The 139,798-nt window shown below is 50.1% G+C and overlaps 6 protein-coding genes across 18 annotated transcripts; 3 read left to right on the forward strand and 3 right to left on the reverse strand.

Annotated features, from left to right (window-relative positions):
• Window positions 1–12,744: 12,744 nt before the first annotated feature.
• CDC42EP4 (CDC42 effector protein 4) lies at window positions 12,745–33,972 on the forward strand. The gene is made up of 2 exons (XM_060135231.1): window positions 12,745–13,201; window positions 31,187–33,972. Exon 2 carries the CDS (start codon window positions 31,299–31,301, stop codon window positions 32,352–32,354), a length of 1,056 nt encoding a protein of 351 aa, XP_059991214.1. The 5' UTR covers window positions 12,745–13,201; window positions 31,187–31,298; the 3' UTR covers window positions 32,355–33,972.
• A 12,095-nt stretch (window positions 33,973–46,067) lies between these two features.
• CPSF4L (cleavage and polyadenylation specific factor 4 like) lies at window positions 46,068–56,637 on the forward strand. Its single transcript, XM_060135277.1, has 7 exons — window positions 46,068–46,298; window positions 46,849–46,899; window positions 49,287–49,439; window positions 54,291–54,386; window positions 55,231–55,324; window positions 55,750–55,789; window positions 56,613–56,637. The coding sequence occupies exons 1-7, from the start codon at window positions 46,196–46,198 to the stop codon at window positions 56,616–56,618; spliced, it is 543 nt and encodes a 180-aa protein (XP_059991260.1). The 5' UTR covers window positions 46,068–46,195; the 3' UTR covers window positions 56,619–56,637.
• Window positions 56,638–59,325: 2,688 nt separating this feature from the next.
• Window positions 59,326–79,643, reverse strand: C20H17orf80 (chromosome 20 C17orf80 homolog). Of its 7 annotated transcripts, none has more exons than XM_060135177.1 (6): window positions 79,502–79,643; window positions 79,316–79,411; window positions 76,042–77,522; window positions 70,537–70,644; window positions 69,865–69,972; window positions 59,326–59,571 (listed from the first exon to the last, which is right to left on the reverse strand). In XM_060135177.1, the coding sequence occupies exons 3-6, from the start codon at window positions 77,495–77,497 to the stop codon at window positions 59,393–59,395; spliced, it is 1,851 nt and encodes a 616-aa protein (XP_059991160.1). In that variant the 5' UTR covers window positions 77,498–77,522; window positions 79,316–79,411; window positions 79,502–79,643; the 3' UTR covers window positions 59,326–59,392. The 7 variants fall into 7 exon arrangements, with proteins under 7 accessions (XP_059991160.1, XP_059991167.1, XP_059991161.1 ...); XM_060135179.1 differs by lacking the exon at window positions 59,326–59,571 and adding an exon at window positions 66,127–66,828; XM_060135184.1 differs by lacking the exon at window positions 70,537–70,644 and having other exon boundaries at window positions 76,219–77,522.
• A 636-nt stretch (window positions 79,644–80,279) lies between these two features.
• Window positions 80,280–96,841, forward strand: VCF1 (VCP nuclear cofactor family member 1). Of its 2 annotated transcripts, XM_060135260.1 has the most exons (4): window positions 80,280–80,547; window positions 84,793–84,892; window positions 87,862–87,951; window positions 94,428–96,841. In XM_060135260.1, the coding sequence occupies exons 1-4, from the start codon at window positions 80,327–80,329 to the stop codon at window positions 94,662–94,664; spliced, it is 648 nt and encodes a 215-aa protein (XP_059991243.1). In that variant the 5' UTR covers window positions 80,280–80,326; the 3' UTR covers window positions 94,665–96,841. The 2 variants fall into 2 exon arrangements, with proteins under 2 accessions (XP_059991243.1, XP_059991244.1); XM_060135261.1 differs by lacking the exon at window positions 87,862–87,951 and having other exon boundaries at window positions 80,284–80,547.
• Window positions 95,681–108,908, reverse strand: COG1 (component of oligomeric golgi complex 1). Of its 6 annotated transcripts, none has more exons than XM_060135153.1 (15): window positions 108,564–108,908; window positions 105,598–105,842; window positions 105,281–105,462; window positions 104,965–105,135; window positions 102,554–102,710; window positions 101,692–101,902; window positions 100,525–101,316; window positions 99,843–99,989; window positions 99,212–99,373; window positions 98,245–98,372; window positions 97,665–97,773; window positions 97,109–97,218; window positions 96,950–97,028; window positions 96,448–96,482; window positions 95,681–95,877 (listed from the first exon to the last, which is right to left on the reverse strand). In XM_060135153.1, exons 1-14 carry the CDS (start codon window positions 108,876–108,878, stop codon window positions 96,468–96,470), a joined length of 2,823 nt encoding a protein of 940 aa, XP_059991136.1. In that variant the 5' UTR covers window positions 108,879–108,908; the 3' UTR covers window positions 95,681–95,877; window positions 96,448–96,467. The 6 variants fall into 6 exon arrangements, 5 of the variants coding, with proteins under 5 accessions (XP_059991136.1, XP_059991137.1, XP_059991134.1 ...); XM_060135154.1 differs by having other exon boundaries at window positions 96,448–96,485; XR_009537695.1 differs by having other exon boundaries at window positions 96,448–97,028.
• A 22,237-nt stretch (window positions 108,909–131,145) lies between these two features.
• On the reverse strand, window positions 131,146–132,292 carry SSTR2 (somatostatin receptor 2). Its single transcript, XM_060135228.1, has one exon. It carries the CDS (start codon window positions 132,290–132,292, stop codon window positions 131,183–131,185), a length of 1,110 nt encoding a protein of 369 aa, XP_059991211.1. The 3' UTR covers window positions 131,146–131,182.
• Window positions 132,293–139,798: the final 7,506 nt, after the last annotated feature.

Raw genomic sequence — 139,798 nt, forward strand, 5'->3', positions numbered from 1 at the left:
GACCATCTCCTGGACACAAATATGATCTGAGTGGGACGGAGGGGCCAGCACGTCGGGTTTCGTCCAGCGCTGGATCTTCCGCTCAGTTCGGCCTCAGCCAGGAGGGGATGCTGTGACCCCAGGTTCAGAGGGAATCTCATCCCCCTTATAGCTTTCTCAGATGCTTTGTCCTGCCACTTGAGGGTCTGTGCTGTCCCCAGGCCAGTGTTCCCTACCGAGGGCTCCAGGACACAGGCACGAATGTCTGGGGACACAGCCTTGCCCAGACTTTTCTGATGGAGGGGGTCTTGTTCATAGACTTGCCTAAGAGAACAAGAGATAGATCCTCCTTCTATAGGATCTCCCCGCCCCCATCTCCACACCCACTCCCCGAGACTGACCAATTGTTGGTGACATCTGGTAGAAATCCGGGGGAAATCCACGCGGATGCCAGGCCATCTTCAGGAATCTTATTGGTCAGTATAATTGATATGGCAGAAAACACGGGCCTTGGACATACCAAACCTGGGATCAACTTAGGGTTGACGGATAAAAAACAAACCAAGTTTTGCATGGGACATATTTATCCTAAAACGTTATGTGTCGTTATCTGACGTTCATACCTAACCGGGCATCCTCTATTTTTTATTTGTTAAATCAGCCACCTGGCACAGATCCTCACTATATACCAAACGTGGGCATTCCTCCTCCAGAAAAGGGGGATGCTGAAAACTGCGCTGTATCCCTCACCAAAAGCGTGCGGGTGTTAGCAGGGAGATTACCCGTGAGCACAATCTGTAAGCCATACAACACGCTACACATGTAAGGGATCATTGCTGTCGTTCGTGGATAAAATGACATTTATGTGGATCATCGAAGAGCTCGTGGCTTCAAGCACAATTCTGATTCCGTCAGTCCCGACTTCCACGCCTTTACCATCTTCTACCCAGCCTCAGGACGCTTCCCAGCTGGAAATGTCAGTAGGAAACTTCTGCATCTCAGAAAGGGGGATTTTGCAGGGGAGAGTTAAACTGGCTTTCTAGAGCCATGTATCAGACATGCTGGAAGGCAACAGAGCCGTCAGATTCGGATCGTTAGAGGAGAGTTTCATAAAAAGACCACTCACCAGGTCGTGATAAGGTTTGGGGGAGCTAGAAGGGGCACTGCTGGACCCAGGGTTAGGGACAGCTGGGTACCACTACCACCCTAAGCCTGCCGTGGCAGACAGTGAAGGAAGTTTCTAGAACCTGCAGACAGAGAAGGCGGGATGGAGACAGATATCGCACAGGGGCAGCTCGGGGGCTGGAGAACCACCCTCTCCCCACTGGCTCTCCTTCTGTCCTCCCCCCTCCTGCTGGTGTTCCTTGTGGTACAAACTCAGCGGGTAATCGGGGGCACTGGGATACCATCCATCCAGGCCAGGCTCCCCTGGGGGCCAGCACAAGGTGGGCCCACAGCACCTGTGCCTTCTGATGGTGACAACCCCTTGGGAAGTCCCACTCTGACACTCAAGCAGAGCAGAGAGGCTCGCCTTCCTTTTCTCAGTGTTGATCAGGAGTGAAATTAGACCCAGGAGGCTTTCAGGAAGTTTTCACCAGGGTAGGTGGGATTTTCTGGTGGGTTAGAGAATGTAAAAAGGTCTTGGCCATTTATGGCCTGTAACCTCCTGAGCCGGCCGGAGCCGCACGACAAAATGACACCAGCTGATCTTTGTTGACTAGAGCCCCGCCCACCACTGTGCTGAAGGCGTTTTCTGCAGCCTTGCCTCGGTCACAGCAGGCTTACCAGGAATGCAGGAATTTCACCACTTCCCCGTGTAGCAGATCAGGACACCTAGACAGTGGAGAGGCGAGGGACCTGCCTGCTGCGTGAGTGCCAGAGCCTGGATCCCACCCCAGGCCCACCTGGCTCCACTGTGCCCCCTCTTTAACCACCAAGCAGCCTCACCCCTGGTTCAGACGCTGCTGGGTCTGGAGGAGGAGACCTGGGCCCTTGGAGAAGCCTCCATCCTCCCAGTGGCCACAGACCAGGCAGGAAACATTGTTTCAGGATAACGGATAACAATGTCCGCAGGGCTGGGCAGAGGTTTTTCCATACAGGGCCAGATAGTAAATGTTTCAGGCTTTCTCGGGCCATGAGGCCTCCCTCCCAGCGAGGCAACAGCCAAAGGCAGTACCTAAATGAAGGTGCCTGGCTGTGTTCCAATCAAGATTTATTTACGAACAGTGAAGATAGAATTTTCTATCATTTTCACACACAATGAACTATCATTCTGGTTTTTATTTTTGCTGAATCATTAAAAAATGTGAAAATTCTTCTTAGTTTCCTGGGCCACACAAAAACAATCCGAGGTGCTGATTCCTGATCTAGTCCAGACTTTCTGGAAATTTACAGGGTTGTGGTGTGACCCCAGATGAGGTAGTCGAGGGTGCTGTAGTGGGTTGCATAGCGTCCCCTCCAAAATTCACGTCCACCTGGAATTGCAGACTATGACCTCATTTGGAAGTAAGGTCTCTGCAGGTGTAATTAGTTAAGTTGAGAGGCGGTCATACCAGATTAGAGTGGGCTGTGAATCCAATGATTGGTGTCTTTATAAGGAGAGGAAAGGACCCAGGAGACACACAGAAGGGCACGTGAAGAAGGAGGCAGAGATGGCAGGGATGCAGCCACAAGCCCAGGATGCCAAGTATTGTCAGAGTCGCCAGAAGCTGGAAGAGGCAAGGAAGGATTCTTTCCTAGAGCCTTTCAGAGGGAGCGTGGCCTTGCTGACACCTGGATTTTGGACTTCTAGCCTCCAGGACTATTAGAGAATTCAACCACCCAATTTACCGTCAGTTGTTACGGCAGCCCTAGGGAACCGATGTGCAACATTTATCTCTGGGAGTTTCGGTTCAGTGGGCTCGCAGAGGCTGGCAGGGGCCCAGGGCCAGGCACCTCCCAGACCTCGGGCCTCGTTCCCACTCCTCCCCCAGCAGTTTTAGATTTCTGTAGAAAAGCGCCAGCCAGCCCTGAATTACATTGGCAATTATGGGAAGCTTGTTTTCCTGTTTCTCCCCAACCTCCTCCCCTTCTCAAATTGTTTCCACCTCTAAGTCAAACAACAGTCGTTCCCTGAGGTCAGGAGAACCCTCACCGGCCACCAACCTGCAAAATATTAATCACAGATGCTGGTGACCGGAACTCTGGGGGCCTCTCTCCCTTCTGTGGCTGTCACTGGGTAAGCACAGGGGGTTGGGAGAGCGGCGGGGTGGGGGGCAGGGGGCTCGTACGTGTGGGGGGGCAGGACCCACCTGTCTTCTCGACCTGACATGGTGTCTGGTCGGTGGAGAGACTGGGTAGGCTTCTATCCTGGTACCTGGGACCACACACCCTCTCAAGGCAAAGATCCACATTCCCCAACTTCTACTAGGACCTGACCACAGAGCCACCCTGGAGGACCCCCAAATGCCATCAAGGACACACGTAAATAAGAATAAGAGCTCGCACTTAGCCAGACACTTTCCCAACTGTTCTGCATCGATGAGCTCATTCAGTCTTACCGAGGCAGGCACGGAAACACAGAGAGGCCCAAGTAACCTGCCCCAGGTGACAGGGCCAGTGTCTTCAGTGACATCCCCAACGCCCGGGGACTGTCCGAGCTCAAACGCTGTGTGTCCCAGCTTGAAGGGAGCTCAGCGCTCCTCAGGGTAAAGGGGCCCTACCCACAGCCTGTGGGAGACCCCAGCTGGAGCCCTGTCCCTGACTCCCGGTCCTGGCCTGCTTCTGTTCCACTGTCTCTTCTGGAGAGAAAGTCATTGCTCAAGTTCAAGGCTCTTGGGATGACATTGAAATATGAGCGGCAACCTTGGCTTCGTTTACTTTAGTGGCATGTGTTGTAAAGGGACTTGGCCAATAGCAAGGAAGATCCAGGAAGGCTCTAGAAGATGTGGATGGCTGGGCATGGCAGGAAGGCAGGGAGACCTCCTCAGAAGGAGCCCCCATGTCATTTCTTGGAAGGAGACCCATGCGGCGGGGGGCAGGCGGAGGCGGTGGGCTGCTGGGGCCCCGCGAGGGTGGCTGTGACCACGTTTGTTCGCATCACCCTGCCCTCTGTAATCAGCCAGCTGCCTGTGCTTGTCTGGCCTCGTCCTCCTGCCTGGACCAGTCCTGCAGACACGGGGGCCGTGAATCAGAGGCCGGCTCCTTTCTGTTGTCCTTGGGATGGGGGTGGAGTTGCTCCAGTCACGACACCAGGATTTCACCCCAGGGGGAGTTCTGCCCTCAGGAAGGTGCCTCTGCCTGGCCTGGACCTGGGGGCACACACAGACCACCCCCCCCTGGGGAGTGGGCAGCAAGGACATACAGGAGAGCGGCAGGCGGAGTGGGAGGGAAATAACAGCCACGCACAGTGATTAGATGTCAACTGACACTGGGCCTCGGAAGAGGGAGGCTCAGGAAGTGGGTCAGCTACGGAACCCGACAGCCTCCTACAAGGGGCAGCTCTCACTGCTGCCGGGGGGAATGAGAGCCCCGTGTTGTCAGGTTCTTCTTATTCTTCACGCACCAGAAATCCACATTTGGGGACTTCCCTGGCGGTCCAGTGGTTAAAGACTCCGCACTTCCACTGCATAGGGTGCGGGTTCGATCCCTGGTCAGGGAACTGAGATCCCGCAAGCCATGTGGCACGGTACCCCCCCCCAAAAAATCCACATTTTATGTGACTCCCCCTTATTCTTAGATATTAGCAACTAAAAATATATATATACATTTTTTTCTTTAAACATTGTCGTGGCCGACTGTATCTTCCAAAAATGATTATAACAGTATCTCCCATCTCATGTGCTCTTCTTATCGTGTATCTTGGACACTCCTCCATGGAAAGGTAGAGTCAATGTTCCCTCCCTTGCATCTGGTGGGAGGGGCTTGTGACTACAGCAGAAGCGATGCTATGTGACTTTCAAGGCTAGATCACATTACAGGTTGAATCATTCCTCCCCCCACCCTCCCCCCACCCACCTGCAAAAGAAGTCGAAGTCCTAACTCTCAACACCTGTGAACGTGACCTTATTTGAAAATGGGGTCTTTACAGATAATCGAGTTAAGGTGAGGTCATTAGGGTGGGCTGTAATCAAATGTGATTGGTGTCCTTATAAGAGGGGGGAATTTGGACACAGAGACAAACACGCACAGAGGGAAGAAAATGTGAAGACACAAGTAGAACGCCACGTGAAGGTGAGTTTAGAGAGATGTGGCTACAATCCAAGGACTGCCTGAGGCTACCAGAAGCTAAGAGAGAGCATGGAAACTATTCTCCCTAGAAACCTCAGAAGGAGCCAACCCTGCTGACACTTTGATTTGGGGTTCTGGCCTCCAGAACTGGGGGGGCAGTAAATTCCTGTTGTTTCAGCCTCCCCAGTTTGTGGTACTTTGTTACGGCAGCCCTAGGAAACTAATATAGTCATAAATGGTCATATAGAGTTTTCACCTGGTTCTCTTAAGATGCTTGCGCTTGGTACTCAGCTGCCATCTTGTGAGGAAGCCTAAGCCATCCCGTGTGCAGAGGGTACACTTAGGTGTCCCAACTGACAGCCCAGCTGGGATCCCAGATGACAGCCGGCATTGACCACCAGACATGCGAGTGAAGATGATCCAGATGATTGCAGCCCCCAGCCCCTGAGTCACCACCAGTCTTCACGTCTTCCCAGCTGAAACCCCTTATTTCATGGAGCAAAAACCAGCCATTCTTTCTGTGCTCTCTCCAAATTCCTGAGACCCGTGGAATCCGGAAGCATAGTACAATGGTTGTGTGGGGAGGAGTTTTGCGGTAAAAGTGACCGGAATGATTGCGTGTGCCGAAGAGAATGTACCCTCAGGCTGCGTGCCACCCACAAGCCAGCAGTTTGCCTTCGGATAAGACCAGCAAGACTGCCTGTGGACTCTGCAAGTCTAAAAAGGTGCCCCCCCTGGAGCCATGCTTTTTCCACCCCTCTGGTGAAGGGGGAGACAATGGTGAAATGAAAAGAGGGGAAAGAGGGAAGAGGAGATGAGATAGGGTGCTAGGACTGGATCATCCAGGTGGGGATGGTGTGTGGACTCATGAGGTCATCCTCAACTAGCAAAGATCCCATTTTAAGAGCCCGAGTGCCAAGAGACGCTCTTTGCCAGGGAACGTAGATAAGGGAGCTCTGTAAAGAACCTGTACCCCACTGGTGTAGGATCTCCTGGGGGCTTTTTTGGAGAGCAAATGAGCTAATACATGCAAAACTCTTAAAAGAGTGCCTGGTGTCTTACGGAAACTATGTACTTAGGGCTTACTATTGCTAGGATTAGTGTTGGGGTTTTCAGACAGTGCCGTGAAGCCTCAGGGTCTCCCAGAAATGCCCCAAGAACTGCATTAAAAGGTAAAGCAGGTGGGGTTCTGGGACCCTTGCTCCACTTCAAACACAACAGAACCACCTGATCTGTTTTATATAATATCGTGTACAGTTTCCTTTAGAGGGTGGAGGGAAGGTCTCCTCTGCTTACAAAAATAAAATGCTTGAAAAACCAGCCACTTAGTAGAACAAGAACAGCCCTGGGCTTAGAAGAGCTCACGTCTTGTCCCAGGTTCTGCTAGTAGCTGGCTGTGTGACCTTGGACAAGTCACTTCACCTCTCTGGATTTTATATTCTGTTATATAAAGTGAGTGGCCTAGGTGATTGGTAGCATTAGCCCAAATATCTGCTCAAAAAAAAGGGAAAAACATTCTCTTCTGCAAATTTCCATGTAATTAATTTCTTATAGATTCCATTTCAAGACCTATAAGCCTTCTCACCCCAGGTCGCTCTCCCAGTAAACTTCAGGTGGCCTTTTTTTTTTTAAATATATATATATATTTATTTGGCCTCTCACTGTTGTGGCCTCTCCCGTTGCAGAGCACAGGCTCCGGACGAACAGGCTCAGTGGCCATGGCTCACGGGCCCAGCCGCTCCGCGGCATGTGGGATCTTCCCAGACTGGGGCACGAACCCGCGTCCCCCGCATCGGCAGGGGACTCTCAACCACTGTGCCACCAGGGAAGGCCTTATTATTTGTTTTTCATTTTTGGCTGCGTTGGGTCTTTGTTACTGTGCACGGGCTTTCTCTGGTTATGGCGAGCAGGGGCTACTCTTCGTTGCGATGTGTGGGCTTCTCATTGAGGTGGCTTCTCTTGTTGGGGCTCTAGGCGTGCGGGCTTCAGTAGTTGTGGCATGCGGGCTCAGTAGTTGTGGCTCACGGGCTCTAGAGCGCAGGCTCAGTAGTTGTGGCACGTGGGCTTAGTTACACCACGGCATGTGGGATCTTCCCGGGCCAGGGCTCGAACCCGTGTCCCTTGCATTGGGAGGCGGATTCTTAACCACTGCGCCACCAGGGAAACCCCCAGATGGACTTGAACAAGAAAGTTTTTCTTTGCTGGAGTACTCCCTAGACGCCACTCAGCTGGGATTTTGCTTGCTACTCAGAAATCTGCTGCACTGGGCCTGGGGCAGTCTGCTGCCTGAAACTCACTCCTCGTTGCCCACTCACCTAACACATCTTTCGCCTTCAGCTGCGGCTGCTTTCTGGGGAGCAACTGGCTTGTGGCAGGGACAGAGGGCTTGGAGAGGGGACACAGCTAGCGTCCTGCAGCATCAGGCCATCAAGCTGGGAAGTGTAAATTAGCCTTGCCATCTGGCTGGGAGGCGTTATTGTTATGACTCAACGGCGTCACAGGAGCAGAGGAAGGACAGACACACGCACGCACACACACACGCGTGCCAAGACCACACTTAGGAAACTGAAAACTCTGGAGAAGAGAAAACAAACTCTGTGGCCACCATGATGAGCTTTGACAATCATACCCAGCCCACAGACCTGTTTCTCTGCCCCTCTTATTCTCCCCACAATGAGAAGAGATACAGAGATGTCAGACCCTTCTCCACTCTCACCTCTTCTTTGCAGCCGTTGGCTCAAGACATAATGCCTTCGCCTTGAACGTGGGCAGCAGACTCAGGAGGGTAAGACAGATGTCCCTTAAAGCTCCTTGCTTGCAGAAGAGCCTCCCTTTGTGTGCCCAGGGGGCTAGGGAAGTGTAGCGAGACGCCAGACAGAAGTGCATAAGCAACAGATGTTCCGCCCAAAGGTCTAGGATTTGGGGGGCTCAGTGCAAAGGAAGGGAAGGAGGTGAGAGCACCCCAACGAAATACACACAGACACCAGAAGCTGCGGATTTGAGAAGGCTGTTCCTTTAAGCGCTTGGAACATCTGGGCAGATGTGTCAAATCACACTGGGACAGAGAGGAGGCTGAGTGATGCCTTCGGTTCCTCTCCTCTCCAAGCCTGGGCTGTGCACTGGGCCCCAGGAACAGATTGAATTGAGGCCTTTGGCGTGAATGTGGGCTGGGGAAGTGTGGTGACAGGGCAGAAGGTGTTGATACTATCGTAACTGCCTTGAAGCAGAGTGTGTCAGTTCTCCTTGAAACAATGTGGAACCTTCTCGGGCAGATGGGAGTCGGCTTGGTGAGATGGTGCCCAGTCTCCTCTAGCGATTGTCCCTTGCCCGCCGTGGCTCTATGGTAACAGGATCGTTCATGCTTCAGCCAGAATCTGTTTCCTTTCCTGCTGTCTCGTGGTTTTGTGGCTGGAGCTCCAGGCTCCAGAGCCCCACTGCTTAGGCTTTCCCATGTCTTAGCTGTGAAATCTTGGGCGAGTTGTTTAGCCTTTCCTGTTTTTAATCTGAATAATGGAACTCATGCATGATAGCAACGAGGATCGCGATGCAGAATTCCTAACCTCCAGTAAAGTCTCAACACATGGCAGCAACCCTTGCCTTTTCTAAGTGCTTTCGATTTAGGCTGCATGTGCCTCCGAGCCGGTCTCTTGGGGAGAAGGCAAGCCTTTTCTGGGCACAAACAGATGCTCTTTCCTTCCTCCAGTCCCTTTTCTGTCCATCTCTCCGGAGGCCCAGGAGGGCATCTGGTTGTCAGGGGCTGCCCTGCAGCAGAGCTGGGGCTCTGCCCACCTCTCCCCAGAGACAAGAACAGAAAGTGCGGCCATCTGCGGGAGCCCTCTCCTCCTCAGCCCCAGAGCCCGACAGACACCTTTATCAGAAGCCCAGGACGGCCTCTTGCAGATAATGTGGTTCATCTTTCTGTTAGCTCAATTCTGGGAAACACAAGCGGGGATGGGCCCACTCTGTGCCCAAGGACGGACGCTCAGCAATAAATTTGTTCTAGAAAGTCTAACTTGGCCCTTAATTTTGAGACTGGGCAGTGTCCACCTGGGGGGCCCTCGGTGTGCTCTGGGCTGTACGCCGACCTTTGACCTGAGTTATCCACCAACCTCACACCATGTGGTCCCCATTTACAGATGAGAAAACTGAGCCCCGGGAGCTCAAGTGACTTTTCTCAGGTCAGAGAGTGACAGTGGGATTGTCACACCCAGGGCCTGTGGTCCTGATCCAGAGGCAAGGGGAGGCCTCGGGGTGGGGGGGGGCATGGGGGTGGCTGGCGGGGGACAAGGCTAGGCTCTCTTGCTTGTCCCAGGGGTCACTGGTGGGTGAAGCTCTGGGCCTCAGGACTCTGGGGACCACATGGAACATTCCTTCCAGGGTCCCTGTTTCCCAGACTCTTTAGCTGATGTCTATGCTAAGGCTCTGTGGAGCCCAGGGCTCTGGCTGTATCTTTCTTGTGCATTCTTTTCTCCCTCCTGGATAAACAAGACATTTAGTGTCACCACCCACCTTTCTGGAAATGTCCCAACTCCCAGTGGTCAGGGCAGCGTGCTGATAACATGATGATGAACAGTGACAGACAGGCCTCCTAAGTGGGGCATGGGGCGGGGAGGGGGCTATGTCATCTGTTCTTTCCCTGGCAGGCGGATGGAGGGGCCACAGTCCCCAGAAACCTGAAGTTTGACTCAGCAATGATAATATTAACTGTGGTTCCCTTCCCTCGGACTAGACAGTTCACAGAGCAAGGCCACATGCTTGTCTCCTTCCACGCTCCTGATCACCTCCTGTCTGGATTGTTACCGCCTTACAGATGTGACTCAGACCAAGGTCACACAATCCAGAGGTTCTGACTCCACATCTGGACATCTGGACTCATTTCAGCAAACTCCATGGCCTCTGTGCTCTGCCACCACCCCTTGACCCACACCCCCGTCACCTTGTCCCGGCTCAGCTCAACCCTCCTGCCACCTCCTGTCCCCAGAGAGTCCCCAGCCTAGTGAACAGTGTCTCTCCCTCTAGGCCAGGGGTCTTCTGAAACCCAGTGTCTCCCTCACCCTCTGAGTCCTTGGGGGCTGCCATCTCAGGAGGGTAAACGAGACCCAGCGAGCTCATTGGGGGGTTACTAAACACGGCTCAGTTCCAACCCGCACCGGGGATTCAGACACCAATCAGACACCATCCTGTCCCCAAGGATCCCATGGGGACAACCTGTTGTTTTATTCTCTAGGTGCACTGGCTGCCCCAGAGCCCTGATGTGTTACTCTCAGGGTGGGTGAGGGGGTGGGTTCACGTGCCTGGAGCCTGGGGCAACAGAGCCCCCAGAGGTGGCCTTTGCAGCACATAGTGGAGGGCCTCGCCCTGAGCCCCAGGCCCTCTGCCAGTGGCCTGGTATCCTGGGGATTTTCCCAGGTTGCACTGCAGAAGTTGCCCAGGCCCCCGAGAAAGGGCCCCAGGTGATTCCCAAGAACAGGGAACCAAGGAATGAAAGAGCCTCTGCCCAGAACAGTGGGAGTGAAGGGCCCAGGGAGGGGGCAGGGCCTCAGGTCACCGAGGCTCCACCCCAAACTGTGCTGACGTCAGGCCCTGGTGACACCCTGAGGTGTCCATCCAAGACCTTCTCATCTAACCTTGGGAGAAGGAAATTCAGGGGGTGGGGGACTCAGAATAGATATGGGCAGTCATAGAGCATTTGTGTGGGAAGGAACCTTCCAGAAAGTGACAGGATCTGCCCAGCGTCATGCTTTATGGCAAACACCAGACCAGAGTGAGTGAGGTCTTCCAATTCCTCTATAAGGGAACAGGATTAACCAACATAACTGACCCTGCTAGGGTTGGGGCCAAATTATGCGAACCAAAATGCTCAGAACCCAGTGTTCACAAACGCTGGGATGTGTGTGTTTGGGGTGGGTGGACAGGTGTGGGAAGACAGGCCCGTGCAGCTGTGAGAATCACACACGCCCAAGTCCCATGGGCAGGTCCCAGCAGCTAGAACAGGCAGAGACACACGTCCCGGCCTAAAGGCTTATAGGTCAAGTTACACCAAAGGTGCAGTTAAGACCTCAAATCCTTCTCCAAAGTCAGGGGCTTGGAACTTGCCAGAAATTTCAAGGTAGGTATTCAAGCTTCAAGTTTTCCATTTTGTTAGTTTCCTCTGATTATCTGTAGGCAGCTCTAGTCTGATAGCTCGAAGCAGAACTTAGCCTCAGCAAAGGCCACTCGAATTTCACAGATCTGGGATTCCAACCATCAGAGAAAATTAGCACTTTGTTTTTATTTCATTTTTTTAATTGAAGTATAGTTGATTTACAATGTTGTATTAGTTTCAGGTGTATAGCAAAGTGATTCAGATATATATATATATTTTTCAGATTCTTTTCCCATATAGGTTATTACAAATATTGAGTAGAGTTCCCTGTGCTCTACAGTAGGTCCTTGTTATCTATTTTATATACAGTGTGTGTATATGTTACTCCCAAATTCCTAATTTATCCTTCCCAGCACTTTCTTTCAATCAAGACTCCCTGCCAGTGTGCTAGCAATGCAGGGGTGACCAGTCTCTAGAAGCATCTACTGAGCTCCTTCCCAGAGCAGCCTGTAACCACTGAGGGCATACTGAGGGCAGGGATTGGACCACTGAGGGCCTACTGAGGGCAGGGATTGGACCACTGAGGGCCTACTGAGGGCAGGGATTGGACCACTGAGGGCATACTGAGGGCAGGGATTGGACTTAATTCACCTTTATCCCCATAGGCAAACTTCAATGAACGTTCAATGTTTGTGGAAGGACAGACACCTGTTAAAGGAGAACCAATTACTAACAGCTAGACCTAAAGACAAAATAATTGGTTAACAATGGAGGGAAAGAGAAGTGGTGGGGGGAGGTGCCTCAGAGAATCAGGAAAGTTTTAGGGCACAGATAAGACTTCAGCTTTGATTTTAGGTGGAAGGGACCTCAGATACCAGCACTGGGGGAGGGTTTACTGGGAGTCCTGTCCGGGAAGGTACCAGCCCAAAGGGACCCACTGAGAGGTCCCATTGAAGGTCAGTGGGAGGGAGTCTGGTGGCCTCTGCCACCCGGATCCCCTTCTCTTAAAACAAAAACCCAGGCGAGGGAGCTGCTAACAGCTAGGGAGCTTTCACTTTGTGCTGTGTACTCTCCTGGGCCACTTTATTAGTAACGATCATTTACCAATGGAAGTTATTCCTCTAAAAAGATTCTCATAGGATTCAGGCCGCGGGTCTCAGGAGTGCATCGCCCCTGAGGCTCACTTGGAATAGAACTCCGTTTGGGAGGCTACTCAGGAGGCAAGGGACACAGGGGAAAGCAGGAGGATCAAAGGCAGGTCACCAGGCCCAAACCCTTCTTACACCCGCTCCGGGCCTGGCCTCGGGGCCCGGCTCCTCCCCCATCTCGTTTCCCGTAAGAGGCTGGGATGGAATCCACACCCAGGCGGCGCCGACCCTGGGGGCTTCCATCTCCCTCGTCCTGGGTCGGGGAGGGAGGGAGCAGAAACGCCCCGGGGCGGGGGCTATTGTTGTCTGGTCACTGCTCGGAAGGGAGAAGAGCTTCAGGAGGGTCTCGTGCTAGGCCCCCGGGGGGAGTCGCGCCCCTGACCCCGTGGCCCCAGGTTGGGGGGGGGTCAGGGCCGGAGCGCAGCCAGGCGGGGGCGCCCCGGGGCCCCACCGGCCCGGGTCCAGGATGGCCTCCCGGCCGAACCGCCCCCCGACGAAGCTCCCGGGGTCTCGGGCTTTCTGATTTGAACCGCGGAGGCCGAGCGGCCCGGCTGAGGTTCCCAACCGCCATTGGCTGCGGCGACGCGGTGACATCAGCGCGGAGGGGCGCGGGAGGAGCCTGGAAGGGGAGTGTCCGAGAGGCTCCCAGCCCCGAAAGCCCGAGAGCCAGAGAGAAACCGACGCCGCGCGGACATGGGTCGTCAGCCCCGGCGCCTCGCGGAGCCCACGGAGGGGAGAGCGCAGCCGCGCCGGCCCGGCGCTCACGTCTCTGCGGACCCAGGTAGGCGACGGGCACCCGCTTCTGGCCGTGACAGCCACCTGCGCTCTGCGGGGCCTGGGTGGGCTCGGTTGGGGGACCTCGAGCCGCCCTAGGGAGCAGAGGGGATTGAAAAAACCGCGATAGGGACGGTGGAGAGGGGAGCGGGGCAGAGCTCCCCACTTCTGCGCCCGCCCCGTGTGGCAGGGCTGGGGCCCGGGCGCGTGCGGGGCGGCCCGGGCGTCTGGGACCGGGGCCACGCACCCTGTGTCCGTGCAGAGCGGCTGGGGAGGACGGGGTGGCAGAGAGTCCGGCGAAATCCCGCTCCCAATCGACTTCCTCTCCCCAGACTGGGATTCGCCGGTGCCGCCTCGGGCGCTGCTGGGGGTGGGGATGAGGGTGCGGTGGGACGGGGGACCCGGCTTTTAACGTACCACCCCTTTGCCCGGGTGTGTGTCCCTGGAGGCAGGAGCACAGCCCTCGGCGGCGCGTGGCCCGCGGTCTCCCCGAGGGGGGCGTGAGTGCACAGAGTACTCCATGAATAATAACCGGATTATTCGCCCGTAGTGGCGGAGGCGTGTACACTATCTCTCGTACGCGCGCTGCAGCACACGCCGCCCAATGTCACCGGGCCGGGGAGAAGAGGGGCGAAGAGCTGCCTGGAAGGGGAACGGCCGAAGGAACAAATGCTCTCTCCCCACCCCTCCCTCCCCGCCCGGCCCCCGCCCCGCGCGCCCGCCTCCTCGGGAGACCTGGAGGCCGAGGCGGGGGTAGGCCGAGGCGCCGACCGGCGGGGTGGGGCCGCTTCCGAGCCCGGGAAGGGGCTACGCGCGGGACCCGGCGGAGCGCTCCCGGCCTGGCCACGAGCCGGGAGCGGTCGGTTAATGATTTAATCGCCCGCTTGGGGCGGTGGAACTGGGATCGGCCGTCTTTAGCTCCGCCCCCTCCCTGGAGCGCCCCCCGTCGGGGGCACAAAACTGCCCCCCTGCCCGGGCTGCGGCCCGTTGAGCCACTCTGCGGGCCGGGCCGCCTCCGGTGAGTGCTGAGCGGGAATCCGGAGCGAGAGCTGGAGGGCCGAGGCTAGGCGGGCTTCCTGGGGGAGGCCGGAGCCCGAGCCGGGGCGTGTGAGCGTGCGTGCGTGCGCGTGTGTGTGCGCGCGTGTGTGTGTGTGTGTATGTGTATGTGTATGTGTATGTGTATGAGAGAGAGACTGGGGGAGGGGTGCTCTCTGCTAACTCAAACCAGATTCCTTGTTTCCCGATGAGACGCCGCAGCCTGCGCTTTGGAAGTTTTCTTTTCTTCCCCGGGAGAATGGAGGGGAAATACAATGCTTTTTCTTTTCTTCTTGCAGCCCCTTGCAATCTGACAGGCTCCCACGTCCCTGGGCTGCGTCCACAGTGCCTATTCTTTGCTCTCTATCTGAGCAGTTGAACGGGGCAAGGGTCCCTGAGCTGTGTGAAGCCCCCAGCTCCTCTTTAGGGTGTTTGGGTGCTGGGGGGGGAGGAGACTCCCTCATCCTTACCCTCAGAGGCCATCTGGACCAGAGCAAGCTCTCCCCATCCAGCCCGCGTAAACAATGAGAGGCCCGGTTACAGGAGGGCTTCCAGCAACGCAACTTCTTTGCACAGTCTGGGTTTCTAATAACTCCCCACCCCCTCGGCCCCCTTTCTGAGGCTGGGGTGGAGGAGGGGACCACCGGCAGGATGGACTGAATTTTAAGAGAACAAAGAACAAGGCACAAAGGAAGGGGAAAGCCGAGCTGTGGATTTCCCCCCAGGAACGGGGAGTTTGCTGGACCGGGGCTGGACCCAGCCAAGCCTGTAGGTGCCCCAGGGCTCCCGAAGCAGTAACGGGGCACCCACTCGTGACTTGGGAGGCTCCGTCCCTGGGGGGAAGCTAGGACCCTGTGTGAGTCTGGGGGTGCCTGTGGGTTCCAGCTTACATCAGCTGCCCTGTGTGAGCTGCCATGTGACGGACCGATTAGTGTGGTTTATCTCCTCCGAACTTGGACTCTGCCCCTCCAGTCCTTGGGGACAGCTGCTCCTTCCTACAAACGGGGGGTTCAGTGAGCCTTGGGAGATACCCAAGTGGGTTCTCCTGGTCTTCCCAAGGATCCCGGTGACCCTTGCAGGGACTGAAAATAATACAGTGGTTTGGGGTCTCAACCCCTCTGCCATCTCCCTGAGTTCCTGGAGTCCCTGCTCACTGATGACCATAGCTCACGTGACACTCCATAGCTCAGGCCTGGACCTTGAGCATTCCTTCCATTTTTCTGGGATTCCCACCTTTCTCTTTCTTGACCCCGCTCTTCCATTTCCCTCTCATTTCTCTCACCCCCGCCCACTCACCGATTCTCCTTCCAGTCCGATGTACGGACACACCCAGCCTGCTGCTGTCCTGCTGCCCTCACAGGACTGGAGCCCCCAGCACGTGAGAGTCTGGTCTACAAAGTGGGGAGGTGGGGATGGGCAGATGTTGACCTGGGAGAGGGCTCGGAGCCCCTTCTTTGCATGTCAGGAACTTTCCCAGCAGGGCCTCAGGTTGGCTCTGGTTCAGGGATCCTAACCGCCTCCACCTTTGGAGTGGTTGATCGATTTCTGCGGCCAGGACAGGCTGTGCCCAGGTGTGGCAGACAAGGTGTTTGCAGCTGGCCACCCCTCTGTCGCCCTCTTCCCTGCCCCCTCTCCTCTGAGTTGGAAGCGGGGAATGGACACGGCTCAGAGGCCGGAACCGCCTCCTGTGGCTGGAGCTTCCACAGGCTCCGAGGATCTTGTCCCTGTAGGAGGAGGGAGGAGTCTGTCCCTTGGAGGAACAGGACCTGGGTTGATGCCAGAGATAAGGCTTGGGGGCGGAGGGAGAGGGGTTGAGCAATCTGGCCCTGGAAGCTGAGAGAGCCGCTGTCTTCTGACCTATGTACTGGAGGCTTTTCCTCAACCTTGGGAAAAGGAACCGAGCCCTGGACCCTTCTGGCAGAGTGTCCTGAGGGCCAGCACCTCGGGGGTGCTCCGGAAGGCTGGGCCCCTGCCAGCGTGCTCTGGACAGGGAGCTGGGGTGCAGGACTGTGCTGGGAGGGGCTCATGTGCACGGCTGGACCTGGCTTTTTCTTGGCTTGCAGGGTGTTGGGAAGGAAGTTGAGCCGTGAGCATCCCGCATTCCCACTCACTGTGTCCCTGAAGCTCTAGCTTAAAATACAAGGAGGCTTGGGCTTCCTTCCAGTAATGTACATCAGAGTCTCCCCCAGGCACTGCCAGCTAGCAGCTCAGGACTCCCGGCCAGGGTGGCAGCACCGACATCCAGAGCCCTCCTTTGCCAGCAGGTGGGGCACTGGTGGTCTCCACTCAGCCTCCCAAACTGCAGAAGGGTCTCCCTTTTGGGTCAGGTGAGCACAGTTTGGGGTTACCCAGACTGTAAGAAACTGCTGGCATTTCCCCCCCATTCCTTCATCCCAGGGGCTGAGGGCATCTGAAAAGCCACAGTGCCAGGGCAAGAAAGATCCCTGGGGCTGTATTCAGGGACAGCATCTCTTGCTCAGCCAGGGCTGCTCAGACCACCGTCTTCTGCCCTGGCCATCAGGGGTGACAGATGGTGTCAGCCAGGGCAGCCTCTAGCCTCCCTGGGAGAGTCTCTGGGTTCTTATACCTGCATCCAGGCAGTTCTTGGGGTAACTGAACTTGGTCTGCAGACCCCAGCTTCGGATCTCCCCAATGTGGTGACAGTGAAGCCAGGCTCTGTGTTCCGGCGTCTGTTCCCTGACCTTCCTTCCCCTCCACACTCAGGTTTCCACTCCCTGCAGCCCTTCTCTGTTCCTCAGAATGTTGCCCTTGGTCCTGAGGGTTTAAGGCTCAATCAGATGGTGGGAGTAGAGAGCCAGAGGGAGCACAGAAGAAACTTAGGGCTGGCAGTACCATTTGTGGACACCTGTAATGAGAATCAGGTTAGGTCCAAAGGACCAGGCTATATTTTATTGGGGGCTGACCGTGCTGAGATTTTGTGCATTATTTGTTGCTGGTAGCTGGTCCCCCAAATTCCTACGTTTGCTAACCCACATCCTAGGGAGGAATTGGAGGGCTTTCTCTTTTCCCACCTCCGCCTCATCCACCGTGTTGAACTGAGATCGGAAGGAGCTGAAGTCCTGTCTAAGAAAAGCCGGGCTCCTCCCGCATCTTGAAAAGGTTAAAGGAGAAGGGAAGGCAGATAGGGAAAGAGACCAAGTCTCGGGGCTGCTCGATCCCACTGCTGGTCTGGACGACAATCTATAGCTGGGCTTCGGACGCCCAGAGGACACCCACCGCCCCGCCCCACAACAGTTCATCTTGGGGCCCCCAGGGACTTTGAAAGGGGTCATCCTGGGAGCCTTTTGGATTAGGTGTCCTCAGGTGACACTGAAGGTATGTGTCCTCTTTGAACTAGGGGAGTGACCGTGGCCAGAGCGTCACTGGGGATGCTGGAATTCTCCTACCTTTCAGGGTATAGACATGAGGCACCTGCTGAGAAGGAACACGTTATAGCATCATTGTCGCAGCAAACACGTTACGAGTGCTCATCCCTTATTCATCCTCGTGTAAGGGCTTTACCTGTGTTAGCTTATTTAATCCTCACAGTAGTTCTAGGAAGTACACGGTATTATCAGTGGCTTTGAAAACTAATGAGGAAACCGAGGCACAGGTAACTTGCCCGGTGTGGCCCAGCCCGCTCGTGATCAGGGTGTCTGGCTCCGGGGTCCCCCAGGCTTGCACGTTCCATCTTGCAGGGTCAAGGTGGAAATTCACCAGCCTGCCCCAGAGCAGTACCAGATGCACCAGGCTCCCTCTGGCGACCCACTCCTCAGCTGAGCGCTGTGCTCTCGGTAGAAGCGAAGTGAAACCAAGCAAGGTCGGGCTGATCTGATTTCAAGCCCTGCCTTCTGAGGCCCCAGGCAGGAGGGAGGAGCAGTGAGGCTCCCACCAGGCACCCCTTCCCTGGTTTCTGGCCACACACACACACACACACACCCCTCCCTCCCTCCGTCCCTCCAGGAAGAGCCTGTAAACAAGGAAAGTTGCTGAATGCCCTTGAGCTCTGGAGTCTTGGCTCCAGAGCTGTTACTTCCTGTAACTCCCAGGTCACGGCTCACTCCTGTCCCTCTGGAGCTGTTGTAATGGGGGGTTGGGGTGGGCGTGGTCCATATTTCCCAGCATTTATCTGTACTTTCCCTGGAGTGTGGGAGAGCCCAGACTCAGGATATTTTAAGCCAAACGCTATGCAAAAGTGTTTGCCCCGTGGATGTTCACGCGTCCATAACTTTCATCAGATCTTAGAGTCCAGCACCCCAGTGATGCTTATGACACGCCCCTGATACACCTTTCGGTAAAGTGGGAAAAGCCCAGGGTTCAGAATCAGGCAGACTTCAACAGCTCTGTCCTTAGCAGCTGTGTGACTCGGGTGAAGCATTTAACTCTAAGCCTTAGTTTTCTTGTCTGCAAGATGGGGATGATGATGATAACTCCAGGGGATCGCTGGGAAGAGTACATGTGATAAAGTCTTTCAGATGCCTAGGACAGAGTGATTACTTGGCCCCCAAAAGGCAGTTTAATCAAAATGAAGCAGCTAGCTTGGTACAGAGTAAAGGCTCAGTGAGGTTCATTCCCTTTCTCATACTTCCTCTGTGACCCATGGTCCAGGGAGGGCATATCCACCTGAGCTTCATGGGTAGGATCTAAGATATCATTTCCCACTCTTTAAACTAGACTGGACATTACATTTTCCAGCAATCAAAGGGTAAATTAATTATCCAAGCTACAGTGTGTTTTCCCACAACTCAGCCTGTCTAAGTGACTGGTATCATTTTCCTAAAACTGTAAGAACGGTAACTTCTCTGAGATGGTTGAGAATACCTGCATGAAACCAGTGGTGAGTATCATGATGAACAGAAGTACCCCTAGAACAGCACCACTGTCAGTAGGAATATAAAGCCAGGCACATAAAGAACTTTTCAGTTTTCGAGTAACCACATTTTTAAAAACTACAGACAGGTGAAATCAATTTTAATATGCTTTACTTAAGCCAGTGTGTCAAAAATACTGTCCTTTCACCATGTAATCATAAAAAAATTAATGAGATATTTTACATTATTTTTTCATACAAGGCCTTCAAAAAGCCAGTGTATATTTTACAACTATAGCACATCTCAATTTGGAACCTACATTTTATAAATAACCAGAATTTGGATTTCCTAAAATGCGCAGCTAAAAGGGCAGATTCACACACTCAAGGTGTTTTAAACGTACTTCAGTTTTCCAATAACTGAACCAAGCATTAAATTTTCATTTAAAATAATTAAAATGAAAGAAAAATTAAAAATTCAGTTCCTTGGTGGCACCAGAAATATTCCAGGCATTCAACAGCCTGATGTGATTAGTGACTACTGTGTTGGATGACTTAGGTTTTGAACAGCACTGTAAACGCCAGGAACAGAGATCTTCATTGTCAGTAGTAGTATGCAACATTATGTTGGCAAGTGTAGCAAATTTAACGAGATAAGAATGAGGAATGGGGGAGGCAGAATTATTATTAGTTGCAGATGATGGGCTGGTCTACTTGCAAAGCCCGAAAAATTTAATTATACAGTTGATTAGGGTGTGTAAGATAGTACAAGCTTAGTAGGGTGGCCATTAAAGAGAGATAAATTTTATTTATTATTTTTTCCTTATACATTTATTTATTTATGGCTGCATTGGGTCTTCATTGCTGCACGCAGGCTTTTCTCTAGTTGCGGCGAGCAGGGGCTACACTTTCTAGCGGTGCGCGGCCTTCTCACTGCAGTGGCTTCTCTTGTTGCGGAGCACGGGCTCTAGGCACGTGGGCTTCAGTAGTTGTGGCTCACAGGCTCTAGAGCGCAGGCTTAGTAGTTGTGGCACCCAGGCTTAGTAGCTCTGCGGCATGTGGGATCTTCCCAGACCAGGGCTCGAACCCGTGTCCTCTGCATTGGCAGACGGATTCTTAACCACTGAGCCACCAGGGAAGCCCAAGATACAAATTTTAAAATTGTAGCTTTCCCACATACCAGCTACAACCAGTCAGAAGCTATAGCTACATAAAATGGGCAGGGTACAAACCGCTTTCACAACGAGAGGCCATAACATAACTCAGGATAAACTTGCAAGACGTGTGTAAGGCTTGTAGGAAGAAAACCCACAAAATTTAATGGAGAATGTCTAAGAGACTTGAATAAATGGATATGAAGGCGTGATGCTGTGATACAGTTACTTCTTCCCAAATTAATTTATTGTTTGCTTTCAATGCCAATGTAATTCCGTCAGGATTTCTTTTGGAACTGAATAAAATGTTTCTAAAGTCCAACTGGAAGACTAACTGCATTAGAAAAGACAAGACATTTTCAGAGAAAAGTTAGTGTAGGGATATTATTCTACTAGATACTCAAAACATATTTTACAGAGTTGACAGTATAGACCTGGTTTAGGAATGAACAGAGATCAATAAGCAGAAGAGGAAGTTTGGAGAAACCGCAGGGAGTATCTGTATATATCTGACGAAGGTAGCATTTGACTCCTCACTCATATTTTATAGCAGTTTTATACAGAACCAGTAACGAACTTTACTGTTATATTTTTAATTTCTTATAAAATTGTGGGTCATTTAAAATAAATAAGCCACAGACATCTTTGTATTTCCTTTGAGTATTTTTTCTCCATGAGTAGTTTTTCATTATTACCTTACCTAGTCGTTTTAGAAGGAGTGAATATTTTCATAAAACTTGGGAGTGGGGGAGGTCTTTGCTTCATAGTACTAAAGCCAGACATTGTACAACAGATTTGACCGTGTAAAAATTAATAAGCACTCTATGGAAAAGAAAACAACAAAATCACCACATGGAAAATGGGCCTATGATACATTTGCAGGAATATTTGCAAAATATAGTCAACATTTTTAAGAGCCTTCATATTTTAAGTCATGCAAACCCATTGGAAAAGGTGAAGCCGCCTTGCCCCCGCACAGAAAACGTGCAGAAGCCTTCAACAAGCAGTTCACAGGGGAGATGATATTCTTTTTAAATGCTCACCCTCTTAGTAATAGAAGGAATGAAAATTATAAGTTTGAACATGGTGCTGATTGTGGTTTTGTTGTTTCCAATTCAGCTGAGGACACAGTAACACCTGTTGTTGGACACCATCGTCCTGTGTTGGTGAGACTGCAACTTTGTAAAACCTTCTGGAGAACAAGTTAGGAAGAAGAAACAAAAGTAATTTTACTCACTTATAAATAGGTATCCTCCAGAAATAAGGACTTGGACAGACTTAGCCAGAAGGCTGTTTGTTACAGCGTTTGAACAAAACTGAAACAACCTAGCATTCAGCAGTGGTCTGCTGGATGTAAAACTGAGGCTCTTAGGACTTAACCTAAAATAGAGTAGCATTAGTTATGAACATGGAACTGTTTTCACTCAAACATAAACAATGGCTGGCTTTATTCATCCCTCTACAATGGAAAGTGCTGCTTGTATTAAAAAAGAGGGAACATGTCTAAATCAGCACAATCCCAGAGAAGCAGCACACCAAGTCCCTTACAGAATGTACAGTTTGAGTAGATACACTTTAGAAAGTAACAAGAGATAGGTGAAACGAACACTTTCTTTAACCCAGTATATTCCAATTTTTTTTTTTTTTTTTTTTTTTTTTTTTTGCTGTATGCGGGCCTCTCACTGCTGTGGCCTCTCCCGCTGCGGAGCACAGGCTCCGGACGCGCAGGCCCAGCGGCCATGGCTCACGGGCCCAGCCGCTCCGCGGCACGTGGGATCCTCCCAGACCGGGGCACGAACCCGCGTCCCCTGCATCGGCAGGCGGACTCTCAACCACTGCGCCACCAGGGAAGCCCGGGCCCACTCTTTTAACTTTGCTGGGCGAGCCCTGGCTTCTGCTTCAGGGTGGTCCTCCCCCCCTCTCACCTCCCGGGGGGTCAGAACATTGGGAGGGTCCTCAGAGCAGGAAGCTGGGATGAGATCTTGTGTAAGGAGGAGCCCATCCGAACCGTCCCTGGGAGCAGGTCTCTGATGGGGGAGTCAGTCAAGTGAGTCTTGGTCCCAAGGTCTTACCTTAGATGACCAGCCTCCCTAATCCCACCCTACCCCCATCCCTCCGTCCATGTGCCGTGTTCTCAGCTGCGGACATCTGAATAAGCCACAGAGCATCACCTCATACAGAAAAGCTTGTGCTCCAAGGTCTGCCAGAAACGGGCTCACACCACCATTTAGTAGCTGGGAGAGTGAGCGAGGGCATTCGTTCCACGTGAGCCTCAGTTTCTCTTTACGATGGAGGCAATCGTGACACCCTCCTTGCAGGGCCCGAGGCGCAAACTTAACGAAGTCCGCACAATGCCTGGCGTGCAGCAGGCTCCCAATCAGTGAGAACTGCTGACAGCACTGCTAGTTCTGCCTTACTGGTGGTCATGGGCAGCCAGTGGCTGGAGCGCGGGGCTGTCCTTGTGTGACCCCGCCCCTTCTCGTTTCCTCTGCTCCTTCGTAGCCATCAGGAGAGCTGAGCTGGGGCGGTGCAAGCAGCAGAGACCGAACCTTCACCTGCCCAGGGTTCCACTGGGGGATGGCCGTGTGGGAGGGAGGCTGGCCCCCAGCTTAGGGCCTCAGTGTCGCTGGAAATTGGCCATTCTCCGGGGGCGGGGTGTGGGGATCGTTATTTTTCACCTGCTCGGTTGCGGAGGCCCAAGCAGCTGTTGGGAAGCTGGTTCTTTTGGGGGGTCCTAAGCTCCCTATTTCCCCTGCCACCAGGTTTTATAATAGATTGCCTACTTTCTCCTCCCAAACAACTTAAAAATAAAACGAGGATGTGATAAACTTGTCCATCTGGGGTAGATGCAGATTTAGGGGGACGGGAGAGAAAGAGAACGGACCTCGACGGGAGATTTTTCGATATGAGAGTGTGTGGTCTGAGCCCCGCGCTCCCCCGCCCGGCCCCCACCTGGCGCCTTGTATGGGCTGCAGCTGCTGGACCCTGAGAACTTGAGAGTTTAAAGCTGGTTTGGAAATTAAGTTTTTTTTCCTTAAGCCTTTGATGCTTCGGGATTTTTACTATTATTATTATCCAAACAGCACTACCACATTAAAGGAAACTTAGAAAGAAAAGAGCCCGTTTTCCTCTCAAGCCTGACATCACTCCTGAATCTCTCTGCCTGCCCTTTTGCCTTTATTCGTGAACGTGTATGTGTGTGTAGTGTGTGATCACTGTGTAAGCAAGCCTGAATTCTGCCTTTTTTCCTTACACTCGATGCCGTCTGGTAAACAGTTTTCCACGTCCTGCGTGGTCTTCGCTGACCCTGCATTTCACGCCTGCAGGACAATCTGTTGAGTTAATGGCTCCTAGTCTTCTCAACCATTTTCTTCTTGTTGGGTGTTAGGTTGTTTCCAGTCTCTTGCTGTTATGAATAAGACTTCAGTGACTGTCTGTGTCAGGGACTTTTTTCTGCTTTGAAATAGTTCCATAGGGTAGGTTTCCCACCACGGGCGCTCCTGAATCATTCTTGACTGAAAGTCTCTTCAAAGAACCTGCCGTAATTGCCGATGCCCCAAGACCACCCTGTCCTGGGACCACTGTCTCTGAGCAGCATTTGATCCCTGTTTTTTCTTTTCTTTTAAAATTAATTTATTATTTATTTATTTATTTTTGGCTGCGTTGGGTCTTTGTTGCTGCGCGCGGGCTTTCTCTAGTTGCGGCGAGCGGGGGCTACTCTTCGTTGCGGTGCGCGGGCTTCTCATTGCGGTGGCTTCTCTGATGCGGAGCACGGGCTCTAGGCGTGCGGGCTCTAGAGCGCAGGCTCAGTAGTTGTGGTGCACGGGCTTAGTTGCTCCGCGGCATGTGGGATCTTCCCAGACCAGGGATCGAACCCGTGTCCCCTGCATTGGCAGGCGGATTCTTAACCACTGCGCCACCAGGGAAGCCCTGGTCCCTGGCTTTGTACCACTCTCCCTGCCTGGTGGCACCTAGTACCTGCTGTTGGGTGGGAGGGAAGTCCTTCCCCTCCCCTTTCCAAGCTCAGTGCCGCCAAGATGGTAACAGACACAAGAAGGTCTTGTGTCTGGTGCCTGGCAGTGAGTCAACCCCCGTGGTATCTGCAAAGGACCTTTAGCGATTGGGAGACAGGGCACCTGGCGCCAGTGCCATCTGGGCCCCTCACCAGCTCCTTGGCCTTGGGCAAGTACTGTTCTCCACCCCAGTCGCCCGCCACCGGGCTGGATAATCTCTGGGTGTCCTCCGTCTCAGTCTTAGAAACTGCTGAAGTTGAAGGCATCGTGGATGCCTCCGTGGCAGTCACGTGACATCATGGGTACCGTATTGTGGCACCCGCAGGGGTGTGCAAAAAAATCCACTGAGATGTGATAAGAAAACACCAGAACTTCTGTGTCACGTATTGACTTTCTTTAAAAGAAGGAAAACTGAAACATATTCGTTGCTGCATGGATTGACAATGGCCACATATATAAGCTATAAAAGATACACGTGTGTGTGTGTGCGTAAATTACACGCTTCCTGTTTTGATGTGTGGAGGCCCCTGCACTTTGGGTCCTGCGGGGCTGTTTTAGTGGCTGGAGCCCGGGTGTGGGAATAAAGGCTTCCGTCCATGACCCAGGGCAGATCTCTGAATTGATCCTCTCTGTCTGAGTGGGGTTGCTCCACGCCCAGGCATTTTAAGGCGATATTTGACACAGATACACAAGTAGTACAGGAGTTATAATAGTGATATTTCACGTTTCTATCCTGGGCTTTTTTTTTTTTTTTTAATTTACATGTGGATATTCAGGCTCAGTTTATTTTAAGACGGTGCTTCCTACCACCCTGGTGCAAACGGCGCACTTTCAGATATGAGAGGGCTTGCGGCAGTGTTAGTGAAGGAACTAAAAGCTTCTAAATATACTGAAGTCAGCTAAAAATAACCACACGGCCCCCACTGAAGTTCCTCCTGTTGTGTGTAGCAGTGTGCATCAAAGCACCCACAGTTCTCATCCTTTCCCTGTGCTGCCCATCAGCTGTTGGAATGAAACAGTCTTCCCCTTTCTCTGGGATTCCTTATCTTCACAGGATAGGGCTGGGGAGCATTCCAGAAAGCGCTGGAGCTTTCTCTGGCGACAGAAGCCAGAGCCCCTAACCTCTTACAGGGCATCGTGGCCCGCGTCGCGCTGCGTTTCTTGCACAATGCCCTGCAGCCTGTTGTTCCAGCTGACAGATGTTGTGTAGCAGAATGCTTCCCCCGTTTTGGCAAAGTCAAGTTCTTCCTGGCGGCAGAAAGTTGGTTGCACCCCGAGGGAAAGGTCCCTGGCCTGCCGGCTGAGACGCACCCCTGGCAGAGGACTCCTGGGCTCGAGCTCCCCTTTGAGCCCGCCCTCCCTCTCCCCCCCTCTCCGGGCCCTCAGCTCCTGGTGTCTCCAGCTCCAAAACCTGCCCTGGATGTGCCCCACTCTGTCCATCTCCTTAACCACACCCTCGTCCTGGCCCCCATCCTTTGCCTGAATTCCTGCTTCCCCTCCTCCGTGCCTCCAATCCAGCCACCGCCATGGGAACCTCCAAACACACAGATGGAATGGCTTCCTGCTTAGGGAGGTTTCCTTTGGTACCTAGAACGCCATCCAAACTCCGGCCTGGGCTTCCTGTGAGGGCCCCGTGTGACCTGGCCCCTGGGTTTTCATTCCGTTCCTCAAACACAAGCTTGTTCCCCCCTCAGGGCCTTTGCACGTGCTGTCCCCACAGCCCGCATGTTCTTGGCATGCCTGGTTCCTTCTCGTCACTCGGTTCTCAGAGGGGCCTCCCAGAGCCCGTAACTCCCGCGCTCACCCTCCCTCGTTACCCCCTTGACCCTGAGGACTACGAGATACTGTTTTATTCGCTTGTCTACAGCCCCGTCGCCCACCCACCCACACTCACACCACAAGTGTGCCCAGGAAGTCTGGGCTCATCCACCTCGTTATTTTCACTGCTGTGTCTCCAGGGCCCAGAGGAGTTATGGGGAAATTGGTGGGTGTGCAGTAAGTCAGTGAGTGAGTGAGTGAGTGAGTGAGTGAATGAATAAGGGAACGAAGCCACTTGTATCCAGTCCAAGCCACAAGCCACGACCGAAGTCATCGTGTCAAATGCCGCGTTGCTGGGGGCTAGAATCGGACAGGATGGGTGGCGAGAAGGGGGCATGGTGATGGAGGGGCTGGCTGCCCGGTGGCCGCGGCAGTGGGCATTGAGGCATGTGTGCTCTCTGTGTCAGGGTCAGCTTCCAGGTCAGCTGCACGGCGGGAGCCCTGCCTGTCTTCCCCGGGAGAGCTCGGGTCTGTCTGGGAGCTGCTGGGCTGAGGTGGGAGGGCAGTGCTCTCTGGACGGCCCGCCGGGGAGGATGAGAGAGGGTCCAGGCCAGGGCTGTCCTATCCCGTCCCGGGAGCTGAGCTGAGCTGAGGGTGTGCTTGGTGTCGTTGCAACCGGGGGCCTGGCCTTGCAGGGAGGGCTCGTCACCCCTGGCTTACAGGAATGTCCTGTGGTCAGTGGGCCGAGGGTAGCAGGATCTGATTCCAGCAGAGGCTGGAGAGATGCGAGTTGCTGCTCCGTTTTCCCTTGCTCTGCCAGGAAAGGGGGATGTGGCTTCCGGGGTGGCAGGGTTGGGGAGTCCCCCCGAGGGCGGGCTGTGGGGAGCGGCTGCCTGTCATCTGGCGGTCTGTTTTAGCCACTTCCCCAGAGCTGGGTCACAGGGCTTAGCCACGCCCCCTCCTGAAGCCGCGGCTCTCTGTGCACAGCCCCTTTCCGGGTGGGTGCTCAGGTCCCCCCAAACTTCCCCCAGGACTGGCCCAGGGCACCTGCTCGTACTTGTACTCAGAGTTCCACCTCCTCACCCCCAAATTGCTCTGTGTTCAAAGCTTAGGGTGACAGTGTCATGAGGGTACCATGAAACCAAGGATTTAAAACAACCCGGTGAGTGAGCTCTTGCCGGCCCTGAAGCCCGGCCTGACCAGCCTGAGCTCTAGCTGTAGGGCCCCAGGGCTGCTGCAGCCCCTCCTTGCTGGGCTGGGGGACCAGAGGGAGCTTCTCCGGAAGCTCAGGACTCGGGACATTTTCATGCTGGATGCTGAAGATGGTTTGCTTTTTCACAAGCTGCAAAGCCTCGTTCCCACACCCCCAGGGAGCGAGACCACAGACGGCAGATAAGCGCTGGCCGGACCTGCTCTACCTTCCTGGGCTGTGGGGCTGTGCAGGGGCCTAGGCACCTCCCTGCCGGCCCCTCTTATCCAGATCTCGAGCTCTACCCTCGAGGACGTGCCAGGGATGGGGGCCCTTCTGTCCTGTAGCCGCGATGGCCAGGATGCCTGGTCCCTGCCGGTGGCCACAGGGGTCTGCACCATCTCTGCCGAGCCCTGGGCAGCTGGGCCTGCGGTTTCCCTTTCTGTTCTTTTTAATAAGCACTTAAGATCAGGGAAACCACAGCGCCTGGCGCTTACTGGCTCTGGGGATTCCTGCCGTTACTTTGAAACCCTTACGCAACTCTGGAGCTTCACGTCACTGATCCTTTACGTTCCCTCCCTTCCCTCCCTCCCTCCCTCCCTCCCTCCCTCTCTCTCTCTTTTTTTTTTTTTTTTTGCGGTATGTGGGCCTCTCACTGTTGTGGCCTCTCCCGTTGCAGAGCACAGGCTCTGGACGTGCAGGCTCAGCGGCCATGGCTCACGGGCCCAGCCGCTCCGCGGCATGTGGGATCTTCCCGGACCGGGGCACGAATCCGCGTCCCCTGCATTGGCAGGCGGACTCTCAACCACTGCGCCACCAGGGAAGCCCCTCCTCCCTCTCCTTTTTATTCTTTCTTTTTTTCAGTTTTCTTTCTTTCTTTTCTTTTTTTAAATTTGTTTGTTTTTCTGTTCACCTGGTGATTACTATGTGTTTTATTTTCACATGTGCGCACTCACTCCAGGGCAGGGTTGCCCCCCAGGGGACACTTGGCATTTCTGGAGACATTTTGGTTGTCACAAGCAGGGAAGGGATGCTACTGGCATCTGGTAGGTAGACACCAGGGATGCAGCAGAACATCTTATAATGTGCAGGACGGCTCCCACAGCAGAGAATTCTCTGGCTAAAGGTGTCAGCAGTGTCAGAATCCGCTCCAGGGTAATACAGGAATCTTCTTGAGGCAGCGGCCAGGCTTCTCCTTTCTCTGGACTCTTCCAGCCAGAAGTGGGGAGGGTAACTGACCGGAGATGCTACCCACCAAAGGCCAGAAAGAGGCCTGGCATGGAGTAGAGAGAGCACTGGACCAGGAGACCGACTTCCAGCCCAGCTCTGCTCTTAGGCACATACATCTGGATAAGTCACTTTGCTTCAGTGAACTTGTTTTCTCATCTGGCAAATGGAAGAGCTGAAGAGCACAGGATTCCGTGACCAGAGCCAGGAGCTGAACTGCAGGCAGGTTGATGTGGACCCTTTCTGTTCTTGCTTCACTGCGCTGGTGGCAGCAGAAGCCCGAGGGATTCTCCAGTACCAAGAGTGCCTTAGAAACCTGGTTTGATTTTCTTCTATGCCGAACGTGTCTGAGGCCGACTCACTCCATCCTCCTTCTGTCTTGTTTAGCCAAAGAGAGTTTTCCCCAACGTTGGTCTGAGAGCCCATGGCTGGCCCAGAGGGTCACATATGGTGACTCTCTCCTGGAGCGATGTGGAGGGGATGACCCTAAGGCCAGTACTTTTCATGTGTCTGGTTTAGGCGTCAGCAAACTATGGCCCAAATCTGGCCCACCACTTGTTTTTATATATAAAGTTTTATTGGGACATAGCCATGCCCATTTGTTTACATACGGTCTACTGCTGCTTTCCTACCACTGCGAAGGTGGAGCTGAGAAGCTGGGACCAAGACTGTGTCAGTCATGAAGCTGAGAACCTTTGCTGTCTGGACCTTCATGGAAAACGTTTGCCAAAACCTGGTCTAGCTGTTCCGTGACTTAATTGTTTAGACGTTAGATCCCAGGGCATGGGCAGGAGCGAAGGGCCGGCTCAGAGGTAGGGGAAGAGAACTTTCCTTGAGGGTCTCGGGGGAAGGAGGAGAGAGAGGAGGGGGAGCTGAACGACTGTAGTGGGTCATCTCAAGGCCTTTCAGGAGTCCTCACCTGAGTCCGCCCAGCCGGGCTCACCTGTGTGGCAGGTGAGCCCCGGTGTCTCGCCACCCTCCCCTGCCCTGGAGCGACAAGCGCTATGACTGCCTGGGGGTTGGGGGGGACCATCTGGCTGGGCATCACCAGCGGGACAAGGAACAAAGAACGAGAGCGAGGGGAGGGGGTTAGAGGGCACAGAGAGGTCAGGCTGGGAGCCCTGGAGCCGGGCCGTAGGCTGAAGTGACCTTGTCCTTGGGCTCAGGAGGGCAGAAAGGGAGCAACCCAGGGGCTGGGGTGGAGGTGGGGGGTGGGAGGGAGGTGTTAGCCTTTCAACAGGTGTTTGAGGATCGACTGTGCCACGCACTGCTGGACGGGATTCAGCGGTGACAGGCCCTTTGGAGCCCTCCGGAAGCTCATAGTTCAGTGGGAAGATGACAGTCAGGCCGAGCCGGCAGTGGTAGAATGACAGAGCCAGTGCCTGCTGGGAGCAAGGGCGTCCACAGTGCTGGGGGTCGGGCAGGAGGTGGTCGGGAGGTCTCACCCGGGCTGAAGCAGCTTTACTGGAAGAAGTGACAGCTCAGCTGAGCCCCGGAAGACGTTGGGTGAGCCAGGTGACAGGTATTCTAGCGGGGAGCTGTGCATGTCCAGCCCTGGAGTCCGGGAGACGGAAGCTCAGGGCCAGGGTGGACCGCAGGGGTAGGGGAGCAGCGAGGAGTGAGGCGGGGACCGGGTGTCGGATCGGGGGGTCTGCACTGGGGACCGGGTTTTGATTTAGCCAAAAGGTGAAGGATGGGGGAAGGGGAAGCAGGGCCAACTGGGATGTGGTGGCCTAGCTTAGGGCAGCATCGGGGGTGAGGAAGAAACCCGGTGGGACATCCTGGGTTGCCCTTGGCAACAGGGAGGATGGGCCTGGAATGTGGGGGCCGATGAGAGCTGTGCTGTTAGCAGGACTGGTGGCCCAGGACCACCCCCTCACCCGCCAGCCTTGGTCAAGTCCCTGCGCCCACATCACCCCACTCTGCTCAGCCCTGCGCTGCTGGGTTTAGCACTGGGGGCTGGTCTGGCTTCAACACTGGACTTCAGCTTGGCCCTTGCCAGGAGCTGCATGGGTGGTACCTGCCAGGAGATTACAGAGGCTCTCCTGGCCTCCCTGCTGATGCTTTTTGTTTTGGCTCAGGTTAATCACCTGGGGGTCTGCATTCCCAGGGCGCCTCGGCCATCTAGGGTTTAGTCTCCGCCTCCCTGCACCCCTAGTGATTGAAGACACTGGGAGTTTCCCAGTCTTGGTCTCTGAGAGGCGGAGGGTGGATCCTTGGCAAAGAGCTCGGGGCTCCACTGTGGAGACGTCGCAGGCAGGATCCTCACCTCCGGGATCCTCGGGACACCCACCACGGGCCGGAGGGCTGGGGAGCTGGTCCTGTGGGTCCCGGCAGCTCCACCCGATTCTGATTCAGAGAGTGAGCTGCCGCCCACGTCTGTGGAGCACGTCTGTCCCAGGCAGCGCCTCCCTGGGGCCTGTGCTGTCCTCTCCCTCCTCTAAGGACCGTGACTCAGAATGAGGTGTCCACTGACTCCACAGGGGCTGAGGTCAGGCAGCAGGGAGAACTAACTTACAGCGTGTCTCCGGACCGGCTGTTCACTGGAGTCACGTCTCTCCTGGGTCGGCTGCCTGGAGCTGCCTGTGTGCCTCCGCCTCTAGGGGCGTCCTGGTTGCGGGGTGCGGGAGGCACTGTCCTTTAGAAGAAGGCGCTCTCGCTCAAGTCTCAGGGAGAGCGTGCCTGTGGCTACTTGAGCTCAGAAGAGGTGAGCGGAGGTTTAAATAACAGCCACCCCTGAGCAGATGGGCTTTTGTGCTGAGCGGACAGCTGGGTTAACCCTTTCCCTGCTGTTCTCTCCTTGCAGCCCTATGATCTCCTTATCGCCCCCTCCGCCCGCCGGACTTCAGATCTGACCTCAGATCCGCCTGCTGTCTCTGGAGGGGACCCCCTCCTCCCCTCCCCCGCCCCCCGGCAAGATGCCGATCCTCAAGCAGCTGGTGTCCAGCTCCGTGCACTCCAAGCGCCGCTCCCGAGTGGACCTCACGGCCGAGATGATCAGCGCCCCGCTGGGCGACTTCCGCCACACCATGCACGTGGGCCGGGCGGGGGACGCCTTTGGGGACACCTCCTTCCTCAACAGCAAGGCTGGGGAGCTGGACAGTGAGTCCGTGGACGAGCAGGCCGCCGCCTCCTCCAAGCGCGGCCTCCTGTCCCGGAAGTTCCGGGGCAGCAAGCGGTCGCAGTCAGTGAGCAGGGGCGACCGGGATCACAGGGACGTGCTGGGCCCCCTGCGGGACTCGGCCCTCTTCGTCAAGAACGCCATGTCCCTGCCTCAGCTGAACGAGAAGGAGGCCGCCGAGAAGGGCTCCAGCAAGCTGCCCAAGAGCCTGTCCTCCAGCCCCGTGAGGAAGGCCACGGGGGAGGGCGGCCCGGAGGAGGCGGGGCCTCGGCGGAATGGGGCCTCCGCCCCCCACTCCCCAGACCCCCTCCTCGACGAGCAGGCCTTCGGGGACCTGGCGGATCTGCCCATGGTACCCAAGGCCAGCTTTGGGCTGAAGCACGCTGAGTCCATCATGTCCTTCCACATCGACCTGGGGCCCTCCATGCTGGGCGACGTCCTCAGCATCATGGACAAGGGGGAGTGGGAACCGGAGGAGGAGGGGGAGGCCGGTTGCCATGGTGACGAGGACCCAGCAGGCGGCCCCACCCAGGCTCCCCCGCTGGCGGCGGCAGCCCCTCTCCCGGCAAGGCAGGAAGGAGCGGGGGGCCCGGACCTGCCCGCGCTGCCGTCGCGTGCGCTGCCGGAGGAGGGCTGGGCCGCGGGGGCCCCCAGCCCCGGCTCGGCCCGCAGCGGGGGCGGCAGCCACACCACGCGGGACAGCAGCTCCCTGTCCAGCTGCGCCTCGGGGGTCCTGGAGGAGCGCAGCCCCGCCTTCCGGGGGCCGGACCGGGCCCGGGCCGCTCTCCTGAGGCAGCCGGACCCCGAGTTCTCCTTCATGGACGAGGAGGAGGAGGACGAGATCCGAGTGTGAGGCCGGCCGGAGGTGGGGGCTCTTGGCTTTGTCTCCTCCCTGTGCCCCCAGCCCTGCAAGGTCAGCCAGGAGCTTGGCTGCGGGCCCCAGACAGACCCTGGACCTTATGGATAAGGGGCGCTGGCCGAGCCTGGGGGCCCTCGTTGGACTTGGAGCTGGCTGGGGTGCCTGACTGCTTTGCACACCCTGCCCTGCCTGAGCTCGTAGGACGGGGCTGTGTTCTCGCAGCGGGACTCGGCTTTCCTCTCCCTCTCCCGGCCTCCAGTGGATTTCCGCTGTCAACTTGAGTCTCTGCCACGTGCAGCGATAATAGGGCAGCCAGGGGCGGCCCAGGGGCGCAAGGGCTAAGGACACTTGACCTGCCTCTTTACTCCTGGCGTTTCTGTTGTGACGGAATAAACGCCCGTGACGGGTCACAAGTCCCGGCCCCTCCCTCCCTCCATCCCCAGCTCCTGCACGGGGAGCCCCACGGAGGAAAGGCGGACCGAATGTGTACAGTGAACGCGACCCCTTCCGCGGGGTGAGAACAGGATGCAGAACGGAAGGAAGGCCCCGGGGCATCTTGAATTTTCAAGAGGGGGCCCTTGCAGGATGACACTAGGACAGGCTGCAGCCCTTGCTCAGTCCCTCTGGGTTTGTTTGTTCTTGTTGTGTTTAAATCTTTTTAGAACGATACCAGGAACGTGTTTGTAGGCCTGCCACCAGAAGGAAAACGAATCCTTTTAGAAAACCTTTATACTAAGTACTTCCAAACTTTATTTAGAACCGTATGGGGTGGAGGTCTGTGCGTGTCTGTCCTCGGCCCCCTCCCGCATAGCTATTAACAACAACAGGCAGCCAGTGTAGAAAATTTCTGGAAAATGATTATTAAAAAAAATGTCATTCCTATGGGGGGATAAAACCTCTTTTGACTGGGTTGTTCAACCCCCGACTGACTACGTCCCTCTGCCAGCAGAGCCCCCTTCCCCACTTCTGAGTCAGTGGTCCTGAGGGTATAGGGTTGCCAGATTTAGCAACAAAACAAAAACCAGAATGCTGAGTTAAATTAGAGTTTCAGGCATGCAAAGGATGATTTCTTAGTGTAAGTATGCCGCATGCCATGTTTGTAACACACTCATGCTAAAAACTTAGTTGTTGTCTTTCTGAAATTCAGCTTTCACTCTGCGCCCTTAGAACCCCGCCCAAGGGGATCGAGTGGAGGTTGGGTGCGAGCCCCCAGGATTCACAGATGAGGATTTTTCTGTCCTGGCAACAGGCTGATTTCACCTTCTCCTGTCGCCTTGTAGCCAGTGGAGGGAGGGGGGCGGACAGAACCGCCGCGGGGTCCAGCCAGGGCTGGCGGCGGGTGTAGCTGCCCTAGCCTCCGCCGCGGGGTCCAGCCAGGGCTGGCGGCGGGTGCAGCTGCCCTGCCTCCTGAGTTTTGCCAGATCTGGACTCAGACACCACCTTAGTTCTTGAAATGGGTGCTCACTGGTTTCCAGCCGTGCAGCCCCTGCCAGCTGCCGCCCTTGAAACCCATCTAGACAGCGCTCAGTTCCAGATTCTAAACTGTGTATTTTTTTTTTCCGTGAAAATGTTAAAACAGCAAAGAAACATTAAAATAAAAGGCCTTACAGCATGCCTGGTGTCTGTGTCTGCTTTTTGTCGGGGAGGGGTGGATAGGGGTGAGGGTGCGGATTCAGGGTGCTGGGGCTGCCCGAGCCCCGACGGCACTCGGGGGCCTGAGGGAGCTTCTCTCTCTGTCTCTTTGGGGCCCGCCCCTCCTGCACTACTCTCCAGCTTCTGGAAGGACAACGCCTCACGTGCCCATCAGCCTGGGCAGGCCCTTGTGGGCTCTGGGATTTGGTGTCCCGACTGCCACTTACCACTGGGGGCCCTCGGGCACTTAGTCATGCAGCCACTCTGTGCCTCATCCTCCCCATCTGTTAAATGGGCATCGTGCTGTTCTTACAGGGCTGGGCTGCAGACACAGTCACTGCCGTGGTGTTTGCCAAGGTTTTTTGGGTTTTTATTTATTTATTTATTTGTTTGGTTGCACCAGGTCTTAGTTGCGACAGGCGGGCTCCTTAGTTTCGGCTTGCCGGCTCCTTAGTTGCAGCACGTGGGCTCCTTAGTTGTGGCAGGCAGGCTCCTTAGTTGCGGATCCAGGGCTCCTTTAGTTGCGGTTCGCCAGCTTCTTAGTTGGGGCACGCAGCCTCCTTAGTTGGTGGCATGCAAACTCCTAGTTGCGGCACGCATGTGGGATCTAGTTCCCTGACCAGGGATCGAACTCGAGCCCCCTGCATTGGGAGCGCGGAATCCTATCCACTTCGCAACCAGGGAAGTCCCCCAAGTTGTTATTAAACCGAGGGAGGTACCGGACCCGGACCGTGTGGGGCTGCAGCCGGGAAAGGTGCCGCTCTCCTTCCCCTCGTCCCTTTCACCATCTGACCTGGAGAATCAACTTACAGGGGGTGTGGTCTCCGTTCAGCCTCGTGGCCCTGGTAGGTAGACTCTGGTGTCCCCATTTTATAGCAGAGATGTGCTCCAGAGGCCACATGGCCACCTTCTCCAAAGTCACCGAGTGGCAGAGTCAGAACGTTACTGATTCGAAACCCTTTCCACACTCACAGGCACCTCAAAGCTTCTTTATTTGGGGAAGTGAGAAGGGGGTGTGTCAGCCCTGGGTGGGACCTGGGAACCCCTCCAGCCCCTGGTCCAGCTCCTCCCTCACCTCTTCCCCTCTGACGTGGGCACGTCTCTAAGGAGAGAACGTCAGCCTGGGTGGGTCCGTCTCTGCCCCTGAAGCCCCTTGTATGCCCTCCTTTTCACCTGGGGGCCCCAGTGCAGCTGAGTTCCAGGAAACCCTGCCCCTCTCCCGGGGAGAAATTTGGGCATGTAGTCAGCCTCCCCCTGGGAAGCAATTAGAAGCATAATTAAAATGTCGCCCAGGTCCCTCTGTCCCTAGATTGGCTCATTAGAGGTAATGAGGGATGTGGCTAAGACAAGAGTTATGAGTAGGTGGGGTGGTGGCCCCGGGGGAGGGAGGGGGGATGGGCACACACCCAAGCCCAGCGGGAGTGATGGGGTCCCCCAGCTCTGGGGGGAAGGCTCAGGGGGATGGTACCTGGGTGACAGCTGTGCCTCCCAGAAACTGTACCGCCCACCCCCCATTCCACCCACATCCACTCACCCAGGTTCTTGAGGGTCTGGGAGCAGCCAGCCTCCCCAGGGCTGCAGACCTGCTTTTTGACTTGATGGGAAAGCGCTAGCTGTTTGGGGAGACCCAGGGGCCAGCTGGACCCACACTTTGGGAGCACGCTTTCTGACTGGGGGCTCAATGGGCGCGCCAGACAAGCATGGGATAACCAGACGGGACGAGCCTAGCCACCAACTCTAACCTTGGTTTGCTGTGTGGACTTGGGCCAGTTATTTTCCCTCTCTGGGCGGCTTCAGTTTCTCCATCTTTACAGTTAGGCACTAGCTCAGTCGTTTTCAGCTTTTTACCAGAAGTTCTGTTTGTCATGAGGTACCCAAACAGACTGAACAAGAGCTTCCCTGGTTGGGGGCGGATCCTTTCTCCCTCCCCTTTGTCTCTGGGTTTTGCCGGAGAAGCCTAGGGCCCCCTCAGGGCACATCTTACCCTAAAGATGTTCTGTAGGGCCCCTTCTACCTCTGACAACTCAAAGCAAGAGCTGGGAACTCTTTCTGGGTAATCATTTAGTAATTTTAATTCAGATCGCAGCGAATACTTCCAAAAATGTGATGGGACCCCAAAACCTTCTGCTTCAGGCAAGGCTGCAGTCATGGCCCAAAGATGCTCTGGGATGAGTCCCACCCTGGTCCAGCCATCACTGGGGTGTCTCCCCGCCGCCTCCCCAGCTCCTCAAGGAGTTCTGTTCTAATCTGTTGGGTACATGCTGTTCTGCACTGTTCACATGATAAGGGCTGTGTGTTCTAGGACTGCCACTGGCCCACCGGGCTAGCAAGTGGAGGAAGTGGATACGGACCCACGCGCGGGCTCCAAAGCCCTTCCTTGCAATCACTGTCCCAATCTGGTGATGTCCGCTTTGGGGCCCGAAATGACCAGGCGGCGCCAGTGACCTGCTGGGCAGAGCAGTGCAGAGAGAGGCCGAGCTGACAGCCCCGCTGGTAGGGGTGTGCCCAAGAGAAAGGGGGCTGTGCTTCCTGCCAGGTGAGGCGCTGGCAGCTCCAGGACCCTTTCAGCAGCTACTGCTGCTTTCCATCATCCAAAGGGCCCCGCAGGTAGTGCCAAGTGTGCTGAGCAGAGCAGCCCCTGCCATTCCCAGGGTCACTCAGGGCTGGCCTCTGTCTCTGTCCACAGCCTCAGGGCCGTGCTCCTGCTGGGGTCCAGGCTGGTCCCATAGGGCTCCCCTTCGACTCCATTCTCACACCCCAGCCACCCCCTCCTCTTCACCAGGGTTGCACCATGTTCTCAGAAGAAAGTGGACACAAGGGATAGGAAGGGAATAGAGGGGTTCAGGGCACCTGCGGGAAGGGGGTTCGTAGGATCTTCACATTTTAGCATCTGGTTCACCACCAGCCTCCACCCATTTTACAGTTGGGAAGACAGAGGCTGGAGAAGGCGGCACTGGCTGAAGTCTGGTGAGTGGAGCAGAGCAGAGGCTGTGAGATGGACGGGGCTGGGTTGGCTCTGTGGTGTGACAGACGAGGGAAAGGCTGAGCCGGTAGACTGCGTGGGGCAGAGCTGGGAGTGCGGTCCTTGTCGGGGTGGCAGAGGAGGCGGGGTTGGCTATTTCAGGTGTGTGTGTGGCACCCCCACCCTTCCCCGGCTTACCTCGGCCTTCACACAGCAGCCTCCCAAATGCCCGGACTCCACACTTGGGCGGGGACCCTTCCTGGCGCAGCGCTAACCTGCATGCAAAGTGTCCCTGGACCCCGGAGACGCTGAGTTAAGATGCAGGAAGGCGTGGATAAACAACAAGGTCCTATTCTATAGCACAGGGAACTATATCCAATCTCCTGGGATGAACCATAATGGAAACCATAATTAAAAAAAGAACGTATCTATGTGTATAACTGAGGCACTTTGCTGTACAGCAGAGACTGGTGCAACACTGTAAATCAGCTCTACTTCAACAAAAAAAGAAAGAATTTTTAAAAAAAGATGCAGGAAAGCAAGTTAGGAATAAAAGCAGGAGAGCTTATCTCTCTACTTCCCCTTTGCAGGCTTCTCAAGGCCTTGTGGCTTCCTGCCAACAGCCAGATGGGAGACTGGGAAGAACGCTTTGGGGGAGGAAAGGTATTTGCAGGCAGATGGAGGTTGGAGGCTTTGCCTCTGAAGCCTGTTGCTCTTACACACGGAGCTTCTGTTCTCCAAGACGGAGACTCCCAGGAGAGGCAGGAGGAGCCAGGGAGAGCTGCCTTCCCGGCGGGACTCCAACCCTGAAATGATCTTGCTCTGTTAAAAAATGCCCACCAAGGGCTTCCCTGGTGGCGCAGTGGTTAAGAATTTGCCTGCCAATGAAGGGGACACGGGTTCGAGCCCTGGCCCGGGAAGATCCCACATGCTGCGGAACAGCTAAGCCCGCGGGCCACAATTGCTGGGCCCGCGTGCCACAGCTACTGAAGCCCGCGCGCCTGGAGCCTGAGCTCCGCAACAAGAGAAGCCACCGCGATAAGAAGCCCGCGCACCACAGCAAAGAGTGGCTCCCGCTCGCCGCAACTAGAGAAAGCCCACACGCAGCAACGAAGACCCAACACAGCCAAAAATAAATAAATAAAATAAAATCTATCTTAGGAAAAAAAAAAAAGGCCTGCCAAGCCCACAGGGCTCTGCTGAATTTTGTTTTGTTTTGTTTTGATTTGTTTTTACCCTGCTTTGTTCCAAAAAGGATTGGAGGCAGCTTACAAAAATACTTAAAATACAGTAGGACAAAAAATAGATCAGAGAGAAAACAAGCCTTGAACAAACAGAACAATGAACCAAGAGTGTGGTACACAGAAATGTGCTCAAAGTGGACTGAAAATTGGGCTCTGAGCTTCCTATCAGTCAAAGCGAAAAGGGAAATCCACCCGTTACAAGACTCACGAAGTCTATGAGGTTGGAACAATCCCAAAAGAAGCTTTTTCTGACACTGAGGTCTGAGAGGGATCCCTGTGAGATCTCTGAAGGGGACAGGGGTGGGGTCCCAGTCAGTGTCTTCAAAACAGTCTCATAACAGATAAGGTCATCAAACCCCATGAAGCTGCATTTCCGCTCAGGGTAAATCAAAGACTTGATGCAGATCAATAAAACCAACTCTATGGCGCGTCAGACCCAAGCCGTCCAAGTCATTCATCCAAGAGATGCAATTTATTTATTTATTTACGGCTGCGTTGGGCCTTCGTTGTTGCGTGCGGGCTTTCTCTAGTTGCGGCGAGCGGGGGCTACTCTTCGTTGAGGTGTGTGGGCTTCTCATTGCGGTGGCTTCTCTTGTTGTGGAGCACGGGCTCTAGGTGCGCAGGCTTCAGTAGTTGTGGTGCATGGGCTCAGTAGTTGTGGCTCACAGGTTTTAGAGCGCAGGCTAGAGCTTAGTTGTGGCGCATAGGCTTAGTTGCTCTGTGGCATGTGGGATCTTCCCGGACCAGACCTCAAACCCGTGTGTTACTATGTGGGTATTATTTGAGAAGCAGCCACACGGAGGTGGCTTTCTAATTTCTCATCCTGGGGTCAGAGTGAGGAGTGTGTTGAGAAGGTCGTCCCACAGTGTGATGGTATTAAGAGGCGGGGCCTTGGCGAGGTGATTAAGTTTAGATGAGGTCATGAGCGTGGGGCCCCCATGATGAATTAGTGTCTTTATAAGAAGAGGAAGAGAGACCAGAACACGTTCTCTATCTGCCATGTGAGGACACAGTGAGAAGGCAGCCCTCTGCAAGCCAGGAAGAGAGCCTTCACCAAAAGCCAGCCATGCTGGTACCTGCATCTTGGACTTCCAGCCTTCCAAACTGAGAGAACTAAATATTTGCTGTTTATGCCCCGTCCGTGGATCCCGAGCTGACTGAGACAGTGGGTGAGTCCCCACGTGCTTGGAACCATTCATCTAGATGGGGAGTCGTGGGCCAGAGATGGAATTCAAAGCCAAGCGAAGGAGCGAGAGCAAGGGCAGCTGGGTGGATTTGATGGGCAGCTGGGTGGATTTGATGAACACCCAACAGGAGGGAAGGTCAGGGTGAGCGAGCTTCTCCCCCGGGGCCCTGCCGTATCCCCCGCCCCCCACCCAGGGGTCAGGGTGGTTTGTCCAGGCAGGGAGCGGGGAGGGGTTGCCCTCTGCTTGCCCGCTCCTGCCACCCACACCCGCTGGGCTTTGTACACAGCGTGGGCACCATTGATTCCCTGTCAACAGTCAGGCCCTGGAGGGTTTTTCCATCTGTACCCTGTCTGTGTGCCTTGTGACCCAAGAATCATTTAGAGATAACAGACCGGAGGGCAGTCTTTCGTGATGAAAATGGACTTTTTCTTCCCAACTCCATTGACCCAAAGGCAGGTCAAACCTGTGACCTTGACCCCAATTCATCACAGTGAGTGCACCAGGCCGGGGCAGGGAGAACCAATCCATCACGGTGTCGGCAACCAGCTGGCGGCCTGTGTTCTAGAAAAACCTTCCCCTCCCTCCTCCAAGTGAGGGTGAGGGGCTCATGCACCCCAGGAGGTACACAGGACCATTCACCGGGACGCAGGAATAGATATTAGAACTTTGCTCATAATTATGGTTTATCTTGACTTTCTACCCTGAGCAGACCCAGTGCTGCCAGCTCCTTCTGTGAGTCCCAAGGCCTCAGAGTCAAGGCCCTTCCCAAGCCCCCAGCACCTTGAACCTCTTTCAACAGCCGACCTGCCAGATTCAGCCCTGCAGAACCAGAAGCGGTTTCCCAAATGCACTGCTGCTGCTGGGAACATTGTCCTTTACCACCTTGACAACGCTCTACCTGTCACAGCTGTGTTTCTCATCCTCGCAGAAACCTGTCCTTGCCATCCAGGTGAGAGCTAAGTGGTCTTGTAGTAGTTCTGCAAATGCCCCTGTGTCCCACATCGTAGGATTCAACTGCCTGTTTATCAGTGACTTTCCCCTCTGTCGTCATTTCCTTATTGTTACTGTACCAAATTACTACAAATTTAGTAGCTTGAGACAACACAAACGTATTGTCTTATAATTCTGGAGGTCAGAAAGGGCCTTCACCGAGCTAAAATCATGGTGTTGGCAGGTGTGCTTTCCTTCCGCAGGTTCTAGGGGAGAATTTGTTTCCTTGCCTCTTCCAGCTTCTGGAGGCGCCTGCATTCCTTGCTTCATGGTTCCACCTTCCATCTTCAAAGCCAGCAGTGTAGTATCTTCAAACCTCAATCTCGGGACTTCCCTGGTGGCGCAGTGGTTAAGAATCCGCCTGCCAACGCAGGGGACACGGGTTCGAGCCCTGGTCCAGGAAGATCCCACATGCCGCGTAGCAACTAAGCCCATGCGCTACAACTAATGAGCCTGCGCTCTAGAGCCCGTGAGCCAAACTACTGAGCCAGCATGCCACAACTACTGAAGCCCGTGCGCCTAGAGTCCATGCTCCGCAACAAGAGAAGCCACCGCAGTGAGAAGCCCGCGCACCGCAATGAAGAGTAGCTCCCACTCGCCGCAACTAGAGAAAGCCCGCGCGCGGCAACAAAGACCCAACGCAGCCAAAAATAGATAAATAAATAAATTTATATTTTAAAAAATCTCAACCTCTCTCTCTCTCTCTCAGTGGAGGAGAAAAGCTACTGGGACACCCCTGGGCCGAGACTGACCCCCTTGAGCCCAAAAGGGCCTGTCTCCTTGACTCTCTGGCTAGAAATATAATCCACATGCCCACTGATAGGCCCGGGCACAGGCCTCAGGGGTCTTGGTCGTCTCACCAGCCTGGCAAGGGGTGGGGCCCTTTCCTGCACTGCAGCTTGGTCAGCTGGAAGGAGCTTGGCTTTGGGGTCATGCAGACCGAGCTGATGGTCTTTGGGAAGCTCGGGTAAGCCACTGAGCCTTGGTTTTATCGACTGTAGAAGAGAAAGAAGAATGCCTCTTTCTGGGGTTTTGTGGGAATTAGAGAGAATGCAGTGTACATGGTGACACTCCCCTGATGAAGTCCTAGTAATTAGGAGCAATGGTTGGGAGTCTAGGTCCCCATTCCGACATCTACTGGCTGTGTGAGCTTTAAGCAGTTGCTTCACCCCTCCGGGACTTGGTTTCTTTATCTGTAAAATGGGCAGAAGCAACTTGAGTGGTTGCAGTGAGGACCAGAGGAGGCCCTGATGAGAAATGTGGGCAGGGTCATTTGTCCTGTTACTGGGCCCACGCCCCTAGGGAAGAGGGATGCCTTTTCCAGAGTAGAGTTTCTAGAACCACCGGACTCCCAGAGGCCAAGCTCCCGGGCAAAGACAGAGCAGGACCATCCCAGCTGCTGGACCTCCCTGCCCTGCACTTCAAGTGGCTACTGGGAGGCCAACAGCTGTCCCCGCCAAGTGGCATCTCGGGCACAAAGAGCAGTGGAGGGGGCAGGACACGCTGGCTCATTGTTCCTGGGCCAGAGCAGCAGCTGTGGGTCACCCAGGGCTCCTCTGACCTCCGGCCCCTCCCAGCGGCTCTCCAGCGGCAGGCCCGTCCCTACGGGACTTAGAGCAGCCCCTCCAGTGGCACCTGGACAGCGTGGAGTCCCCTGCCCCTCACAGCACCTGAAGGAATAATACATTTGGAGAAGGGGTGGCCCCATGGACCCAGGGGCTTGTACTTCACGGCACGTACCTCCGGTGTCAGGCTTCCGCGTGGACTTCTCACTAACCTCAACCCCCCAGGGAGGTCACATGTGGGTCCCATTTTACTGATGCAGAATCTGGAGCTCAGAGGGGTGATTAAATGACTGGCCTGGGGTGGCAGACTGGGGACAGGCAGAACCAGGATGTGAACCCTGATCTGTCTGATGCCAGCCCGCCCCTTTTCCACCAACTCAGGTCCCGAGTGGGGAGTGAGGCAGATGCACGGGTACCGGGGTGGAGGGGGCGTGGCCGCACTCTGCTCAGAAAAGCACCGGCTGGGACTGATCCATGGCTGGGCCGGGCGGGATGACCTCGGCCAGTTCCAGGCGGCCAGAGAATTCCAGAGCTCCCTGCACCCACTGCTTTTCAGAGCTGTGCATTTATAAAGGGAAGGGAGCTGGGGAATGATGATTCGGGAAATCTGAAGCCAGAGTTAAACGAGAACCTCATAATGATGGTGATGAAAAATTCACGCCACTGTTTGTGCAGTGACTTGTGCGTCCACTTCGCAGCCATGAATTAATTGAGAAATGGAAACACAAATGCTCGGGACCAGCTGCAGGGCGCAGAAAAGCGGATGGGGAGGTTCCAGAGGGGACACCCCAGAGCCGGGCCCCCTGCTCCCAGGCCGGCCCCTCCTCCAGGCATTGCCAGGATTCCTCTGGCCTGGGGCTCGCTTTGTGTCTTTGCACAGTGAGGGTGATGGTCCACTTGGGAGCCGTGAGGTAGGAGTATAAATGGGGGGTGTCAGGTGGGCAGCTCCCCCGGTTCTGAGAGAGACAGAGGAGAAGCAAAGTGCCTGGCAGGTGGGAGACCCAGATCCGATTCTGATGCTCATTAGCTGTGGGACCTTGGCAATCACCCAACTTCTCTGCATTTTTACTTGCTCATCTGTGAAAGGGGTGAGGACTTCCGAAACTCAGTTTCCAAGTGGGAAGGTGTATTCGTTTCCTAAGGCCGCTATAGCAAATGGCCACAAAGGTGGTGGCTTAAAGCAATAGAAATTTACTCTCAAAATTGAGGTGTCATAGGTTGGTGTCTTCTAGAGCCTCTTTTTTTTTTTTTAGTATTTATTTGGCGGTGCTGGGTCTTAGTTGCAGCACGCGGGATCTTCATTGCCCGCGTGCGGGATGTTTAGTTGCGGCATGCAGACTCTCAGTTGCGGCACGTGGGATCTAGCTCCCTGACCAGGGATCAAACCCTGGCCCCCTGCATTGGGAGCGTGGCGTCTTAGCCACTGGGCCACCAGGGAAGTCCCCCTTCTGGAGCCTCTGAGGGAGGAGTGGCCCGTGCCTCTCTCCTGGCTTCTGGTGAGGGCGGCCACCTGTGGGGTCCCTCGGTAGCTCTACACCTCCAGTCTCCTCCCGTCTTTGCGAGGCTTCTCCTCTGGGGCTCTTCTGTATCTCAGCGTCTCCGATCTCCCTGTCTTTTCTCTTATAAGGGCACCAGTCATGGGTTCAGGACTCACCAGAATTCCAGGATGATCTCACCTTGAGATCCTTAACTTACTTGCATCTGCAAAGACCCAGTTTCCAAATAAGGTCACGTTCACAGGTACCAGGGGTCAGGACTTGGTGTATCATCCTGGGGCAGACAAGTCAACCCACTGCAGAAGGTATTTTGGGGAAGCAAAAACCATGCATGTGGGCCCGCTCGCCGCAAAAATAAACAGTAAGGCAGCGGGAGGAGGGAGTCCCTGGATGCCACACCCTGTGCATACCTTCTGGGAATGGAGCCCGTGTTGGGCGTGGGACCCTGGCTAGGAGAGGAGGGGAGCTGCCAGGTTGGGTGTGGATGGAGGGCGGGGTCTCCACGGGGCCTCCTTCCTTCTCCGCCCTCCTGATGAACTCTATGGGCCACCAAGGTGCTGAGAGGCACCCCCGCTGATGTCTCCGGGGCTATAATTCTTATTTTTTATCATCACTAAGTGGTCTCCCCACACTCCATTCTTCAGGGTGCTGTGTGCTGCTCTCCTAGCCCCGCAGGGTCTCCCCGCTGGCTTCGTGATAATAACCGAGCCCTGAAAAGCACTCTGGCTTCGAGGCCTTACTTCCTTCTCCAAGTCTTGTCCCCACACTGCCCTTCTCTAAACCCACGCTTCGACCGAAACGAACCCTTGCCCGTGCCCCTGCCCTGCCATGTTGCTTCGTGGCCCCATGCTTTCACACCTCTGGCCCCTCCTCCGCAACACTCTGCCACCCGTCTCTCCTCCGAGAGCCCTCCCCGCCACCCGTCCCTGCCCCTGCACAACGAGCTCCCCTCTCGGCATTTGTCCCTCTGCTACCAACACCTGCCGTGGTACAACCGTGCTGGTGAAAGTCTCCCCCACTTGACTGGGCCATCCCTGAAGGCAGGGACACAGTCCTTTGTTTTGGGGTCCCCAGTTCCTGGCACAGAGATGCTCTGGGATGTTTATGGAAGGAAATCACCAAGAGACCTGGGTTTGAATTGCATCATTATTACCTTCCCAACCATGTGCCCTTGGCCTTGCTGGGCCTCCATGGTCTCACGTAGCCCCTGCCAGGTTGGCAGGAAGGAGCCTGACATGAGCCTGTGTCCACAGATGAAGGTGTTTTGGAGACTAATCAATGTACATGGAAAGGGCCAAAGAAGCAAGGCCGCCTATCCCAGGGACCCTCTGCCCCTCTGCCTCCCTGGGGTGCAGTTGGAGGGAGCTCCCAGCTTCGGGAGACTCCGGGATCCCTTCCCTGCCCCTCCCAGCGCCGCCTGGGCTCCAGGTGTCTATCTCTCCAGCCGTTTTCTTTTCTGATCCAGGGTTCAAAAGAACGAGTGTGGGAGCCACAGCCAGGCGGAAACAAAAGCCAGCAGGCTCCCTCTTGCTGGCCCGGCCGCAGGCCTACAGGGCGCGGCCCGCCTCGCCCTGCTGCGTCCAGGAAGGAGGGCGCTTGGATTGCGGGCATCGCCCCCCAGCAACTCTGAAACCTCAGCTCCATCGGCAGGGAAGGCCTGCTGGGGGCCAGAGCAGGGGCAGGGGGAAGCCTGCCCCAGTTAGAGCCCGCAGTTGCTCCTTGGAAAGCCTTTTCCGACGTCCCCAGCCTTGGGGGCAGGGGTGGTGTAACGATGATAAAACAACATTTGCACAGAGATTTCGTTTACAAAGCACTTTCTCAGGGGTGGGAGGCGCCGGGGTGGCGGGCGGAGCCCGCGCTGCGAGGCCGCGGCCTCCGGTTGGTCTCACCTCCCCCCCGCCCCCCGGCCCAGCACCGGATCGTGCGCGTGGTAGACAAAGCGCTATTCATCCCGCAGTTTCCGAGTCCTCGGGAGTCGGTGCTTTTCCCTCTCTCCCGTGAAGAGCTCACTCTGGCTTGTCGCTCAGGCCAGAGGAGGGGCGTCAGGAGTCCCAGAGGGAGGGGTGGGCTGGGGCCTGATTGAAGGGAAATGCGGGGGCCGAGGGGGGCTCCCTCCTTCTGCACCGCTCGCCCCGCCCCCAGGCCCTCCGGCTCCCAGGCGCCAGCTCGCGCGAATCCAGAAGACTCAGCGCAGCCTCGCCGGGGCTGGGTTGTGCAACTCTCCTCACAGCTCACCTGTGGCTGTGTCTTTACATTAAAAGTACGCGCAGGCCACACGGGTTCGAGCCCCGGTCCGGGAAGGTCCCACATGCCGCGGAGCGGCTGGGCCCGTGAGCCATGGCCGCTGAGCCTGCGCGTCCGGAGCCTGTGCTCCACAACGGGAGAGGCCGCAGCGGTGAGAGGCCCGCGTACCGCAAAAAAAAAAAAAAAAAGTACGAACAGGGCTTGGTAACGTCTGCATGGGCGTCTTTGGGAACATGTAGAGATAAGCAGCGTGTGGGGCTTTGCTCATCCTTCCCCAGCAGCGCGCATTGAGAGTGGGACTTAGGTACAGGTGTAGGGGACTGGGGCCCTGGGGCGTCTGCACCTGCATCAGGTAACGCCTGTCTAGCTGTGCCTGGGGAGTATAACTCGGCAGTCAGCCGGGGAGATGGGGTTCCGCATCAGAGCCTGGCCCCTTAAGGGCCTCTGATGAGCTATATTAGGCCCATCTGCAGGCGGCTTGAGCAACTTTTAGTAGCCCCAGCAGGAGAGAGAGGATGCAGGAGGTCATTGCAGGGCTGGAGCAGATCACCTTCACCTTCGAGAAGGATGTAGAGATGCAGAAGGGCACTGGACTCCTGCCTTTCCAGGGCATGGACAGTGAGTGAGGACGGGGACCCCGCCGCCCCCCCTGCCCTCCCCCTCCCTCCCCGCCCCCCCGCCGGCCTTCTCTGCAGGCCCCTCTGCTTGGCTCCCTGATGGGGCGGCCCCTTCTCTCTGCTGCTCGCCAGGGAGGAGCAGGGGGGCTTGGGCCCGCCATCTGGGAGCCCCAGCTTAGCCCCTCGCTTCTCAGGCCCCCCCTTACATCCTTTCCAGGACTTCAAAAAAAAAAACAAAATGGGGCTGGCTTCTGGGCAAGCAGACCCGAGAGAGGTAAATTGAAAGAAGTTGGGAAGAAGCACACTGGCCTCTCCAGCTCCCAGGGGGCCTTGCGCCCTTCCAGCACCTCCGTTTCAGAGTTGGGGGGGCTTAGGTGTGGAGGCTGAAGGCTGGCTCCTGAGGCCGGCAACCCAAGGGCCAGGACGTGAGGACCCCCAGGCCCAGGCCTTGGTGGGTAGAAGGGAGACGTGCTGCTGGAGGGGTGAGGGCCCTTTGACAGCCACAGCCTCTGGAGAAGCTGCCCCCCTCCTCTGCCTTCTTCTCCTTCCAGAGTCCGGCTCAGCTGTGTGCAACTTCTTCGCTAAAGGGCTCTGCGAGAAAGGTGGGTCAGCAGGTGGGGCTGGGGTCGGGGCTGGGTGGCAGCGGGGGCTGTCTAGGCCACACGGGGTTCAGCTTGGCCTGGAATAGGGTGTTGGATTTGCACCTGGGGAGGGGAAGGGGGGACGGGGCAAAATTTTAGTCTTATAAAAAGTAGGCAAAGGGCAAGTGGGGGGCTCCGTCCAGAAGCCTACCTTCCCCCACCCCCCTAGCATTTCCCTGATTCACTAGCACTGATTAGGGCAGGCAGGGCTGCCCTGAAGGAGACATTCCCTTCTTTCTGCCCTGCTGGAGGTGGGGTTGTTTGTGGGTGTCAGCTGTGTGCTCCCAGGAGGCCACCGACTTATTTATTTTCCCCCAGTAGGGGGAGTGCTTTCCTTCCCCCTACTCTTGTCCTCCGAATTAATTTGGGACCTGCTCAGCTGTTCCATCCATTTCCTTTTTTTTTTTTTTAATAAGTTTATTTATTTTTGGCTGCGTTGGGTCTTCGTTGCTGCACGCAGGTTTTCTCTAGTTGTGGCGAGTGGGGGCTACTCTTTGTTGCGGTGCGCGGGCGTCTCATTTCGGTGGCTTCTCTTGTTGCGGAGCACGGGCTCTAGGCGCGCGGGCTTCAGTAGTTGTGGCTCGCGGGCTCTAGAGCGCAGGCTCAGTAGTTGTGGCGCACGGGCTTAGTTGCTCCGCAGCATGTGGGATCTTCCCTGACTAGGGCTCGAACTCGTGTCCCCTGCATTGGCAGGTGGATTCTTAACCAGTGCGCCACCAGGAAGTCCCTGCATCCATTTCTTGTGTCCTAAGAAAGCTCTGGCCACAGTCTCTGAGATGCTACAACAAGCATCCTTATTTCTCCCCCATCCCAACGTGGCTCAATCTTCCATGGGGACGTCCCTGGCGGTCCAGTGGTTAAGACTCTGAGCTCCCAACGCAGGGGGCGTGGGTTTGATCCCTGGTCGGGGAACTAAGATCCCTCATGCTACGTGGCGTGGCCAAAAGAACAAAACAAAACGGAAAAACTGCTCTTCCAAACGCTTCTCCCCAAAAGCAGCGCTTCGGGGGGTGTGGGGTACCTGACTGAAAAGCAGCGGCTCTCAGCTTTGCTTCTGCCTCCTGAACCACTCACGGGCTCTTCCGATGGAAACCCAGTTGCCCCCAGTTGCCTCCAATTTGGGGGTCTCCAGTCCCCCCTAGAGATCCAGGTTAAGAAACTCTGAATGAGTTTAGGACCTGCTTTTGGGATCCAAGTGATTTTGTTCTTGGGAAGCTGGGAGGCCAGGAGGGGCCCAGGCACAGGGGGGACCTGGGGCCATTTTTGCCACATGCCTTGTCCGTGTTTGGGGCAGCCCTGGACGATGGGGTGAGGAGGGAAATGAGCTTGTCGGCCACTCCAGGCTTTGTGAAGCCAGGACTAGTGATGCCTCCTGGAGTCCTGTCTCCTCAGCTTGGTCCATCCAGTCTCTAGAACAGTGGTTCACAGAGATACCCTCTTGCAAAGAAATAAAACTGTTCTTAGGTCTGGAACGTCAGACCCAGGCAAGCCAATGGCCAGGGCTGGAGGGTAAGGCTATTTAAGAAGAACACCTCCCCAGCACCCCACAAATTCTATCGGAGAGGTGGCCAAGCACGAGACGGGTCCTGCTAAGAAACCGAGGGGTGTCTTTCCTGCCGACGGCAAGACCACCTGAGTGAAGATGACAAAGGGTGAAATGTAGCATTTCCAGTTCCTTCTGAATTGTTACCAAGCTGGCTCCTATGTCACCATGTTAGATCTCTGGAATCAGGAAACAGAACATTTTTTTTTTTTTTTTTTTTTTTCCGGTACGCGGGCCTCTCACTGTTCCTCTCCCGTTGCGGAGCACAGGCTCCGGACGCGCAGGCTCAGCGGCCATGGCTCCCGGGCCCAGCCGCTCCGCGGCACGTGGGATCTTCCCGGACCGGGGCACGAACCCGCGTCCCCCGCATCGGCGGGCGGGCTCCCAGCCGCTGCGCCGCCAGGGAGGCCGCATTGGGTTTTTAAGACGTGAATCCAACAGGCCCTTTACGAGCCTCGCCTTGTGCTGGCGCCTTGCTAGGATGGGTGGCGGCTCGGGGGGCCGGGGCTGGAAACCGGGGCTCTGCTGTCTGGTAGGAGCACCCCGTCAGGCTGGAGGGGAGGGGTGTGGAAGGTGCTGCAGAAGGCGTCCTGACAGCCTGGGGGCTCCCCGGGGTTCGAGAAGGGCCAGGGCACCATGCTAGGCAGAGAGGGCTTTGAAGCTGTGTTTTAAGCCGTGTCTGGCCCCCAATTCTAGCCTCCCCCAGGCTCCAGGGGAAGGGGCGGTGGGGCTTCCTTCCAGGGGTGAGCTGGGCTCAGGCTCTAGGCGAGCGGGGACCCCCAGCTGGGTGCTCTGGTGTCCCCAGGGAAGCTGTGCCCCTTCCGGCATGACCGAGGGGAGAAGATGGTGGTGTGTAAGCACTGGCTCCGGGGGCTGTGCAAGAAGGGCGACCAGTGCAAGTTCCTGCACCAGTACGACGTCACCAGGATGCCCGTGTGCTACTTCTACTCCAAGTTCGGTCGGTAATGCCCCTTCCCGGTTCCCCCACACACACCCCGGAGGGTAGCAGTGGGGGCCGAGGGATGGGATGAAGTCGGGGAGGGGCCCCCAAAGGAGGCCTCGCGTGTCCCAGGTGGGCAGACCAGGCCGCGGGGGCCCTGCTTCTCCAACCCCCTAGAAAAATTGGAACTGTCCTCTGAGCCCTGCTTCACTGCCCCAGCAGGCTCGGGCACACGCAGCCGGTCCCGCTGGCGGAGGGAGAGGGCTGGAATCAAAGGCTGAATTGTTGCCCTCCCTGGTCCACTCCTGGCTAATCACGCACCCAGACGGGCTGTCTGGAAACGAGCCTTGAGCACGCCCTCTCTCAAGCCCCGGGATGGGCTGGGGTGGGTCGGAGCCAGTGTTTCCCAAACAGCAAGCATTTTCACGGTGCTCCAGGTCTCCACAAAGCACCTGCCCCATCGACGCGCACCATCGCCTCCTCTTTCGACCGTCTTGCTATTTTTAACTCCTCTTTTAGAAGAAAACTTTACATCGCTTCGGTAAATGGAAAACTGGCATCACTGATTGGCAATAGAAAGTCACTGTAAACGGGAGATCGCGAGCTTCAGAAGTTTGGCCCCTGAAATGACCTTGTGTGGTCAGGTCTGGACCCGCATGTCACCCCCCTCTGACTCAAGTCTTTTGTCATCTGAGGGGCTACATAGGGGGAAGCCACTGCCGGTTTAAGAACGGGATCTGTGCATGTGTTTCAGGTCTTATCTTTCTCCATAAACTTTTACAGTTCAGTGCTTTTCAGAGCTGGAAGGAGCCTTAAGGATGATCTAGTCTAGTAGTTTTCAAACTGTATTCCGAAGAGGGACTTGGAGGGAGAGCTGGGCCAGCCTCCAGGGACACCTCTGACTGAGGCGGCCTGGCTTTGAAACGTCGGGGGGCTGTGGGCAGCTGTTCCTCATTAGTGTCCATGGGGGGGCATTCCTGGGTATCCAGGAAGAAGGTACCCCACCCCCCCAAGGTCAGTAAGAGCTTCCCCCAGGCTCAAATTCTTTTTTTTTTGGCGGTATGCGGGCCTCTCACTGTTGTGGCCTCTCCCGTTGCGGAGCACAGGCTCCGGACGCGCAGGCTCAGCGGCCATGGCTCACGGGCCTAGCCACTCCGTGGCATGGGCATGTGGGATCTTCCCAGACTGGGGCACGAACCCGTGTGCCCTGCATCAGCAGGCAGACTCTCAACCACTGCGCCACCAGGGAAGCCCCCAGGCTCAAATTCTGTTTCCTGCCTTCTCCTCGGACTTGAGACCTGGCGGTGGCAATTCATGAGGGTTGCCCGCATGTGTCCCTTGTAAGAAAGGACAAAGTGTATATGAATCCTGGTCCCCCTTGGTCGCGTCACCTAAAAAGCTCTTAATTTAAAATGCCCCTTTATTCTTTCAAAAACCTTGGTTGGCTTTCTTTGGGGGATTGGGGACGTGCTGGGCATGGATACGGGAATAGAACTAGGTCCGCTCTGCTCTCAAATAATCCCTACTGTGAGGGCGGACGTATACACTGGTGGTTACAATAGGTAACCCGTGTTTTTTGCTCTTGGAGTAAATGAATGAATACCTTTTTCTAATATCAAAGCATAATTACAGTTCTCATTGGAAGTAAATCGTTTTACTTAAAAAATATTGTTGGGGATGGGCTTCCCTGGCGGCGCAGTGGTTGAGAGTCCGCCTGCCGATGCAGGGGACATGGGTTCATGCCCCGGTCCGGGAAGATCCCACATGCCGTGGAGCGGCTGGGCCCGTGAGCCGCCGCGGAGCCTGAAAAAAAAAATTGTTGGGGAGATGTAGGAGTGGGAAAGGGCAGTTGAACGGAGCTAGGAAGCCCGGGGGCTTTGGTTCTGCTCTGGGATGTGCTCGTCCCAAAGGTACCTTGGGCAGGGGGCTCTGACAGGCAGACGGGCGGGTGGGGTGCGGTGCCACCTGCTGGCCGAGAGACCTGGTGTCCTCGTTTGTGAAATGAGAGAACTGGGTAAGAGTGGGGTTGAAACTCTGGGGAAGGAGTGGTACTCTTGAAGGTTCAGGTGGAACCTTGCTTTGCACAAGCCCAATGTAAAAAATAGATCTCTTTGGAGCTGCTCGGAAACCAGTGGAATTGACACTATGGCGTTCCTTTTGGCTCTGAAAAGCGCTAAGTTGTAGGCTTTAATTAATTAATGTATTGAAGTTTAGTTGATCTACAATGTTGTGTTAGTTTCAGGCGCACAGCAAAGTGATTCAGTTCTATATATATATTCTATAATAGATGTATATTATTTTTTCAGACTCTTCCATTATAGGTTATTACAAAATATTGCGTAGAGTTCCCCGTGCTATATAGTAGGTCCTTGTTGCTTACCTGTTTAACATAGAGTAGTGTGTATCTGCTAATCCCAAAGTCCTAATTTATCCCTCCCCTCTTCCCCCTTTGGTAACCATAGATTTGTTTTCTCTGTCTGTGTGTCTATTGCTGTTTTATAAATAAGTTCATTTGTGTTTTTTTTTCCTTTAGATTCCACATACAAGTGATATCATAAGGTATTTGTCTTTCTCTTTCTGACTTACTTCACCTAGTATGATCATCTCTAGGTCCATCTATGTCGCTGCAAATGGCATTACTTCATTCTTTTTTATGGCTGAGTAATAGTCCACGGTATGTATGTACCACATCTTCTTTATCCATTCATCTGTCAGTGGACATTTGGGTTGCTTTCCTGTCTTGGATACTGTGAATAGTGCTGCTATGAGCATAGGGGTGCATGTATCTTTTCGAATTATAGTTTTCTCCAGATATACGCCCAGGAGTGGGATTGCTGGATCATATGGTAACTCTATTTTTAGTTTTTTGAGGAACCTGTTCTCCATAGTGGCTGTACCAGTTTACACTCCCACCAACAGTGCACGAGGGTTCCCTTTTCTCCACACCGTCTCCAGCATTTATTATTTGTAGACCTTGATGATGGCCGTTCTGGCCAGTGTGCGGTGATGCCTCACTGTAGTTTTGATTTGCATTTCTCTAATAATTAGTGATGTTGAGCATCTTTTCATGTGCCTAATGGCCATCTGTATGTGTTCTTTGGAGAAACGTCTGTTTAGGTCTTCTGCCCATTTTTTGATTGGGTTGTTTGTTTTTTGGATATTGAGCTGTATGAGCTGTTTGTATATTTTGGAGATTAATCCCTTGTTGGTCGCATCATTTGCAAATATTTTCTCCCATTCTTTAGGTTGTCTTTTTGTTTTCTTTATGGTTTCCTTTGCTGTGCAAAACCTTTAAGTTTAATTAAGTCCCATTTGTGTATTTTTGTTTTTATTTCCATTACTCTAGGAGAAGGGTCCAAAAAGATACTGCTGTGATTTATGTCAAAGTGTGTTCTATGTTTTCCTCTAGGAGTTTTATAGTATCTGGTCTTCATTTAGGTCTTTAATCCATCCTGAGTTTATTTTTGTGTATGGTGTTAGGGAGTGTTCTAATTTCATTCTTTTACATGTAGCTGTCCAGTTTTCCCAGCACCACTTATTGAAAAGAGATTATCTTTTCTCCATTGTTTATTCTTGCCTCCTTTGTCATAGATTAATTGACCATAGGTGTGTGGCTTTCTTTCTGGGCTCTCTATCCTGTTCTATTCATCTGTATTTCTGTTTTTGTACCAGTACCATAGTTTTGATGACTGGCGTTATAGTCTGAAGTCAGGGAACCTGATTCTTCCAGTTCCATTTTACTTTCTTAAGATTGCTTTGACTATTTGGGTTCTCTTGTGTTTCCACACAAATTTAAAAAAATTTTTTTTGTTCTAGATCTGTGAAAATGCCATTGGTAATTTGATAGGGATTGCGTTGAATCTGTAGATTGCCTCGGGTAGTACAGTCATTTTGATAATATTGATTGCTCCAATCCAAGAACACGGTATATCTTTCCATCTGTTTGTGTCATCTTCGGTTTCTTTCATCAGCGTCTTATAGTTTTCAGAGTACAGGTCTTTTGCCTCCTTAGGCAGGTTTATTCCTAGGTATTTTATTCTTTTTGATGTGACGGTAAATGGGATTGTTCCCTTAATTTCTCCTTCTGATCTTTCATTGTTAAGTTGTAGGCTTTTAAGGAGGATGAGATTGGAAACACCAATTCTCTACTTGAATGAGGTGAAAACAGGGCTGAATCTTCCCCCTTGGTTCCTTCAGAGCCCCTGGGTCCCTAAGGGGAAGCTAAGAGTGCTTAGACTCCCTCCCTAACTCCTGTGGTCTATGCAAACAGGGCTGGCTCCTCCTAGGAGCCCGGGGTCTTGGTCTAATCCACAGACAGGTTACGGCACAGGCTTTGCGAAACTACAGGTGTCCCTCTGTGTTGCATTTATCTTAATCCCTGTGCCAGCTTTGAAGCAGTGCTCTGCTCTTCTTGGCATTTCCCCCAGAAAGAACTGCACCCCTTTACTCTGGAAGCCATGGAGGTTTCATCATAGAGATGAAGCTTTAGCCACGTGCACAGCAACACCTTCACGCAGCGTCTATGCCTTCCTGGACCTTAAGCTGCTGGCTCTGGGTCTCCCCTTCCCCATCTCTCCTCGTTCCTTCCTCCCAAGTAGTCTCTAAATACCTCCGGATATCTGGCCCTGCCCCAACTCTAGCAGATGTGTGTATTCACACCCAAGTCCCGCTTAGCCAGTACGATTGCGATCCGCCTTTCTTAGGTTGCAGGAAGGTTTAGAAATATCTTGCTGTCCTCAAAAAGCTGCTGACCACCAGAAGGCAGAGAAGTGGCTTATACGCAAGGGGCAGGGTCAGTCTTGTTCCGGGAGGGCGGAAGTGACTGCAAACATGAACCCACTTATGCACAAAGAACTCTGGGATTTTCAGGTGACTGCAGCAACAAGGAATGTCCCTTTCTCCATGTGAAGCCGGCCTTCAAGACCCGGGACTGTCCGTGGTATGACCAAGGTTTCTGCAAGGACGGTGAGGCCCTGACAGAAAGGGGGCTCTAGGGGACATGGGGGAGTCTCCCGGCAGGGGAAGGATGCACATTCCTGATGCGGCCTGTGGAGGTCCGCCCCAGGTTGAAATCCCACAGCAGGCCTCTGTAGCTCCCCCCAGTGGAAACCCTCTGCAGTACATGGTGGGCTTCTTGGAGCCGGCTCACTGCGGTTCAAATCCCAATGGCTTCAAGAATGTATTGACTGTGTAACCTTGAACAAATATGAAAAGGGGACCAGCTCCCCTGAGGGCCGTTGGGCCAGGTGGAAGTAGGATCCCTCGGGCAGCCCTGCGCATCGGGTCTGACCCATAGGAGACATTTCTCTGTTCCTTCCCATCTGGGTGTCACGTAAATACATTTCACTGTCCCTATCTGGCCAAAGTTCGGAGGCAGGGCCCCCGTTGGAGTCCCCGTGCTCTGAGCACCGCCGTCCTTTCTCTTCCGGTATCCGGGTGTGGTGTTCTTACTGAGCTCCTGGCAGCCCTGGTTCGGGGAGGATTTTAGGGGAGGGCGGCTGAAGGAGGATTAGTAAGATGTGTGATTGGCTGGCCTTTGCTCAGCCAAACCTGCTACAGCTAAATAAATAAAAGCATGTTACAGCCCACATCCATGGAAGTCCTCCAAGACAGCGCGTTAGGGACACTTCTGACGCTACTGTTTCAGGCCTGGCCAGCTGACACCTACTCCCCACACATTCTGAGGCGCCCTTTCCCATCTCAGTCATGTGGCTAGGAAGTTGGTGCTTCCCCTTGCCGGTAAGCTTTGACATGTGTGTTTCCCCCACTAGCTAAAGATCCTTCTAGCTGTTTTTTCTTTGCCCAGCAGGTCCCCTGTGTAAATATCGCCACGTCCGCAGAATAATGTGTATTAACTACTCAGCTGGCTTCTGCCCTGTGGGACCCAAATGCCAATTTGCACAGTAAGTGTGACTCCCCCGAGTGCTGGGCCCACTCTCTGGCTTCTAGACCTAGATCCTTCTGCACCTTCACTGGCCTGAGGTGGGGAGTGAAGTGTCCGGCGAGCACCTACCCACGGTGTTCTCGCCCACCCTACGCCCACCCCTCCTGGTGCTGTCGGCTGCACTGAACTCTAACCCATCCTGTTAGTGCCTATCCATTGCTGGGGATGGGTGTATAGCTCTTAGAAACAGGAGTAGAGACATTCAACACCTACCCGCCACCCCCATCCTCTGCAATTCTCCCTGGCTGGGGTGCCGGCTCCTTCCCTGTGGGGCTCTGAGAACAGGAAACCTGCCTCAGGCTGGTGCAGGACGTGTTAATGAGCAGTGAGCTTGGGCGGTGCCTAGAGCCCGGCTGTAACTATGTCTCTCCATGCCTCCCTCAGCCCCAAGATGAATCTTTTATTCAACCCAAGTTACCTGAAGGTGAGTGCAGGTAGGAGGGGGGCAGATGTGGCTCACTCCTTTACTGCATGGTTCCCTGGGGAACCCTTGCTCCCCAGCCCTGCACTCTTCCCAGGTGCCCTCACTCTCACACCATCTGCCCCGGATCCTGGGAAAGGCACACATACGGGGTCGCTCCTCCCAGACCCCCTCGGACCTCCGTCGTCTCTGCTTCAGGCAGAGCTTCTTGGCCCCTGAGGCTTTCCTTCTCCTTAGCTGCAGAACACAGGTGTGGTTTTTATTCAAGAACCTGGGGTCTAGCTGAGGACCCATGGTCCAGAGTTGTTCTGAATCAGGGCCATCCTGGTTGTGCCTGGTCCCTATGGGAACAGATCTGCCTCCCACTGATATCAAGTCTTGATACGAGAGCCTCCATCCCGGCTCAGCAAGCCACAGCCTGTGGGGTCAAATCTGGCCTTTTGCCTGTTTCTGTACAGCCTGGGACCTAAAAATGACTTCTTAAAGGTGGCGACAGAAAAATCCAAAGTAACATTTTGCAATGTGTGGAAATGCAAATTCCAGTGCTCATAAATAGTTTCACTGGAACAGGACCAAGCCCATCATTTACATACTGTCTGACTGTTCCTCATGCTTACGATGGCAGAGTTGCGTAGCTCCAACAGAGACCAGATGGCCCGCAAAGTTGAAAATATTTACTGTTTGGGCTCCTGCAGAAAAAGCTTGCCGGTCCCGGTGGGGATGTCTGCATGCTGGCCTGCCAGTAAAGTCTGACAGAGGCCAAAGAGGGAGCACGAACGCCGGGGGGAGCACCCGAGCTCTTGCTAATTAGGGGCTCTGTACACAGCCCTAGGCTGGGATGGCACTGGCACATGAGGAGGGCGACCCCTGCTGGCTCCCAGTGGGATCGCTGACAGCGGGTGGGAAGCGATCGTCAACACTGGGGAATTCACAAGCCCATTTCCAACGTCCATCAAAAGGTACGCTTTCGGCAGTTAAGGCGTAAACGAAGGCATTTCGCAACCTGGTTTCAGTCTGAAGGCCTGGCCGGAGTCCCTGCTCTCTTTCTACACAGGGAGTGTCTATAAATGTTTCCTTTTGGCTTCACTTTCTCTGCAGCTTGTCATCCGGCCAGTGGGTTCGGCACCTCCTGCTTCTGCCTGGGAACCTCACAAGCCCCCTTCCCCGAAAGAGTGTCTGCTTCTCCACCCTCAGATGAAGCCCCAGGAGCCCCCGGTCACTTACTGCCTGGGGCTCAGGGCCCTGGAAGAGGGCCCGTGTTACAGGGTGAGTGGTGATGAGCGGGGCTACTGCTCTGTTGAGGGCAAGACGAGGGGTGATTAGCAAGATAAAATCGGACGGAGGTTTAGGAGTGCAAATTAAGAGAGAATGGGGGAATTTAGCTGCGAGACCAAACTGTTCCAATTTTAAGGTCTCAGTAACCTCATCTTATTTGCATTTCCTGCCAGACAAGACTGTTTATTTCTTTAAAAGGCTAATAAGTTAAACATCTTTCATGCACTATTTTGCTACCTGACAATCCCTTGAGTTGTTTATACATAATAGCCTTAAGACTTGGCACAGTCTTGGTAAGGGGCGGCTTGGTAAGGAAGGGAATGCCACACCTTACATTTCTTGGTTGTTATCTTCTGGTTCCTCAGGAAGAAAATCATGTTTTACACTCGTGAGATGGCCTCTGAACTGTCCTGACCTTTGCCTTCTCTAGTCTGCAAGAGAATTGTACTATCAGGCCTTGCTTTCCTCACACGATGGATTTCCTGGTCTTCATGCATCCACAGCCCTGTTCTTTGGGTTAGTGGTGATGGGGCTTGAACCTCAAGGCCTTTTTCAGGCCAGAAATGGACCTTCATTTATGAGCAGAATCCATCACGTTCCTCAGAAAGCCAGCTAACCAGCTCCTAGGGTGCCCTAGACAATTTAGGATTTTTCTCTTAGGATCTGAATTTACTAAAAGTCACACCATTAACTTTTTCTCTTGTAGTGTTGAAAAATGAGCCATTATGCCAGTAAGAGTCAACTGGTAGAAGTTACCAAAAAATACCCCTGGTCGGTCTGGGGAACTGAAGGACCTTCTAGTGAAGACGCCCAAAGGCCATCCTAGGGGATTCTGTTCTCAGCTAGCCCACTGCCTGCCTAACCAGGAAAGGAGGTGCAGAAGCAGCCTGCTGTGTTTCAATTTCCTCTTCTGTACGTGAATGAGCTACTGAAAATATAGCAGGAGTGGAGGCTGACTGAGTGTGGCAGGAACGAGGTATTCATAGAACGGGGGAGCACAATGTAAGTAAAACCAAGAGCTCGAGTGTATGGGAAACGGTCACTGTCCTGTGCTCAGCTCCCGTCCTGCCGCCGACAGTTCTGGGCGGCACGTGGCCTTCCTGTGCACACGGCCTCAGCTGCTGCTGTAAACGAACAATTAAATCAAGTGGTTTCTTTAGCATGACAGCTGCTTCCCTATATGGCTTCCCTAAGTGTAAGACGAGATTCTGTGCATGCCTTCTGTAAGGAATTACAGGGAGGTGGATGGTACGAGTGAGGCTTATCCCGGGGACGTAAGGAAGTGACATGGATCACTGAATGCCGTGTGGTCTCGGTCACCGTCTGAGTCAAACCCCAATGCAACTTAATCCACGGGGAAAGGAGCAGGGAGGCAAGGCTGCGCCTTTTGGAGGAGTGGAGAGAAGAGGGATGACACACAGTGCGCGGTGGGACCAGGCCCCTACCTTCGGCAGACGGAGGCAGCTGGCTCATCCGGCCTGGAGCGGGAGGGTGAGGCCGAGGCTAAGAGGACCTGGAGCGGGAGGGCGAGGCCGAGGCTAGGAGGATAGCCGGCCCTGGAGACAGATTCGGGGGTCTGAACGCCAGCTCCACCCTGGGCTGCTATGTGACAAACCCTACACAGCCATGCAGGCAAATTACTTAACCTCCTCGAGTCTGCTCCCTCATTCTAGAAAACGAGTGTGGTGGCAGCTCTGGCCTCACAGGCTGGAGACTGCAGGTGAAGAAGGCTGCACGGCGCTGGGCTGACAAAAGTGAGCACCCAGGTGGTAGCTGGATTTTGGCGTGGATTGTGGTGGGGCCTCTCTTGCTTAGTTCAAGCTCAGGATGTGAACGAAATAAGAGGCCACAAGAGGTTAGAAAAGCTGTTGTTTCATTCCTATTATGTGTGACACTTCGCTGGAATTAACAGATGCAAGACTTTTAATTCAACCAAATCTCTGCAAAGTAGGTATAATCATCCCCATTTTACAGTCCGGACCAAGGAGGCTCCAATTAAGTCAGATAACTTGCCCAAGGACACACCTACTACCCATTTCACAGGTAAGTGTCTGGGAGAGGCAAATAACCAGAATAGAGGACTATTTTTTGAACATATTTTTGTTATGAAGGGTGGTAACAGTAATACGTAGGACGAACATGGCGGGGGTCGGGGTGGGGAGCAGGTACTGAGAGTAACTGGATAATCCGTAAATCAGGAAAAACAGGACCGAAAGAAATAGTAGCAGCAGATAGGGCTTCCCATAAAGTATAAAACACTCCACTGATAATACAAAATGATTTATTCTTAATAGCTGAATATTTTAATATATATAGAAAAAAGGCAGTGTTTCAGGTATCACTCAGGATTAAACTCAAGTAGGTAGCAGAGATAACCCACCTTACACAGACCATGTGCGTTACAGCAGGGTGTCCAGACGTGCCTGTGAATGTTTGCAGCCTCCAGTAACCGAACCTTCCCGGTAAATCTTCGAGGATGGAGAGAAGCCTGGGTACCACCGTTAACTCTTCTGCAGGGTGGATGGGAATTCTCAGGCTGCGTTTCTACACACATTGCTGGAAGCCGTGTTTGGGAAGGCACGCGGCTGCCCTGGAAGCAGAATCTAAGCACTGCTGTTTACCCAGGGAAGCTCCCACCAGTGCCAGGGAAGATGTGGAGCACAATTTAAGAGACAGAATGTAGGAGGCTGTTTAAAACGGAACAGCATGGTAAGAGCATTCCAGACTTCTCTCCTGGCTTTGTGGAGACACGAGCTCCTCTCTCCTGGCTGAAGCACACTGGCTTTGCATGGAGCAGAGCCTCACCCATGGACAACTCCAGCTTTGAAAAGAACCTCTAGTCTTCCTAAGGAAGCCTGGAATCTGCCAGCTCACATAAATGGGTGGGCCTGGCTGTGCAAACAAACTTACGTCGTAGTATGAACAACAAATGCATCCTCGTAAGGCAAGTTTACAATATTGCGAACTGGAGCCAAGAGGCATACCCCTGGATCATGCTGCGTTTGTTTAGATCTGAATCTAAGAAAAGAATCAGTTATCAGCTGACCTTAACTCTCAAACTATTTTGAACATTACTAAGAGATCATTAAAAGACTCGATAAAAGGTCGTCAAGGATTTCCCTACCTCAGATGGCAGCAATGCGTAGATAGGGAAACCTTTCCCTGTTACTTTGTGGACGTAATCAAATAATTCCAGAATCTGGACAAACTTCAGACGGCTTTTTCAAAGTCACCCACATCATTTTAAGAATCAATGCTCAGCTCATCTGCACAGGCACATTCCTGGGGTCAAGGTGGAGCTGGTCTGGGGCTGTCGACTGCTGTCTCTCTCTCAACATACAGCTGCCAAGCATCTCTGCCGAACACCAGGTGAGGACACCAAGGCACAGAGAGGTTAAGTCACTTGCTCAAGGTCACAAAGATCGTTTACACAGATATTCGCACTGGAAGCCCAGAAAAAAGAGATAATTAAGTACATTCCACAACAGAAACTGAAGAGTAACTATTCCTTAGGTGATGTTAAATACGTTGGTACCTACAACTGAAAATGCTATTTTGGTTGGAACAGAAACAGACTGGGAGATATCAGAGATCAAGGCCCTGCTAAACTTGATCACTTCATTCTGATGGCTTACCAGCAGGAGAAAGCCATTCAGACTAGAGACAAGATGGCAGAGTAGAAAGGACATTGAGCTCACCTCCTCTCACGAGCACACCAAAATCACAAATAACTGCTGAACAAACATTGATTAAAAAAAGACTGGAACCTACCAAAAAAGATATCCTACATCCAAAGACAAAGAAGGAAGCACAACGAGATGGTAGGAGGGGGTGCAACTGTGACACAATCAATTCCCACACCACCTGGGGGGGTGACCCAGAGACTGGAGAATAATTTTATCACAGACTTCCTCCTAGAAGAGTGAGAGTTCGGGGCCCCACATCAGGCTCCCCAGCCTGGGGGTCTGGCAGTGGAGGAGGAGCCCCTAGAGCATTTGGCTTCGAAAGCCAGCGGGGTTTGACTGCAGGAGCCCCACAGGAGTGAGGGAAACAGAGACTCCACTCTTGGAGGGTGCAGAGCACCAGGACCCAGGACGAAAGCAGTGACTTCGTAGAAGCCTGGGCCAGACCTACCTGGGCAGCCCTCTTGCTTGGGTAATTAGCACCAACACCTGGGCCCACCCAACAGCCTACAGGCGCCAGTGCTGGGAGGCCTCAGGCCAGCCAACCAACCAACCAACCCAGAGGGAACACAGCCCCACCCATCAGCAGACAGGCTGCCTAAAAACTCCCTGAGCCCACAGACACCTCTCAACGTGCCCCCTGTTACAGCCCTGCCCCACCCAGAGGGCAGACACTGGCCCCTCCCACCAGGAAGCCTGCACAAGCCTCTAGACCAGCCTCACCCACTGCGGGCAGACACCAGAAGCAAGAAAACTACAATCTTGCAGGCTGCGAACCGAGGCAAAGAACTTGGGAAAAGAATGCATGCAGAGTGAGGAGCTACAAGAAGTTTTAAGAAAGAGAAAATAGAACAACCAGAGTTGAGAATACAATAACTGAAATGAAAAATACACTAGAAGGAATCAATAGCAGAATAAATGAGGCAGAAGAAGGAGTAAGTGAACTGGAAGACAGAATGGTGGAGATCACTGCTGTGTAACAGAATAAAGAATGAAAAGAAATGAGGACAGTTGAAGAGACCTCTGGGACAACATCAAATGCACCAACATTCACATGATAGGGGTCCCAGAAGAAGAAGGAGGAGGAGGAACACGCCGAGACACACAGTAATAAAAATGACAAAAATTAAAGATTAAGAGAAAATATTAAAAGCAACAAGGAAATTCTCATAAGGTTATCAGCTGATTTTTCAGCAGAAACTCTGCAGGCCAAAAGGGATTGGCACAATATAAAGTGATGAAAGGGAAAAACCTAAAACCAAGATTACTCTACCCAGCAAGGCTCTCATTTAGATTTGACAGAGAGAGCAACAGCTTAAGGACTGGCACCACCAAACCAGCTTTACAACAAATGCTAAAGCAACTTCTCTAGGCGGGAAACAAACATGTGGAGGCTAAACAATATGCTTCTAAACAACCAATGGATCACTGAGGAAATCAAAAAACACCTAGAGACAAATGAAACCTAAAACACAAGGATCCAAAACTTACGGGATGCAGCAAAAGCAGTTCTAACTGTTTATGGTGATACAAGCTCACCTCAGGAAACAAGAAAAGTCTCAAACAACCTAACCTTACACCTAAAGCAACTAAAGAACAAACAAAATACAAAATAGGTAGAAGGAAAGAAATCATAAAGGTCACGGAAAAAATAAATAGACTAATAAAACAAAAAGATCAATGAAACTAAAAACTGATTCTTTGAAAAGATAAACAAAATTGCTAAACCTTTAGCCAAACTCATAAGAAAAAAAGGGATAGGGCCCAAACCAAAAAAATTAGAAATGAAAAAGGAGAAGTTACAACTGACGTAGGAGACCACTACAACAACTCTATGCCAATAAAATGGACAACCTAGAAGAAATGGACAAATTCTTAGAAAGTTACAATCTCCCAAGACTGTACCAGGAAGAAACAAAATATGAACAGGCCAATTACAAGTGCTGAAATTGAATCTGTGATTAAAAAACTCCCCCAAAATAAAAGTCCAGGACCAGATGGCTTCACAGGCAAATTCTATTGAACATTTAGAGAAGAGTTAACAACCATCCTTCTGAAACTATTCCAAAAAACTGCAGAGGAACGAACACTTCCAAACTCATTCAATGAGGCCACAATCACCCTGATACTAACACCAGACAAAGATACCACAAAAAAAGAAAATTACAGGCCAATATCACTGATGAACACAGACGCAAAAATTCTCAACAAAGTACTAGCAAATTGACTCCAACAGTACATTAAAAGGATCATACACCATGATCAAGTGGCATTTATCCCAGGGATACAAGGATTTTTCAATATCTGCAAATCAATCAGTGTGAAACAGCACATTAACAAATTGAAGAATAAAATCCATATGATCACCCCAATAGACGCAGAAATAGCTTTTGATAAAACGCAACATCCATTGACAATAAAAACTCTCCAGAAAATGGGCACAGAGGGAACCTACTTCAAGATAATAAAGGCCGTATATGACAAACCCACAGCTAACAGCACACTCAATGGCGAAAAGCTGAAAGCATTTCCTCTAAGATCAGGAACAAGGCAAGGATATCCACTCTTGCCACTTTCATTCAACATAGTTTTGAAAGTACTAGCCACTGCAATCAGAGTAGAAAAAGAAATGAATCCAATTTGGAAAAGATGTAAAACTGTCACTGTTTGCAGATGACATGATACTATACACAGAAAATCCTAAAGACTCTAACAAAAAAACTGCTAGAGCTCATGAATGAATTTGGTAAACTTGCAGGATACAAAATTAATACACAGAAATCTGCATTTCTAAACACTAATGATGAAAGATCAGAAAGAGAAATAAAGGAAACAATCGCATTTACCATCGTATCAAAAATAATATCGGGTTGGCCAGAAAGTTTGGTAAGATGTTACGGAAAAACCCAAACGAACTTTTTGGCCAACCTAATAAAATACCTAGGGATAAACCTACCTAGGGAAGGAAAAAATCTGTACTCTGAAAACTAAAAGACACTGATGAAAGAAATCAAAGATGACACAAACTGATGGAAATATATACCATGTTCTTATATTGGAAGAATCAATATTGTCAAAATGGGGCTTCCCTGGTGGCGCAGTGGTTGGGAGTCCACCTGCCGATGCAGGAGACACGGTCTGGGAAGATCCCACATGCTGCAGAGCGGCTGGGACCGTGGGCCATGGCCGTTGAGCCTGCGCTCCGCAACGGGAGAGGCCACAATGGTGAGAGACCCACGTAACACACACACACACACACACACACACACACACACACACACACACACACACACACACACACACACACACACACACACACACACACACACACACACACACAATATTGTCAAAATGACTATACTACCCAAGGCAATCTACAGATTCAATGCAATCCCTATCAAATTACCAGTGGCATTTTTTGCAGAGCTAGAACAAAAAATTTTACAATTTATATGGAAACACAAAAGACCCCAAATAGCCAAAGCACGGAAGAGTAAAAGCAATTTTGAAAAAGAAAAACAGAGCTGGAAGAATCAGCTTCCCTGACTTCAGAGTATACTATAAAGCTATAGTCATCAAAACAGTATGGCACTGGCACAAAAGCAGAAAGATAGATCAATGGAACACGACAGAAAGCCCAGAAATAAACCCACGCACCCATGGTCAATTAATCTATGACGAAGGAGGCAAGAATATACAATGGAGAAGATCTCTTCAGTAAGTGGTGCTGGGAAAACTGGACAGCTACATATAAAAGAATGAAATTAGAACATTCTCTAACACCACACACAAAAATAAACTCAAAGTAGGTTAAAGACCTAAGTGTAAAACTGGATACTATAAAACTCCTAGAGGAAAACATAGGCAGAACACTCTTTGACATAAATTGCAGCAGTGTCTTTTTGGATCTGTCTTACAGAATAATGAAAATATAAACAAACAAATGGGACCTAATTAAACTTAAAAGTTTTTGCACAGCAAAGGAAACCATAAACAAGAAGACAACCTACAGAATGGGAGAAAATATTTGTAAATGATGCAACCAGCAAGGGATTAATCTCCAAAATACACAAACAGCTCAATATCCAAAAAATAAACAACTCAATCAAAAAATGGGCAGAAGATCTAAATGGACATTTCTCCAAAGAACACATACAGATGGCCAAAGGCACATGAAAAATGCTCAACATGGCTAATTATTAGAGAAATGCAAATCGAAACTAGAATGAGGTATCACCTCACACTGGTCAGAATGGCCATCATCAAACTCTACAAATAATAAATGCTAGAGGGAATTCCCTGGAGGTCCAGTGGTTAGCACGCCATGCTTCCACTGCAGGGGGCCCAGGTTAGATCCCTGGTTGGGAAACTAAGATCCCACATGCCACGGGGCAGCTAAGCCCACGTACTCTAGAGCCTGTGTGCCACAAGTAGAGAGAAGCCCACACACCGCAACAAAAGATCCCCATGCCGCAACTAAGACGCGATGCAGCCAAAAAAACCCAAAAAACAAAAAGGATCAGTACAGATAAAGTAATTGTGAATCTATTAAGGTGTTGATTAAAAAATAAAAAGAATGTATTTTAAAAAATAAATGCTGGAGAGGGTGTGGAGAAAAGGGAACCCTCTTGCACTGTTGGTGGGAATGTAAATTGGTACAGCTACTATGGAGAACAGTATGGAGGTTCCTTAAAAAACTAAAAATAGAGCTACCATATGATCCTACAATCCCATTCCTGGGCATATATCTGGAGAAAACCATGATTTGAAAAGATACATGTACCCCAATGTTCACAGCAGCGCTATTTACAATAGTCAGGACATGGAAGCAACCTAAATGTCCATTGACAGAAGAATGGATAAAGAAGATATGGTACATATATACAATGGAATATTACTCAGCCATTAAAAAGAACGAAGTAGGGCTTGCCTGGTGGCGCAGTGGTTGAGAATCTGCCTGCCAATGCAGGGGACACAGATTCGAGCCCTGCTCTGGGAAGATCCCACATGCCACGGAGCAACTAGGCCCGTGAGCCACAGCTACTGAGCCTGCACGTCTGGAGCCTGTGCTCCGCAACGAGAGAGGCCGCGACAGTGAGAGGCCCGCACACCGCGATGAAGAGTGGCTCCCGCTCGCCGCTACTAGAGAAAGCCCTCGCACAGAAATGAAGACCCAACACAGCCAAAAAAATAAATAAATTTATAAAAAAAAAAAAAAAGAACGAAATAATGCCATTTGCAGCAACGTGGATGGACTTAGGAGATGATCATACTAAGTAAGCCAGACAGAGAAAGACAAATATATGATATCACTTATATGGGGAATCTACAAAAAATAAATGATACAAATGAACTTATATACGAAACAGAAAAAGACCCACAGACGTAGAAAACAAATTTATGGTTACCAAAGGGGAAAAGGGCGGGGGGAGGGAGGGGTAAAGTAGGAGGTTGGGATTCACAGATACACACCACTCTATATAAAATAGATAATCAACAAGGACCTACCTGTAGCACAGGGAACTCTACTTGAAATTTTGTAATAAACTATAAGAGAAAAGTATCTGTAAAAGAATACGTATACATAAAACGATAGATATATATGTGTAACTGCATCACCATGCTGTACGCCTGAAACTAACACAACATACCGGGCAATAAGCAGCAGATATCCCTTCAGGACTGATGGGTCATTAAGTAGTTCGTTTTTCTCATTAAGGAACTTATTTTCAGAGATGTAAAGTATTCACTGTGATCTAACGGAGTTAAACCCTTTCATGATGTTTTAGCATTCTGATTGCAACAAGTGGCTCTAGTTTACTTACAGTAGGGACAAAAATGATCTTGATGACAACCCTGGGGGGCTGTGAGCTTACTCTTGCCGTCACCACTGCACTCACATGCTGTGGGGAGCTGAGGGGGCAACACTCAGGCACTTAGGTACTGAGTCCAGAAAGGCTTCTCCTCCTGAAACGCGTTTCCTAACTAAATGCTTCAGAGCGGAGATCCCCAGTCCTCTTCATCCCTCCGACACAGGAGCCCGTGAGGTGTCCTGTCCATCTGGGGCAGGGCTTGGCACGCTTTCTGTAAAGGGCCAGAGAATAACCATTTTCAGCTTTGCAGGGTCTATGGTCTCTGTTGCAACAACTCAACTCTGCTACTGCAGTGTGGAAGCAGCCACAGCCATCACCTAACCAAAGACGCAGGGCTGTGTCCCACGGAGACTTTATTTACAAAAAATAGGCCACATGCTGGCTTGTGTCTGTGGGCTGTCGCGGTCTGCTGACCCCTGGGCTCAAGGGGATTGGGGAAGAGGACATAACTGAGAGGTCATTCTCACCTACCTTTGTACCCTGAGCATTTCTGATCTAGAGTAAGGCAAAGGGGCAGGTGCAGAAGACCCCTCCCTGACCGTGTCTCTTACAGGGCATTTACAAAGAAAGACCACAAAGCCTTTCCTAAAGGCAAGATACTGTTTTTGGAGTTCTGAAAATTCTGTCATATTAAACTAAAATAACTGCCTCTAGTATACTCTTCCTCAACCATGAATTTTTCCTTATGGAGAATTCTAGCACACCTTTTCCTTAACCGTAAGAATTTGATGCAGAATTAAATTACTCCCACTGGGGATAATTAGAGAGGCGGGGGGGGGGGACAGGGGGCTGAAGAACAGAAAAGGGAGATACAGCAGAAGATAAGTCAGCATCGAGTTCTGGGAAGAGAGAAGGAAGAGCTGTGCAAATACATGAATGCTGGCCTTAGAACAGCACACCTGCTTTTTCATAGTTTTGAAGGAGCTGGGACAAAAGAGGGACTGAACACATGTATTTTGGCCTGAGGATATTACAAGCAAAGGGAAGATACAGACAGACCCATCGACTGATTGATAGGGGCATATTGCTATCTGATATGTAATCAACCTCTGATGTTGGAAAAGAGGTTGAAAACCGTTATCCATCTGTGAGATCTACATTACATTTCCATGAAGCCTTTGTAAGTACCCAAGTTATTTTCTAGGGGCCAAAGCAGAAAATTAGAAAAAATATGGAATATTCTGATGAGGGAAGAGACCTAAAAGCCCCACCAGCCAAAAACAACCCTAACAAAGTGGGAGGAATATTTGAGTATTGCACTGAAATTCTTGGGAAGGGATAGGGGTGGAGTTCTGAAAAGCTTCCAAGAAGACACGATAAGCAGAAACCATTTGCTCACTATTATACTCACTTAAGATGTGGAAAAGGTGATTTAGGCTTCTGTTTAGTGTGCTGCTTTAATTAGCTTAAAATATAACCTGCCAAGGATTTTTCAGAGGCTCACCTGCAACTCTGAACCCACCCTCTGCTTTTATGTTTCTGACACCTGCCAAGATGTGGTCAAGGACCCAGAAGAGTCTAACCATTTCCACGGGGAGGGGTCTGATGTGTGCTGATCTCCTGCCACTTCACATACTATTCTGTACCAGTGTACATGTAGCCGAGTATCTAGTGGAGATGAACAGTAAAATGCCAAGATATAGAGAATAAGTTTAGAGAGAAAGATTTAAAATTGAGATATGAGCTATTAGGAAATAGCTATTAAAAAATTTTAATGACGAACTCTGCCATCTTCTTGTCTCCTTGAATAACATCAGCCTTTATGATTAAACAAACTGAAGTTTTTTTCAGTAACTGTCACTTTTGAGAACAAGCCAAAAGAAATATCCAGACAGAACCAGATCTGTCCACATTAAAAAACTGGCTTCCTACAGAGTTGCTAGATTCCAGTAATTTTATTCTTTTCACGCTCTCCCCTGCCCCCAGTACGTTTCCACTGTTAAATTCGCACCGCAGCCATCTCCACTGTTCCTGCCTTGGAGCGCCAAAGCTTTCTTACGTGGTGTCCAGGTCAATGCTACTTACACCAGTGCTGCAGCTCTTACGATAAACACAAGGATCTAAGAGGCCATTCTGTTGACTGTTTCTACGTCTTGACTCTACAGATCATTCTGTTATATTTTTGTTTTGTAAATTTAGAAGTAAAGTCTTAAGCAAAATGAGAAGTTTCTGTCTCACTTTCTTCAGTCTCAATTTAGAGATGTGAAAAATAACCTCAAGCATCACCTAAATGGTCTCCTTCAGGCGGGTAGAACTTTCAGGGAAGGCTTTTTCCCTGTGAAAGAAATGACTTGGGATTTTAGGCATCTCCGTTTATGCCGGGATGATCAGAAAGGAGTTCCTCTTTCTCACCGATGGCCATGCATATTAGACAAGGGCCAGCAGCTATGCCCTGCTAGTCAGGATGGAAGAGTTTGGTGCAGACACATTCCCGCTGCTTGACCTGCGCCCTATGTACTGGTACTGAATTAGCCAACAAATCCAGTTAGAGTCAAATCTGACATTTTAGAAGCTTGTGAATTCTACTGGCCTCCAGTGTTAAGGATTATCTTACACTTTTACACTGAAAATTTTCATCTGGAAAGCGTCTGGGTTTTTTTGTTTTTAAATTGTGGAAGAATACTGGGCTATTTCTGTTTTTCTTCTTTCATAAAACAATACTTTAAGAAATGAGCAAAAGTTATCTGGAACTAAAAGAGCAATGAAATCTAGGCATTTTCCTTCTGGTAAGATTTGGAGCAAGCTGAAACGCGTCACTAGAAAGGTGTTGTGCTTTTAATGTTAAAAGTGGAGTAAATAAAACAGCTCTAAGCCTTAAGACACACGGATGAGTGACAGCTGTATTTTGCTTCTCCTCCTCTCTTTTGGGGGATAAAGCTATTTGGCTTCAATCCTAAAAGGAAGCTCTTACATAGGAATTAAAAAGTCACCTCGGAGAAGAGCCCTGATCTTCTAACAGGCAAATAGCTTTAAGGAGAAAACACAAAGCTTTCCAGATCTCCAGTGACAATCTTAAATGGAGCATAACAACAGTTATGTAAATTCTAGTCAAATCTTATAAAGGCCACTATAACCAAAACCTCCACTAAAAAAACCTCCAAAAGAACCCTCTCAGGCAACAGCTCATTCTCTAGGGCATGTCAGATAATGCAAAACTGAAAAACAAAAAAGCAGTTGGGAAAATCCCTTGGAGGTGCTATAATGGGATGTGACCTGTAATTTAGGCTAAAAATAGAGAAAGGCTTACTCAGATGCTTGAAGCTCCAGCTACAACAAAGGACGAAGCACCCTGTGAAGAGCATCACGATGCCACCGACTCCTCTGTTCTGCACGGTGGTGCGACACCTGATCCAGCCTGTTCAAAGAGAAGCAGGTCTCACTGTTAGAGGCAAAGGCCCCTAGGGGCCCTTATCTGTGAGGGACTCAAGTTACCCGGTTAGCTTAGGCAAAGGAATTGCAAAGAATTTACATACCACTATATTGCACATATGATGAAAAGGCTAAAACCCAAAGACCTTAATTTTAATAAATTTAAATTAGTCACTCTTATTTTGGGGAGTTTGGTTAAAGTCTTTCGTGGGGAGGAGATGAATACAGCTGGTCTAGTTGAGGTTGCGCCTTCCTGGCTTGGGGACAATCAACGTGGGGAAGGCAGAGACGGGCGGGTGGCAGAGAGGCAGGGGTAAGTCCTGAATAAATGAAAGCTGCTCGATAAGTGGTAGCTGCTATTATTAGCTTCGGTGCTTTTAATTACATGAGCCTCCCGGATGAAAACAGCCAGGCAGGAGAGCAGTAAGACTACAAGGGTGTCCTCTTCTCTTTCTCGAGGCTGCTGTAACAGCCATGGCTAAAGGAAGAGAAAGTTCTCCAAATGCTTGGAACCAGCAACAGAGCCCAGCAGTCGTGATTCCAGCCTCACCTGTTTGGACAGCTCCCAAGAGCCTCCTTAGAGAAAAGCTGGAGGTTGTGAGCCTGGCCGGGGCTTCCAAACTTCTTACCGCCGTCGAACTTCTTTCCAACAAAGGAACTAGGGTTCCAAACAGTCACTGTGATAATTCATTTAAATCCATCCTCTTCCCCAACACTTAGTGCCCAAGGTTCCCAGGGCGAGGCTGCAGGAAAGGTATATTCTAAATAGGTGGATTAATGTCTGCCTTGGGCTGCGGCTAACTGGTAACCACTGAAGGTCAAAGCTGTCTATTCCACATCAAGAAAAGGTTCTTCGACAGACTAAGGGACCCTGGGGATCAGGACCTAGATCCATTTCCAATCCGATGAATATAGTGCCCAGATGATCCAGGGATACATACTTAATGAAATGAATCATTTATACTTCCTCTCACCTGCTAAACATCTTATTAGCAAAAAGTATGACTTTCTACTGTCATGTTAATTATTGCTACTTGTCACTACAACAGTCGACAAGCCAGCTCTATCAGCCCAGCCCAGCACGACTGCTGACCAGCACACTTCTTATTTATGTTCAATACATGAATAACTATAAAGTAGAACCAGAAAGGAGGGTTTAGGCTATGTATTTACATTTTCCTTGCCCCTGTTATCTTCCATGTTTAATGACAGGCAGGGAATCTCTACTATTGCTGGTTCTCTGGTCTTGGTTTGGTTCATTAGGATAAAGGGTAAATTAAGCAAATATTTACAACGGGTTTACCAGGTGTGGTAAAAGTTGCTGTGGATGTAAAAACACTACCCAAGGGCTTCCCTGGTGGCGCAGTGGTTAAGAATCCTCCTGCCAATACAGGGGACATGGGTTCGAGCCCTGGTCCAGGAGGATCCCACGTGCCACGGAGCAACTAAGCCCATGCGCCACAACTACTAAGCCTGCGCCCTAGAGCCCGCGAGCCACAACTAGTGAGCCTGCGCGCCTAGAGCCCATGCTCCGCAACAAGAGAAGCCACCGCAATGAGAAGCCCGCATGCAGCAACGAAGACCCAACGCAGCCAATAAATAAATAAATACATTAAAAAAAAAAAAAACCCCACCTCACACGGATACCCTACTGATGGAAATCCTGGTTTCACGTTAGAGAACAGCCTTTATTTAGCTGTTTCTTGGCCTTTAAAAACCCATGACCTATAAAGTTTTCTCACTTGACCTTCTGGTAACCCCGTCAGCCATATTTTGCTTTTTGTAATTACACAAAGTTTTTTTTTTTCCCAAACCACCTTCTCCCCTGCCACAATTTGAGAACAGCCCACTGCTGGGTCTGAGGCACCTGCGCCAGGGTCATCACCTCCAGGAGCAGTTCTCAAACTTGGCTGACCTTCAGTGACACCGAGGAAACGTCTGAAAATACAATTCTGAGGCCTCGCTTCAGAATCAATCTCTGGGGATGATGCCTAGCAATCTTTACTCTTAAAAAAAAAAAATGACCACGTGAAACTGTTAACTGTCCAGATTTGGGAACCGAGGACCTAGATCTCTTACACTTTCAGCCCCAAAGCCAAGGCACCTGAATTCTGTAAAGGCCCAGCCAGCCCTCCCAGCTGAATGCTCTCAAGGCGACTGGGACTCTGAGAGGTTTCCTTTGAACGAAGTCCTCTATTGCTGAGAGCTCTCAGACCCTGGTACTTGTTGAGTCTCCTGAGATTTAAATCTTGGATTTCTAAAATCTGCTTTCCCTCAGGCCAGGAAAATTTACTCCTTCTGGTAGTGAGGTCCACGAGAACCTTTCTCCCTGAAGCTCAAAAGATTGCGCCTAGCGCTGCCGAATTCCATGAGCCCCATCCCGGCTCCTGATTAACTGCAGCCCACCTTGGTGGCATCCTCAGAACCATCAGTCTGCCTCGGGATTTCCGAGCCTAGGCCCTCAAAACACAGCCATTTTTCATCGGCCGTGAGAGCTTCTGGTCCTACCTTGTTTCATCAAAATGAAGGCCCTAGGTGCCTTTCCAGCTGGTAGAATCACCTCACCTAAGTTTACTCAGGTACCTGATGCACGAGGACTAGCTGTATTTCCCCATGCAGGAAAGAAAACTGACGACATCCTGGAGCCCAACGGTCCAGTGCAAGAAACACTGCCTGGAAAACCTTGGCAAAGCCCATCAGATCACGTTAGAAACTGGATACTGGGCAAGTTACTCATCCTCTCTGAAACTCAGTTTCCTCGTCTGTAAAAGGGGATAATACCCATCTCCCAGAACTGGTATACGATTCCTTAAGATAACTTAGGTAAACATGCAGGTATCACACCTGATATATAGTTAACTTAGTAACTCTTAGCTCACTGGCCCTGCCTTTAAGTATCAAAGGGATGAGTTGGTTTCCTGAGATAGAGGAGGAGCGGCCCATCAAAGGTTTTGCCTGAGTAAGGGCACATATAGCCCAAGCTCTTCTGCAATGACTGCTGGGAGGTCAGTCTGACCCTGCAGTCACTGGGGACAGTCATTGCCAGGTGAAGGTACAAAGCTGAGGAGCCACGCTACTTTTTTATCCTTGTAGATTTGACGGCCTTGAAGTCCCTGGCCAACTAAGGAATCAGGTCTTGACCTTAACTGAGATCCTGGGGTCTCCTCTAGTGTCTCCTGTTCATTTGGTAGCAGCATCCCAGTCTGGCCGTTAATGGTGGAGCCAACTTCCAACAGTTTTTCAGTTTACAACAGAACTAGAGGCACAGTGATGGCTACACGATCCCCGATACAGGAACCCAAACTAATCACACATTACAGACTGTGACCAATAAAAGAGAACAAAATCGCTTTTAGCCACTATCCTGGAAGAACTTACTATTAAAGGAAAACTTGTATTTTTCCCCCATATTCAATTTCACAAGCCTATTGATTTAGTAACATGGGTTACTGTTATCTCTTACCTTATTATTACTGTAATCTTGGGACCTATTAAAGGGAGTGTTACTAATAACTTAAATCAACCATGATATTGACCACTAACTGCCCTAAAGTAAGCCTGAGGCTGAGTTTAAAGACCATGGATGTACAAGCCAGACGGACCTGGATTTGAATCCCGACTGCCGCTTACTGGTGAACGTGGGCAAGTCACTGAGCCCGCTGAGGCTCAGACTCCTCGCCCACAACAGAGGGCAGTCTTTGGCAGTGACAGCCCCTCAGAACCCTCAGGAGGATTAAAGGAGATAATTACACCAGGCATCTCGCACAATGACCAGAAACCGCCATCACCCGATAAACATTCTTAGTTCCCTCCCTTTTCCCACTAAAATGAACTCACCTTCGCACTACAGAGGGTAGGACAGAATACAAAGAAGCCCTTCTACATGCTAGAGATTTGCTATGGGCTGTGTGTCTTTACGCCACTGAAAACCACAGAGAAGCTCGGAGATATAAACAACACCTGTGTGTCTAGCTGTGGCGCATTTTCTACAACATGGTTGAGTGAAAGCTTTAAACCAGGCCTCAGGAAACGGGGCTCTACTTGCACCTCTACCACTTACTGGCATCGCCACCTTGGACAAATCACTTATCCCCTGTGCCTGTTTCATCACCTGCAAAACAGAGAGAAAAGCACTCTGCCCACATCTCAGAGTGGTGAGGCCAAAATCAGAAGATAGGTGAAGCACCCTGAAAACCACAAAGCAACACAAATGTGAGTATATTAATTCTATGTTAAGATGGAGTAGGGACTTGATACTACAACTTTGTAAAGACAGTGAAGATGTTAGACCTGTTCGTAGAAAACCCGGTTAACCACTGAGGCAGCTGAAGGAAACATAGCTTTAAGCTAGCAACCCTCTTAATACATGTCCATTTTGAAACCTTTAGAAAGGGATAATTAAAATACAAAACAAAATGCTTGGGCTTCCCTGGAGGCGCAGTGGTTGAGAGTCCGCCTGCCGATGCAGGGGACGCGGGTTTGTGCCCCGGTCCGGGAAGATCCCACATGCCGCGGAGCGGCTGGGCCCGTGAGCCATGGCCGCTGAGCCTGCGCATCCGGAGCCTGTGCTCCGCAACGGGAGAGGCCACAACAGTGAGAGGCTTGCGTACCACAAAAAAAAAAAAAAAAAGCTTTCCACAACAGCCAAACTGGGGCTTAGTGAATATGTGATCATTCACAAAAAAAACAGTAGAGGGGAAAAATGTATCCTTTAGGAAGGGATAATACAAGCTTTTCTGCTGCAAGCCTATTCTGAGTGGCTTTGTGTCTCCTGTCAAAATAACCCGAAAGCACCAAAGAACACTAGGCAAGAGATGGGAAAAAAAAAAAAAAAAAGAGATGGATGCTACTGTGACCACGCCTAACCACACCCCTAGAGAACCCAAACAAAAAGAAGTAATCCAAAGCTTCTGGGGAGGAAAATGGAGACACTCTATGTTCCGTAACTAGAGAAGCAGTTCAGTAACTAAAGGTGAGAGCAGAAAAAAGCAAGGGCACTGAGGGGGCCGTAGGGAAGCTCTTGGCTCCTACCCGGGCCCCCGTCCTGCCCACTGCTGAACCCATTCCAGGCACCAGCAAGGAGCATCCAGGGAGCTTCGAAGAGACAGACTCACAATCCAATCAGTCTTGATGCCCAGCCTCTCTCCCCCCATCCTTCTTACCTAATCTCTCGTGTCTTGAGGCTCCATCTTTGGTCCTATTCTCTGCCGCCTAACTTCTCCAGGGCATGGATTTCTGCTCCCTCTTGGCCACACCCTCTGCTCCTGATCTTCACCGGCTCATCCCTGAGGCCCCACTTCCACCTGCCTTGACTGCCACCCCAGCCTGCCCCCAAAGACAAGAACCCCATCTGCTCTTCCCTTCTGTGCTACTCTACTTATTATTATTTTTTTTTTGCAGTACGCGGGCCTCTCACTGTTGTGGCCTCTCCCGCTGCGGAGCACAGGCTCTGGACGCGCAGGCTCAGCGGCCATGGCTCACGGGCCCAGCCACTCCGCGGCATGTGGGATCTTCCTGGACCGGGGCACAAACCCGCGTCCCCTGCATCAGCAGGCGGACTCTCAACCACTGCGCCACCAGGGAAGCCCCCTTCTGTGCTACTCTAAACTGCTAGATGCTGCATCTTACCACACGTCTGGGACCTATTTTCTGCCTGACCTGGTCCTGACTGAAATCCGAGCGCGGCGCTTGTTCTGTTTAGGCAGACCCTCAAGTCTTCCTGTTTTTCCCGAGTCTCTTCAGCTTGAATACCCACCCAATTTCTAGAAGAGGCCGTGCCTCTTTCGAATGTGGGCGGTCAACTGTTATCAGCATCACCGGCCAGCCTGTCGTAGTCCAACCCTCACCTCTCGGTGGAGGGGAAGGGAGAGTGATAAACCCGTTATTACTGACCCCTGGGAGCAAGAAGCCACGTTCTGAGGACACTCACAAGTGCAGCGCACTGGAGTGCCCAGGTACGAGGAAGGTCAAGTGAGTGAGAATGTGGGCGTTCCGAACCTCACGGATTCAGAAGGCACAGAGCTGTCTGGATGAGCTTGGACGGGAGCGTGCTTACCTTGTGAGCAGCTTCCCCCCTGGGTACTGATGAGCGCAGGCTTCTGGGCCAATGTGCCCCAATGCTGAGGCTTCCCTGGCAACACCCCGAGTCCAAGATAACCCGGATAGAGCTCTGGAAACCACTCCAGCCCCAGGGAGCTGGATAGGGTCTTTCTGTCGGTGGCACCGATCTGACCTGTGAAGGGGCCTTTAGAAGCGTGATGATGGGTTGAATGTGCAGAATGCTGGCCCCTGGGGTGCGATGCTGGTGGCCGACGGCCCGACTTGGGTGTCAGAGAAGCTTGTTCCTCACTCTTTGTCAATGCCTTCATAGCAGGGACTTGATTACGGCTGCAGGCTTCTGCCTTCTCTTCTTGGAGAAATTTCATAGCCAGAGAGGCAAGACTTTGATTACGTGACTGTGATACAGAGAGAAGCTCACTGCAATTTGTCCCCGTTGGCGTGAGCAACTCTAAATTGGGGCCTTCACCTCGAGATTTCCTCTCCATGACTGAATCATCGCTCACGGCAGCCCACTCCTGCATTTCTGTTGCAAATGTGCTTTTCTCTGCATTTCCTTGGCTCCCACGTGCCTCTGCTCCAAGGTCAAGTCCTTTTCCCTGGTTCTCCTTGACCTGGACTTTACCTAACGGGCTAACTTTAAAAGCTGCAATTTGTGATTCTGTGTTCTTTTCCCAAGTCCCAGAGTCTCTAGTAGAGACTCCCAAGAGGTGATCCCCGGCCTTGGAATCTCTCTCACTGCTTGATGATGTGCTTACCCTTTCAACCCCGTAATTGAGATTCGTGGGAGAACTGTGATAATCGCCCAGAGGCATATCTAGTAATTTTATGAGAAGGTTCTGTCTTGGGGCATCCACTCTGTCCAATCTTAAATCAGCAGAAGTGGCTTGTACATCATTAGGGAAGGCCGAAGAATATTTCCTATCTTGATTTGACAGAGAAGGTTCCATTGGGCCAAGAGCTAAAGAAGCTTCAGTCTCTGAAGGGTTATTTCTACTTTCCCCTGATTTAGACAAGTCTTCGGCAAGCTCTTTTTTAGGAGTGGTGTTTTCTGATGCAGAAAACTGAGCTGTAGTTTCTCCCTGGGAAGTAATCTTCTGTTCAGTATTTTTTAGCATTTTGAGGGAGGGTTGAATTTGATTCTTGAAGTCTTCATCAGCCTTTGTATTACTTGTTTTTTCCATACCAACAGACAGTCGTGGAGAGGACTTAACTGTCTGTTGTTCTGATCTGTCCCCTTTCAGTTCAGGATTTCTTTTCTTACTATCTGTCCCTAACCCTTTCTCTTTTGCTTTAACTGAGTCTCTGATTGGCCCTTTGAATTTTTTAGCACGTGCGAGTGTAGCCGGCTTGGCCTGACAAACAGCAGGCACAGCTGGTCCTATCATCTTACAGTACGGAAGATGGGATTTTAATCGTTTAAATGGCTTCTTACAGTAAGGACACACTTCCATTCTGGATGGAATAGCTCTCCTATTCCTGAAAAAGAGAAATGTGAGGTTACGGGGAGCACACAATCCATAGAGTAAATACTAATACTTTATTTAGGTGTTGTAGCTTTTAAATTCATTTGAAAGAAGCTAGGTTGAAGGACATTTTAAAAAATTTCTTTGGACCCATTCTTTTTCTTCCACAGGTAGAAAACATAGTTGGATTTTAAGATCAATATTCCTGGCTCCATTTCTGCTTGGTATTTCACACTTCTTAAGGTCTCTTAGGAATCAGTCATTACAAAAGACAACCAAAGAGGTTTTTCAACATCCCTAACTAGGAGGTGAGCCGGACCAAAAAACTTAAGTCTAGTGAATTAATGCTTAGTGGAAGGAAAAGATGTCCAGAATGCCAATCAGATAAAATGCCAATAAAATGTCTGCTATTTAACATTGTAGCAAGTCAACTGGATAGCACATGAGTATAAAGAAACTGTTATAAACCCTTAAACACATCATTCAAGGGAAGAATGGTGAAGAGTGAAAAACTCAGGCTGGGATTCCAAGGTGGCTTAGACTAGTATTTCCACAGTGATATACAGAAGATCCACTGGGGCAAGAAGAAAATATTAGCGCTTCTATTGTCTGAGCATGAAAAACGAAATGCTACTGACATTTAACGCATTAGTAATAAGCATATATGCATACACATACACAGAAGTACAGCGAATGCACAAATAATACATAAGTGGAGGTGACATGGTCCCCCATTTTTTACTTGCAGTATGTAGTACAATGGATTAAGGACAAATTTGTCTAGTTTGACACTTTTGTGAAACTTATGCCACATAAAAACATTTTAAAAACTTTACACCATGTACCACTGCTGCCTCTATTATTCTCTCCAGTCAGGAAAAGGAAGTATTTCATTCCAAAGCTCAGATGAGTTAATTCTGTTTACACTTCTTATTCTATCAAGTTCCAGAGGGCAGGGAACAGGTGGACCCTGTGCACAGCTGTATTCTCAGAACCGAGCACTGGGCCTGGCCCTGGCCAATCCGTCAGACCAACCGACCCACCTTGTCTTACATGAAGTCACGCAAAACACACCAACAAAAAAACTCACAAAAAACAAAACCGTCTTCTGCCAATAGACTTTCCAGCAACTATTCTTACTTTGGAGCTACCCCTGTGACAATATAATAAAAGTTAGGGACTGTTTATTTCCAAAAATACACACAACGGAAGCCAGTCCAAGGGCCTTAGGCTAACGACTTTAGAAGAGACCTGTTAGAGGCATGTGCTTCCACACCGTGCCATCCTCACACTTAATCCGACTGAGATCTTTCCCGCACCCTTGAACAGTAACGTCTCACCATGGATGCCTTAATGTTACAAAGTTCAAGCTCACCCGCTCACCGCAGGACAGGCCAATAAACCGAGAGATGAGTTCTTGGGGCGAGGACTAGGGAATTTGTTTGGAGAGCTGCGGCAGACTGAGATGGGGGACTCGCGTCCCAAAGAACCATCTTGCCTGAGTTAGAATTCAGGCATCCTTTATACTAAAAGGGAAGGGAGTAAAGCCGAACATTTCCTGGAGTTCCCATCAGCCTCCGGAGGGGGTGTGTTAATTTCTTCCTTCCTGCAGTGATTCACAGGTGGGCCTGGTCAGGCTGTTTCCTCTGAGCTAAACAAAGGTATTTTAGCTTCATGCTCATGACCTGGGAGGCAGGGTTCCCAGAGATGGGCCATTAGGTGTAATTTAAGCTTACAGGCAACATCCCTTTAGTGATTAACTTGTAAGAGAATACAAACGTTCTTCCCTATTAAATGCTTTCTTACCAAAGCTTTTCTAGAAAGATACTGATTTTGCGGTTGTTTCTCCTGGATGAGCAGGCCTCGCTCTCCGTTCTCCAGTTGCGATTTTAATGTCGGCCTCTGAAAAACACAATCAGGGAAGTCACTCGACAGCACATACAATGAATAAATGTGGCAAAGTGCTGGGGCAAATTCAAATAACCGAGTCACCTGTAGGGAGGGCAGTGCTACCTCGGTGTTCCAGAAAGCAGACTTGACCACCCTCCTGGGCACAGGGCGGACCTCAAAGTTAGGATATCTTCGCCCGCCGCTCCTGCGCTCTCCAGCGGACTTCCCCGCCCCCAGCAGTACTGTCTAGCGTACCCCCCTGCCCGTAACGTTTTCAGGAAAGCAGTCCTGCTGCTTCCTGGTTGGGGCCTCCCCGCAGCCCCGCAGCCCCCCAGCCCCAGGCGCCGGAGCCGCTGGGGCGCCTAAGGGGGCGGAACCTTCGGCTTCAGGAAGCCCTCCCCCCACTCTCCTCTTGTCGCCACATTCGTCCCCAGACCTACGGCGGAGGCCCTAGGAAACATCCCCGCCCGTGGAAACTCCCCCCACGGCAGCGCCTCACCTCGCAAGACAGATAAGCCCACGAAGCCCCGCGCCAGGCCCCCACCCCCACCCCCACCCGCCCCCAGCGCAGCCCACGCGCCGCTTCCCAACTCTCAGTCCTGGGACCCGGGGCAGGCCGTCCGCACCACTGCCTGATGCTTCTCAGCTATTTAAAAAAAATTGTGACCTCACAGGGATTTAACTCAAATACTTGTATCATATTATTCTGATATAGTTTAATTTAATTTAAAGCTGGCTTGACTCTTAAGGTATCCCCGCTCGGCTGCGAACAGGCGAAAGCTCGGGCGACCTCTAACGAGGTCTTCTCTCCCAGAAGCTCCTGGTTGTTCCGAGCCCGCCTTTTCCTGTGGGCGGGGTTACCAGTCGGCGCGGCCGGGGTCGCACCACTGCGCAGTCGCGGGTGGGCGGTACCACGGCGGCTGCGACATGGGGGGGCGCGGATCAGACGCCGGAAGTAGAGGTGGTACGGGTCCCACAGAGGGGTACTCATCGCCGGCCGCTTCCACCGGAGCCGCGGTGAGAGCCAAGGCCCGAGGGTGTGGGCGTGGCGGCCGCCGGAACACAACACCCTCTGTTTTCTCTCTTCGCGGAGCGGCGCCGCGTCGCTCGCCTCCATCAGCTAACATGAGCGAGCGCCTCCGCCCCAGGTGAGACCGTAGGGGACCCTCTTCCTTTCCAGCCCCTCGCCGGTTGCTGTGTCTTGGCGGTTGGAGCCGAGGGGGCGCGTGACGCGGGGTCCGAGCAAGCGTGGGCCCGGCAGGTCTCCATCTGGGTGCTTTGCAGTCCGAGGGAGGAGGGGAGCGGGATGCGCGGGTGATCGGGTACCTGGTCCCTGGGGGCGCTGAAGGAGTGACTCCCCAGGGCCCAGGTTTCTCTCGACCCCATCTTTTCCCCCCATCTTTCCCTATTTGGAATGAAGTCTGATCGGTCCCGGAAGAGAGACGATGGCCCTAAAGCTTCCCTGTCCTAAATTTAGGAGGGTAGGGGGATGGGAGGAATGTCTGATCTTCGAGAGGAGCCCCTAGGGCGTCTGTGAGAGGACGGGGCGGGGAGCTGGTCTCCCCAAGGTCAGAAAGAAAGCTTGGGCTTAACCCCGCAGCAGGAAAGGGTTAGGTTAGACCGAAGAACTTGTGTCCTGGGCGGTTGTGAACACAGAAGGGCCGAGGACCCAAAGTGGCTTGTGGATTCTCTCTCGGCTGTAGCATTAAGAACAGGCAGGATTCTAAACTGTTGGGGTGCGGAGCCGTTTGACTCGGAAGGCGGGAGGTAGGATTATATCGTGATGCACTACTTTTTCTCCGAGCCTAGGCCCCGGTCTTAATTTAGGGGGTGTTATGATTTCTTGACACGGACGGAGGACAGTCCGGACCAAGCTGCGAGTTTTCTTTTTCTTTTTTTCCCCTTATTTCCCCCTGTAAACAGGTGGGGAGGGGAAAGTTGGGATTGTACCCCAGAATGAAGAGGATCGGCTTTATTCGAAATTAGAAAAATCCCTCATCCTGGAGTTTGAACTGAAAACTGTAGATCAGCAAGTTCAGTCTTTCATATTTGTGATGAGGAAAGAGATTTAGAGAGCGCAGTGGGTCTTTCTAGGTTCACTGCTCTTTTCCTTTATTCTGTAAAATCTCAGTGAGGCTTAAGTGAATAAGATAGGATTGCCTTGGTAGATTATGCTGGATCTTTTCTTGTCTTTCTGTGTTTCCATTGGCTTTGAATGTAATTGACCGTCTTTCCACAAGGACCCTACTCTGGAGCATGGTAAATTCATGGCATTGAGATTCTCGTAAGCACCCTGAAGTTATTTGGGCCAATAGCGAAAATCTAGGGTTCTCCAAACTTCTGCATATAGACTTGGGTCATGCAGTGAGTAGGGCATAAAGCCTCTATTTGTATATTAAAGAAGAGTGGACTAAATTTGAAATTAGGGGCCAGGTGTACCAACTTGCTACTGGAATTAGTCACAGGATCCTTAAGTACAGTAAGCTTGATCTAACTGCCATTTTTTTCCTTCCCAAACCCAGTTCGTACTTCCAGTAGTCCCTTGGGGTGTCTCACATATCTGAAAAAGTCGAAATGTTTCTTAGCAAAATATTTCTTTTATTCTGTGCTATATACACGGGTAATCTGAATGTGTTTATACTAGTAACAGATTCTTTTTATCTAGTTCACACAATCTCAACATGGTAACTTCTTTACTATAAAATAAGTCATTTGATTTGGCAGGGTTTTCTCTGCACCCGTGTGTCGTGGAGTATGATGGACCAGCTCCAGCTGTCTTAGCATCTCCAAGTCAGTTCTGGTCTCTGGATCTGTTTCCTCAACTTTAAGATGAAGGGTTGGTCTAAGACGGTGGTTTTTCAAACTGCAAGAGGGGTGGGTTTGTGGGAGGGAGGCTTCTACTTTAAAACAGATCCTTTATCTCTTATGGAAATAGAGGGATTTTTTTTTTTTTTTGGCAGGACGTAAGAGTTCTGTTACTTTTTTTTAAAAGAATTGAAAACCACTAGTCTCCGTACTCTAGGATTTCTTCTATGCTTGATCTCTAGGAGATGACAGGAAGATTGGAGAGAAATGAAATGAGGAAAAGGGATGTATTTCTGCCATCCTTAGAAGTAACAGGTGCTAAACAATAATCTGTAACTAGATGGCTAGGGAGAATGTAATCAGTTATAGGGTGGCTGCTCAAATTATAACCTGGTCTATGGCATTAATGTTAAAAGTTACAATCTGACTGATTGTGTGGAGGGGGTTAAGCATGAAGCTGTAGTTTTGACAATTATTAATGTTGTTGTTGAAAGAGAAATGTTTCAAGGGTGAAATCTGCAAAGAGCTTAGAAAAAGGAGAATGAAGAAGAGGTAGGGCTCCTCCTTAATCTAGTGCCGCACAAAGAAGAGGACTCCCAGGGGGCCAAAGAGATGATTCTGGTACCTGGAGAAATCAACTGATTATGAGGCAGGGATATTTCATGAGACTTTCCCAGAGTTTAATTGAAATCTTCAAAACCAGCCTATCCTCTTGACATTCATAGTCTTGTCGCTAGAAAGATGTATCTTATCTCCCATTATAAAAGAGGAAATTGGAAAGTTTTGGTCAGGCTCTTGAGTTTGGTTAGAGTGACTCAGCAGCCCAGGCACAATCAGCTGTTGGCATACTGATAAAGGAGGAGTTTGGGGACCAACACGCTGTCATTTGAGGAGTTTCTCTTTGCGCGTCAGCTGGCCTTCCATCAGACGGTGTGCTTTGTAAGTGGTCATATTAGAACGAACGTAGCAATTTCTTGGTTCAAGTAGCACATCCATTTAATGATGATTAAAACCTGATATTTATCTAGTTTTTAACCTCCAGTACTTCAGGATAAGATCTAATCCCCTGAGAGAAAGATAAGGAGATCTTATTTTATAAACAACTGAGTCTTAGAATGAGGTAAATGGTGTAGCCCTCTGCAGGTTGGTTAATGCTTTATCAAAACCGCACACCCATTATTTATCACTCCAAGCCTAAACTATCCATACTCGTTCATTAATAATGTTAGGTGTATTCACAAGTACAGAGGATTGAGCTTGGGGTGATAACTTAAATTTTCTCCGATGTCCAGACCTCAACTCAGAGCCTTAGGGTTAAGGGCCTACCACAGTAAGCCACCCTACTCACATAGAAAGTATAACTGTATAGAAGATACTGTATGTTCAAATTCAGTACTTTCCAAAAAGCTCTTTAACCCTCTAGCTATAGAAACTTGAACCTTGAAAAGATTTCATTATAATAGATTGTGCTGCTTTGTATAAATTGGCCTCTAGCCAGCACTGCCCAGTAGAATTTTCTACAGTGGTAGGAACATCCTATATCTGTGCGGTCCCATACAGTCGCCACTAGCTATGGGTAGCCACTGAGCACTGAAAGTGTAGCCAGCGTGATCGAGGAACTGGGTTTCAAATTTTATTTAATCTTAATTAATTTAAATTAACACATATATATTGTGGCTACTGTATTGGACAGCACAGTTCCATGTAATTTGACTTAAAACTATACCTCCTTTAATTTATTTCTGATTTCTAACTGGGGTTTGGAAGTCCTGATAGCACTTGATTCTTGCATAGAAAACATATAAATTTTGTCTTTCTTGTACATCTCAGAACACTTGACTGAGAAATATGTGTGATTTTTCTTGAAACCTGGACATTTTAAGTGGCTGGTGCTACCATCGCACAGTAACAACCTGGTGAAGTAACTTCTCGTAATACCAGGTGGTGTAGCCGGAATAATCAAGTTAATGTGTCCAAGAGCAGCCTTTCCAGTGATTGTCCAGAAAAGTAATTTAATATGTTAGAGGGCAGAGAGGTTTTGTGTTAATGTGATAATTGGGGAAAACTCAGGGATGAAAGAAAATGAAAGATTAGAGTCTACCAGAACCTCTAATGCTCTTCCTGTGTAGCACCATTTTTATAAGGATTTTAAGTGTAAATAGGCAAAGGCAGTCACTCCTGTCTTAGATGTTGTTGTACGGACAGGAGTTAAATTAGGTAACTTGGAATCGTAGCTTCAGGAGATGTAGGAAAAGATCACATTAATTAGGTGGCGTTTGAGAGCTTAGTCCTTAATGTCTTCCTGATCTTATTTGTTCCCAGCAGGCATTTCAAATCGTCAAGCTTTTTTTTTAGAAATGAGTTTTACTAATTTAAGCTCGACCATACTGCTGCTCTTTTATATTTTTGTTCTTCGTGCCTGGCGACGGTGTACTTCTAACTTTTTTTTACCTATTGGGATATCATATGATGATTTATCTTTTTTTAGGCAAGAGGGCAAATTTATATGTTGTCATGGTTTACAGTTGGAAGTGTCCAGAAGGTCAATTGTTGAATTTTTTTTTTTTCTCCTTGTGATTTAATTTCAGGAAAAGGAGAAGGAATGGCAGTGAAGAAGACCACCATCTCCCCCCACAGACCAAAAGGAGTAGCAGGAACCCTGTCTTTCACGATTCCTGGGACACAGAGGTAGGAAGTATGGTCCAGAGTACCTGCTGTTTTCATTGCTTGAGCTAAATAACCCAGTTACTTCCATGTAATTAAAATTTTTTTGAATAAAGAAAAGTGATCTTATTTGACTGCAGTGTTTTTAACCTCTTTTTTTTGAGTCATGGCCTTTTTTTTTTTTTTTGTGGTACAGAAGCCAGCTTATTGTCTAATCGTTTCTAAACATTAATTGTCCTTAAGACAAGTATATTTTGCTGCTTCCATGTCTCTTAAAGATAAGCTTTCCATGTTTTTAAGAGAAACCGTACAAGCATTCGGAATATATAATGTATGTGTATGCGAAGTCCTATTTTTAATTGTGTTTATGTTTTCATTATGTTGTTCTGAAAAGAGCACCTGTGGGAAGCAGAGTGGAGTGGGGGGAGGGGGAAAGGGCAAAGTTCAAACTTTGGTTTGAACTTTGGTTTCCTGGGTGCTGCAGTATGCCTCCTGTGCACTTGAGCACCTGGTCTGCAGTGGGGCAAGGAAGCTGACACTGAAGGGATGCTGCTATTAAATTATGCACCTAAAGATTTGACCCTCAACAGTTGTCACCCTAAGAGAGAAACTCCTCAGTGGCAAAGATTCCTAAGCCCTAGTCTCATCATTTAAAGCAGAATTCCATAGATCACAGTTCTTCCACAGCCAAAGTAATTTGTACTTTAATTAGTTCTCAGTAATAGGATTTGACCTATATCCAGTCTTTACCAGAAATCCAAAGTAATTCTCTCAGGGAGAAAAAAAATCAGTAACTGTCATGTAGGTAATACTCAGGAGCAGTTGATGCACCAGTGCAGACTAGATCCTTTTACATGGAGACTTAAATTTCTATAGCTTTTATCCTCCCTTTTAAATCTTCCTATCACCTTTTTTTTTTCTTTGGTTTTTTTTTTTTCTCCCTTAAGATTAACAGAAAAGTAATTGAGCTTTTGGTTAAACTAGGGAATCTCTTTTTTCTTTGGAAGAAAACCAAAGATTAGAGGCTGCCATGAACATCTAATTATAAAACTAACAGAATTGAGTCTCCATTATTCTTTTGAGTTATAAGACTATTCATTAAAAAGAGTATGCGGTGATTACTTTCACGGTATCACCCTGAATATTTCTTTTTTTTTTTTTTTTTTTTTGCGGTACGCGGGCCTCTCACTGTTGTGGCCTCTCCTGTTGCGGAGCACAGGCTCTGGACGCGCAGGCTCAGCGGCCATGGCTCACGGGCCCAGCCGCTCCGCGGCATGTGGGATCTTCCCAGACCGGGGCACGAACCCGTGTCCCTGCATCGGCAGGCGGACTGTCAACCACTGCGCCACCAGGGAAGCCCCTGAATATTTCTTTACTTGTGTCTGTATGTCAGTCCTGTTATATGATGTTTGCATTAGTTCAAAGGTACAGTAGATCTTTTTTGTATTGATCTTTTTTCCCTATATCTACAATTTTGATGTTTGAGAACAGGAGTATAAATTGTCATTTTTTAAAAAATCAAACATTTCTGATCTCTTATTTTGAGTAATACTCCTTAGTATTACAGTTTTGGTTTGTTTTAATTGCTGTTTGTAGAGAATGACCTTCACTCCCTAATACCTTTCTTCTTCTCACAGAAGAGAAGTGTATTGTTATTCAACCTGTGGGTTCACATGTCTGGTTCTTACTTGTCCAAAGAAATTCAGTGGTTAAACCACTCTGTAATCATTAGTCTGAAGGATAGACTGGATTGCCCTTGTAATAAGTAACAGTCAATACAGGTACTTTTTACCTGTCACGGTAATCTGAACTCACCATTAGATCCCTCACGGGCGGTCACGACCCTCCGACCCTCCGTTTTAGCACATTTACTGACGTCTGGTGCCGTCGAGTAATGAGTCTTTTTTTTTTAAATTAATTTTTATTGGAGTATAGTTCATTTACAATGTTGTGTTAGTTTCTGCTATACAGCAAAGTGATTCAGTTGTACATACACGTATATCCACTTTTTAAAAATTCTGTTCCCATATAGGTCATTAGAGTATTGAGTATAGTTCCCTATGCTGTACAGTAGATTCTTATTAGTTATCCCTTTTATATATAGTAATGTGTTTATGTCAACCCCAGTCTCCCAATTTATCCCTCCCCCTCCCCTCGAGTAATGAGTCTGAGTGAACCCAGGGAGAACTAGAGCAGCAAAAGGCAGGGGAAAACTTTAAAATGGAAAGTTAACTACTGAATAATTGAATCGTGACCACTGGAGTAGATCATTATGTTTATGGCATAAAAATATCCAGTTTAGGGACATTTGGCTGCTTGTTGACAATTGTGTATAAAGGGGGAAATAATAAAACATGTCATTACTAGTGGATTCTTAATTTTATTAATTTACATGACAAAGTGTATTGTTAATGAAAACAGTATCTTTTAATTCTAAGGTAGGGCCAACGGGGTAAGTTTCCTTAAGAGACTAAGTTAAGAGGAGCCATTTCCTGTGTCTTTATTTTATTATTATTTTTTAAAAATTTATTTTATTTATTTATTTTTGGCTGTGTTGGGTCTTCGTTGCTGCGCGTGGGCTTTCTCTAGTTGTGGTGAGCGAGGGCCACTCTTCGTTGTGGTGCGCAGGCTTCTCATTGCAGAGGCTTGTCTTGTTGCGGAGCACGGGATCTAGGCGCGCGGGCCTCAGTAGTTGCAGCACGCAGGCTCGGTAGTTGTGGCTCGCGGGCTGTAGAGCGCAGGCTCAATAGTTGTGGCGCACGGGCTTAGTTGCTCCACGGCATGTGGGATCTTCCCGGACCAGGGCTTAAACCCATGTCCCCTGCATTGGCAGGCGGATTCTTAACCACTGCGCCACCAGGGAAGCCCCTCATATGTCTTTCTTGAGATACTTAAGTTTAGAATTTTTTTCTTGTAACATAAAGAACTTTCATTTGGAAGTTTATTTTCATTGTAAGGGAGATTTAAAACTGTCATTTATAATTAATTTCCAGAACTCACCTTTTTCTCCTAAACGTGATAACATTGGCAAGTACTGGGAAATAAGACACGAGGTGTTTGAATTGTTTCGAACTGTGCCACAAGTAAGTCATGTTTATCTGTAAAATGGAGATAGTATGGGCCTCTTTTTTTCCTAGATTCTAGGAAGCTGAAGAACGTGAATTGAAGAATGTGAACCGACTCGCCAGATGAGTTATGTAAAGAGAAACTTTGAATCTACTTGTACATTTTCTTCCTGTCAGTTTGGTGGTTATTATGATCTCTACTTTTCAGATGGAAAAATTGGGGCACAGAACAATAAAGTCCCTGGCCCAAAGATACATAGCTGGTGAGAGGCAGACTGGGGAGCCCCAGAGTCTGAGTGTGAGCTACGGGCTCCTGCCCACGGTGTGTGCCGCCTCCCAGAAGACAGATCGGAAGCTCTGAGGGACTTTGGTACATATATCCAGGGCCACTAGGTTCTAGACTTGTCTTGAATCATAGGAACAGAGAAGAATAATTTTCCTCCCTCTATCTTTTAGCTGGAAAATATTTTTCTGAGTAAATGCTATGACATGGTATTAGCTGGAAAGCAGTTTTAGATTTCTAGCTACAAAAAGTAAGGAAATGGGGGTCTAGTGGTTTTTCTCATGACTCGAATCTGTGTTTGCATTGAAGATCTTGAATTTTAACTCCAGTGACTTAGGTTTAATGCCTTGTGAGCCTTAGGATACTGGTTTTTAAATTGAGATATAATTACAGGTATAGGAATAAAAAGGTTTTTTGAAAGGCATTCTAGATGATTCCTGGTAGTTAATGTCTGAGGCAGGTTCGTTTTTCTCTCTGGTGAGCAAGGAGTGAAGTGATTTGTCACTCTCCATCTTCCTGTTGGGTCCTTTACAAAGGTAGCTCCCTTCCCTGACCTCAGACAGTTATTGGATGGGTAAAAACTAGCTAGATTTAACTTATTTAAATCCATTTTCTTAGGCTGGCCGTTTTGGTTTGAATTGTAGCTTCACTTGTAGGAATAATGCTCTTTATTTTGAGCTTGAATATCTACAAATTACATTAGACACTTCCAGTAAATCTGGCTTCTGGTATGCAGGTATATGCCTTACAAGAAGTACTGCTACCTGAGTGAACAAAAGCAGTACCTTTTTCAAATACAAAGACCCCAACTTTTTAAAAATACCTTTAACTTACCAAGACCGTTTTGATTTTTTAGATCACTACGAAGTAACAGCAAGTAGAGAGCGAGAAGATGTGGAAGTAAAACAGAGGTCGCTTAATTGGAACAGCCTCTGTCTTTTTTCTTGTCTCTACTAGAAGGGAAAATCTTTGATGGCATGACTCTAAAATCCCAAGGGTATTCTTAGTTGGCGTGTAGAGGCATGGCAGATAAAAGCATTACAGAACCAGGGGAAGCCATGTATCATTAAAATTAGGATTCTATAAATCCATTTGTTTTAACTGATAAGAATTGGCAGTATGTTAGGTGATTTTTTTTTTAAAGCACTGAATTTAGATGACCCTGGGAATATTTTGCATAATTTTTAAAGAAGGTATTTTAACACTCTTTGTTTTTGTTCATTCTCATCATTAATCTGTCCTAGTAGTAGGACCAGCCTAACAGACAAAACTGTTTTGGCAGATTCTGGGGTAAGGTGTTAAGGTTGTGTGTTTAAAACCCTGTAGCAAATTAACTCTGAAATTAACTTCTCAAAAGGTCCATTCAAATGCAGGAACAGTCCTTTCAAAAGTTAACCCAATCTGTAGTGTCCGTCTTTAGAAACTTCGCTCACAGTTCAAGTCCTTGAAATATTTGTAATATGTTGCATCAACTCACAGCAAGAAAAGCCACCCCAAGCAGTTTCATATTGAACCTGAACGTTATCTGTTTAGTAATGAGAATACATACATGTTTTTAGGCAGAAACTTCAAACAGATGATGTGGTCCAATTTTATCTTGTAAAGATATGCCATTTACTCATTGACACAGAAAAGTGACCACCTGTATTTTCTTCCCTTGCACATTTAGAAAGTGGTTTTAATTAGCCCACTGAATGCATTTGGAGTCTTATGGTCTCACTGGTATTAGCAGATCTGGAGCTCTCTTAAATCACTGGGCACTTTGGAAGCACAGAGTTTTACATTAGAAGCTCTGATAGACTTGGCTAGGATCATCCCTTGCACTTAATTCAGATTCTGCAGTGGCCTTAGGGTGAACTTCATTCTGACTCCAGGGATGGACTGTGTAATACAACGAGCAAGATTTCTTTTTTCGTTTGAGGCTCACATAAATTTAAAAGCACCACTGGATGGGGAGATGGATGTGAAGGGAAGCTGGGGCTTGAAAGAAAATAAAATACGCTGTTGATCTGCTTTTCTGACTAACAGAAAGCATCCAGCTCTAGGTAATAAGTGTACACATACACTCTGGCTCTCTTTTTATGAAGCAGAGACTCAGTAACAATCCCACCTGGGGGACTTTCTAAAGGTTATTAGTAGAAAGTGTCTTTAGAGCTATTTTGTTTCTACCATGGGTATAAATGGGCTCTCTCTTAAACTGACTTCACACCCTGGGAAAATAAAATTCAGGGCAGGCCTAGCTGAGGGGTCAGAAGCTCTGTATGATTTGAGCCCTTGGGACTAAGAAAATGAACTTCAGCTTGTCTGCCCTCTGCTCCATGATTTATGTATATTCTTTCTGCTAAAGACAGTGCGTGTTCTTCTGCCTTTATCTGCTCTACTTTCTCTCAAGACTCCTGAAAGCTCTTTCGAATACTTCTCCCTTCTCTTCATCTCTGCCCCCCCAAGCAATCTGATACAGAGAGGCTCCACTAAGCAGGGGAAATACAATTTTTTCCATCTCGAGTTTTTTGGTTTTATAAGACAAAACGATTTACTTCTTCATACATCTTAAGGCTCTGATAGAGACTTAAAATTTGGTTTTATGCTTTTAGGGTTAAAAGGAAATAATGGTCTTTCCTTTATCCTACAAAGTTGGACCACTTTGATGGCTGACAGCGTTAAGACCCATTTCAGTAACTTTCAAACTTTTTGACCCGGTCCCACAGAAATGCCATATTTTGTGACCCAGTATATACCAAATATACTTGTGCATCACAAGAGAAGTTTCACAGAACAGTCACCCTTAGCACGTTGCACTGCTTGCTTTTATTCTGCTGGTTGCTGCTTGGCCATCTGTAGATGGTGAGATATTCCCTAAAGCCCCTCAATAATGCCAAGACCCGTCTGAGTGGGGTGAAAATAGGAACCAGTGCACCTTTGAAAGAGATGTATTGTTCTTACCTTTAATGACAGTAGGGTGTAATGTTTTATGTGTATTAAAATAACGTGTGAAGTGCGTTCACCCAGATTCCCAGGTTCTGTATAGGTTCCCTCTTCTTAGTCTAAGAGCATCATCGGCCTGCTGTCTGCCACAGTCAGCTGAAGCAGTTTAGGGGTTCTTAAGCTGTCACGGGAGGCAAACAGCCTTCCTAAAATCTTGCAGTGTCAGTGTTTTCTTTAAGTCTCAGTCTTGAAGCTACGAGTGACTGGAGACCTTACTCTCTTTTGTAGTAGCACTCTTTAGTTCTCTTACTCATGACTGTATTTTGCCCTCAAAAGAAGTATTTTTTGTAGAAGCTATAGAAAAGTTTTTTTAAAAAGTAGGAGGTCCAAATTCTAAATATTTTGGCATGTATATCCTTCCAGAATATTTTTGGTGTACATATATGTATACATTAAAGAAAACACTTTAAAAACCAGTGGACCTGCTATACGTTGTTTTGTAACCTATAAAAAAGATGTTAAAGATCTCTTTCTACCTTGGTGTATGTACATCTCTTATCCTCACTGTTACCAGCAGAATAGAATTTCATCGTTACGGATTATAATTCATGTATTACACTTTATATACATATACCATAGTTTAACCAGTTTCCCTATTTTTATTTTATTTTTTTATTATTTTTAAAAATACATTTATTTATTTATTTATTTAATTTTACTTTTGGCTGCGTTGGGTCTTTGTTGCTGTGCGCGGGCTTTCTCTAGTTGCTGCGAGCGGGGGCTACTCTTCATTGCGGTGCGCGGCTTCTCACTGCGGTGGTTTCTCTTGTTGCGGAGCATGGGCTCTAGGCATGCAGACCTCAGTAGTTGCAGCACGCGGGCTCAGTAGTTGTGGCGGGCTCTAGAGCGCAGGCTCAGTGGTTGTGGCGCATGGGCTTTGTTGCTCCGCGGCATGTGAGATCTTCCCAGACCAGGGCTCGAACCCGTGTCCCCTGCATTGGCAGGCGGATTCTTAACCACTGCGCCACTAGGGAAGTCGCAGTTTCCCTATTTTTAGACATTTAGGTTGTTTCCCATTTTTAGCTATTATAAACAGGGCCACACTAAACAGTTTTATACGTGTCTTTAAAAATCTGAGTTACAGGATACTTAAAATGGACTAGAAATTGCAGGTGTATTTGTCTCCCTCTCTCTCCTTTTTAACAGTTATTGTACAGCAATCTTCTTTAACCTATTTATTTTAAAGAATTTTTATCTTTTCTCAGAATAGTGTCACCTTTGTTGTTACAGTGTGAAGTAAATATAATTTGAGATGGAAACTTGACTTACTAGAAACTGATTCTAGTTCTTGCCTTAATTTTCAGACAGTACCTGTAACGAGAAACAGGAAAGAAAACAGACTGAGAGGAGACAGAGTGCTGTGGGCCTCCTACCCAGTGTGGTGACCTGCTCGTCACCGAGTAGCGGCCTTGCCGAGCGGCAGTTCTAGCTGATTCTGTGCTAGGTTAGGGGAGGCTATTATGGAACACAGCTTTTGTTTTTGAATTGGCTTTCACTTAAGTCTTTAAGTAAATGTGATTGCTGCTGCTGTTAACCCTGCCATCTGACCTTATTCAGCCCATTATAATGCTTTCATCAATTTTGTTTTTAAGAAGATAGATAGGTTGTCTCCTACTACCTGGGGGCAGTGGGCTAAGTGACCTGTTAAGTGTGAGTGCCTCCAAATGACCTATGGACCATGATAATTCTTGGTTTAAGTGTTAAGACTGGATGCCTTTCGTGAACATTGCTTTCTTTGCCATTTTAGATAAGTTTATTTACGTACATATTGTTTATGTACACATTGTTAGGTATAACTTTTGATCAAAAAATGGATAGAACTAGTATTTTAAGAATCATTTTTAAAGTATCTATGTAGAAACATTTTATTTATACATTTACTTTTATAATGAAAATAGATAATAACCACATTGCAAAAAGTTGCAGTAAAGGGTAGCAAAAATCACCATAACCCATCCGTTTTGACCTAACTACTGTGACCTGCTTCTTGCCAGTCTTTTCCCTTACATGTAGATTTCATACGGTTGTAAGCAGGCATTTCAAAACCAGTGTTTTTGTATAAACGAATATAACTTTAGAAGTATCAAAGGGTAAAATTTTAAAAAGTTATACACCAGATCATTAACCTCTAGAATTCTAAATGTCTCATGCATTGATTCCTTCCAGCACAATATTGTGTTGAGTTGTAAATAGAGAAGTGTGCTGTTAATCAAGTTTTTGGGGTTGCCATTTATTAGAAATAGTCAAAGACTGTAATTTGGAAAAGGATCCATACATTGCCTTCCCTCTGAAGATCCTCGCATCGGAAGGAAGGAGATTTCTGAGAGTGACTCTTACCAGGGAACTCTGAGTAGCCTCTTCAAGATGACTAAGACACCAAGTAACATTAGGGATATTAAACAGAAAATTAGGCACATGTGTGCACGTGTGCACATGCGTACTCATAGCGAACTGCAAAAATGCTAATATAACTCTACAAGAAGTATATTCAAGTCTTTCAGGATAGTACAAACTACTAGGTATAAAATAAGCTACAAGGATATACTGATCAACACAGGGAGTACAGCCAATATTTTATAATAACTATAAATGAGGTATATAACCTTTAGAAATTGTGAATCAGTATATTGCACGCCTGTAACTTATATTGTACGGCAACTATACTTCAATTAAAAAAAAAGTCTTTCAGGCTACGTGTTCTGCCTTCAGGGAGTACGGTTTTGTGCCCATGAGATGATAACCACAAAGCTGTCAAAATTTTCACTTGTGCCCAGAAGCCACCTTACTTGTTACGAGGGCACCTGCTTCATACCCTGTACCAATGACTGATGCTTCCCTTTGGAGGCTGAGAACTCCCTTCTGTGATTATTGGAAATGATGGGAACGCGTGGTGAAAGCACGCAGGGGAGATGCGTAAAGGAATGAAGATGTAGCGGAAGGGATTCGCGGTCGGAGGGCCCACGCTGGAGTCTGGACCCTGCCTCTTCCTGGGGGGGTGTGTTGGGTCATCACTCCACTTGACTTCGCGGGTAGGTGTGAGGACAGAATGAAGTATCTTAGTGAAAATGCTTTGTAAGCTCTAAAGCCCAGTGTGTGTTTTCATGCTGATCCTCCTCAAACTGAGTAGGAAAACAGTCCTAAAGAGGGTATTTGAAGTTAACCCCCGTCAAGCTCCTAAGCCCCGAACAGCCTAACTGTGATGCCGTGTCTTTTTCCCCCGTTCCAGTCTTCAAGCAGTGACAGTGGCGGGAGCAGCGGCAGCAGCAGCAGCATCAACAGCCCGGACCGGGCCAGCGCGCCGGAGAGCGGCTCAAGCCACCCCACCGCCCGGTCCAGCCCCCACGGCCCACAGCCCGCGCCCGTGCCGTCCGCGCTGTGCCAAAGCCCGTACTTCCACATCAACCAGACCCTGAAGGAGGCCCACTTTCACAGCCTGCAGCACCGAGGACGGCCTCCCACATGACGTGCCGGCACTTTCTTGCCTTCTGTGAAGGGACCGCGCTGCGCAGATTTGATATTTCAACTTAACGATGTTTTAAAAAAAATTGCACAAAAAGATGCCTGTTGGCTTTTCAGTCTATATTTGAAATAACAGGTTAACAGGCCGTTGTTTACTTGTGGTTTTGCTGCACTATTGCGATTTCAAAGGGGCTTTGAAGCAGTTTTTTATAGGATTCTTTCGAGGGTGGGTATGAAATCCAGGGCAAGTCAACAGTAGGAGGAAATCTCATCTGCGTGTTGAATCCATAGTTTGTCCAAGTCAGACTGATTTCCAGATCTGTCACTTAGAAATTCTACTTTCTGTAAAAAGGCCTTTTCATTTTGCGGGATCTTCAATTTTTTAAATTCAATAAACTAGTAAAGAGTATCTACTTTCCATGAAAAAACCTAAGTTTTTTTCCAAAACATAGAAAGCTTGATTCAGTCTTGCACTGAAATTGCCATGCTACCTCTTAGTATGTAGGTGTCCTGTTGAAAGTACTCTGTCCTCTGTGACAGGAGAACCACCAGATTGCAGTCAGACTGTATGATAAAGTCAGCACCTGCCCTGATAACCGTCCTCTCTCTGTTATATATTTGTATTTCCAGAGAGAAGGTCTCTCAGACCCTTGGATCCCCAGATAAACTTGTTACCGTTATTCCTCCAGAGCCTACATCTCAGACTTAGAAAACACTGCTCAGTTCGGACAGTCAAGGAATACGTAAATGACTTTGTCTTATTCACAGACTTGTCCAGCAGCAGCCTGTGTGTGCTCTCTGATAATCCCGCCTTGTAGTGTCGAGAATTAAGGCGCTGGTGAAGGCTGACACAGTGTAAGCTCTCTGAACTGGTGTCTGAAGTCACAAGTGTTGTGAAACTATTGGACAAGGATTCACTTTATGCTTAAAGTAACCCCCAACGGGAACCAGGGGGCCCCATTCCACCACGGCAACTGGAAAGACTGGTGTGGCTTAGAAACGAATGAGCAGAGGCGCTGCTAAAAGAAATAATGCAGGAGTATTTATTTAGAGAGACGGATTGTCCTGTGTCACTTGGTCATACTAGAGAGCCACCCTAGTTTGAACAGTGAGGGCGCAGACGAGTCTTCCTCCTCGGCGACAAGCTGTCTGAACAAGGAGCCGGCGTGCGTCGGGTCATCTGCTCGGGAGAGTGCCGGGAGGACAGCAGCCTGCCGCTGTACGTAGAGGAAAGTGCCTTAGCGTCCACTGGACCCCCGGCCTGGTCGCCCTCCACTCCGCTTGGGGTCCACACGGCACACACAGCACATCTGAGAAGCACGGACAGCTCTAGAAGGGGACTCTGCTCGTAGGCCAGATTGGGGAAGGACACGGGAGACCGAGACTCTAGCACGTGACGGAAGTAAAATCTGAAGCTGAGGACCGTAGGAAGAGGGCAAACGTGTACCTTCTCTCCACGGTTTGTTCCTCTCATGCGGGTAGAGCTGAAAGGTCAGTTACTTGAAGCAGAAACCGAGTGTTGTGAGGGAAAGGTACAGCACAGGCCTGGGCTTACAGAGTGGGAGGCTTGTGCAAAAACTTTTTTTTTCCACTACCATCTCCCAAGTTTTAAAACCAGATGTTTGACGGAGGATTTTGGATCTTACTGGGTTTGATGGCAGGGAATATGGAAAGGATACCTGGCAAATATTTTGTCTAATCAGAAAGCAAACAAGGATTAAATGCTGGAAGGAGGCAAGCTGTTGGAGCTCTCAGACACATGCGTACACAACACACTTCAGAAATACCCAGGAGGACTCCCGCAGGCTTAACGGATGGCAGCCTACTGAAACAAAACGTGTGTTAACAAGAACATGTAAACTTGAGAAAGCGCATTTCCTTGTACTTCCCACCCGACTAAAAGAAATGAGAGGTGAAACCATCACTGGAACAAAGCAATTGTTTTTCCAAATAAGTACAGTCGTAGTGCAGGGTTAGCAGTTAACTCTCTTACCCTATTCAACACAAGCAGCGTTCTCCATCCCGTCCTGCATATTTGCTACAGCCTTGGCAGCCTGAGATACATTTCTATTATGAGGCTACTTGATAGTGTCAGTGGGCATCTCCTAAAACCTCTTATTAGCTCAAGCGAGTAACACCGTGTACTTCTATATTGCGCCGCCATTAAAAGCAGCACTAGTGCATCCTGTCATCTGGTTCTTTATTGGTTACTGAAAGGGGAGCTGACGGGTGGTTTGATGGGAGACGGGGCAGGATCGATGGGGGTGAACCTCTCGTCTGCGCACTAACCTGGGCTCTGGTTTCAATGCTTCTGCCGGCTGATTTGGCCTTTCGAGGGCTTGTCATGCTCAGTGGAAGAAGTCCAAACCTCCAAGACAAGAGGAGGGCATTTCAGTAGAAGGACCAGGAAGCTTTGGGGCCCCAGCAGGAACCACTCAGAATCATTACCTGATCTGACTTGATGCTAGTGGCAGTACGTTATGGGCTTCCTGGGAGCTGAACGTACTGCTTCTGGGGGTGAAGTGATTCTCTGTAGCCGTCACCAATCCAAAGAGAACCTGCCAGACGAGAGACGGGGCACAGTAACAGGCTGGGTGTTGGTACTGTCCACTTAAAAGGAAATTCTGTCAGTAATCAGTCACTACTTTGTTTCTAGCCATCCTTTTGGGGAAATGCTCTTTTGAGTGTGTTCATGCTCCACGATTACTTTTATCGCTGCCCACAGGTCAGAACCTCCCCGTCCATAGCTCTTTGTATTCCTCTCTCTGAGGCCTGGATAAAACCTGAATAGTCCTTATTCACAACTAAAGGGGTCATCCCGGGGTTGCCTCAGCCCTGAGGTTTGATCTAATCCTCTTTTCGGCCCCTGTAACAACTCAGCTCTGTGTCTTAGCCCCTCTCCCCACTGTGTCCTGGAGCGTTGTGTGTTGGGCAGGTCTGTGCTGTAATCTGAGCCCGAGGCGCTGCGTTCACGTTCACGGTGAGCGTGTTCTCCCCGGCTTACAGAAGTCCGCTGCACCAGGCGGTTGAGGTTGCCGTGGAGGTGCGGTGTGAAAACGTCCAGGTCAAACGGGTCAATGAGCGCTTCAAGGTAGTCAGCCACTTTCTCAACTCTGCAAAAAGGATCGAGTGGGTCATTCTCCACGTTTTGTAGGACAGAAACCAATCTTTGGGTGTCGTAATGCTAGACAAGCCCTGGAACTGGGTCTGTTCTCCTTAACTGCTGGCTTAGCCCCACTTGTCACTGATCGTTGAGCTTAAATGATCCTCAGGAGGTTTCACCAGATGGGATGTCTACGTCCAGTCCACAACTTCCCCAGGTTGTTTCTGGGGAGGGTACCGGAGGTTCAGATTACACCCAACAGTTGGTAGGCTGACTCAGAAGAGAGGCATGAGATTCCACGTACTACACTTGACTGTGGAATCTATCCAGCAGGTGGTCGTTCTTTCTCTTGCTAGTAACATGAGCCCTTACTGTTGAAAACAAACACAACTAATGGGCAACGTGAGGCTAACTCCAGTGGCTTCCCAGAAAAGGGCTGTGCAGGTTTGGGAGAGATGCACGGGAGGGCGAGCATACCTACCTGGGGTCCTGTTTGCTGCGGCCACTCTTCAACTCTTCACCCTTGGTCGTCAGAACGATGTTGAGATAACGCAGATCGTAAAGCAGCTGCAGTGCCCGATTCTGGGTCATTGGAAATGCACCTTCTTTCTGCAAATGAATTTCCCCGTCCCCACCCATTAAGGGAGATGACTTGTTATCTGAGAATAAACAGCTTCAGGGTTTGGCTGCGTTTCAGCTGGTTATTTCAGAAGCTTTTTATACTCAGAAGGCCAGTTTAATCTCATAACAATAACAAAAATAAGTTATGTTAGATACCTGGTCTTAAAACGAAAAACCTAATGGCCGGGAAGAGACCCGGCCCTTAAAAAAAGGTCTCAGGTGCTGTAGACAGTCATTGTAAAAGAAAAAAGCTCCTGGCACGAAGGAGAGGCCTTTTGAGGAAGCTCAGGGGAGAAGACTTAATATGAACTCCTTCGCAAGTCAGGAGTTGGTCCTGTCTTAAAAACGTTAGTAATGCAATGGGAGTGCGCGCCAAAGGCAGAGGGCCGCAGAGCAGTAAGGGAGGAGGGCTGGGCGACAGGAGCCCCCACCGCGGGTGTGCTGGGCTTTGCTACTGTTCCTGAGCCTTCACACTACCCCCCACCCCCCCAAGCAGCGCACGTGACCCCGCTGCATCCTGAGGAAACAGGTTAATGATCTGCCCAAAGCCTGCAGTGACCACGTGGCAGTGCTGGGCTTGGAAAGCAGGTCTTTTTAAAAAACTTTGAGGCTTTCGTCCTCGCCACTGGTACGGAACTGCCTTTTCAGTGATGACCAGCTTGACCCTTGGGAATGGGTGTGATTGAAGTCGAGGAGCTGGAAGCCGCTACCGATTAGATAGCCCGGGGCAAGTGGTCCTTATCACCTGGAATCCTGGGTGTGAAGCGCCCAAACCCAAGAAAAAGCTACAGTTTTTGTTTTTAATGGGAAAAAATTCACACACCTACCTTCACCTGTTTTTCTTCTGAGAGTTTCTCATAGGCAGCTACTACTTGAACCAGACAGCTTTTCAGCATCTCCTGCAGTGTCACCTTGGGCAAGGCATGGCCTCCAACCCGATTAATTTCCTGGCATAAGCTCAACAGGAAGGACTGTACATACCAGGACGGCTAAAAGAACAAAGGAATGTCCAGTTGCCAACTTGCCCCAATGCAGCGAGACGGGCTAAGAGTGGATTCATTTACCCTACCTAGGCTTATACGCCAGGACCTTGACCCCTGCAGTCGGCCCCTCTCCGAGCAGAGACCCGTGAACAGATACAAGTGACGGCTGCTGTCATTCCCTTGGTGGCCTGGCACCGTGTTTTCCATTGCTGTTTCCTCTTTAGGGTGAGTGGTTCTCTAATTAGCACAGAGTCTGTGCTGCAAAAGGCAAGACTCATGAACTGACTCCTCGAACAGTCTCCTATTTACTCGGCCCTACGCCCTCTTTGCTCCCAGAGTAGAAAGTTACACGTCTTACTTGCAGCCCTTCCTCAGAAGCTGTATGCTGAATGATTATTTCTCAAGTCTCGGTCCTTTCCACAGAGCATGTTTTCCCCTTCCCAGTGGCGGGCCCCTCGTGGCGGCCCTTACGTACCTGGACGGGCAGTCGGATCTTGGACGTGACGCTGCTGCCAGACTCCGCTTCCTCCTGGATTTCTAGTTCATCCCAACTGGTGGCCGTGGCCAGGACTGAGCCAGCATCATCTAAAAGTAATGACTGGGTGAATCCATGAGCCAAAACCTGGTAATAGAAAGCAAATATCCACATGGGCCACTCAGATCCTTTGTGGAGTTTGTTTCAAACTACTCGAGCCATCTTGAGACCAGCTTCTGCTGCTTGCACTGTGTGCGGGATGGCGAGTGGCACACCTCCCTTTTCTTCTAACTGCTGATGCCAGCGACGGGGATTTCATTGCCAACTACCCTACAGACGTCAGGGGCCACCTCTTAAGACACCAGTGGAGATGATGACATTTAGGTTGAAGAGCAGAAAACAGATACCCTTGTCCAGGGAGAAAGTCTTTCATTCTCATCAGATGGAAGGAAAAAAATCCAGGGTTTCTGTCTATAAAATGTAGGCTAAAACGAATAGAAAAGTTTTTACATTTGAGCTATCTGGCAGAGATAAATGAAAATAACTGTGTGAAATAAGAATTGTTATTCCCTTACTATTGAAAGGTCTTATTGAGCTTGGCCAGCCTGGACTATGACAAAAAGGGGACAGAAATGGGGACTGCCTGGCGGGCACAGAAGGAATACGTTTACGTGTCACTCACTTTCACAACCGCCGAGCTCCAGACCCTGTAGCCCATCACGCTTTGCTGTAGGAGGAGCTCCTTCACTTCCTGCCACTTGGCCTGCATGGGAACTATTTCCTGAGTTTTCCCCTTCCCCTGTTTTTTCAGAGCTCTCGAATCCCTTGCTGGTTTCTCGGTGCTCCCTGACTTTCCCAAGATGCACTGCTTCAGGTGGGGACACAGTTCTCCCAGTGACTGGCAGAGTCTGGCCATGAAAAGGACCGAGTGTAGCTTGACCCCGTCGAGAGCGTCCTGCTGCACTTGTATAGCCTGCTGGATGCGCTGCAGCTCCGCCTGGACGCAGTCCGTGATGTGCCTGACACAGGCCGTGGAGTGCATCCGCAGCATCTCCTGCACGGTCCCCGCGTCTGCGTATCTGTCAAAGGCACAGTTCCTGGCTTGAGTGGGGGAGACGTCCTTCGGGGGTGACGGGTCACCAGAGGGAAGGTAAGCCAGGAGGTCCTCCAGTTTCACCTTCAGTTTCGAATCTAGGGCAGAACAGAAGCTCTGTACACAAGGGCTAACGGCTTGTGCTTTCATGGAGAGCCCACTGCCCGGAAATTGAGCCCGGTTTGACACGCTGACCCAGGCAGCGTCGGGAGGCAGGTCGCTGGGACTCTCGGACCAGAGGAAGAGAGACATGTTATGCTCGAAGTGGATGTGCTTATTTGAAGTGGAGCTGCCGGCGCTACTTTCAAGTTCCCGCAAGGCTGAAATGAGGAGCTCTTTGGAACTACTGGAGATGGAGTCAAAGCCTTCTTTTGTCAGAGTCTGAAAGCAAAGGAGAGAAGAGTTCTTCAAATCCCAGTTCTTTCCAGGAAATCTCAAAACCAGAGCACTAACTGGCAATCTATCCCAACATCCAATGTTCTCCGCCACGCTCAGGAAGATGGCATGGTGGTGGCAGAGAACAATGTCATCACTGGTGGATGTGGACATGTTCCCAACCACCCGACAGACGCCTGGCCTCTTTTTCAGCACCAGAATCCGTTCATCTTTATGGCTCATTATCCAGAAGAGTCAGCCCTGGAGTAGGTCGGCAGGGAAAGAATATACTTAGGAAGTGGTGGGAATCTCCCCAGACAATCAAAAGATCACACCGGGACTGGCCACCGAACAGCTGGACCACGCGATTTCCCACCTCACCTGCAGTCGGTCCAGGAACAGCTGCTGCATCAAGTCCTCCCAGAACAGGAGAGGCCTGTCCAGAAGCCGCCGACATATCACATCCCAGCTGTGATGGATCGACTCATTGGCAAGTAACTCCCACGTGGCGTCCCGGATCGCCGCCAGACCTTTCATGCTCGTCACGTACATAAGCAGGTTGCTGATCCCATTTTTAATGTCTTCATTACACCTGCAACAAAATCATTTTTCTTGGGCTTCATTAGTTTCGTGGTTTTCACACCTTTATTAAGAAAAATAGCTGGACTCCACTTGAGAACCTCTTACCTGGGTCCTACTATGTAAATATCTATCATGTATCAGAGTGTTTATAAATACATAAACACTTCAAGGAGTTTGGGAATAACATGTTCACACTACTATACATAAAACAGGTAAACAAGAACCTACTGTACTGCATAGGGAATTGTACTCAATGTCATGTAATGACCTATAATGGAAAACAATTTGAAAAAGAATATATATGTGTATGTATAACTGAATCACTTTACTGTATGCTTGAAACTAACACAATATTGTAAATTAACTACACCTCAATTAAAAAAAACAAACACACACGACACTGCACTAAATAAAAGCACAGGAGTGGCAGAACTCTAACATAAAGAGGGTCTAAAATCCTCTTCGTCACGTGTTGAAAGACAAATTCCCTCTTGGTTCTCCCAGCGGAGGCTGAGCGCCGTGAGCACAGTGAGAGATGGCTGAGGTGGGGCTGGCCTGGCCCAGAGCACCAGCCATATGGCCAGGGCTCTCCCTCCTTCCTGTGGTCACAGGCGAGGCTGGGTGGGTCCTGTCCCCCGCCAGGAAAGCTCTGGCTACTTACATGTGGATCCACTTCTGCAGTGTGTCTTTCAGGTACTCCTGGCTGATGGGACGCGCAAGCGTGCGGAGAGCTGGCTGGAACTCGACGACGGACGTGGGCAGGTGTTTGAACCAGCTGCACAGCTTCATGCCCTCCTGCAGGACACCAATGCCCTTTCCTAAGGAGAGGGCCAAGGGACAGGTCATCGGGACCATCCTTTGAACAGCAAATTAATAAAGGACCTGGAAGGAATTTCCAAAAATCATCCAGTCTTCCTCTGGGCAGCCGGACTAGACCCCTGAAATAGGGGGAAAAAGGAAGCACAGAGTATGTCCAGGCCTCCCCTCATCAGGGAGGGAGTGTGGAAGCTTCCCTCCAACTCTGCCATCCTATTGGTTGACAAGGCAAAGGACAGAGAGGAAAGGAATGGGGGAAAAAAGAGAAAGGAGGAAAATGAGGGCTATGTAATGCTTGGTATTTTAAAAGTAGAACTTCCGTTGAAAGTTCTTCCGTCGGGAGAACTTCCGTTGAAAGATTAAGTAAGCCAGAAATGAGACTGTTTAATACACATCTCTGTCTGAAAATGACCTCCGGGCTGTCACCACATTCTGCTCGTTTCCCTTCTACCTTCAGCCGTGCCTCCTCCGTCTGACCTCTGAGTTCTGGAGTTTCCTGAGGCTCAGTCCTCCGTCATCCCCTCCCCTTACTGACGTCATCCGCCCCAAGGCCTCAAACAACAGCCACTGCAGACGCAGCGTGTGTGTCGCCCCGGCCAGACCGCTCACTGCTCTCTTCTGGACCCACGGTTGCCTCTCCACTCCACGTTCCCACTCCAAGGTCTCAGCTGTCTCCAAGGCAACATTTTCAAAAGTAAACTCAGCAGCAGCCCTTTCAAACCAACTCCTTGTCGAACCCTCCTACACTGTCAGTGGGAACGTAAATCGGTGCAGCCACCATGGAGAGCAGTGTGGAGGTTCCTTAAAAAACTAAAAATACACTTGTCATATGATCCAGCAATCCCACTCCTTGGCATATATCAAGACGAAAACTCTAATTTGAAAAGACGCACGCACCCCAATGTTCACTGCAGCACTATTTACCACAGCCAAGACATGAAAGCAACCTAAATGTCCGTGGACAGATGAATGGATAAAGAAGATGTGGTACATATATGCAATGGAATGTTACTCAGCCATAAAAAAGAATGAACTAATGCCATTTGCGGCAACGTGGATGGAGCTAAAGGTTATCACACTAAGTGAAGTAAGTCAGAGAAAGACAAATATCATATGATACCACATATAGTGGAATCTTAAAAAATGATACAGACGAGCTTATTTACAAAACAGAAACAGACTCACAGACATAGAAAACAAACTTACGGTTACCAAAGGGGAAAAGGGCGGGGAGGGATAAATGAGGAGTTTGGGATTAGCAGATACAAACTATTATATATAAAACAGATAAACAACAAGGTCCTACTGTATAGCACAGGGAACTATCTTCAGTATCTTGTAATAAACTATAATGGAAAAGAACCCTAAAAAGAATATATAACTGAATCACCTTGTTACACACCAGGAACTAACACTGTAAATCAACTATACTTCAATAACGAAACAAAACAAAAAACTCCTTTCTAGTAAACTTGGATCCCTTCCTTCCACACCCTCTGCAGCCAATCCCTCACCAAACTGTCTTTTAAACACATGTCCGAGTTGCCCAATCAGCTCCATCTCTGCTGCCCCCATCGTCTGTCACCTGGTCACGGTGAGCTCTCAGCATCCACTCCAGCCCCAGGGGGAACCACTGACACATAAAAGCCAAACGCATTTAATTCCAATTGGGACAAATCCTGCCAAATAAAAGTACAGGGTGCACGGGAACATATAACAGGAGGACCACCAAGCCTGGAAGGTCCTAGAAGGCTATCCACTGCTCTGTTCACACAGCGCTGTATTCTCTGGTCCCAAATGATAAACTGGCCACGTGTCTTCTCATGCTACTCCTCCCCTCACCCACTTCCCCTCAGCTTCCCCTGCTTTTTTTCAGTTCCTCATATACTAACATCCTCCTTGCCTCAGGACCTTTGCACCTCCTCTTCCTTTTGCCTGGAACCCTCTTCTTTGCCTGACTAACTCTTACTCAACCTTCAGGTTTCACTTTAAATATCCTGTCCCCAAGGAAGTCTCCGGCCTTGGTCCCTCCATTCAATGCTACCAAGTCAAGTTGTACTCTGCCTTTATAGCAATGGCCAATATTGATATGAAGCAGATATCTGCATATCCACTAGACTCTGACCTCCAGGAAAGTGGGTCCATATCTGTCCAATTCACTGCTGTGTCCCCAGAGCCCAGCACAGTAGCGGGCAGATGGCAGATGCTCAGGAAATGAATGAACCAGAAAATAAAAGCGGTTGGCTCAGAGCTCACCAGTAGGATGCTGGCCTGTGATGTTGTCCAGAGTAGAGAGGAGCATGCCACATGGCAGGGAGGGATCTGGCAGCAGACCTTCCGGTAAAGTGTAGAAAAGAGCATGAGCTTGGTTCAGAGTGGTGGCCAGCAACTCCACTAATGAGCAAATCTGAGACTTGACACCAGCACCTACGAGAAGAAGCCATCCTTTTTTAACAATTTGCCTTCAGTAAAGTTAGAAGCAGAGAACGCTGTGGAAGCTTCGGCCTCCCTCAGCTTGTTCTGCTCCATCCCCGGGTTTACGGCCCAAACTGTGGAGAGCAGCCATACCCACCGTGGTGCTGCTGGTTGAGCAGTTTCTGAATAGCTGCCTTTCTGGCCAACAGGAAGTCCGCTAGGGCTTGGCGCGGAGAACTCTCTTCTAAGAGCATCACAGAGCACAGGGCCTCGGCCACGGCTTGGTCGGCCACGGCTTGGCATGTAAGCAGCATCTTGCTCTCATGCAGGATGGCTGACCTAGAGAGAGGATGACAGGGGTCACGGGGAGCTTTTTACATCTTGGGAGAAGAACCCCAGTACATCAGGAAAGGAGACACACTCCATAAAATTGGAGGGGGGGAGTATGGCCATCACCAGAGCAGGTCTTTTTACCGGAAGTGGCTGGCCGCCGCCAGCTGCTGGCTGAGTATAGGGAATCGGGAGAGGACAGGGCTGTATCGGGAACTAGAAGGATCCAGCTGGAGCAGCTTGTGAAGGTGGCAGCAGAGCAGGTAGAGCTGTGTGGCGTGGAGATACTCAGAGGCCTCCGTGGAGCTCCAGATCTTCTCAGGAATTTCCAGCAGTAGCTTGATCTGGGCAGCCATGCTGTAGAACTTCTCCTGGGACGGCTGCTGTGGCTGTGGGGAAAGGCACAGAGCTAAGTCAGGACAAACAAAAGCGAGGTCAGCGTGGGGCCGGCTAGGGGAGAAGTATAGGGCTATCTGGGGGGCACAAAGCTTCCACGAAGCCAGATTCAATGCCGCTCAGCAAGGCACCAAGGTTCGTGTAGCAGAATTACTGGAGTCAAGCTTTTCCTACCGGTTGCACCTTTGCTCCATCCCATGGAGGGGCAAACCGAATCTGGTCATCGCACAGACAGGGTATCAGGGAGCCGATGCTCCGCCCCTTGAGTGAGCTCTCCCCTTCCCGTGCTTGGCGCTTGCCCTCCCTACGTTCTCTCCTGCTGCTCTGAATGCATCGTGGGCTTCTCTGCTGGCTGCTTCTCTTCGCCAACCTTCCACCAGATCTTCACGTTCCACTCACCTCGGTCTGTCCTCTTCCTTCACGATTCTCCTCCCTGAAGCGTCAGCTCCAGGCAGATCACCACTGCATCTTGTAGTCCCCCCGCTGCCCTGAATCTCCGTCGAGCCTTTTCTGCCGCTGCCAGACATCTCCCCTTGGAACTTTCGCTGCTATTCTATAATCAGTATATCTAAAACTAAACTCATCTCCCTATACCAAAAATTTTAGCCATCTGACCTCCCTCAACATCTTCACATATACCATCACTCTGTCCCCAGATCCCAGGAAATTCAGGTCCTTCTGACGGTTCTGTCGACATCTCTACGACCTAGGTTTCTGCTACCACTTCCATGATTCTACCGCGAGTCATCATCATCTCACACTTCGATGAATCCAAAAACATTTCGCTTGCTTTGTGTTTATTCTCTGTCCCCTCCAACCTATCCTTTTCCTTTGCTGTCAAGTCAACCTTCTTCACAGGCCATTTAGATCGTATCTTTGCTCAGTTCTAAAAGGCTCCTTGCTGCCTAGTATCTTAGCCTGGTGGTCAAGGGTCTCCTGTCCTTCCACTGCTTTCTTCCAGGGACCTATTCTTTTTTAAAAAATATTTGTCTGTGCCGGGTCTTAGCTGTGGCACACGGGATCTTAGTTGCGGCACGCGGGATCTAGTTCCCTCACCAGGGATCGAACCCAGGCCCCCTGCATTGGGAGCATGGAGTCTTGACCCGTGTTTAAGACAGGACTACCAGGGAAGTCCCTCTAGGGACCCTTGAATCCATTGGTTCTCATGTGTGGGGAGGAAGAGGATTTCATCCCCCAGGGAACACGTGGCAATCTCTGGGGACATTTCTGATTACCACAGTGGGGGACAGGAGTGCTACTGGCATCTAGTGGGAAGAAGCCAGGGATGCTTCTAAACATCCCACGATGCCCTGGATAAGCATCTCCAACAAGGAATGATCCAGTTCAAAATGTCAAGGGCACCAAGGTTGACCAACCCTGCTTTAATCAAATTGATACTTGGTTTTAATTGTCTTTACATACTCCAGACCCCCTATTCCAAATCTCATCTATCCTAAACGCCTCTCCTAACTGAGAAGGACCCAAGCCTGAAGTGACTTCCTTCAGAATTCCTATGGTAAATGTACACAATTATTCTGGGAATCAATCACCCATTATCCTAAAATGTCTTCTTCTGCTATTCTAAATTGGTTACATTTTTCTCATCAACTTTCCATGGATTTAATTTCTCAACTAGATTGTAAGCTCCTTTAGAGCAGAATTCTGATTCTTTGTGCCTTGAACACAGAAGGCGCTCAAATTTTTGTGGGTTTGACTGAGAATAAATAAGATATAACAGGAATAAAAATAAGTATGTTTCCAAAAACAAGCCAGCACAAATTAGCTTAGGGAGGGATGAAGTCTCTCATTTCAGAAGTTAGCGAAGAATTTCCAATCTTCTATGGTTCTATCGTGTGAGCCCAGCCTAATGACCTGCATTTTTCTAAAACCCAGACTGTATTAAAAAGCTCCAAACTGGACCTAAACTGTACTTTTGCAATTTCTTCTTCCACGTCGCTGCAAGGATCTTCTCCCAGGTTTAAGGACAAGTGTCTACCTTTCTCACTCTCCGCACCCTTTCACTTTGCCACCCTAAGTCATCGTTCTTTAGGAGCACAAACGGCTGCTCCACTTTTAGGATCAGCATTTTTCCACGCTGGGTCTCATCATTAGCGTCTGGGGCGGGCGGCAGGGGGGAACACTTCGGATCACCTAATTAGAAAAACCTGAGTTCCTTAAGATGAAAATGTTCCGCTATTAAAAGACGAGAGCTGGATGGGCTGGTTACTAGCCTCCAACGACTCCCACAGAGGGGAGCAGAGCTCTTTGGGGCCGTGGGAGTTATTCTTGGGAATGGGGTGGGGGCGGGGCTGGGAGGAAGATTGGGAGGAGGAAGGAACGACTTGGGGGGAAGGTGTCAACACGGGAGAACTCTGTTCCAGCAACAATGTCAGGAGACGTGATACAGGGAACGAGTTGAACAGTCTAGCGAGACACCCCTGGCGTCTCCATCTCAGGTGGGAAGACAAGCCCGGCGACCCCACGGGTGCGGTGAGGGGGGCGAGGCCCGCAAGCGCGGGAAGGCCCCCGAGGAGACGGCCGAGGGACCGTGGAGAACGGGTCAACAGCAAGGGAAGGACCGCGGGCGTCCCCCCAGGAGCCGAGCGCAAGGGGTGGCGGGAGCTCTTCCTGAGGCAGGTGAGGCCCAGCCAGGGGCGCCGACCGACCCGCGGGGGGGAGAGCGGCCGGGCCGGGCGCGGGGGCCCGGGGCTGACCTGCGGGTCCCGCGGCGGCCGAGGCGCGGCCGAGCCGGCCTGGCGGAGGCGGGAGCAGTACTGGTCGGTGGCCTTCACGGCGCCCACCAGCCCCTCGGCGCAGCGGCGCATCTGGCCGATGGTGTCGGCCGCCTCGATCAAGTCGCGGTACCGCTCGCCCACCATCTGCCGCAGCTCCTCCTTCTTGTGCTCAATCTCGGCCCGAACCTGGCGCTCCAGCCCGCGAATCTCCTCCGCGCCATGGCTCTCGAAAAGCGCTGCGGGGTCCCTAAGATCCAGCCGCTTCAGAGCGGGGGACGCGGCCGCGGCTGCCATGATGGACTCGTCAGCCGCCCAACAGGCTACTTCCGCCCGGGGGGGGGGGAGGAGCCGCCCGGCGGCCATCTTGGTTAGGGGCGGAAGCGCTTCCGGCCTGCTGAGGGCCATGCTTGTTCGGGGGCGGCCGAGGGGCGGGACCGCCGATGGGCGGCACTTTTTTAAAAGGAAACTGTGTGGTGGTTGATTCGCGAAGGCTGGCGGTTCCTCTGCGGGTCCAGCCTCTAGTGGATTTGAAGCCCCTCCCAGCGCGGGTGGAGCCTTCCCAAGTTGGAGGTAATTATAACCAAGCGCCCGCGGTCTGATTGAAACGCCTTCTCGGGATGCTTGGGTCCCTCGCTAGGTCTGTCGCGGCCCCGGGACAGGGGTTCTTCTCTTGAGACGGCGCAGTTGCACTCTCGGCCGGTCCCCTTCCCCTAGGCTCCCTCGGCCGCCCCTGTGTCCTGGGCGGGCTGGGGAGCCGGGTGGGCGCGCAATGCTGACCGTAGGTGCTGGACCCTCACCCCTAGCCCTCGGCGTGCAGCCTTCTGGGGCGTCCTTGTTATTCGTTATTTACTCTGGACATCCACCGAAAGCAATGTTAGGAAAAGGGAAGCGTGAGTCCGTTTTTGTTCATTGGAAAGTAACTTCACAGATGCTCTGGAGCGGGCCTGAGCGCCGGCACAGGCTCTCTCTTAAGGGGTGTGTGCGCGCGCTCGTTTGCTTCTGGTTTTCTTTTGTTGTTGCTTATTTTGGGGTTTTCGTTTTGTGTTTCAAACCAGTGTTATACCATCAAAGATGTCTTCCCTGATATAACCTTACACTGGCACCAGTCTGGAGAGGAGGGTAGTGGGCAGTGAGGAAACGACCTAAATGCCTGAGAAAACAACGCTTGGGGGTGGGGCAAGGGAGCCGGGTTGGGGGGAGGACGCCTAACACTGACTCAGTGATAATGAAACTTGGAGAGTGTGGCCTGTCTCTTCTAAGTATTTCCAAGACCCTTCATTAAAAAAAAAAGCATTTATTATTGAAGATTTCATATCCACACTAATGTAGAGAGAATGGTATAATGGGCCCACCAGCTGGGCTTTACACTTACTAAGTCACGGTGGGTCTCATGTATATCCCTACTCACTCCCTCCCACCACCTCCATTATTTTGAGGTGAATCCTGTAAATAAATCATTCATTTATAATATTCTAGTTTACCTCACAATAGCCCTACGATCTAGGGAATTTTACAGGTGGATAACCTGGGCCCCAGAGAGGCAAACAGATTTTACTCAGTGTCATTTTCAAAGCCTGTCCACAAAATGCTCCGATACACTTCAGACCTGCAGAGTAGGTAGGAATAATTATTCTATGCATGACAAAAAACCAGAGAAGCTTGTTTATTCCTGCCCAAGTCACATGGTTACTAAGGGACAGAATCGGCCCTTAGACCTAGAACTCTGAATTCCTTTTCTACTTTGTCACACAACTTCCCACAAACTCAAAGCACTCCCTGGTGGCAGGTCTGCACTTTGCTGTCACTGCAGTGCCATTCTGTAGGGACACTTGTTGGTGTTTGACTTCCCAGCACCTGCAGAACCTCTTTTCTGTGTTTGAGAAAATTACCGCCTTACGGCAAGATCTGTTCCCCTTACAGCTGAGCTGGGATCAGCCAATCAGACACAACCACCTAGGACTTTATTTTTTTTTTATAAAGATACTTTTCATTTATTTTTCATTTATTTATTTTTGGCTGCATTGGGTCTTCGTTGCTGTCTGCAGGCTTTCTCTGGTTGCGGCGAGCGGGGGCTGCCCTTCATTGCGGTGTGGTCTTCTCACTGCGGTGGCTTCTCTCGTTGCAGAGCATGGGCTCTAGGCGCGTGGGCTTCAGTAGTTGTGGCTCACGGGTTTAGCTGCTCCGCGGCATGTGGATTTTCCCGGACCAGGGCTCAAACCCGTGTTGCCTGCATTGGCAGGCGGATTCTCAACCAGTGGGCCGCCAGGCAAGTCCCACCTAGGACTTTATAGATGGAGAGCTAGTTATGTCAAGGAACAGGGACAGTGGAGACTGCGTTTTGATGGTGACAGAGGCGTCCCCTGCAAACATCCGGTCTCCAGGGGCAGCAGAGACATTGGACCCAGCTGCAGCGCTCAGCTGCCAGTACCAGCGGTGGCGCTGGTGACAGCTGTGGGTGACCAGAATGGCGCCCTCACCAGAACTGCCCTGAGGCGTGTTCTGACTGGGTTCTGAAGGTTAGCTTCCCTTTGTCCCTGTCTGTTCGCTGAGCCGGGTTCCCCAACTTTCCCAGAGATTCTATGAGTCGTCTGATATCTTATCGACAAATTTCATTTCTTTGAAAAGCAAAAACACTTTCAATTGCTTGCCTTAGAGACCCTAACTGACCCAGACTCCCCGAATTTCCAGCTCCACCAGAGTTTGGCTGGCCTCTTTCAAACGGCAAGAGGGAGGAATGTGAACAGTCAGCTAGGGTTTGCACGGGGGGGGGGGCGGGCACTTGCGCACACACCTGTCATTTCAGGTAGAGGAAAGGCAACCTCGTCAGCTGACATCACCGCAGAGTGTGTTCTGAAGGCAGGGCTTTCCCTACCCCTTCTCTCTGCTTCCCTAGCCAAGTTCACCGGGCTGCCCTGAAGATGCCACTGTTGCTCTTCTGCTCGCAGATCCAAGTGCCTAACAGAGGCTGTTACCACACCGGCTTCTTGCCTGGGTACTGTGAAAGCTCTGTGTCTTTGACTCTTTATTCTCCACACCTGCTTTCGCATTCCCCCGTCATTGAAGAGGCAGCCCTTTCTTCTTGCGCCTTCTGCGTTGTCGCCCCATAAAACCAGGATGTGGGCAAAGAGCTCAGCTTCAGCAGCTGGGCAGGGAACTGGGCTGAACCAGGGGCAGAGATGAGAAACCGTCTTTTTTTTTTTTTTTTTTGTCTCAGGGAGGCGCACAAGTAAGAGGCACCTCCTCGTTTTATTGCCATCTTTTAATTTTGGCTTAGAGATGAGTGCGTATGTGTGTATCTTGTGGCAGTCTTGATGTCAGATTTTCTTCCTTTCACGTTAAATCTTTTGGGGTAGAATTTTAAGCATCCAGTATTTAAGTTCAAGAGATTCCATGTAGATCACCCTGGGCTTCTGAAGTCAAACCTAGGCATTCTGCCAGTTATATAATATAGCTGTAGTTTGGAGCACCACCTAGGCACTCCGCATATATCTTTAATTCTCGCAATAATTCTATAGCATAGTTGGTCTTACACTCATTTGATTGGTAAAACAAGGTTCAGCAGGACCAAGGCGTCCGCCTGAGATTACGCAGGTAGCCAGCGGCTGAGTGTGTCTTCAGATCCCAGTTAGTTTGACTCTACAGTCCTTGATCTTTGTTGTATCGTTAGCTTCAAAGAAAATTTCAGAACATCAAGAGGCAGAAGAGCCAAACAGTTCTGAAGCAAAATTCAGATGGTACCCACACTGCCTCCTGCCCTTTGCCCAAAGGTGGGGCTTTACAGGTACAAGCAGGGACTTCCCTGGTGGCGCAGTGGTTAAGAATCCGCCTACCAATGCAGGGGACACGGGTTCGAGCCCTGGCCCAGGAAGACCCCACATGCCGCGGAGCAACTAAGCCCATGCGCCACAACTACTGAGCCTGCGCTCTAGAGCCTGTGAGCCACAACTACTGAGCCTGCGAGCCACAACTACTGAAGCCCGTGTGCCTAGAGCCCGTGCTCCACAACAAGAGAAGCCACTGCAACGAGAAGAAGAGTAGCCCTGGCTCGCAGCAACTAGAGAAAGCCCGCGCACAGCAGCGAAGACCCAACGCAGCCAAAAATAAATTAAAAAAATAAATTTATTAAAAAAAGAAAAACAAGTACAGGCAGTTGGGGGACCCAAGCTGGAGCGGCTCTCCAGTGATTTGGGGGACAGATGACACATGGGGTGGCCATGCCTGGGAGCCAAGTTATCTGCATGCTCGAGGGCCCTCTTTTAAAACTGGGAGCATGTTCTGATAGTTTCACTTTCTCTGGGCCCGTCAGCACTGTTATCTCACTCAGAACATTGAGGGGGCGGATTTCTCCCTACTTGTTAATAGAAATGTAGCAAGCAAGCCAGCATCATGCCTAAAATGGAATGGTTTTTTGAAAACAGATTTTTGCAGATACCACATGTCCTCCTCCTTTTATGCATTATGTGGTCTAGCATCTGGACCTTGGCTCTCTGAGTAAATGATTCAATAAATATTTGCAAAATGAGTGAATGGCGTCATACATGTATGTCACATAATCACAAAGTATCTGCTCAAAGGACGCATTGGAAAAGGCAAAAGAATCTTTTGCCATCAGTTGCCTAACAGCTGAAATGCTAAAAGCAGTAAGACAGTTTTCACCTATGTCACACCCCCTCCGATGCCTTGTTTCAATACCTCTTCTTTTAGGGAAGGTAGCTGTGTCTCTGGCCTGTCAGAGTGCAGTATGAAGCGTGAACCTGCTGAGTCTTACATCTGTCTGTACTCGGATGATGTTGGAGGGAAGGCTGTTTTCTCATAGGATGAGGGGGGAATGGGGGCTGGGCACACCAGAGGAGAGATGATAAATGGAAGAGCCAAAGTAACTGAGGAAAATGAAAATAAATTTAACTCGGGCTCAGCTAGGAGAAATGGCAAGGGAGAAAGCAAGATGGTAGAAAAAGAAAACGGAGAGGAATCTGACAACAAATCAACAGAGGGCAAAACAAAGAAAGGGAAATTTGATCTGGTAAAGGATAGACTGTGTCAGTAAAAGGAGTGTGAGGTTTTCTCAGGGTACATGCCCAGTAGTGGGATTGCTGGGTCATATGGTAGTTCTATTTGTAGTTTTTTAAGGAACCTCCATACTGTTCTCCATAGTGGCTGTACCAATTCACATTCCCACCAGCAGTGCAAGAGTGTTCCCTTTTCTCCACACCCTCTCCAGCATTTATTGTTTCTAGATTTTTTGATGATGGCCATTCTGACTGGTGTGAGATGATATCTCATTGTAGTTTTGATTGGCATTTCTCTAATGATTAATGATGTTGAGCATTCTTTCATGTGTTTGTTGGCAATCTGTATATCTTCTTTGGAGAAATGTCTATTTAGGTCTTCTGCCCATTTTTGGATTGGGTTGTTTGTTTTTTTGTTATTGAGCTGCATGAGCTGCTTATAAATTTTGGAGATTAATCCTTTGTCAGTTGCTTCATTTGCAAATATTTTCTCCCATTCAGAGGGTTGTCTTTTGGTCTTGTTTATGGTTTCCTTTGCTGTGCAAAGCTTTGGAAACAACCTAAGTGTCCATCATCGGATGAATGGATAAAGAAGTTGTGGCACATATATACAATGGAATATTACTCAGCCATAAAAAGAAACGAAATTGAGCTATTTGTAATGAGGTGGATGGACCTAGAGTCTGCCATACAGAGTGAAGTAAGTCAGAAAGAGAAAGACAAATACCATATGCTAACACATATATAAGGAATTTAAGAAAAAAAATGTCATGAAGAACCTAGGGGTAAGACAGGAATAAAGACACAGACCTACTAGAGAATGGACTTGAGGATATGGGGAGGGGGAAGGGTAAGCTGTGACAAAGCGAGAGAGTGGCATGGACATATATACACTACCAAATGTAAAGTAGATAGCTAGTGGGAAGCAGCCGCATAGCACAGGGAGATCAGCTCGGTGCTTTGTGACCACCTAGAGGGGTGGGATAGGGAGGGTGGGAGGGAGGGAGACGCAAGAGGGAAGAGATATGGGAACGTATGTATAACTGATTCACTTTGTTATAAAGCAGAAACTAACACACCATTGTAAAGCAATTATATTCCAATAAAGATGTAAAAAAAAAAAAAAAAAAAAAGAATGTGAGGGTCCGGACAGAAGATCAAGTTACGCACTGCTGCCCGGTGTGATTGAGACATTTGGTGTTTGCCCTTCCCTTGGCTGACATGCCAACAGGATAAGAGAGCCTCGGGAGAGGTAGTCTTGACATCTTCACGTCAATGTCTATCAGCCTGTGTCAGCTGGAGGTGACATTTGTCGTAGAAGGGATGGTTATTTGACTTAACTGTTTGCAGATAACTGAGCCCCTGCCTTCAACAAATAGCCCGGCAGGCGTCACACCTGATAGAGGGAGCTTGGATGTCTGGGCTACACACATTCTCAACACCTTGACTAGAAAGGGTGGTATCGAAAAATCGCACTCCAAGCATTTTACCCTTAATTAGCATGTATTCGAGTACCTACTGCCGTAACTAGCTCTGTGTTGGATGCTGTGGAGGATATAAAAGGCATTTGATGAAAAGTCAATGATTCTGACACAAGCTCTCACTTCTCTTCAAGCCTCCTACACTGTCTTTTCCCCTTTCCCACCATTCCACCCTAGCTGATGAGCCTTCCCACAGGTATGGAGACAACAGAAGTAATCAGGAAAGTCCTCATGTTAAATCTACTAAATCTAACTCTGGACCTCACCCCTCCCACCTCTCAAAGATCTCACCCCCTTCTCTCTCCTCCATCATTTTCTCCTTCTCAGCTACATTGTTCCCATTATCTCAGAAATATTCCCTAGTGTCTCCCATTTTATAATCATGCCCTTTTGTCTCCCAGTCTCCTTCCAGCCCCCGCCCATTTCTCCTTTCCTCATCACAACAGATGGTCTTGACCTTTGGTCATTGCTGTCTCCACAAGACGCCTTCCATTCTCTTCTCCAACCCCATCCATTAGGGATCCTCGCATCATCACTGCATCCACTAAAAGACCTCCCTCCCCATCTTGTCAGTTTCAGTAGTCACTTCTCAGTTTTTGGACCTTTCAGCAGCACGGCTGACCTGCCCCTTGTTGACACAGTTGCCTTTTGATTTCTCTCGAAACACGCTCCACTAGCTTTCCTCTTACCTCACTAGGCCTGTCTTCTCAATCACTCCCCCCACCCCCTCACCGGTACACGGGCCTCTCACTGTTGTGGTCTCTCCCGTGGCCTCCAGATGTGCAGGCTCAGCGGCCATGGCTAACAGGCCCAGCCGCTCCGCAGCATGTGGGATCTTCCCGGACTGGGGCACGAACCCGTGTCCCCTGCATCGGCAGGCGGACTCCCAACCACTGCGCCACCAGGGAAGCCCCACAATCACTTTTGCTGGCTCTTCTTCCTTTGTGTAACGTCTTCACGTTGGATGGACCCAGGCTCAAGCCTTAGCACTGGTCTCTTCTTGGTCTTCAATCCCTGTCTAGGTGATTCCATCCTGTCCTGTTGCCTGAAGAGTTAGAGCATTACTCCAGTGGTTCAGATGGAAATTATGATGGCAGTGGAAATGGAGAGAACGGAACAGATGTTTGCAGATGGCTCCGACATTTGTTACTACAGCCCTGTGCTCCTGGATTATATATACATCTAGCCACCTCCTTAGACTCTCCACTTGGATGTCTAAGAGAAGTCTCAAATCTAACACGTCGAAAATAATAATTCTCTTCCTGCCACATCCATCCTGAACTCTTTTCTAGCCAACCCTATCTCAGGAAATGGTACCACCCAGTTATTCTGGGCTAAAACCCAGGAATAATCCTCCATCCCTGTCTCTCACCATCCACACCCAATCCATCTACAAATCCTATTGACTCTTCCTCCAAAACAGGGGTTGATGCAGTTTAACTATCCAGAGGCAGATAGTCAGTGGGTTTTGCAGGGCCTGTGGTCTCCATTACGACTATTCTACAAGGCCCTTGTAGCAGGAAATCCGCAGCAGACAGTACGTAAATGAATGGGCGTGGCTGAGTTCCAATAACATTTCATTGACAAAAGCAGTCAGAGGGCCAGTTTTGGCCCACGGACAATAGTTTGCTGACCCCAGATCCAAAATATATCCCTGTCCTTTTCCATCTCCACTGTCACTAGCCGAGTCCAGGTCATCAGCTTCTCATCTGAGCCACTCGGATTACCTTTCTTTTCCTTTTAGTTTTTTTTGTTTTTGGCCACCCCACATGGCACGCAGGATCTTAGTTCCCAGACCAGTGATCGAACCCGCGCCCCCCGCAGTGAAAGCATGAGTCTTAACCGCTGGACTGCTGGAGAAGTCCTTCAAATTACCTTCTAATTCCTCCTGATTCTACTCCTGTCCCGTTAGTGACTCTCCTCACTATAAAAGCAAGCTGAATCTTTCAAAAGTATAAATCAGGCCTTGTGTGTCGCCTGCTTTAAACCTCCAGTGTCTTCCCAGCCCTCTGGGTCAGGTTCCAACTCCTATCAAAGATCTTCAAGACCCTACATGACCTGGCCCCATCCCATCCCACCCCTCTCTTGCTCTATTCCAGCCTCACTGGCCTTCTTTCTGTTTCATAAACAAGGCTTGGTTCACTCTTTTCTAAGGCCTTTGCTCTGACCGTTTCTTTTACCAGATCTTCACATGGCGGTTGCCTCCTCTGAGAAGCCTGCCTGGGCCACCCCAATCTAAATCAGGAAATGTTAACATTTATAAAGCGCTCACTATATGTTAGCCAGTGTTATAAACTCTGAATATGAATTACCTTATTCAGTTCCCTCTAGTTCAAAGCCCTCTGAACTAGATCCTGTTCTTATCTCCATTTTATTGAAGAGGAAATTGGGGCCAAGAGAGATTGTATAATTTGCCCCAAATGATTGAGGAAGTAGCAGAGCTGAGATATAAACCAGGCTGTCTGGCTCTGGGGTCCATGACCTTAGGCACCTAAGTAAAGACAGGCTCTTTACTGTCTATGTATTTTTATCATAGCATTTGTCACTGTGTTGTGATTACATGTTCATTTATTTGTGCTTTTGTTTGTTGAGTGTCTCCCCTACAATAAAAAGCAGAGATCTCGTCTGTCTTTTATCTCATCAAATTCCCAGCTTCTAGAACAGTGTCTGACACACAGTAGACATTCAATACTTGCTGAGTGCATGAACAGTAATTTAACTTTGTAGGAAAGTAACAGTAGACATTCAATACTTGCTGAGTGCATGAACAGTAATTTAACTTTGTAGCAAAGTAATTTATTGATATGCTGACAAATCTGTAATATTCAAAGTACACCTTACCTTAGAATTCCTATGAAGGAAAGGAATAGATTCATTACTCTAATTTCAGCAATGTTGCATTAATTCATAATCTGATCAGCCCTCCCCTCTCCCCCAAAATACGTGAATTCTTTGGAATTTTTAAAAAATAAATTTATTTATTTTTGGCTGCATTGGGTCTTCAGTGCTGCACGCGGGCTTTTTCTCTAGTTGCGGCGAGCGGGGGCTACTCTTCGTTGCGGTGCGCAGGCTTCTCATTACGGAGGCTTCTCGTTGCGGAGCACGGGCTCTAGGCACGCGGGCTCAGTAGTTGTGGCGCACGGACTTAGTTGCTCTGCGGCATGTGGGATCTTCCCGGAGCAGGGCTTGAACCCGTGTCCCCGGCATTGGCAGGCGGATTCTTAACCACTGCGCCACCAGGGAAGCCCCTCTTTGGGTTTTTGAATGTTACTTATGGAATTAGAATAGACTCCTGTCCATTTAACCTTCTTATTCCCTTATCCTGTTGCTTCCGGGCTATGTGTGAGTGTGTTCATACACGTTGATACTCCAGGACAGCAAACCTGAGGGTCAGGATAAGTTCAAGGGAAGGTGGTCCCTTCCAGTGTGGCTGAATGTTTTCACCTTAAGGACAGATCTATAAGAGAAGTTGTTTTATTACAGTAATCCTGCCCTTGCCTTACCTAGAGAAGTACTGTGGCCAGGCACCCGTAGCTGCCTCCGGAGAATATTCAGCTGTAATGATGACGGTTTGGTGGGGTATTTCCCTCTTGGATACAGCATAACTGGAGAAGTAGCTTGGGAGGAAGCAGTTTTCAAGTGTACCTTTCCTAGGGATGAGCCATTGTGAGGATCACGTCCCATCCTGGGATTCACACAACCTAAAATTATAAATGTCAACTAAGGAGGTCTTAGAACATTGAGCGTTCAAAGACTCCAACTGGGGAAATCAGATCCCTGAGGAAACTGCAGGGTTTTAGGAGGAGGTATGCTTGCAGGAAGCTCTATTTCTACTGGGACGTGAAGTTTGTTTGTTTTTGTTGTATTTGAAGTTGTACTAGGTAAATCAGAAACAACCTGCTTGGCCCAAGGTTGGATGATAAAAGACTCTGAATCCTCAGGCTCCAGAAAGTTTGCAGTTTGGGTACTTGCAAATAGAGTTTGGGGGAAAATGCCACCAGTTGACTAGAATGTATTGAATTGCCTGGGCTTTTTTTTTTTTTTTGCCGTACGCAGGCCTCTCACTGTCGTGGCCTCTCCTGTTGCGGTGCTCCGGACGCGCAGGCTCAGCGGCCATGGCTCACGGGCCCAGCCGCTCTGCAGCATGTGGGATCCTCCCGGACCGGGGCACGAACCCGCGTCCCCTGCATCGGCAGGCGGACTCCCAACCACTGCGCCACCAGGGAAGCCCGTAGCCTGGCCTTTTTGATATGCTTTTGGTATAGGTGGCGGTTGTGGAAGCGTGCACTATTTGACCTTGGAATTTGAAAAATCGTGCTGATGAGTTTACATCTTGTGAAGGGAGATCATAAAGTTGCATTCTGCATCGGCCATGCCCAAAGCAGCATCTTCGGATGTTGACCACCTGGAATCCTGTGTGAGCGGGTGTTGCTCTAATCCTTCATCCCCTCTGCAGCTCCCAAGCTGTCCGGTGGTTATATTCTGAAAATCCAGTTTTTCTTCTCGGAATTTAGAGGGTGCTTTTAACGTTGGAAGGCCCCGAGGGCCTCTCAGTTATGCCTGTACCTTGGTGGAAGTTTAACGAGCCTGTTCCAGCTATTCCAGTAGACGGTGGGCAGCCTTGAGAGTGCTGGGATCCCGGGAAGGGGGCTGTCTCAGGAGGGGCCGCATCCTGATTCTCCATCCCTCACGCCATCCGTTCTGCGCCCCTCTCTGGAGGCGGCGCTCTCTGCACTACCTCCTTTGGCCCTCTTACCTTCTGGCTCTGGTTGAATTCAGCCACGGGAGTGTTCCCGACCAGGGCTCTTGGCCTCCTTAATCGATAGAAGTTGATCAGAGGCCAGACAAGAAATTCAGGCAAGGCTTTATTGGGGTCCCTGCTGCAGCAGCGGAGAGTGAAAACAGGTAACACGTTCCCCTGCTCACTCACCCTTTGAGCTGGTTCCTTATATGGGGTGAGGGTGGGGTATATCCAGAGTTCGGGCCGGAGGGGTGGCTTGGGGGTTTTGCCCACCCCCTTGGTGGTGCTGTGTGCAGGCGGCCTGCACAGTACCCTGTTTTTGCTCCCGACACCCTGTTTTTGCTCCCAGCCCCTCAGAAGTGTCAGTTGTGGTTTTGGTCTTTTTGTATCTTGTTGTTCATAATTTGCCCCAACTGCTCATGAGCGCAGTTATTTTTAGTCCCTTACAGTTTCTTTGTATTTTGTTGCTTGAGGAGATGTGTGTTTGGGGGCAAGCAGTGAAGCAAAGGGCCCCAGGTCCCAGCCTGTCTCAAGCAGTGAAGCAAAGGGCCCCAGGTTCCAGCCTGTCTCAAGCAGTGCAGCAAAGGGCCCCAGGTCCCAGGTCCCAGGCTGTCTCAGGAGGAGAGCAAAGGGATGCACTGCGATTCTGGCCGATTTACTTACAGGCACAGCTCCCGTTGGGTCTTACCTTCCTCGTGGCTTCTGCTCTCACTCGGCTGGTGAAGTCTTCCTTCCTCACCTGGTCTCCGGGCCCCTCATCCATCTCTTGCTGATTCCCTGACACCCCCCCACCCCTCTGTACGCAGCTCCTTCATTACATTCATTTTAGTTAAACCCCTCTGAGTGCGCCATCTGTTTCCAGCTGGACCCGTGAGCGATACAGATGGTTATAGACCCGGACTAGCGGCATGATCCTCTCCCTCTGTTTAGCACCAGGCCCCAGGCCAAACCACGTTTTCACCCTGGAGGAAGAACAAAGAACTCAGCTATTTAGAACATGCCGTGAACCCTAAGTTTCTAGAACACTTGGACAATATGAGGCTCTGTTTACGGAGGTGAGACGTTATATCCCTGGTCCATTCGGGCAGAGACCGACGTTTAGTTAGGCTTAGCCGAGGAGGAAAGCCCTCTAGCCAGAAAGGAACACTCTGTGTAGACAGAAATCGTGTAGCACCTTATCGGCAGACACGTAATGCATTTACTTTTCTGCACCGGACTTGCTTTCACCTTGCATCACGTGGTCGGTTGTGTTAGTGCCCGCTGAGCTTTCCTGATGGCAGGATGAGAAGCCATGGTTTAATATTAGCCAATTTGGAAAATCCCTGGTGGTTTAATAGCCCAAAAGTTCCTGGTCTTCTCTTGCTGCGATTCAAGGTGAGGGGAATTTCATGTTTACTGGACACCCCTGTGTACCTGGTGATGTGATAAATTATTTAAAATATTTTATTTCAGGTAGTCTTTATACCACTCTGGGAGGTAGGTGGTGTGATCCCTATTTTGCAGACAGGGAGGCAGGGGTTTGGGAATGTCAGGCCCAGGCTCCAGGTCACACCTCCCATAGGTGGAAGTGCAGTGATGTGGTTAAGAAATCAGGTTCTGGGCAAGTGATGTAAGTACTCTATGCCTCCGTTTCCTCATCGATAGAATGGGGGTAACAGCTGGACCTACTTCATAGAGCTCTTGTGGTAACTGAATGCAATGATGAATATAAAGTGCTTAGAACAGGACTCAGTGCATCCAAAAGGCAGCTAATTTTCTTTTCTGATTTTAACAGTCTAATGCATAGTTAAGATTCTGTTTTAAGCACCTGGAAATTTTTGTTATGTTTTGATTTTGAGTGAAAGAAGTGATCAGAAGGTGATAAAAAGTCATTTTCTTTGACCTGATTTTAAAACTCTTGATATTTCTCTGTCATCAGTTTTGCTGTCAGCAAAGCTGACATGTCTTTATGACATTTTTAGAGCATCCCTTTCATCATCTGCTTTACAATGACTTAGTCATGCTATTTAAATCAGGTTACAAAATCTGGAAGAAATCAGATGAGGCCGTTAAAAACTGTCTGCGAACAAAATGGGACTCACTGGTGGTTGTTTTTTTTTTCTTTTGCTACTGGACAAATGATGGCTAAGACATCTAGAAAATGTTTTGTACACTCTTTTGGGGGCTGGGAGTTTTAAGACAAATTGTAAAATTCTAAAGGTTACAGTTCCGTGTTTTAGGAAACCTGGGGAGTGTGGGTTACGTCACCTAGGACTCTGGCCGATTTTCCTGAATCTCTAAAGTCTTTTCCGGAAGTAGGTGGGAACCGAGGTGAGTCTGCATAGCTGGCCTCTTGAACAAAGTTCACCCTGAGTCCCTTAATTGAGAGTGTGATTTCACGTGAAGGTAGTTTATAAAACAGTACCCTTGCAAAAATAAATAAAGTCACTAAAAAACTGTTTGCTTTCTGCTTTCTAGTATATAGAATCAATTATAACAGCAAAGATCGAGGTAAATTTATCTGACAGGAAACACATGCAATTACCAAGGCTGGTGCAGCTTATTTGAAAACACAAGCAGTATTAGCTATTTTGTCTAAATACCGGACGCTCAGGAATGACAAATTAGCAAAAATAACCACATTCAAGATATCACGAGAATAGTAAAAATATCTGGCTTCTGTGCACACCTATGCTCGGCATATTAAAACCATCCATCGTGGCACATAATTAAAACTGTTTTTGCCGTTGGGGCTGCTGAAAGCTTTTTCTGGATGTCCCAGGTTTCCTCATATGCGTAGAGCATGGAAGGAATTTCTTTATCTCCACCACCTTCAGAAAGGGGGGGCCAGGAACAATGCTGGGACCTCTCAAAGGAACAGAAAAGGGGGCGAATTGCACGTGAGAGCGTGTGTGAAGAGTCTTCAGTCTCCTTTGATGATGATTGATCTACTGTTTGTCAAAACCTGCTGTTGTTTACGGTGAGTGACAGCTGGGGAGTGATGGATAGATCAACTATGGAAGACGAGTGAAGGATAATTTAGGAAAAAGGCACTGCCCACTAGACGATCTTCACCACGTCCTAAACGTCAACACCACACATTCCGCACTCTGTTCTTCCCTAGTGAGATGGTTCCCAGGCTGCTGGAAACTCGAACGGAGGCTCCTCCTGGGGAAAAAGCTTTCAGATCATTTGGGTAGTTGAATCGTCTGCCGTTACTTTCTTTTTTGTAAATTTTTATTGGAGCGTAGTGGCTTTACGACGTTGTGTTCGTTTCTGCTGTGCAGCCTACTCGGGATCAGATAGGGTGAGCTCGGTGGCCCTGTGGGGCTGCACTGGCTGGTTTCCTCCTCCAAACAGACAGGAAACCAGTCCTCGTTAGCAGGTGGTTCTAACTGGGAACCTTGTCCTCCCACTCAAACACGTATTAAACTGCTTCTGTCTGAGGCCGCGCAGTGATGGAAAGGATGGAGAGACGGGGAAGAAGAATGAACGAGGCCTGGCTCTGGACCATCCACCCGCAGGAGTACATGCCTCTCTGCTGTTTCCTTCAAAATCCGTTCCCAGCCTTATTTAAAAAATATATATTTATTTAGGGCTTCCCTGGTGGCGCAGCGGTTAAGAATCCGCCTGCCAATGCAGGGGCACGGGTTCGAGCCCTGGTCCGGGAAGATCCCACATGCCGCGGAGCAACTAAGCCCGTGCGCCACAACTACTGAGCCCATGAGCCACAACTACTGAGCCCGCGTGCCTAGAGCCTGTGCTCCGCAACAAGAGAAGCCACCGCAGTGAGAAGCCCGCACACTGCAACGAAGAGTAGCCCCCGCTCGCCGCAACTAGAGAAAGCCTGTGCGCAGCAACGAAGACCCAATGCAGCCAAAAATAATAAATTAAATTAAAATTTAAAAATATTTATTTATTTATTTGGCTGCGCTGGGTCTTAGTTGTGGCACGTATGCGGGATCTAGTTCCCCGACCAGGGATCGAACCTGGCTCCCTTGCACTGGGAGCTCAGAGTCTTAACCACTGGACCACCAGGGAAGTCCCCCAGCCTCATTTTCTGAAAATGAAGTGTCCCTCTCTATTTAAAGGTGGGCAGGTGGAATGCTCAAAAGGAGAAATCATTTCAAAAATTTCAAATTTTAAATGTAAATATTAGAGAACACTATTTGGAAAGATGGACAGAGGAAATAAAGGAAATGAACTCTGATAGGCTAAGTTTTAAGAAATGTGCCCCTGTCTTGACTGCACAAGACCTGGACCCTTACTGACCTTGACACCCTTTAAGAATGGAGCTGCTTGGGGGCTTCCCTGGTGGCACAGTGGTTGGGAGTCCGCCTGCCGATGCAGGGGACGCGGGTTCGTGCCCCGGTCTGAGAAGATTCCACATGCCACGGAGCGGCTGGGCCCGTGAGCCATGGCTGCTGGGCCCGCGCGTCCGGAGCCTGTGCTCCGGGGCGGGAGAGGCCACAACAGTGAGCGGCCCACGTACGGCAAAAAAAAAAAAAAAAAAAAAAAGAATGGAGCTGCTACTTCCGTGCCTTGCTTTGGTTCTTCTCTAGCAATTAGGATTTACTTTATCAGTCCCGGAGGCTATAAGGAAGCCCTTGAGATCCCAGACCCTCTAAATACCCATCTCCATGTTGGCCCAACAGCCCAGAACCATGTTGCCGATGGCAAACCAGATTTTGGGTCTGCTCGGCTGTTCTAGAGCTGTTCTGTTCAAGATTGAGGAGGAATGGGTTTCCTTGGTTGCAGAGATAGCCCCCAGCAACACGCCGTGTGGCTGAGGATGCGACGGGTGCCACCTTCCAGCCCTCAAGCCCTTGGAGCTGGGAACAAGCAGAGGGGGTTGCGTGAAGGTGCAGGAGAGAAGGACAGTGAAACAGCTGTGGTCTGTCGCTTCCCGGAACGAGCCTGCGATAAACAGGGCCCATCCACCTGGGCGAGCTATTTAGGGGACTGTTTTATTTTATTTTGTTCACTGATGAATCATTTATTCGAACAAGACAAAAACGTCTCCACATTGTTTCCTTTTATACAGAAATTGGAACATTTCAAATATATTACCTTTTCTCTTTTTCAACAGATCTTATTTGAGTCTGGTCCCAGGAACTTCTTTTCATTCTAGGATTCACGTTTTAGTAGCACACATGCACCCATTACAGCCAAAACAGCACACTTGAATTTCGGATAGTCATTCATTATTATGGTGACAGTACCAACATACGGCAAAAGCCCTCTGGCTCTCCCCACCACGTCCTTCTTTTCGAGCCAGTTCTCGCCTTCTGTGTATGAACCTCTATCATCAACTTTAATATTATCTCTTTTAGTCAGAAATTCGATGTCTCCATTATCTTTCATGAACTTTGATTACTCTGTGTACTGTTGGAATGTAGGAGACTATTTTAATCTGCAAAAAAGCGTTTAAGTGGAAGCCAAAGTGAGTCTTCATCCAGTCTGAGCCTTTGCTCCACAAGTGTCTAGACTCCCAAGTTGACAGTGCAACTGGGACTAAGCTAACTTTAGATAATCTTGAGCATGAACCCTGGAGACTCCTGTTCATCAAAAAAGGCTGTAAGAAGACACTTCCCCATCACATACTGGCTGGTACTTAAAATGCACGCGACGAGCTGACGTAGGCATCCCGAGCCATGGAAATGGACTGGGGTGGGAGCGGCGGATGAAGGCAGGACTTCTTTTATCTTGAAGACACTCTTTTGTGGAAGTGTGTTCACAGCTGAGAAGGAGAACTGTGATTCATTTTCTCGGTGGCCAAGCATCTCAGCTTCCCCCAAAATGTTCAACCTAAGATTTGCATTAGGAGGCGTGGCGGCAGGTGGGGAAGGCCTATGAAAACACTGTCCTTGATGAGAATCAATTTAAAAATTATTTGGAGTGACTTTTCTGCAAAGAAGTTGTCTTGTTTTTCTTATACAAAATTATTGCTGTGAGCAGGACCTTCACTTTAGGTTGGTTGACTGGTGAGGATGATAACCCTTTTGCCAACCCTGTTTTTTTTTGTTGTTTTTTGTTTTAATTTTGAGGTGTTATTGCAGGGACAGCTGGCTGGGGCTAGGTGTGCAGTGTGTGACCTGGCATGGAATCCTCCGGGTGAAAAATTACTGCAGGCACAATGTCCCTCTCCCCCACCAGAAAAAAAATGACTCCAGGGCTTCCCTGGTGGCGCAGTGGCTGAGAGTCCGCCTGCCGATGCAGGGGACGCGGGTTCGTGCCCCGGTCCGGGAAGATCCCACGTGCCGCGGAGCGGCTGGGCCCGTGAGCCATGGCCGCTGAGCCTGCGCGTCCGGAGCCTGTGCTCCGCAACAGGAGAGGCCACAACAGTGAGAGGCCCGCGTACCGCAAAAAAAAAAAAAAAAAAAGACTCAGTATCCTTAGACTTCAAATGAGTTAGTCAGATTCTAGTTCTCTTCCTCAGTTGAAAGCCTTGGAGAATCTCTGCATTGGAGGTCTTGCCCAAAAGATACAGAAGGTGCGTTGTGTGTGCACGTGAGTGTGTGTTACACGTCCGCATGCATGTCACGTGCACACGTGTGAATGTGTCCTTCACGTGTATGTGCATCACATGTGTGTGCATGTGCTCCGTTGCGTCACCCGTGTGTGTCTGAGCGCACCCAGTGCAGCGAAGGTACCAGCTGAGCTGAACTTGAGAACCTTGGAAGACAGTCCATTTCTCCGGAGTAGTGGGATTCTGGTTAATGTTAAGAAAACAGCTAAGGCTTTGTTTTGTTATTTGAGAAGCATTTGGTGTTCTTGTTAAAAAACAGTGTCCATGAGAAAAAATATCGGCTCTCTCAGGAATGACTATGTTGCCTGGCCTGGAGGATGAGGGGTCTCAGAGGAACTGATTCCCAGCCATCGGCCAGGTTGGGGGCGCAGGACGCACCGTCCAGGAGGGCACTGCTGCTCCTTTGTGGTATCTGCTGCGACTACACGTAGTCCTGCTACTGGTGGCTCTTCTTCTCTTGAGACTAGCAATCTTCTCTCAGGGGCCCCGTACTGGCTACCTAGTAATCTTTTCTTTGTAAGGACCTGGGACCCCTGTGTCTTCTGTGTCCAGGCTACAATAGCTCACAGCACACCCCTCTTTTTGGTAGCTCACAGCACACCCCTTATTTGGTAGCTCACAGCACACCCCTCTTTCTCTCTTCGGGGACTGCCACTGCCAAGGGACCTTCTCTACTGCTTAAGGGATTGGAGGTCCCATCACTGAATAACTGGAGTCGGTAAAGCCCTGGGAAGCCGTTTCAGATTTCTTTTTAAGTGGGCCTTGCCTCCCATTCCTCGACGGGCTTTTCGAAAAGGATGGGGCAAGTTTATCTCTAACCAGTACATTCCTTTTCTGCTTCCAGTCCTTGTAGGATCAGGGTCACAAATAAGCCCCCTCTCTGGACCAGACACATATCCTGGCAAAGAGGTCTTTTCCTCCCCCGAGTCTGGCCCTTCAATGATGCCAGGAAAGGAGAGAGATGAAAAAAATAAAGCCTCTTCTTCTCCGTGAACACTCCCTCTCTGCCCACCTGGACCTGAGCCTCTGTGTCATCAGCTTTCTCATGCTGAACACCTTTGTCCTACGGGAGCAGATGTTCATGGAGCCCAGCGATCAAGCTACAGCGTTTCATTTAATGATATTATACTCACTTTCAATCTTAGGAGAATCGATCATGTTTTCTATTTAACTTGGTTAAGTCTTGGTTAATATTTAGCTCTGTTTTGAAGCCTAGTCCAGATATCTACAACCTGACACATCTAAACGAGGAAACTAGGTGCCCAGCCTGTGTTCAGTCACTGCCGAGTTAAAGGAAAGGGTGGGCAGTCACTGCAGTTGGCGGTGGGAGTGGCAGGTGTGAAAGCTTGGCCTTGAGCTGTTATTCTTAGCTCTGATGGTCTGCGGACTTGGGTAACTGCTATAAAAGCTTTCTAGCTGTAAGCAGAATACAGTCCCTGGTGCCTACTTTCTAGAAGAGCTGCTAGGGGAAAAAAAAAATTAGAGGCTCTGCCTATGAGAATGAAAGTTGTTTTGCTTCTAACATATTAGACGCAGAACAACTACTTAGGTGAAGGTTTGCTTTGCTAGAACGTTTGATAGGAAATTTGGTGTTTTTGAATCTGGCAAAAAATATGGATTAGAAAAGTGGCTGATTATAAGTTATTACTTATAAGCCCAAATGCTTGGTCCGCTAAATATTGTGATTTTTTTTGTGGTGATGCATGTTTCAGAAACACTCATCAGACCTTCTGCCTCATATAAGGAACCTTTTGAAGGTTCTCTTCCACCTTTCTTCAACAAGGCCAAAGTTCGTTTCTGTCTTTCATTGTAACTTGATGGTCTTGATTGGACAGCCACGTCTGGGGCTGATTACGAACATCTACCTCGACAACCACCTACTTGCTGCCTTTGTCAGTGACCAGGCTGTACGCTTTTCCAGCACGAGGCTCCTACTTAGGGCAGCTGGGGCCGAAAGCTTCAATACCTGTATTCTGTCTTGGAGGAGAGGATGAGTTTGTGTAAGCAGACTCCAGCTCACTGCCAGCTCTGAATTCCCAGCCACCAGCCTCCGTCGTCTTCTCTGCCTACCATTTATGAGAGATAAATAAGTTTATGCAAAAACAAAAAGAGGTACAATTATAAGATGACACTGTAGGGAAAGTTGTTACACAAAAATGCATGCAATAAACTATTATATATAGGAGGGATAAACAACAAGGTCCTACTGTATAGCACAGAGAACTTATTCAATATCCTATGATAGGATAGACCTAGAGTCTGTCATACAGAGTGAAGTAAGTCAGAAAGAGACAGACAAATACCGTATGCTAACACATATATATGGAATTTAAGAAAAAGAAATGTCATGAAGAACCTAGGGGTAAGACAGGAATAAAGACACAGACCTACTAGAGAACGGACTTGAGGATATGGGGAGGGGGAAGGGTGAGCTGTGACAAAGCGAGAGAGAGGCATGGACATATATACACTACCAAATGTAAGGTAGATAGCTAGTGGGAAGCAGCCGCATAGCACAGGGAGATCAGCTCGGTGCTTTGTGACCGCCTGGAGGGGTTGGATAGGGAGGGTGGGAGGGAGGGAGACACAACAGGGAAGAGATATGGGAACATATGTATAGGTATAACTGATTCACTTTGTTATAAAGCAGAAACTAACACACCATTGTAAAGCAATTATACCCCAATAAAGATGTTAAAAAATATATATATATATCCTATGATAAACCATCATGGAAAAGAATATAAAAAATATATATAACTGAATCACTTTGCTGTATAGCAGAAATTAATGACTTTGTAAATTAACTATATTTCAATTAAAATATTTTTAAATGCACGCAGCAAAATCACACATGATTACTCAGGATCAGCTACGAGTTCAACTCAGAACTGCCCAGCAGTCACAGCTAATGGAGCGCGACTCCTTCTCCTTCTCTTCTCTTCTTCATAAAAACAAGCAAAAGAAAGAAGTGCAGCGTCCTTCTATCCTTCAGTGTCCTTGTCCTCGTGTCCTCTTAGACTGTCCCAAGCTATGGCATGAACCTCACCAAAGTTCCAACCCCATGTCCAATATTACTCAGCTCTCTGTGTTAACTGAAACACAAGCTAACATCATATTCCACACAGGCCCCAATGTCCTATCATCTCTCCTGATACCTTTCTCACTACATCCGCTTAGGTTTAAACCGCTCTTCACCACCCATGAGAATGGAAGGTAAGTAGTAGCTTGCATAACCCAAATGCTCAGATATCCTAAAATCAATGGAGTACATCACTTTTTACTCTCTCCTGGCATCCAGCCGATCTGTCTTCATAATTACATGTTGAGTGGAGGCTAGGATTATTCTTGGTCCCTTGGAATCACTTCTCTAAGTAAACGTCAGCGTTTATGCAAAGACCCAGGAACATCACATATTACGATAATGGTAAAGTTGGGTTTAAAGCATTTCATTGCAAAACTTTGCTTGTTGTTATGAAAGAGGAGAAGGGAGGAGGAGGGGGCGTCACTGTCCATTAGTTGCGGCTGCTAAGAGGTCCTGAGCTGACCTTGCAGCTGACCTTTCCTTTGGTAACCTTGTGGGATTTTACTGAATGCATTTTTTTTTTTTTTGCATGTGGCATCTTAGTTCCCTGACCAGGGATTGAACCTACGCCGCCTGCAGTGGAAGCGCAGAGTCTTAACCACTGGCCTGCCAGGGAAGTCCCTATGGCATGCGTTTTGTGTAACAACTTTCCAGATAGTCTCATCTTACAATTGTACCTCTTTACTTTTGCTTGGATTTATCTATCATTATTTATTGAACATATCTTCTGGGCCACGGTGCTTTTGGGAATGAGGTGGCATGAGTTACATAGGCAGATAGAAGAAAAGCAGCACCGTAACCAGAGGTGGAGCTCTTAGTCATTCTAACTGTCAGGCAGCCCTTGCCTAGGGAGCCAGAAGAGGCAAGCTCACTCATAAATATGGTATAATTGATACGTGAGACACTGAGAGTGAGGCTTTCATACAAACCTAGAGACGATGGCATCCTTGCAAACACCCGAGCCTGTCCTTCTTTGTACTCTGGAAATTGTGATCAGCCAATGAAATGGGCATCGTCTCTTTTCTTATTGCTTGTATACAAGCCCAGCTACAATTTCAGGGACAGAAAAACGTCACTGATGGTGTGAAGCGCCTGTCTGTAACAGTGCTTGAGGAGTAGCCCAGGGAATCCGTGGATTAAAGGTCGATGTTTAGTGTGTCTGTTGTGGGTGAGCAAGGTGGCATGGCCATACTTTTACTTTCTTTTTTTTTTTTTTTTCCAAAAACATACGGCCATGTGAACATACTGCCAAAGCAAGAGAGACCCCTGAAGCTTAAACTTTATTGGCTTCAGGGTAAGTCCATTCCTGCGGGTACCATATTGAAATAAATGTCCACCTATGCTATGCACATTTGAACTTTCTACTTGTGTACATGAACTCAGGAAACGTAGGTCATGACTATACAGGGACTAGATAGGAACAGGCAAGTATAAATGTAAGACCACAAGACTACAGATTGGGCTTTAAACACACAAACACACAGAGAGGGTTTTCTGTTTTTGTGGAACTTCAGCGCCTCCAAAGATCACCTCTCCAGACTCTGCATTGTCTGCCTGCATTGAAATGTTCACTTTAAGGGGGAGGTAATCAGCTTAATACATTGTCATTCACTCAGACAAGCCGGACTCAAACACCATTCTCTGAAGAGGACTCATGCTGAGCACTTCCATATTCTAGAAGCCAGGTGATGGGGGAGGGAGGGAAGGGGGTGGGGTGCGGAGCACACAGCCGGTCGCAGAGCTTGGCGCTTGATTGATTGATTTTTCAGGCAGTTCAGATACTGGTCTGGAGGTCTCCATTGAGGAGGGTCCTCTGGGTCTCCGTGGTCTCATTCAGCCGGGATTTGTCCTGCTTACTGTCACTTCGTTCCCCGTCGTCTGTGCCGCTCACCTTGACCAAGCAGAGGACATTCTGGAAGCTCTTCTTGAAGTTGTCAGACAAGAAGGCGTACAGGATAGGGTTGGCACAGCTGTTAGCATAGGTGAGGGCCACCACAAAGTCAAACATGCCCTTAAGGGCTGGGGTGGGACTGATGGCCACGGACACCGAAGAGACATTGAAGATGTAGAAGGGGAGCCAGCAGAAAATGAAGACGGCCACCACGATGGACACCATCCGGGTGACCTTCTTCTCAGACTTTTTCCTCTTGGAGGAACCCACTCGGATTCCAGAGGACTTCACTTTGATGATAATGAACAGGTAGCAAAGACAAATGATGGTGAGGGGCACCAGGAACCCCAAGATGAAGGCATAGATGATGAAGCCTGTGTACCACGCCCCGGATTCGCCTGGCCAGTTGATGGTGCAGCTGCTCCTCCCCCATTGGTTGCTCCGAAGGCCAGCATATATCATGATAGGCAAGATGACCAGCAGAGAGACCCCCCACACAGCCACGTTGATCATCTTGGCTGTCCGGGGTCTCCTCCACTTGGCCGACTTGATGGGGTGGACCACAGCCAGGTATCGGTCAACGCTCATGACTGTCAAGCAGAAGATGCTGGTGAACTGATTGATGCCATCCACAGTCATGACGACCCGGCAGATGGCCTTGCCAAAGGGCCAGTGGACCAGAGCCACCTGCATGGCCAGGAAGGGCAGACCCAGCATGAAGAGTTCGTCTGCGATGGCCAGGTTGAGGATGTAAACGTTGGTGATGGTCTTCATCTTGGCATAGCGGAGGATGACATAAATGACAAGCGTGTTGCCACACAACCCAATGATGCAGACCACAAAATATATGAAGGTGAGGACTGCATTGCTGGTCAGGTCATAGTATGGCTCTGTTTGGTTTGAAATGTTGGCTGTAGCCACGGAGCCACTGAGGTCGAATGGAGAGGAAAGCCAAGGTTGGGTCCCATTGAGTAGCTCGTATGCCACATCCATGGCTGCCTGACAGCTTAGGCTAGTTCCAACCAGCCAGAGACCTTACTCTCACCTTCACGGGTCCTGGAGGCAAAGGATCCACTGTGGCATCTGCAAGGAAAAAAGGAAAATTGATTCATCAGTCAGAGGCCACTTAAGTTCTCACCAGCTTTCCGTGTTTCTGGGTTGCCTTGTCAGATGCTCTTCAATTGGAAAGTGTGTTATCTTTCACATCAACGTGAGCCTACCAGCCCATTCTCATCAGCGTGCAGGCTTTTTGAGTTGTTTGTCCACTGGGGGGAAAGGGTTTGAGTCAAGTCATCAGAGTTTATCTTGTCACCTTTGGTGATGCACACATGGGAGTTGGCGGTGGCTGCAACACAGCGATTCCTAAGAAGCTAACTGGTCCGGACCTCTCCAAGCTCTGTAAAAAGGCAGAGCTTGGGAGAGGTCTGACCTCAGAGGAGTCTGACGCCGGCATTCCTGGCCTTTTCCCCTTGAGGAAATCTATGTTGGCTTGTCGACTGCTTTGGGGTCTTTCCATTCTGAAAAATCCCATCGTGGAAAAATCCCAGACTTCAGAGGTGAAAAAAACCTAGGGTCCACCCATGGAGCCCACGTGACCCCGCGCCAGGCACTTAACCGCTCTGACTCTCATTCGTTACAGTGGAGGTGTCATGAAGGCCAAGTGATGTGGTGGAGGTGAAAATGCCCAGCACTGTGCTGGCTTCATCATCAGAACTCTAAAAAATTTTATCTTGTTTCCCTTTTTCATCTACCATTTTACTTATTTCTAATTTATTGAAAGCTGCCTACATGAGGAACCAATTTATAGTCTTAACTATTAAAAATAAAGATCTGGCTTGCTTTTATTTTTCAAATGTATGCTGTAGTTGATTTTTGTTTCTTCCGTTTTTGTTTCTCGTTACTCCGTGCTTGACCTCCTCATGCCTCGGAGAGTCCTTGCCCAAGTCCCTCGGCAGGATGCTCATCTTTTCACACCCCAGAGAACTTGCCTGTGATCCCCTGATTACGCATAGAAACAGGAACCGGTGTGAGGGAGGAAGGCTCATTCACAGAAGTGAGTTCCAAACACAGATGTCGCTCGTTCACATCCGCTGTCCCCTTGACCTTGCCAACCATCCTATGAGGTGGGGATAATTATCCCCATTTTACAGATGAGGAAACTGAGGCTTAGAGAGTTTAGGGAACTTGTTCCCATTCCCTTGTACATCATTGGTGGAGCTGGGATTTGAACACAGGACACCCAGGTCTTCTGCACTTTTCGCAGCATCACAGCTGCTGCTCAGTGGACTAGAAAACTAGTGGCTGATAACCGGGCTTTGGTTTGAAGCAGCTGACTCCTGTTTTACCTCCATGCCGAGAAAGTAATTGTAACACTGTTGGCTTGGCCTAAGATATAGAACAATAGCTCATCACATAATTAAATGATTTATCTACGGTCATTCAGAAAACATCACTGGGGGGCTTCTTTGTTCTGGATACCAGGGGTACAGGAATGAACAAGATATGGAGGTGACAACTTAGGAGGGGAGACAGGAAGGATGCCAACTCTTACAGGGTGTGAGTTGCATGGAGATATGAACAAAGGATCTAAGAATGCCTTTCTCTGCTGGGGGATTCAGAGGAGGCTTCACATGAGGAATGTTTGAGCTGGGTCTTGAATACATGAAGCCGGGAGGGCAGGTAAAGGTCATTCGGGGAAGAGGGAGGCTGCAAAAGGGGTGATGTGCTGAGCTCATAGCGGGAATAGTTCATTTGGTGGACACATTTCCTCTGAGCAGGGCGCTTTTCCTGGTGCCTGAGTGAAGACTGGAGATAGCTCCTTTCTGCTTGGAGAGACTGCTGATGAGTTATAGGGGACTTAGCCAGCAACGAATGCCTCAGGATGCTTGCCCACCTCTGCCTCCGGTTCATTCTGCACCGCCAGGCGCATTGCTCATCCTTTCTGTGCTGATTTCCCCACTACACAACTGCCTGTAGAGTGGGGTCTGGGCTTTGTGACTGATCTTTCTGCAGGGTGCTTTGGGGACCCCGGATTCAATGTCTGCACTGGGTGAAAAGCATAAACTGGCAGCTGTTAAAAACAGAAGCTGTGAAGAAACCATCTTTGGCATCCCTGAGTTAACATAGGTTGTTTCCAATATCATTTCTATCTGTTTTGCTAGTTACTTAAATTCTTCTGACCCAGAATCTTATTTAAGGCGCCTGCATTGGAGTATACATTTATCACTAGCATTTCCAGGGTCCCATCTGTGTGATGTGCAAGGTCACACTCCTATGTCTGGGTAAAACTGAAGACCTCTGGGCTGCAGAAGCCCTGTGTAGAGCTTTGGGGATAGGGGTGATGATGCAGGTGAGGGTGGGTTGGTTGAATGCTGGCCTCCAGCCCTGACTCTGCCTTTTCCGCTAGAGTCTCACACAATGGGATGGAATTGCATAGGGTCATTTTTTTTTTTTTTTTGAAATTAGGCTGAGAAACTGCATTCTCCACTTTTGAGAGAGGTAGCAACAGACAGAGTTCAGAGCTTGGTGAAGGTGGCAGAGATGATAAGCTGGGGAACCAGTCCGGAGTGAGAAGCCTCCTCCAAAGAAGAAATGAGTTTGAATCACAGTGAATCTTATTGCATCAACAGCGAAGTCAGCTGCCTAAGGTCTCTGAGTGACTTTGCTTCATTTGTGTCTCATTGAAAGTGGAGTCCGATGCCAGGCATCTGTAGTTGCTGGATTGTGGTTAAATGCACCAGGAAGTTTGGTTTTTCTGCTGTATTTTTTTTCCAGCCTAAGAATTGTTAGATACTGGACATGCCTGGTTGTTGGTTTCCTCTGAGACTGACTCCAGCTCTTTTGGAGAGGAGGGTGAGAATGGTCTAGAGCATCCCCTCCCCTCCCAGAGGGGCTGTGGTTCCCAGCCTAAGAATGTTGGGATGGGGACCACGCATCCGGGGTGGTCCTAAATCCTGCTCAGCTTCAGTTTTTCCCTTCTCCCCAGCATCTTTCCCTCCATTCAGGCCCCACCCCACTTCCCTCGGGTCTCCTAAACCCCAGTGGGTCACCGGGCGGCTGAAGCGTGAGCCCCACAGGTGGGGGGGAGACTCAATAGCCAGGTGCCGGCCACCGAGGTGCTGGTGCGCCTAGGAAAAGCCGAGGCAGCGCTGGCTGAAGGGCAGTGGGGAGAGGTGAGACTCCGGACCGCCCAGCTGGCTCTCCAGGCGGGCACAGAAAATCCTCCTCTGCGCCATCCACCTCGCTGACCATCAGACCCAAGGGTTTCCTGAAGGATTCCCTTCTATTTCCAGGAGGAGGAGATTAAAGATTGTCCTGCCAGCACCCTTGTCTCTGAAGGCAGAGAGAGGCCGGGGCATCAGGCACAGCTGGGAGCGGGCGACAGCCGCTTGGGGATTTGGCCGGCGGCTCGCGGGCGCAGGCCAGTCAGAGATTCGGTCTCTCAACACCTAGGCATCCTGTTCTCTCCGCCCGGGCGCTGGGGAGCAGACCCTGCACCGCTCGGGATCCGTGTCCCAGGCCCGGCGAGAAAGAAGAAGGGAGGAACCCCTTTCCTGCTCCGTCGCTTCCCACTCACAGACTCGGATCCCGGGTGCGCATCCGCAGGAGCCCCGGCGGTGTCCCCCGCCCCGGCCTCGCTCTCCTCGCGTCCCGGCTCTTTTGCGGGCGAATGGGAGAGGAACTGTCGCCGTCGAAGCTGTCACCTGGACACTCGGCTGGGGGACCAGGACCGCACAAGGGCGCACGCCACGCACACCAGCATGCAGCTGTGCGGACACGTCCGTTCCAGCACACACGACCCACGGCGCCCCACTCACGCCGGGACACCCGCTGTCGTTCATTCCCACCAAAATCACCCCCAAAAACACGAGGGTGGAGAACCACGCACCAGGACCTACAGTCGGGCACACCGACGCGCGCACCCCCATGCAGCGCAGACGCACCCAGGTGCCCAAGTGCTTGTCTCTCTCTCTCTCTCTCTCTCTCTCTCTCTCTCTCTCTCTCTCTCACACACACACACACACACACACACACACACACACACACACACACACACACAGAGAGACAGCTCACCTTTGCTTTTCCGCTGCAATCCGCCAACTCGGTTCGCCGGCACCCAGCGGCCGTCCCCAACCCAGCCGGGTGCGCAGCCGCTTGGCCGGCGCTCGGCGTCCAGAGCTGCCCGCTCCGCTCGCGAGTCGCACCGCCGAGAGTTCTGTGGGCCCACAGATCCCGGGCGCCGAGCCGCGGACTGAGGCTCCGGGCGCGAGTGACTGACCGCGCGCGCGGGTGGCTGCGCCGCCTGCACTGGCCGTGCCGAGCGCGGGCCCCTCGGCTCATTTCCCCACGCCCCCCCATTACGTCACGGCAGCTCGCTCCGCCCTCCCGGTCCTGTGGGCGGACAGGGGTGAGCCGCACCGAGAATCCTGCGGGGGGCTCCGGGCGGAGGTCGTGGGCGCCCGGGGTAGAAGGGGACACGCGTGCGGGGCGCGAAGGGTCGAGCGATTTCGGCCTCCCCAAGACCGGTGGCAGGGACACGCGCTGTCTTCCGTCCGCTTTCACAGAGTCTGTTCTGTTTCACCCAGCCTATTCCAGGCACTTGGAGTGGCGCCCGGCGACCCAGACTCGCTCCGCGACCTCTGCCATCTCTGCATTCAGACAAGTTTGCAAAGCAGTGGGTCATCCCCGGGCGCAGGGCCAGGGGATGGAGCGGGAGAAAACGGGTCCGGGGAAGGCCCTTCTCCATGTGGTGACCAACGCCCCTCCGCACAGGGTGTGAGCCCGCACTCGGGTTCCAAAATTCGGGTGCGGGAGCAGTCAGAGGCCCAGCAAGGGAGCGTCTCATCCCAGCCCTCCCAGCTTTCCACAGCTTGGAGACGCAGTGGCCGTGCAGCCCGTCCCCTACCTTAACCTTGACCGTGGGCACCTGCTGGTCGGACTCGGCACAGCCCCTCCTCTTCCCTGCTGTGAGGGAGCAAATGCATACAAACGTGCATGAAGTAGGTGCTGTGTCCCGTACAGGTAGAGCTATTTATTTTTTGACTGTGATGATTCAGCTTCTGTTCCAAGTTTAATGTCATAATTGGTCCTGCAGCCTCTCCTTCCTCACCCTCCTCCAAGTACACACACGCACACACACACACACACACACACACACACACACACACACTCACCATCCTGAGTACAGTATTAGAAGACGGGAAACAGAAAGCAAACGCCAACTATAGTTTTTTTCTGTGGGCTGAGCTGGCTCTGACTGTGCTATTATCTGATTTGCAATTCACCAGTGAAAGTTACAGTCCAGAGGCTGGTTAGCAGGTACGGTGAGCCCTAGAGATGGGTGAGTGACCTGGGAAGTTGGAACCACCAGGTAAGGTAGTAATCAACTGCTAGTTTCTATCTGGGCAAGTCTGTGTCTTGGGGTACCCACCGCAAGGGTGGAAATCAAGGGTTATCACTGGATGTGTCTCTTTCTGAGATGTCAGTCCTAATGGGGCTTGAATCGTTATCCGGGTAGCTCAACAGAATAGAGGTGCCCCTGCTCACCACCAACTGGAAGAAGGAGGGGTGGTCATAGTACCAGGAGACAGAGTGGAATTGAGCTCAAGAGAACCCTGCATGCTTGGGGTGGGGGGGTCGGGGGGGACAGAGCTGCTGCAGTAGTACCTGTTGCAACTTCTAGTTTAAAACCAATGACCCAGGGCTTCCCTGGTGGCACAGTGGTTAAGAATCCGCCTGCCAATGCAGGGGACGCGGGTTTGAGCCCTTGTCTGGGAAGATCCCACATGCCGCGGAGCAACTAAGCCTGTGCGCCACAACTGCTGAGCCTGCGCTCTAGAGCCTGCGAGCCACAACTACTGAGCCCACGTGCCACAACTACTGAGCCTGTGCGCCACAACTACTGAAGCCTGTGGGCCTAGAACCCGTGCTCCGCAACAAGAGAAGCCACCACAATGAGAAGCCCGCGCACCGCAACGAAGAGTAGCCCCCACTCGCCGCAACTAGAGAAAGCCCACGCGCAGCAACGAAGACCCAACACAGCCAAAAATCAATAAACAAAAAATAAATACATTTTTTAAAAAATTAAAAAAAAAACAAACAAAAACGAATGACCCAACAGGTTTCCAGGAAAAGAGGAAGAAAAGGAAGATCCAGGAAATTTGAGGCCTATTCCGGCCTCAAATTCCTTTCCCGGGAACCATATTATCTTTTCAAAGGTCTTGAGCTGTTGGTGCCGAACTCCTGTGTTGTTTTTTTGAAAAAGAATCGGTTTTCTAACCTATACAAGAAATGAACCAGTGGCTCTCAATGTCCCCCTTCCCGTCCCCTCCCAACCCTCAGGGTAACCCTGATGCAACAATGCTTTTGTTTTAGTTTTATATAAGTACTACCATCAAAAGCAGACTGCCCCTGATGGATCGGCTGAATAACCATCTCCCTTCAAGGCAGCTAGCTGGGGCGATTAGTAGTCGTCTTGGGTGTAACCTCAGGGGTTTCCCAGGTGAAATTCAAAACCGCCTCCCCTGGACACGGAGGGCAAGAAGAGACGGAAGAAAAGTAGCCACTGAAGATTGGTGGGTGGCAGTTTTAAGAAGCAAGAAAGTCACACGTGAGGCTTATCTTGGGTGCTGCAAAATGCATAGATCTCTGCTCCCGCCCTCCAGAATCTTAGACATTTATATAAAGGCCTTAAGGGGGTTCAGTCGTGTGTTCATTCTGGATGGTCTCGACAACACATTGCTCTGAAGGCTTTGAGATGGTTCCTAGCAAGGGAATGTACATTCCAAGGACAGGGGAGGGGGCACCGAGCCTCAGATTGCCCTGGTCCGGCTCTCAGGTCAACCGGCTGACATGTCTTCTCCAAGACCTCCTCCAACAATGCTCTTTATCTCGGATGATCTGATCCAGTGAAATCCCCCTTCGCTGTCCTTTCCTTGTGAAGCCTCCTCTCCCCCGCCTCCCCATAAGGCAGGTGGGGTGAGTCCAGCCTGGAAAAAGTACTGGCCTGATCCATCCACCTCAGGCACGCCTGTCTCCACCGCAGGGCTGGATGAGTGGGTCTGAACAACCTTGACCTTGACAGCAGAAACTGTGTAATCTAGAACAATTGTTGGTTTTGTCCGGACAAGGGAGGCTTCCCTCTCCCGGCTTTGAATGACTTGAGAGAGCTGTTTCATTTTGCTGCCACCTGCACTTGGCGGCTACCCTCAGGGTTCCGGTCCCTCTTTGAGTCCTGATGGCTGTTCTTCCGACTTCCCCTCCATCTGCCAAATGAAGTCTGCGCTGTCACCGGCGGGGCTGCCTCCCCTTCCTCTGCAGTTTGCTGAGTAACTAAGTAACCAGACCTTGAGCCAGAAAAATAGAAGGGCTGGAGAGGAGATAACCTCCACCCTGGCTTGTTTGATATCTTTGAAGCAATTAAATAGTACCTTTCCCTCGTTCAGCACTTAGCAGAGAGACAATAGGCAGCAGGAAATTAAGAACAGGGTCAGGACCAAG

This window comes from Lagenorhynchus albirostris, chromosome 20 (assembly GCF_949774975.1).
Source record: "Lagenorhynchus albirostris chromosome 20, mLagAlb1.1, whole genome shotgun sequence".
Taxonomy (NCBI): domain Eukaryota; kingdom Metazoa; phylum Chordata; class Mammalia; order Artiodactyla; family Delphinidae; genus Lagenorhynchus; species Lagenorhynchus albirostris.

Excerpts from the sequence above, each read along its gene's own strand:
- CDC42EP4 (XM_060135231.1), top strand. The coding sequence starts at position 31,299 with ATGCCGATCCTCAAGCAGCTGGTGTCCAGCTCCGTGCACTCCAAGCGC.
- VCF1 (XM_060135260.1), top strand. The coding sequence starts at position 80,327 with ATGGGGGGGCGCGGATCAGACGCCGGAAGTAGAGGTGGTACGGGTCCC. Across the intron at positions 80,548-84,792 it reads AGCGAGCGCCTCCGCCCCAG|GAAAAGGAGAAGGAATGGCA; the intron begins GTGAGACCGTAG and ends ATTTAATTTCAG. Across the intron at positions 84,893-87,861 it reads ACGATTCCTGGGACACAGAG|AACTCACCTTTTTCTCCTAA; the intron begins GTAGGAAGTATG and ends ATTAATTTCCAG.
- COG1 (XM_060135151.1), bottom strand. The coding sequence starts at position 108,878 with ATGGCAGCCGCGGCCGCGTCCCCCGCTCTGAAGCGGCTGGATCTTAGG. Across the intron at positions 105,136-105,280 it reads GCTCAACCAGCAGCACCACG|GTGCTGGTGTCAAGTCTCAG; the intron begins GTGGGTATGGCT and ends TTCTTCTCGTAG. Across the intron at positions 98,373-99,211 it reads CAGAAGAAAAACAGGTGAAG|AAAGAAGGTGCATTTCCAAT; the intron begins GTAGGTGTGTGA and ends ATTCATTTGCAG.
- SSTR2 (XM_060135228.1), bottom strand. The coding sequence starts at position 132,292 with ATGGATGTGGCATACGAGCTACTCAATGGGACCCAACCTTGGCTTTCC.
- CPSF4L (XM_060135277.1), top strand. The coding sequence starts at position 46,196 with ATGCAGGAGGTCATTGCAGGGCTGGAGCAGATCACCTTCACCTTCGAG. Across the intron at positions 46,900-49,286 it reads TAAAGGGCTCTGCGAGAAAG|GGAAGCTGTGCCCCTTCCGG; the intron begins GTGGGTCAGCAG and ends TGGTGTCCCCAG. Across the intron at positions 49,440-54,290 it reads CTACTTCTACTCCAAGTTCG|GTGACTGCAGCAACAAGGAA; the intron begins GTCGGTAATGCC and ends TGGGATTTTCAG.
- C20H17orf80 (XM_060135177.1), bottom strand. The coding sequence starts at position 77,497 with ATGGAAGTGTGTCCTTACTGTAAGAAGCCATTTAAACGATTAAAATCC. Across the intron at positions 70,645-76,041 it reads GGGGGGAAGCTGCTCACAAG|TTCCTTTGTTGGAAAGAAGT; the intron begins GTAAGCACGCTC and ends TTGGAACCCTAG. Across the intron at positions 69,973-70,536 it reads CTTGGGAGCTGTCCAAACAG|GCTGGATCAGGTGTCGCACC; the intron begins GTGAGGCTGGAA and ends CTCTTTGAACAG.